The 144179-nt window shown below is 41.5% G+C and overlaps 3 protein-coding genes and 1 long non-coding RNA gene across 6 annotated transcripts; 2 read left to right on the top strand and 2 right to left on the bottom strand.

The window, feature by feature from the left end:
* Window positions 1–6084: 6084 nt before the first annotated feature.
* LOC139039697 (uncharacterized) lies at window positions 6085–18465 on the bottom strand. The gene is made up of 4 exons (XR_001398845.3): window positions 18299–18465; window positions 16932–16999; window positions 6646–6800; window positions 6085–6293 (listed from the first exon to the last, which is right to left on the bottom strand). It is a non-coding gene; the product is annotated as an uncharacterized lncRNA (long non-coding RNA).
* A 138-nt stretch (window positions 18466–18603) lies between these two features.
* Window positions 18604–32162, top strand: C4H2orf69 (chromosome 4 C2orf69 homolog). The gene is made up of 2 exons (XM_014845978.3): window positions 18604–19090; window positions 29111–32162. Exons 1-2 carry the CDS (start codon window positions 18758–18760, stop codon window positions 29936–29938), a joined length of 1161 nt encoding a protein of 386 aa, XP_014701464.1. The 5' UTR covers window positions 18604–18757; the 3' UTR covers window positions 29939–32162.
* A 1198-nt stretch (window positions 32163–33360) lies between these two features.
* On the bottom strand, window positions 33361–56541 carry TYW5 (tRNA-yW synthesizing protein 5). Its single transcript, XM_014845979.3, has 8 exons — window positions 56408–56541; window positions 51218–51372; window positions 46913–46982; window positions 44528–44572; window positions 43559–43696; window positions 41704–41791; window positions 41198–41314; window positions 33361–36785 (listed from the first exon to the last, which is right to left on the bottom strand). Exons 1-8 carry the CDS (start codon window positions 56483–56485, stop codon window positions 36529–36531), a joined length of 948 nt encoding a protein of 315 aa, XP_014701465.1. The 5' UTR covers window positions 56486–56541; the 3' UTR covers window positions 33361–36528.
* A 75-nt stretch (window positions 56542–56616) lies between these two features.
* On the top strand, window positions 56617–66586 carry MAIP1 (matrix AAA peptidase interacting protein 1). Of its 3 annotated transcripts, none has more exons than XR_006526689.2 (5): window positions 56617–57247; window positions 62821–62892; window positions 63290–63416; window positions 64132–64233; window positions 66184–66586. XR_006526689.2 is itself a non-coding variant. In XM_014845981.3 (5 exons), exons 1-5 carry the CDS (start codon window positions 56819–56821, stop codon window positions 66260–66262), a joined length of 855 nt encoding a protein of 284 aa, XP_014701467.1. In that variant the 5' UTR covers window positions 56617–56818; the 3' UTR covers window positions 66263–66586. The 3 variants fall into 3 exon arrangements, 1 of the variants encoding a protein (XP_014701467.1); XR_006526690.2 differs by lacking the exon at window positions 64132–64233 and adding an exon at window positions 64271–64413; XM_014845981.3 differs by having other exon boundaries at window positions 64086–64233.
* The last annotated feature ends 77593 nt before the right edge of the window (window positions 66587–144179 follow it).

Below are 144179 nucleotides of genomic sequence, written 5' to 3' on the forward strand. Positions count from 1 at the left end.
AAAGATTCCTATTCCCTAAGCAGGCGGCAGAGGCACTGGATCTAAAGACTGGTCACGTGTGGGGGCAGTGGTTGTTTCAGTAGTAAACACAATGAGCCAATGACTCAGACCCAGGTGCCTGGAGGGGTCTCTGCGGTAATGGCTTTTGTATAATTCTAGGGGGAGAAGGTTAGGGAGCCTCAATAATGACTGAGAATGAATTACTCTCCAGCTTTGTTAACATGTGGCTCAGAGTTAAATTTAAATTGGGAGTGTGGTATTTTCTGAAGACCTGAGTTTGTGGACAAAGATTCACCCTGGTCTCACTTGAAGCTTTATCGCTATTTGCCAATCCTCTTATTATCCTTCGGTGAAAACTCCCTCTCTCAACTCACCTACCATCCCAAGAGCTATTATAAACTCTACCACTCTCCTCAACACCCCTACTCTCATGTTCGCCATGGATGGCCCTGCTTCCTTCCTCACAGAAAACTCTCCCTTTCCAGTCCATCTGTCTCCCAAACTTACCTATGTCCATGTGCATTCTTCCCTCCAGAGTCAGAGGAAGAAGTGTCCATATGCTAGAAGGAGAATTAGCTACTCCTCCTCAAGGCTAAGTACCCTGCTACCGCTTGCCTTCTCTAGCAAATAGCATCTCCTATCTGTACCACCAATTTCTCTCTTTCTTTTTGATACTTTAGCTCCACCTATAAACTGGTGAAATCTTTTCCAATCTTAAAAAAAAAATTATCTTTGGTCCTTGGTTCCCCTCTAGCCACTGTCTCACCTCTCTCTTTTTCACAGCCAAGTTTCCAAAAATATTTATTGTAAACCTTTCTACATCTCTAATTCACTCTTCAATCCACTACTTACGATAAAATTTCTCTTGCGAAAGTAACAAAGGCCTGGGCCTCACCTGTGGATTCCTTTTGAGTTTTCAGCACTGGTCCTTTTCCATTGCTCTGCAGCTTTCTATATTGTGAACTAACCCCTTCTTAGAGCTCTCCCCTTCCTCGCCTGTCTTAAGGTACTCCTATCCCTCTGACCGCTCATTCTCAACTTACATCACAGAATTCTCTTCCTATAAACAAATCTTATAGGTTCTTCAGAGTTCTGATCTTGGCCCCCTACTTATTCAACACTGTTTCCTTGGGCCATCTTATATGCTTCCATATGTTGAAATCCTAATTAGTATATGCCTTCTCTTTTGAGTTCCAGATCAATACATTCAGTTCAAACTAAACTCCACAAAAGGCTGAGATAAGCACAACCTACCTTAAATAGCGAAGTCAGGGAAGACTTCTTTAGAGAGGTGTACATTGAGGCCTGAAAAAATTAAAACCTAGCCAAAACAGGAACAGAAGAACCAGTGAATCAGACAGAGAAAGACAAAGGCCCTGAAGATGTGAAGAGTTGGGTTATTCCAGGAAATCAAAGACCAGTATGACTGGAAGACCCTGGACAAAAGGGAAAACAGAAATGAGTTTCCAGAATTAGCCTGTCCCCCACCACAGTGCAGCACTCGGCCAGGGCAGGCCTCCTCCCGTCTTTGCACAGACAGAGCCTGCCCTTACAGGGGTACAGGGGAACGTGTGCTTTTTGTAGGCGGGCTTGTTACCAAGGCAAAAAAGGGCAGAGTTGAGCTGAGCATGCCCAGTATATCCTTCCCAAATATTCCAATCAGACGAGTTTCTCTACTTCTCCAGGCAGAATGAGCAAAGAGGCAAAGATAGGTACTATCAAAGGAGTCATCATCATAATCACCCGTAGAATTTAAGCCAGAAAAAAAGGCAGGTAGAGGGGAAAAAGGGGTTAAGTGATAATGAAAATGGGTGAGGGCAGGGTACTGGGAGTCTCAGTTAAATCAACAAATCGTGGCTGTGGGAGGTCTACAGAGAAAGAGCTGAAAAGATAAAAGGACAACGGTGAAAAAGCCAGATATTTGCAGCCAAGACTTCAGAGGTAGTGCAAACTCTGGGTCTGATAAATTCAGGAAATGGCCATGGGAGTGTGGATGAAAACGTGTTCTCTGCATGAATGACAAAGTTCTAAGGATGACATAGGAGGAGGAGGTGAGGAGAAAGACTGTGAAAGCTGAAGTCTTCAATGGATGAGATGGGAGGGAGGACATTAAATATTGGGGATGGGGGTCAGGGGGATGAGTCTTGAAGAAAGAGGAGAAGGAGTGAAGTGGTTTGAAGGAAGCTATGGGATGCAAAGCCATCTAGTCCACCTCTTAGCCCTGAGCACTTTAGATGTGAGACAAAAAGTTTCCACATGGAGAGCTGCAAGAGCAGCAAGGACATCAGAGCTGAGGAAGCTCTGTTAACGCAAGGAGTCACTCAGACAGGAGGTTGAGGCTGTAGGGCAGTTTGCTCATCACAGAGTAAGCCATTCTGGGGGCATTTTGGAGACCACAGTGAAGGAGGTGGGCGCTGTCTGTAGGTTGTTATCCTGTGGCAGCTGCACGTTGCTGTGGTGCTGAAAGCTATGCCACTGGCATTTCAAATACCAGCAGGGTCACATATAGTGGACAAGTTTCAGTGGAGCTTCCAGACTGAGACTAGGGAGAAGGACCACCCACTTGAGAAAAACTGGCCATGAAAACCCTGTGAATAGCAGAGAGCACTGTCTGGTAGAGCGCTGGAAGGGGAGAGGATGGCACAGAAAGAGTGGGCAGGCTTCTGCTCTGCTGTCCACAGGGTGGCAGGAGTCAGAATTGACTGGATGGCACTAACAACAAATTTGGGGGAAGCTTGGCCCAAATGAGATAAACAGGTAAACAGAGATGTGAGACATCATAGAACCGTTTCTTATAGTCTCCTAAAGGCGGGTGGGACTTTGATTCTAACTTTAAGGTATCAATATGTCGTTTGTTGACAGTGCAGTTTGGGGGCAAGGGTTCACAACGGCTTTCCCAAGAGGTTCTAAATCCTGAGACTCTTACTTTCTAAGTATTTCTCTCCTTATCCTCTCTTCCCTCTCCCCAGTGTCACTGCCATAGTTGAGGATCTCCCTTTTTTGCCCTGGGCTTTTGCAGAAACCAGCAGCATCACTAGGGAGCCCACGCCCACTGAGTCCTTTGTTCTCCCACCGCATCAGTCTACATGGCACTTTCCATGAGCTATGCTTTCTCACCCCCACAGGCCTTGGTGCTTGCCCTCTCCTCCTGGGTTGTCCTTTCTCTTCTTGTCTGCCAGGTAACAACACACCTTACTCATATTTCAAGACCCATTTCGAGCACCATTCCTTAATGCCTTTCCTCACCACTCCCACTTTGATCTCACAAACATTACTATTCATCGTTTGTGACTCCGCTGCTTTGCAGAACTGATTTATATTTGTCTTCCCAGTTATGCTGTAAATTCCTTGGGCCAAGAGTTATTTCTTATGCATGTTTCTATCCATAGTGCTTCACACATAGTAACTTCTCTCTAAGAGTTTGTTAACGGATGATGTAATGCATCAATTAACCTATCCATCTAAGTGTTTTTCACCAAAGGGTATCTCTCAGTGTTTTTCCTTTTTACTGTCTCATTAACATCAAAGGAAGATGGTCCGCCAATTCCCTCTCATTTTCAGTCACGAAGCCCTTACTCCCAGCTCTTTTATGCACACTTCAGCAGTTCTTTCACTTTCTTATTTATCTTCTCACTCTTCCCTTTTCATCTGGCTTTTTTCCTCTGCCATCAAGTATTTTCAGGTCTTAATTATTCAGCCACAAGATCACCACCTTGACTCTGCTGCTGCTTGCAGATACTTTATTATTTCTGCCAGATCTTCCCACCAATGTGAGCTGCAAAAGCATCTCTTTATCTCTTTATTTTTCTATTTGTCCAGCAGGTAACTGTTAGATTGCACGGACACAGACATGCACAAAAACAAAAAAGAAAATCCTTAAGGAAGAAAGAAAATATTTTCCTAATGTTCCATAATTTTGCAAGACCACTGCACCAAGGCCAAGCCAAATATTAGAAACTACTACTTGGTTTGGCCCATGTAACATTTTAGACAAAGGTCATCTTCCTTCTCAGGCTGTGACTGTTTTTGTTGGTGGTGTCTTTGTTCCTCCAGTCACATTATATAAAGTCCAGGAGGATAGAGGTAGTTCTCAATTTTTGAATGATAGACACTTTGAGAAGCTGATAAAAGGGGTACGGACCCTCACTCTAGAGAAATGCACACTGTCATTTCTTGCTGAGTTTCAGAGGTTCACAGATCCCCTGACCCCAACCATGGACCTGGTTATAAAATCCCAGTTAAAAAATCAGTTAGTAGAGATGGTTTTAAGGTTTCGTTTTGCTTATCTTTATTTTCTAACTTTCCCAAAATGGAATGGATTATTTGTGTTAAAATATACAAATGTTTTCTAAAAAACCACTCCATGCTATATGGTAAAATTAAAAGATCTTGCAAAATATGTTCATTATGTAGTGAACTTGCTGAAGACTGACAGAATTTGAATGAGAAATGGCTGCCGTGTAAGGCACTCAGTTTTCCCATCTGTAAAATGGAGTAATTAATATTAATCAGTCATTATATTGTGTAGACTAATTCTTGCAAAATTCCAATAACTGTGACTTGTCTGTGCTCCCTCTGGTAGTCTCTGTGATTTCGGTTGTAGTTTTCCTCCCTAGTCTTGAAGCAGATATAATGCCCCAGCTGTTTCTTCAGTTATTCTGTTTTCTGGGAAGAAACACCTGCTTAGAATGTACCTAAGGAGTTATTTCTTTGTTTTTTGATAATTAAAGCACTGCTATGGTGATGGGTGACATCTGGATTCACTTTTAAAGACTTCGCTGTGTTTTTCTGGCTCCTGGGAGATTCATGAACTCTAAAGCATTCGATGGAAATGTGGTGAGGTGCTTCATTTTGCAACAGCAATTTTACTCTGGCTTTGTTATTTCCCCACTGCAATGAGTGAGAGCCCCCACTCTGTTACTGCTGCTAAGAGATTAAGGGAACGGAATTGAGCTCCAGAAATTTAATACGCCATATAATGCCTGATTTATTTTGATTCTGGCTTTGACTTGAATTGATAAACTCATTTGGGACGGCTCTGCAGAGTCAATATCCAGGGATTAAATTTTTTTTTCATAAACTGGTTCTGAAATTATTTCTTCTGGGCAACATGAAAGCCCAAGTTCTCTTAACTATTTCCCTTAGTAATAGAGAAGGAGAAATTTGGCAAAAGTATCCTAACATTACATATACTCTCCTCAAAAGCTACATTTCTCAATCTCCACTGAATTATAGCTCACTAAGCTTTTCTAGGATTTGCTTTCCAGAATTATGTATCTTTGTTTAAAGTGATTATAATTATACTGTTACTGCCTCTACCTTGACATTCTTCTTGTCCTGTTACTCCCAGGTAACAATGCTTCAAATGCAGAAATGTGTATCAGTCAGGGCTCCTAGTTGCAAGTAACAGAAGCTCATTCTGGCTGAGTGAGCAGAAAATAAGTTTACTAAAAGGAGATGGGAGAACTCAGAAAATTGTTGGGAAGCTGGAGGAAGAGCTATGGAACTAAGCTTCCAGGAACGATGCTTGCAACTACCCCATAGAACTGGTCCAATGAGAAAGTCAAGGCCACTACTTACCACTGCACCAACAAACCTATAGGCACCTGCTGCCACTCCCACTGCCCACCAAGGCCGCTTCTGCACTAGGAATTCAACCTCACAAGCACTGCCACCCCCAAATGTCAGATGCTTTTATCGGCAACTTGGCTTCCAAGAAGAATCTTTTCTTCCCCAAGCTTCTAACTTCCAAATCTCATGCAGGTGTGCTGAATGGGGATGCCTAGGTCACACGTGTGCCCCCAGCTGTGAGAGCCTGGAGATTTCATTTTCAGAGTCTAGCTTGGGGAAGCAGCACTTATGTTAAGGTTGGAAATTCCCTAAACATAGCAAATATGTTCAAAACATCCTGAGAGGCCAGAAAATAAGACAATGTTAATTACAGGAGAGAATTAATATTTGTTGAGAATATATGCTAAGTGCCAGGTAGTTTAGATACACTACATTACTATATTATTTAATTCAAACAAAATAAATATTTTAACCCTATTTTAATTATGGGAAAATTGAGTCTCAGAAATTGTTACCAGTCCAAGATCATTTTATTGGTAAAATGGAGAACCTAGATTCATGTCCAGGCTTTCTTCCTTCAGAATTCTTCCTTGTCTCACAAGGTAACTCTGATTTCCATTTCCCAAGTTCTAATTGATAAATAAGCAGAGGTGTACCAAGTGGTGGGGTGGAAGGGAGAGTGGAAGCATCGGTTCCAGGTGCAGGCAGCAAGGGAGCATTAGCTGCAAGAAAATTTAAAGACAATGCTACAACAGGCTAAAAATAGGTCTACTTTATCATCATCATCATCATGTGACAGCAATTCTAAACGATGTCAGCAACAAAATATTCCTTCTTGCTGAGGTGAACTGCTCCCCACTCCTCAGTACAGCAGTATAGATAAGAAGCCCTCAACTTAGCTTTCACATTTTTTTAAGAGAAGCTTGTTTAGAACTTGTAATCGGAGTGCCATAAACAGTTTTATGTTCCTGGAATAGACCATAAAGTGGCCATTTAACATATGAGTACCTAAGTACCTATCTTTTAACACTACTTCTAAGAAACGATGAGCTGTAATTTTCATTTTAGTAGTACCTCTCTCCCGGGGCAGCAGTGCGAGCAGCGGCTCCTCTGTCTCTAGCAGCGTCAGAGGCTCTGACAATAAAGCACAGCCTCCCGGAAGAGGCCTTTGGTAGTACAGGCTCTCTTGGTGAGATCGTTGCTGGTGGTCAGGAGGAAGGAGATGGATCCTGGCAACACATACAGTGGAATAGGAAAAAGTATCTCCTTAAGTCAGCATGAGAAAGTTACTGTTCAGATGATCCCCCGTGTAGAGAATATGAGAGCTTAAAGAATTACTTTACCTCCATATCAAGTTTTATAAATTCTATCTCCTAAACCTCTCAAAGCTGTCCTCTCTTCAGATCCTAACATTGTTTAACCTAGACTACTGCAACACCCTGCCAGCTGGTCTCCCTCCCTGTCCTTAGGCCCAGCTAACCCAATCTCTGATCCACGTAACTGTCAGAGTGATCCACCCATGCGGGAGTGAGATCATGATATTTCCTTGCTTAAAACCTTACAATCACTTTCGCGTCCTTCAGGATAACAATGTAAACTCCTTTGCAAGGCTCAGAAATTTCTTTGAGTATCCTACCTTTTTATTCTCTGCCGCTCTTGAACTCAAACACTGTAGTATAGTGAACCCTGCTTCACTCCAAACCCGCGATGCTCTCTTAGGCCTTCCTGCTACTGCCTATGTTGTTAATTCAGCAGCCTGACTCCTATGGCTGTCCTCTAATATGTCTTCTCTCCTTCCCAAACTTACACTGTATTAGGTACTCTGTACTCTGTGCTCTGCCCCGCAGTACTGGAGGTTTACTTTCGTATTAGAACTCAAATTACAGAAAAGTAACTGCACTCCGGTCTGGCCTCTCCTCCTAGACTATAAACTTTTTTAAGTCAGTGGTGATGTCTTTTGTCTTTGCCACCCCACGATTTAGTGCAGTTTTTGGTATAGATATTATGAACTCAATGAAATTTTTTAAACGAATGTCAGGGTCTACACAGTATACAAGATGTCAAGAAGACAACTGTCTAGTAGTAAGGATGAGTCAAACTCATATAACTAAAAAACAAGGCATAAGACGTGCCACAGCTGAGGTTTAAATGAAATGCTTCAGTTATTTCAAGGAGGGAGCACTCAGTTCCAGTTTTAGGGTGAGGTGGGGATGCAAAATTGAGAAGGGTCAATATAGAAGGTGGCATTTGAGATGGCCTCTGACAAAAGGAATCTTAATACTTGGAGATGCAGCAAGCGTAGGGAATAGGTTAGGTCACATACTGATAGAGTAAAGCAGAGAGTGTAATAGAAGATCATAGAATAGCCCCACTGAGCATCGAAGAGAGTACTAGAAAAAAGCAGCAGAGGTAGGTTAGGCTTTAAATGCTTAATCTAGAAGGCAACTGTAGTGTAACTCAAGGCAGTAATTAGCAGAAGGAAGACTATTAGAGCAACTGTAATAGTCTGAGTAAGGACTATCAAAGTCATCTTTGACAGGCAGTACTGTAGAGACAGGCAGACAGACCTGGGTCACTCACTAGTGACATGATCTTGAACATATTACTTAAACTCCCAAACCCCAAGTTTCCTCATTTATTTCAAAAGACTGTTGTGATTAAATTTATGTAAAGAGATTAGCACAGTGCTTGGCATGTACCAAGGGCTTGAATTAATCAGTGATATTTCAGCAGCAATTGATAAAAATTCAATTCAAATCAACATAAGCAAATAGAAATTATTAGACGGCGACTGACAAGATGATTGGAACAGAACAGAGAGCCCAGAAATAGAATCACATAAATATAGCCAAATGATCTTTGACAAAAGAGCAAAGGTAATACAGTGGAGCAAAGACAGTCTTTTCAACAAATGGTGCTGGAACAACTGTACATACATATGCAAAAAAATAAATCTAGACACAGATCTCACACCCTCCACAAAAATTAACTCAAAATGTAAATGTAAAATGCAAAACCATAAAACTCCTGGAAGATAACATATGAGAAAATCTAAATGACTTTGGGTTTGGCAATGGCTTTTAGACACAACACCCAAAGCACAATCCATGAAAGAAAAAGTTGATAAGTTGATTCATTAAAAACTTCTGCTTTGTGGGGCCAGCCCCGTGGCATAGTGGTTAAGTTCAGCACACTCCACTTTGGTGGCCTGGGTTTGCAAGTTCAGATCCTGAGCACAGACCTACACCACTCATCAGCCATGCTGTGGTGGTGACCCACATATAAAGTGGAGGAAGACTGGCACAGATGTTAGCTCAGGGCTAATCTTCCCCAACGAAAAAAACAAAAGAGGAGGATTGGTAACAGATGTTAGCTCAAGGCTAATCTTCCTCAGCAAACAGAAAAAAAAACCTTCTGCTTTGTGAAAGACTGTTAGGAGAATGAAAAGAGAAGTCACAGGTTGGGAGAAAATCTTTGCAAAACACATATCTCGTAAAGGATTGGTATCCAAAATGTATGTAGAATACTTAAAACCCAGCAAAAAGAAAACTAACAACTCAATTTAAAAATGGGCAGAAGATCTGCGCAGACACTTCACCAAAAAAGATATACAGGTGGCAAATAAGCATATGAAAAGATACTCAACATCATATGTCATCAGAGAATTACAAAATAAAACATTGAGATAACACTACACATCTATTAGAATGGCTAAAATCCAAACCACTGACAAAACCAAATACTGATGAGGATGTGAAGCAACAGGAACTCTCGTTGTTGGTGGGGATGAAAATGGCACAGCCACTTTGGAAGACAGTTTGGCAGTTTCTCACAAAACTAAACATACCCTTACCATACGATGCAGCAGTTCCAGTCCTTGGTATTTACCCAAATGACTCGAAAACTTATGTCCACACTACAGCCTGCACACGAGTGTTTATAGTAGCTTTACTCACAATTTCCAAAACTTGGAAGCAACCAAGATGTCTTTCAACAGGTCAATGGATAAACAAAATGTGGTGCATCAGTATGATGAAACATTATTCAGCAATTTTGAAAAATGAGCTATTATGTCACAAAAAGACATGGAGGAAACAAATGCATAGTGCTAAGTGAAAGAAGTTATTCTGAAAAGCCTACACACTATATAATTTCAGCTATATAACATTCTGGAAAGGGCAAAACTATGGAGACAGTAAAAAGATCAGAGATCGCCAGGGGTTCAAGCGGAGGGAGGGAAGGGTAAATAAGTGGAGCACAGGAGATATTTAGGTAGTGCAACTATTCAGTGTGATACTGTAATGGTGGAAACACAGCATTATACATTTCACAAAATCATAAAATGAACGATGGATTTAGTTAATAATAATGTAACAACATTGGCTCATCAAATGTAACAAACCACACTAATGGAAGATGTATATAATAGCAAAACTGGGGTGAGGGGCTAGAGAAATATGGGAATATCTCTGTATTTTCCACTCAATTTTTCTATAAACCGAAAACTGCTCTAAACATAAAGTTATTAATTTAAAAATTCACTAAGCAATATATATACAATTCATGCACATTAATAAAAAACGAAAAAGTTGTGCTTTAACAAAGAAAAGGCTGCTGAGGTAATTCCGAAACAAAAGCAGCCTAGGCCTTCAGGGACTAAAACTAGGGATTTGATCATTCTCTGGTTTTCTTTTGTTTTCATTCTCTGGTAAATGGTCAGGTTTTCTTCACATATCAGGAATAATGACATTCTCCCCTGCCTCCCCCACCCCCACAAAAGGCCTACATTGATATTTGAGACTGGTGGCAGTGTGGGGAATCTGGAGTACTACACAACCACGAAATTATATTGCAACCTTGAAAAATGGTGACCAATGTTATGTGATAACAAAACTGTTGCCTGCAGTAAGAAGATCAAAAATGAGCCTGATCAAATTTTTTAAATTAAACTTATTTTCAAATAACTGTAGATTCATGTGTAGTTGTAGAAATAATACAGAGAATTCCAGTCTATCTTTTGCTCAGGTTCCCTTTATGGTAACATATTGCAGAACTATAGTAATTCTCTTTGCTCTGAAGTCTACTTTATCTGATATTAATATCACCACTACTGCTTTACGTTGTTTAATGTTTGCAAGATATATCTTTTTCCATCCTTTTACTTTTTATCTGCCTTTATCATTATATTTGAAGTGAGTTGCTTGTGGATAGGATATAGTTAGGATGTGTTTTTTAATCACCTCTGCCAATCTCTGTCTTTTAATTAGTGTACTTAGACCATTTATATTTAATATATTATTGATATGTTTAGGGTTTCAGTCTGTCATTTAAAGTTTTGTTTGTTCTCTTCCTCCTGGTCTGCCCACACCTGTCTTCTTTTTCCTACTTTCCTACAGGTTGCTTGAGCATTTTCAGAATCCCATTTTGATTCACCTATGGTGTTTTTAGTGTATCTCTGTATACTTTTAAGTGGCTGCTCCAGGTACTCCATTATATATCCATTACTTGTCACAGTTTACTGGTATCATCATTTTACCAGTTTGAGTGAACTATAGAAACTTTACCTCCCTTTGCCCCTCCCCACTTATAATATAATTGACTTAAATATTTCCTCTATACATTTATACATGTATATAGAAGAAAAATTATAGCATCAGATTGTTATAATTTTGGGTTCAATTGTCAAACATAACTTAGAAAATTCAAGAGGAAAAGGAAGGCCTATTGTATTTACCCATATTTTTGCTTACCATGTTCTTTCTTCCTTCCTGATATGCCAACATTCCTTCTTTTATTGTTTCTTTTCTGTTTAGAGAATTTCCTTCAGCCATTCTTTTAGGATAAGTCTCCTGGTGACAAATACTCTTAGCTTTCTTTCTTCTGAAAATGGCTTCATTTTCCCTTCATTCCTTAGAGATATTTTCACTGGGTATAGGATTCTTGACAGTTCTTTTCTTTCAGCACTTGAAAAGCATTGTGTTACTTCCCTCTGGCTTCCATGGTTTCTGATGAGAAATTTGCTGTCATTTGAATTGTTTTTTCCCTGTGGGTAAAGTCTCAGTTTTCTCTGGATGCTTTCAAGGTTTTTTATTTGTCTTTAGTTTCCACAAGTTTAACTATGATGTGTCATGGCATAGATTTGTTTGGATTTATCCTTTTTGGGACTCATTCAGATTCTTGAATCTGTAGGTTAAGTCTCTTGATAAATTTGGGAACCTCTTTTAGCCACTATTTCTTTAAGTACATTTTCAACCGTACTCTTTTTATCCTCTCTTCCCACTCTAATGGCCCAAATGTCAGATATTTTGTGATACTCTCACAAGCCTCTAAGGCTCTGTTTGTTTATTTTTTTTGCAATTTATTTTCTCTCTGTTGCTCAGATGTGGTAATTTCTATTACTCTATCTTTAGGTTCACTGATTCTTTCCTCTATTCACTGCATTCTGCTTTTGAGCCCAACCACTGTATCTTTTATTTAGGTTCTTCTTTATATCTTCTATCTCATCGTTGAGACTTTTTCTTTGTTGAGGCTTTCCAATTTTTGTTTCAAGTGTGTTTGTAATTGCTTGTTGAAGCGTTTTTATCATTGCTGCTTTAAAATATTTGACAGTTAATTCTAATATCTCTGACGTCACACTACTGTGAAATTGGTTGTCTTTTCATTCAGTTTGAGATTTACCTCATTCTTGGTATGACAAGTGGTTTTCAAAGGAAACCTGGAATTTTTCATATTATGTTATATGACTCTATATCTTACACAAATCTTTGGTTTTAACTTGCTTTCTTTGATACTACTCCAGCAGGGGAGAAGGGTTGCTATCTTGTTACTTCCAGGTAGAGGTAGAAGTCCAGATTCCCCACTTGGCCTATTTCAACAATAAATAAGAGGGAAGGGCTCCTTCTTACTGCTGGATGGAGATAGATATTCTGGCTCCCCATCTGTTCTATGATGACACTGTGGTAGGAGTGGCTCATAAATTGCTGGTCAGTGGTCAAAGTCCTGACTCTGCATATGATATCCACTGACACCGTGTGGGGAGGAGAAGGCATGTTACTGGTGATGGAGATGAAAGTCTAGGCTCTCTACTTGGCCTTCTCTGATACCACCCTGGCATGGATGTTGAGGCACCTCGTTATAACATGAGGGCAGAAGTCTAGGCTCCCCTTTTAGTCTTTGCTTGTTGGTTGGGACCAGTTTTTTCTGTGATATTGGCTGGAGTAGAATGGTTATTCTCTAAAACTTTTCTATCTTGCAAGGCTTCCCCTTTTCCTGGTGTTTTGTTTAGAGAGAGCAGGCCTTTCCTGAGACTTCTATTGTCTTTGCCTATTGGAGTTTCTGAGTTGCTGGGTTCTTTAGCTTCAATTCTGCAATTTATGAGGTGAAAAAGAAAAGCCAAGATAATCCCCTCTTTATTGTTCCTTGATTCCCAAGGTCCCTGGCCTGTCTCCTTTATTTTTTTCCACCTTTCAGAGTCATTTTATGTTTGTTTTGTAAATAATATCTTAGCCAAGTCTACTTCATCTCTTATTTTATTCTTCTTGTGCTTCAGTTCAAAGATCTCTAAATTCTAATGCATCTGGAGTGAAACCTGGGTGTGATTGTTTTAAAATATGTCCATGAGAGTTTTGACACTCTTCCTTAAAAACGTAGAGCCTATTTCTCCTCCCCTCAAGTGTGGGCTGGACTTAGAGCCTAGTTTTTAATTAGTCCTCCTCCCCAGCTCTATGTAACCACTAATCTAATTTCTTTCTCTATAGATGTGCTATTTCCAGACACCTCATATAAATGGACTCATACAATATTTGGTCTTTTGTGACTAGCATTTTCCACTCAGCATAATTTTTTCAAGGTTAATCCATGTTACAGGATATATCAGTACTTCACTCCTTTTTATTACTGAATAATATTTCATTGTATGAACACACCATATTTTATTTATTCATTCATCAGTTAATGGACATTTGAGTTTTTCCACTTTTTTGGCTGTTACAAATAACGCTACTATGAACATTTGTAAACAAGTTGCTGTATGGATATATGTTTTCATTTCTCTTGAGTATATACATACCAGGAGTGGAATTTTTGGTTATATGGCAAAGCTATGTTTAACATTTTGAAAAACTGTTAAACTGTTTTCTAAAGTAGTTGCACGGTTTCTACCAGCAAAGCATGAGGATTCCAACTTGTCCACATCATCACCAACACTAGTTATTATCTGTATTTTTTTGTTATAGCCATCCCAGTGTATATGAAGTTGTATCTCTTGTGGTTTTGATCTGCATTTCCCTAGTGGCTAATGATGTTGAGTATCTGTCATGTCCTTATTGTCCATTTGTATATCTTCTGCAAAATATCTATTCAGATCCTTTGCTTATTTTTTAAATTGGGTCATTTGCCTTTTTATTGTTGAACGGTAAGAATACTTAATATATATTGGATCAGATATGTGATTTCCCAATATTTTCTCCCATTCTGTGGGGTTTTTTTTTTTCACTTTCTATTAGTGTCCTTTGAACCACCAAAAGTTTTTATTTAGATGAAGTCCAATTTGCCTATTTTTTTCTTTTGACTGTTGTGCTTTTGACCATAATAACAACAGATTTGGCTACGGCAAGGTCATGAAGATTTACTCCTATTTTTTTCCTAAGAGTTTTATAGTTTTGGCTGATATGTTTAGGTCTATGATCCATTTTGAGTTAGTTTTTATGTATCGTGTTAGGAAGGGGTCTAACTTCATTCTTTTCATGTAGCTACCCAGTTGCCTGAGCACCACTGTTGAAAAGACTTCTCTCTCCACTGAATTATCTTGGCACCCTGTTGAAAATCAACTGACCATAAACTTAAGGTTTATTTCTGGACTTTCAATTTGATTCTATTGTTCTATATGTCTATCCTTATGCCAGTACAACATTGTCTTGATTACCATAGCTGTGTAGTAAGCTTTGAAGTGAGGGAATTATGAATCCTCCAACTTTGATCATCTATTTTCAAGACTGTTTTGGCTATTTTGGGTCACTTTTAATTTTAGGATAAACTTGTACATTTATGCAAAAAACGCAACTGGGATTTTGAATTGTGTTGAATCTGTAGATCAATTTGGAGAGAACTGCTATCTTAACAACATTCGGTCTTCTGATTTACAAACATGGAGTGTCTTCCCATTTATTTAGGTCTTTTTAAATTTCTTTCAACAAGAGTTTTTAGCTTTCAGTATACAAGTTCTTCACTTCTTTCATTAAACTTATTCCTAAGTATTTTATTCTTTTTGATGTTATTGTAAATGGAATTGTTTTCTTAATTTCATTTTTAGATTGTTCATTGCTAGTATATAGAAATACAATTGACGGTTGTATACTGATCTTATATCTAGCAACCTTGCTGAACTCATTTACTTCTAATAGTTTTCAGTGGATTCCTTAAGATTTTTTATATACAAGATCATGTCATCTGCATGATTTTACTTCTTCATTCCAATCCGAATGTCTTTTGTCTTTTTTTTTTTCTTGCCTAATTGCCCTGGCTAGAATCTCCAGTAAAATGTTGATTGGAAGTGGCAAGAGTAGACATCTTTATCTTGTTCCTGTTCTTAGGGAGCAAACGTTCAGTCTTTCACCATTAAGTATGGTGTTAGCTATGGGTTTTTCATAGATCCCCTTTATTATGTTGAGGAAGTCCCTTCTACTCCTAGTTTGTTGAGTGTTTTGTTTTGTTTTTATCATGAAAGGGCGTTAGATTTTGTCAAATGCCTTGTCTGTGACTATTAAAATGATCATATCATTTTTATTTTTTATTCTATTGATATGGTATATAATGTTAATTGATCTTCTGATGTGAAACAAACCATGCATTACTAGGATAAATAAATACTACTTTGTCATGGTGTATAATACTTTTTTTATGTTGCTGGATTTGGCTTGCTAGTATTTTGTTGAGCACTTATTAGTTTTTAATCAATTTTCCTACCCTTTTAATAGTGGGTAAAGTTCAATGTATGCAAGGATGGTCAGCTAAATCATTGCATTTGAGGATTTGAGTGTTAAAGATAATTCATAAGGTCTTGACATGTAGTGATTGTATTTTGCTGAAGCATGTGCTTAAATCATATGTATAAGAGTAGTGTAAAGGGTGTCACTTAGCTAGTGAGACAAGCCAAAAAACAAGCTTTCAAATCCCCAGATGAATTTGTTCTTTAATCTCATTATATCAGGCATTTTGGAGGCAAAATTATGTTCTAAAGTTGTTGCATACCTCATATGAAGCCCACTCCTCTCAACGTCCAGTTTTGGTACAGAGGAGTATTAAAATACAAAAAAATGCCTGTCCAAAACAAAGAAACATTGAAAATAATAAAAACATTTGTTGGAATCTCTCAAAGAATATCAAATGGGATCTAATTCAAATCTCATGAAAAAGCTTTTTAAAATCTGTTTTTCTCTATTCCTTTCCTACTCAATCTCCCACAGGAGTCCACATTTAAGGTCTTCTGTCTCCCCCTGCCCCCCCCCCACCCCGCATTCTCTGCCTTACAGTATCCATTTATTTTACCTTTTAGTTGAGAAATTGCACATTTATGGTCCATAGGCCAAATCTGGCCTATGCATGCATTTAATTTGATACAATGTTTTTAAAAATTTTAATTAGTTTTCAACTTTTATAAATTGAGAAATGACACATAAAAATTTTTGTACCTGATTCCCTTTGAGAAATTTGAAAGTTTGTCAAAATGTTGCCTTCATTTTACAGCTGGCTGGTAGTGAATAGTGACAGCCTCCTTTGAATATGACATTTCCCTGTAGTTTGCTACAGTCTACCACTCCCTATTGTACTACATATGGCCAATTTTACTATTTATGATATAGCCTAGTCTCTGCAGATATTGGAGTTTGTGACCTTCTACTGCTGTCCTTTCCAATGTAATTAAGCATTTCTCAGATTCCTTCCAATTTTTCAACTCTTTCTGTTTACTATATTTAGTAGTTTAACGAAAGTTCTGAGAGCCCCACAGGATCCCTTGAGAACTGTCAAGAGTCCAGAGATGAGCTGTGGCCTTTTGGGCACTATAAGCATAATAAAATCCCTGTGGAGATCTCTATCTGTTCGAAAGGAGGGGTAAACTCAAACAACTGGTTGCAGTAACTTTGTACACGTAAGACCTCTCACAGGGAAGGAAAGCCCAGCTCTAGGAGGGAATAAAGGGGGAAGGGTGGGGTTGTCTGTGCCTATGCTTGTTAGAAAAGTAGTCATTTACAAAATTGGTCTTCCTAGGGGATGGAGAGAGAAAACAGATATTATGGTAATATTAATGAGACCTGTGAGAAGGAATTACAATGTCAATGACTTACCAGCAACAATATACATACCTCAACTGATGAATTGAGAGCTGTTACTTTGTCCGAAGTGGCCCCTGTAAGGTTGTGTAAATCCTTGACTGTGGGAAAAAAACTTGTGCTTACTTTGCTCTGTTTCTTTACTTTTGCCCTTTAAATATTTATTTGTATTTCTCAAAGACCTCAATTATCTTACATATACTGAGACAACCTGGTAGTATTTAGTGTTTACTATAATTAATTTTCTTTCTAAAACACAAGAACTCCTCATCCCCTTCAATACTGACAGATTCAATCAGAAGGTCCACCTAAAAACAAGGCCACAAAAATCAAAAGCTACCTTTGGAGTACATGTATATATTTGGGCTTTTGGATTACATTTCAGTAATCCTCTACCTAACAAGAGAAAGTAATAACATGTATGTGATTTGTAAAATAGACTAAAGGCTAAGGTTGCCTAAATATGGTTATAGACTCAATATCTATAATTAGCTTCTGCTTCTTTTTAGCTAGTTATTTTTAGAAAGCAGCAGATCTATCTATTAATAATAATGAAAGAATTTTTGATTGGTAACACTATTATGATGTCAGATGGAACCCAACAATTTAGACCAGAGTAGGTTAGCATACCTCTATGAAGTCACTAAGAATATATAAGTATACATAAGAAAATTATATTTCATTATTTGCTCATTTGTGTCTTAATTTAAGGCTCTTTGTTAATATTTGATATGTAAGGAAAGAAAACAGTATGTGCCCTTAAACCCACACATATACGGACTCAGAACAGCTAATACATGAAGTGCTTAGTTGGATTCTTGGCCTAGAGTAAGGCCTCAATAAACGTTGGCCATAATTTTTTAATTCTAATATTCTCTTCCCCACGATTCTTGACAGAGTCTTGCCTCACAAGCAAGCCACTCAAGCAACTTGAGTTTAGAATACCGGCCCTCCCCTCTCCCTTCCCTGTCTTTAGCGTACATTTGGCCTATCTTATTCCTACACAACTGGCCACAGATGGTTGTTGGGGACAGATGACTTTCCTACTGTTTAAGATGATTTTTGAAAACCCTAAAAGAGCAAATCCTGTTGGCTGCAAACACCACCGACAGCAAATGCGTAACAAGTAACCCTTCACTTCCATTTGTCCTGTTCCTGTCCCTGTCCATGTGCCGTGCTCCCCGCTACCAATCACAGATGCAATAGACTTCAGCTCTAACCACAAATTCCCCATGACCCTAGAAATCTTCGTATATCTACGACGAAAACTCGAGGGTATAAAGGGGAGATTCCCTTCAGCCAGGGCAAGTGGAAGACTCCCTACAGATTTCTCTACAGGACACAATTATACCTTTGGGGCTGTGTCCCTTTCAAGGCTCGAAGGACGAGACAAACCTCACCTGAAAGGCGAGCCTACTGACGCGGGTGCACGGTAAACTCAAAACTCTCTACTCTCGATTATTGGACAGCGACCCTCGGGCCGCCCTTGCTGCTGTGCATGCGTCACAACTGCAGCCCTGCGGGCTCGGAGTCGGTGGTTCATTTACTCCCTTTTCTTTTGTTCTCCTCCGGCTCTTCCCCAGACTTCCGTTCGAACTTCCCGCCGCGGCAGAACCCACCAATCACAAACGTCCTCCCTCGGGCCACGCCCCCACCGCCCTCTCCGGGAACTCGGGTCGGGTTTCGCGCACACCCGCCCTCCCTTACGCACGCTGCGCGCGGACGTCGGCCTCTGACGCCGTCGTCGCCCCCGCGCCGAGTCCCGCGCGGGCCCCTGCCGCCTGCCGTTGGGCGCGAGGCCCAAGTCCCTCCCTCGGGACCTCCCCCACCCCCCGCAACCGCTCCGGCGGCGGCGACCCATGTGGGGGTTCAGGCTGCTGCGGTCGCCGCCGCTGCTGCTCCTGCTGCCGCAGCTCGGAATCGGAATCGCCGCGTCCGGCTCTCAGGCCGCAGCCATGAACCCGGGCGGCAGCAGCGGTGCGCGATGCGCGCCCCCGGCCGAGGGGCGCCGGCCGTCCTGCCTGCAGCTGCCCGCGGTGCCGGGAGCCGACCCGCAGCGCAGCAACGAGCTGCTCCTGCTGGCGGCGGCGGCGGAGGGACCGGAGCGGCGGGACCTCCCTGCCGACCGGGCGAAGGAGGAGCCGCAGCCGCCGCCCCAGCACCACGTTCTCTATTTCCCCGGGGATGTGCAGGTAACCTGGGGCCTGCCTGGGCACCTGTTCCCTCCTCTCGGGCATATGCGCATTCCCTAGATCCCGCTCTCGTGGTTGTGCCCAGGTCCTTGCCTCGCCCGGACACACCCACACATGGACTCCCGGGGGTGGCTCTGCTGTTACTCCACGGACCCCTCAACCGCACCTTCCACACCCCGGCCCCTCCTCATGGAGCCCCAGAGGGAGGGTGTCCTTGGAGGTTAGGACCTCGAAAGAGCCAGCTGTCAGTCCAGGCTTCGAGGGAGTGGAATTTGAGACATGGAAGGAACGAGACGCATAATGTATATTCATTCTATAAGTTGGTTTCTCAGAGGAGTGTCTGTGCGCGCGCAGGAGATAGGGAGATGGCTTTTAAATTAACTTAGCACGTAGTGTTCCCGAAAACGCTGGTAGTAATTGAAAAGCAAACAAGTAAACAAAAGACTATTGCAAGGGTATGACACTCCATAACCCTAAGAAAGGGAGGGTGGGTGGAAGAAAAGGGACAGTAATTACTAAGCATGCCAGTATTTTGATGCTCGCCTAAATTCTGCGCTTTTTTGTGTGTGATTTTATCTTTATTATTAATTTTATAGCTGCAGGCAAATATCCGTGGATACTTGTCCTGGAAAGCTGGGTCTTAATCTAGATCTTAATCAAGAACTGTGTCGTCTAATACGGTAGCCATTAGCTATATGTGGCTATTTAAATTAACTTAAATAAATCCAGGTCCCCAGTCGCGCTACCTGCATTTCAAGTGCTCAGTAACACCCAAGGTTTGTGTGTGCATTTCAAGTGCTCGGTAACACCCAAGGTTTGTGTGTGCTGTCATGGACAGCGTGAATACAGAGCGTTCCCACCGAACCTTTGCATCATTACAGGAAGTTCTGTTGGATAGTGCTGGTGTAGACAGGGACAGCTAGAATCTGCCTAGATGTATTTCTTATACCATGAAACATTATTAGTTTATTGTTTTAAAATTGATGCTTCAAAACGATATACTTAGTAATTTTGTGCCAAATGATGGTTAAGATATATGTAGTGTTTTCTCTTACCCTCAAAATAATTGACTGAGCTAGTTGACTGCCGATAAAAACTATGGAAAATCTAATATTTATATTTGAGAGAAGAAACTTAATTTACTCAGTTGATGCCCTTTTGCTCAGTTTGGGAAAAGAGCATGACATTGCTGACAGCGACTTGCAGAGATTTGTGGACCAGCTACTGTGTGTACATCTGTAATAACGGCGATGATGACAGTAATAACAACTAACCTTTGCTGAGCACCTGCCTACTGCATGTATTTAAAGTGTGCCAGCCAGTTCTGCAGATGAGGTGTAAGGGGCTAAATGCAGTTAGAGTAATATCTCCTTTCATTTTGACATCATCCATTTCTTTATGTAGGCTGAGATTCCATTAGCCTTTTGGACAGTGATATACTGTTGATTTATGCACAGTATGATGTGCTCTAAAAACCCAGGTCTTTTTGAGCAGAAATGGAGGATAATGCATCAAAAGGCTTTGAGGCCAGATTTCTTAGGTTTGAACCCTGATTTTACGTTTTTTAGGTCTAACATCTCTGACCAATTGCAGCTACCTCAACTATAAAATAGGAATAATAATGTATAGGATATCAATGAGGATTAAATGTGTGAATACCCAGTGAGTTACAGTCTCTTCTCATCTTTCTGGTGACCTTTTTAATGATTGGACTTACCCTCTGTCTGCCTTCACTCCCTTAGTGATCTCTGTCGGTCTTGTGGCTTTCATACTACTTGTACTCTGACAGCTTTCATCATTTGTCTATCTAGCCTAGACATATTCTGGAACTTTAGACTTACCACTTGCACACACCATGTTTCCTTTTGGATATTAAATAAATATCTGAAACCTAAAATCTCTGCATCTTTGCCCCTAAATCTATTATTCCCGCAGTTTCCCTCATCTCAGCTAAGAGAAGCTCTTCCTTTTTAGTTGCTCAAGTTAGAAATCTTGAAGTTAATCCTTTAGGCCTCTTTCACACCTCATATCTTAATCCATCAACAAATAAAGTGGCTTGACTTTCTAAATGTATCTAGAAGTGATCAGAATAATCATTTTACCATGTAAGTCACATCCTACCACACCTCTGCTCAGAACTCCCCCACAGCTTCCCACGTCACTGGGTAAAAGCAGGAAACCTCTTGATGGCCGGCAAGGCCCTTCACTGTCTTTTTCTTTTTGCACCCTGTTACTTTCCTGACTGTCTCCTTTTTCTGTTTTGCTCTGCTCCAGCTGCACTAGCCTTCATATTGCTTGTGGTAGGCACACTTCACCTCAAAGCTTCACATGCACTGCCTGGAGCAGTCTTCCTGCAGGTGTCTGTAGGATTCCTTACCTCTCCAGTTTCAAGTCTCTGCTCAAAAGTTGTCTTCACAGTGAAGGCATCCTATTTAATAATCATACATATGCACAGGATGCATGTCAACTTTTCTGCTTTACCTTATCCATTTCGTTTACTGTATTAGGCACTCATTTTGGTTTTTGTCTGTTTTCCACCACTGCAACGTAAGCTTCATGTCTGTTTTCTTCACTGGTCTATCTGTGATGCTGAGTGACTGGCACGTAGTTGTTTTTCAGTAGATAACTTGTTGAATAAATGAATATATGTAAGTTGCTTTGAACAGTGCCTCAAGTGCTTGGTAAGTCTTGGCTATTATTATATGAAATACTTTTAGGCTCAGATTTCCTGATCCATATTTTTGCACTTGATTCTTTTGAGCCTATTGTTTATCCTTATGACATTTACCCTGTTAGAATCAGTTCATCTTTTTAGTGCATTGATCCTTTTAGAACCCTTATTTTGGTTTGTATCATATGTAGATTAAATAAGTTTTCTTTCCATATCTTTATTCTTAATTTGGATAAATATTGAACAGAATAAGGCCAAACAGAACTTTGGTAGGGTACTATTAGAAGTTTCACCTTACCTTAACACAGATTCATTATTTGGTATTAATTGGATCTGGTTGTTCATGTAATTTTAAATCCTAATTACCTTTTTTTTTTTTGCTCAGTAAAATTCACTCTGAGCTAACATCAGTTGCCAATCTTCCTCCACGCCCCCCGCCCAGAGCCCCAGTACATAGTTGTATATTCTAGTTGTAAGTCTTCTGGCTCTTGTATAGGAGCCACCACCACAGCATGGCTACTGACAGATGAGTGGAGTGGTTCTGTGCATGGGAACAGAACCCAGGCTGCTAAAGTTGAGTGCGCCAAACTTTAACCGCTAGGCCATCAGGGCTAGTTCTGCCATTACTTTCTTGATGTTCCTTTCGCAGTCATCTTTTGTTGTATGTCCTTTATTCTATACTTGCCCTGTCATCATTTGAATCTCAGGAAAGCTGAGGCTATAGTAATTCATACTTCATTAGGTACCTCTTGATGTTTTTCTTATCAGTAATGATTTTGGAGGGGGATCAGGATTTTTAGAAGTAGGTGCGTTTCAGTTTTCTTGAGTTATCTTGCTTTTTAAAGCCTCAAGATATAGAATTATACTCACCTCTCTCTTTTTCTTAAGTGTGAGCTTACAATTTGATGATAAATTTTGACAAATATTACAATTATGTAACCACCACAGTCACGTTATACAACGTCTCCATCACCCTTGTGCCCCACTTTGGTCAGTCTCTTTTCTCAGCCCAGGGCCACCACTGATCTTTCTTTCAGTATAGTTTTGCCTTTTCTAGATTTTCATTAGGAATCATATAGTATGTAGTCTTGTGTCTGGCTTCTTTCATGCAGCATGATGCTTTTAAAATTCATTCTTACTGTTTCTTGTATCAGTAGTTTATTCCTTTTTACTGCCAAGTAGTTTTCTGTGTATGTGATATACAGTTTGTCTACCAATTCAGTAGTTCATGAATATTTGGGTCATTTCCACTTTTAGCATTTAAAAAATTTTGCTTTCCTAAATGCTAGGATATATAGATGCCCCTGTCCTGAGTGTATGTCCTGGTGAGTAGGAAACGACTCACTTCTCTGTGTCTCTCCTTTACTGCCCCACTGCTGCCACACTCACAACACTTCTGACACTAGATGTTGGGGGGGTTCTCCTCACACCAAGCAATTCTCTGCAACACCAGCTGGGTCTCCTGTAATTCAATTTAATCCTGACACTGGTTACCTGGAGTCACTGTCAGATCCCACAAGTTAAGGGCTCAGTCCCATAGGACTGTCCTTCCCCCACTGCAGATGCCAGTCACAAGTCCCAGGTTGTCACCTGTACAGCTGTAAGTTAGAGTTCCTACAACTCCCTCCTCAGGGTCGGTTAATCTGTTAGGACGGCTCACAGAATTTAGGGAAGCTCTTTACTGTTTACCCATTTATTATGAAAGGATAGGATAAAGGATACAACTGAACATCCAGATGGAAGAGATCCGTAGGGCAAGATATGTGGGAAGGAGCGTCAAGTTTCCGTGCCCTCTCCGAGTGCACCACTCTCCCAGCACCTCTACGTGTTCACCAACCTGGAAGCTGCCCAAACTTGTGCTTTGGAGTTTTTATGGAGGTTTCATTGCAGAGGCATGATCACCCCTTAACTCAGTTTCTAGCCCCTCCCTGAAGAATGGGGAGTGGGGCTGAAAGTTCCAAACTTGTAATCGTCTCTTGGGCTTTCTGGTGACTAGCCCCCATCCAGGAGCCCACCAAGAGTCACCTCATTAGAACAAAGACAGTCCTATCACCCAGGCAAATTCCAAGGCTTTTAGGAGCTCTGTGCCAGGAACTGGAGGCAGAGGCCTATACATGTGTGTGTGTGCATATGTACGTATGTGTATATATATTCTATTATTTTGTACCTGGCCGTGTTCCCTGGGGCTTCCTGTGTTGTTAGGCAGCCTGCTTAGGCTGGTTCCCGTTACGGTCCTTCTAGCTTACTTATGTGGGATATCTACTTTATGCTGAGTAAATATGCTGCCTTGCCCCATTTTTGATGGAAGTTCAGCTTGTACCCAGTATCGCTTTCCTCATTCTGCTGTAAGACTAGTCCACCTAGCTTAAATCTTTATCATGAATGTCTCCAAAGTGTTGGAGACGCATGTCAAGCTTTCCTAACAATCCTTTGTACCTTTACTTCAGTAACAGTATGGGGTGGGCCCATAAGTTTTTGCAGTTCAGCAAGCATCTGCCTATGGAGTAAGCACCCCTTAATCTCTCCAAGAGCTCCTCTTGCCATCTGCCTCCCTGGGGATGAGGGGAAGTGTGCCCCAACCCCTGCCTCCTCAAGGAGAATAAGTGCATTGCATTCCAACTGGTATGAAAACTCTCAAAAGAAAACCCTATCTTCCCGGAGTCTTTGTCCTTTTATGTATTCTGGCCATGGCTAATAGCTTGGGTTGCAGAACTGGTTTTGACTGCCTGTCAGCAAGTCCTATGGGGATGTCTGGTGTCTCTTTTTAGAATATGGGAGTGCTTATCCATTGTTCTCAGATCTGGACTTTGACACAAGAGTAGCAACCCCGCTTTCACTCTTCACTATACACAGTTCTTAGTATGAGCATTTTCCCCTTCTGATCATGTAACCTGAGGCTAACCAAAGAAAATGCCAAGTTTTTAGATTTAGCACCTCCTATGTGGTAGAGACTAAACTGAAAATCATAAAATCTTGAGTTCATTTTGGCTCATTAAATAGCTGTATCATATAAATAACTGTATAGCTTCTAGGACCTCAGTTTCCTTAGCTATAAAAGAGATTTAGATGAGCCCTTTCACATCCAAGCTCCTCTGATAACTTTATCTCTCACAAGTCTGGATGTGCAGAAGGCAGTAGCAGAATCCATAAAAAGTTAAATGATAGCCTTCTGAGAATAAAAATATTTTTTAACATATATGACAAACTATTAATATTAATGAGATACACACTGTTAAGAAGGACTTGAGCATCCTTTTGGGAAAATATCTAAGGAAATGAATAGAGAATTGACAAAAGAAAAAAATGAAAATTGCCAATAAACATACAAAATTATTCAACATGACTAGAATCAAAACAAATGCAAATTAAATCAAAAGTAAGACATCACTTTATCATAGTAGCAAAGATTTTTAAAAAGTTAGTGCTAGTAGCCAGTGTGGGTAGGATGTGGGAAAATAAGCACTCTTGCATACTTCCAGTGGTAGTGTAAATTGGTATTAATCTTTCTGATGGGAAGTATAAAAATTATGATGCAAATCTGCATTTATTTTGTTGACACAAATAATCCATAGTCAATCAATAAATCAAAATTGGGGTGACTTTATTATGAGCCAGATCTGAGGACTAGCCTGGGGCCTTCCTTCTCCAAGGAAGGAAGGGCATTGAAGAAGTGAGGTGTACAGAGTGGTTATATACCATCTTGGAACAAAGAGTACACATCACATATGATAGGAACGTCCCTTTTACAGTTGTCATGAGATGCTGAGTTAGCACAACAGATCAGTGGTCAGCAGTTGAGTGATCACAAGGTGAGCACAGCAGGTCAGTAATTAATCCTTAGTTAGGGAGAGATGCTTACCCTTAAAGAAATGCCAATATGGGGGAAGTTACATCTCTATCTGTAAAGGCATCCTTCTTATCTTTGGGATACACACTAAATATTTAAAGCAGAAGTACAGTGTATGTTCAACAGGCCACGTCACGCCCTTCTGGAGAAACAAGGTCAGGCGGAATTAGTTTTAAACCAAATGGCTTCCTCATATACTCCAGTATATCCTGTTGCTTTTCATTTATTTATCAATTTATATGGAATCATGCCTATACTATATTTGTAAGTGAAAATGGTGTGTGTAAGCTCATTGAGGGAGAAGTAAATATGCCCTCTTATGTACACACTTGTATATATGTATGTATACTAAGAAAACTAGAATGCTAGACAATAACATTTTAATAGTGATTATTTCAAATTGGTGCTTTTATGGATGATTTTTCTCTCTTCCTTATACCTTTGTATATAGACTAAATTTTTATAGTGAGTATTACTTTTATTAGTTTTAACTTTTTAAATAGAAAAAATGTGCATATTGCTAAAAATTCCATTTATTTAAGGTTACTCATTGAAAAATAAGTCTCCTTTTCATCCCATTCTCTCTAATCTCCCATTTTTCTTCTGCAAGGCTACCACTGTTTATATATCCTTCCAGAGACATTATATGCGGATGCAAACTTTTTTCTTTCAACATGAATGATAGCATAGTCTACAGGAGTTTTTGGCTCTTACTTTATAAGCCATGTGAGTACTCATAGAGCTGCCTCGTTCTTTTCAAGCAGAAACAAATATCCTTATACATATTTATTCATGCATGTATGCAAGTATATCACTGAGATAAATTCCTAGAAGTGACATTACTAGTTCAAAAGAGGTACATTTAAAACTGTTCAATGTATATTGTATATGACTGTTAGAAATAAGGGAAAATCACAACTCTACTTCTGTTTCTCTCACCCCTTCTGTCCAATCCATCAGCAAATGCTGTTGACTCTACTGTCAAACTTTCTTCAGAATCTGCCCCCTTCTTACCACCTTTGCTTCTACTGCCACTCTGTGTCAGGCCACTTTCTCTCATCAAGATTATACTTCAGGGGCTGGCCCCGTGGCGGAGTGGTTAAGTTCGCGCGCTCCGCTGCAGGCGGCCCAGTGTTTCGTCGGTTCGAATCCTGGGCGCGGACATGGCACTGCTCGTCAGACCACGCTGAGGCAGCGTCCCACATGCCACAACTAGAGGAACCCACAACGAAGAATACACAACTACGTACCGGGGGCTTTGGGGAGAAAAAGGAAAAAATAAAAAATCTTTAAAAAAAAAAAAAAAAGATTATACTTCAGTGGCCTCCTATTGGTTTCCCTGTGTCCAATCTTGCCCCTTCCCACATAGGAACCAGAGCAGTCCTTTCAAAATATAGATTATATTAGCCCTCTGCTCCACACCTGTCAGAGCAGAAGCCACCGTCGGTCCTAACCGTGTCTTATGAGGCATGATCAGCACCTTGCCTCCTCCCCAACAAAATCCCTCTGACCTCCTTGGCGATCACTTTTGCCCCTTGTTCACTGCACTGGAGCTTGCTGGCCTCCTTGCTGGTTTTAGTTCCGCCAAGCATGCTTCCACTTCAGGGCCTTTTGCCATTGCAGTTCCTTATGCCTGAAATATCATCACTCCGTCCCTCAGGTCCCTCTCAAGTCTCGCCTTATTGGAGGGCACCCTGTGTTTTAAATAATCATCTTCCACCCTCTCCAGAATCTGGCGCTCCTTTTCCCCTGCTTTATTTATTCTACTCCGTTGCCCTTAATACCATCTAATGTTTTGTGTTGTCCAGCCGCTGGCCATTTGTAATGTTGTTGGTCTAATCAAGGAACTAAACCTTCAACTGTATTTAACTTTAAATTTAAATCTGAAAACTGATACTCAATTCAGGCCCTGGAAAACTTTTATTTGAACAACTTAGGTATGTGAATCTTCTTTTTCAACCGTACGTTTTATGAAAACTCAACTCAGATCAAGTATTTCCGATGAAAATTTACATCCAGATTGAGATGTGCTGTATGTGTAAAGTATGCACTGGATTCCAAGACTTAGAAAGAAAAAGAAATGTAATACTCTCAGTAGTTTTTAATATTGGTTACATGCTTAAATGATGGTATTTTGCATATACTGGGCTCAATAAAATATATTAAAAATAATTTCACCTGTTAACTTTTTATGTAGCTACTAGAAAATTTTGTGTGTGACTCCTGTTATATTTCTGTTGGGTAGTGTTGCTCTGTTGACTTCGGAGTTACTCATTGTATATCTCTGTCGGAGAGTGTGAGCTCCATGAGGGCAGAGGTTTAGTCTCTTATGATCCATGCCCAATCAGTAGATACCCAATACATTTTATTAGAATAAATGAGTAAATTTGAATGAATTTCTCTTTTTTTAAAAGAGCCATTATGAATAAAAATTAAAAGGAAAACAAAATTTACATGCATGTCTTAGAACCTAAACAAAAAGCTCTTAATATATATAGAATGCTTATGAGTAAATAAGATTCAAATAAAAAAGGGCAAAAGATACGAACATCCAAGTTTTCAGTAAATTCAGTTTAGAATTAGTTATTCTGTGCTTATGAAGTTTAACAAAGATGAAAGGAAAATGATACCTACTTCTCTGGAACACTGTATTGTAGTCTAATAACCTTAAATCACGAAGCTCCTTCCACCCAGTTTTCCATATTTAAGGATGTAATCACAGATGTATAAGATTTTTCTGTAACATTCACTGCAGCTTTGTTTGCAATACCTAAATTGAAATTAAACATAGCATTCAGGTTAGAGTAATCCAAAGAGGGAGGGGTTCAGGATAGCAGCTTTAATAGAAAAATACTTTAAAATTATGTTTCGGTCAAAAAGTCTGTCTAGAGCCAACCCTGACGGCCTGGTTGGTAAAGCTCGCGCTCTCACTGCTGCGGCGGCCTGGGTTCAGTCCTGGTCGCGGAAGCACACCACCCGTCTGTCAGCAGCCATGCTGTGGTGGCGGCTCACACAGAAGAACTAGAAGGACTCACAACTAGAATACACAGCCATGCACCGGGGCTTTGGGGAGGGAAAGTGGAAGATTGGCAACAGATGTCAGCTCAGGGTGAGTCTTCCCTGCAAGAAAAAAGTCTGTCTAATAAACCAAATTTATATTTTTGGATAATGTGTTAGGAACTGTATGTATACTAAGTAAAATTTATTAAAAATCTCTGTAATCCTTCTAATGTGTTTCATTTTTAAAATTCCTGCTATGCTATTTAGCTATATCTTATAACCTCTGCTTTGATGGATTTGAGGCTTAAACTGAAGAAGTGATTTGTTCAAAATCTTATAACCGGAAAATAATGACAGATTTATAGTTTTCATTTCTATTACATTATCCAGAGGTCATTATAACATCTGAGCTTCCTCCAAAATAAAAATGGGAAACTATTTTGTGGAAATACTTTTAGATAAATGTATATTTAATACTTGTTTCATCTTTCTTACCTTTCAGAATTACCATGAAATTATGACTCGTCATCCTGAGAATTATCAGTGGGAAAACTGGAGTCTAGAAAATGTTGCCACCATCTTAGCCCACCGATTCCCCAGTAGCTATATTTGGGTGATAAAGTGTTCTCGGATGCATTTGCACAAATTCAGCTGCTATGACAATTTTGTGAAAAGCAATATGTTTGGTGCTCCAGAACACAATACTGACTTTGGAGCTTTTAAGCACCTTTATGCATTATTAGTTAATGCTTTTAACTTGAGTCAGAACAGTTTGTTGTCAAAGAAGAATGTGAAAGATTTGAATAAGGACTCCAAAGCATCTAATTGTAGATCCAGTTCTTCTCATACTACTAATGGTTGCCAGGGAGAAAAAGAGAGGACCTGTGAAAAATTTGATGAGTCTGCCGTGAGTTTTTATCCACCATCACTAAATGGTGCATCTTTTACTTTGATTGGATTCAGTAAAGGTTGTGTTGTTTTGAATCAGTTGCTTTTTGAATTGAAAGAAGCCAAGAAAGACAAGAACATAGATGCTTTTATCAAAAGCATAAGAACAATGTACTGGCTGGATGGTGGTCATTCTGGAGGAAGCAATACTTGGGTTACTTATCCAGAAGTCTTGAAAGAATTTGCGCAAACAGGGATTATTGTTCACACCCATGTAACACCTTACCAAGTACGTGATCCAATGAGATCTTGGATTGGAAAGGAGCACAAGAAATTTGTTCAGATACTTGGAGATTTTGGTATGCAGGTAACTAGCAAAATTCATTTTGCAAAGGAAGCTCCTTCCATAGAGAATCACTTCAGGGTTCATGAAGTATTTTGAAACTACAAGAATATTAATGTACTTGTTCAGTGGAAGAGCATAAGCACTTTGAATGCTATAAATTCAGATAATGAGACGTAATTCATAGATGCATTGTCAGTGGTTTTTTTGGGGGGGAACACACATTCCTAAAATATGAGTGTAATGTGCAGTAGTATTTCTTGCTTGTGAATGTGAACAGTTTTTATTTGGAATGAGTTAGAATTAGTTCATTTGAAATCTAAAAGGTGGTTTGTGATAATCCTATGAGGAGATTTAAGACCTTTAAGAATGAAAGTTAGAATACAATCCTTACAAAAGGTAATTAAAATTGTTATTGTTGGAAATAGTTTATTTTCTTGAGTAATGTTTGAAACTAATTTTGGTGACACTATAACAGTAATTAGCTAATTTTGGCACTCTAAACTTTTGAGTGGAAACACTCCATGTCTCTTCAAACAAAGTCACACTGATGTTTTCCATTATTTTGGAATAACTGTACCCTGCTTTTTCTGTTTTGTAAATTCATGGAGTCATTCTTTAATATGCCACCAAGTGTTTTTTCTTGAGAGTCAAAATATATTTGTTTCCAAATATCCAAGAACGTGTAGTAGCATAAAGTTGAGTTTTAAAAACATTACGCTTAAGCACTGTGGCTTACTTTTTAATTGACAACTTTTGGATAAGACATTTTGGAGTTTCTTGAATCTTGTCCAAAAACCAGTTCTTTTGGAAAATTGTTTTAAATTGAACATAATTATGTATATTGGATGAAAATATACATGTATGCTGGATAAAAATATACTGCAGATTTAAAATCTTTTCATCATTTCAGTCTTTTGAAAGAGATCAACTTAGGTGAAATAAATAGATAATACTCTATTTGTTAGTGCTCTATTGAAAGGGAGACAGATTCCATAGATCTAAGTCAGTGTTTCTCCAGAAGCATGATTTTGTCTGCCAAAAGAAAGCAGCTCTCTTTGGCCAAAATGCAAAATTATATTGCTATAAGAAAAGTTACAAGGGAAAGTTTGAAGACACAAATGATTTAATTTTGGCTTCAAAACTGAATTTGCTTAACACTGCTACATAATTTGGATGAGGTCTCCTTCTGCCCGTTTTTCTTGACCTAGATTAAATACATTTTGAGAAACCAAGATCTATTGAATGTCAGCCTACATTGAATCATGGCTGTGTGATTACAGTAATAGATGAGTGGTCATTTTTTATTGTTTATTAATAACTAGTTTTTGCAGGTCGTGAAATAATGAGGGAGGGAAGTAATATGCTGCTTTCAGACTGAAAAAGATTGACACTGAAGCTTAATATCTTAATAACCCAGAGGACCTAAATTTATAAAACAATATAGAATTAAAATGTTAATTTCTTGGATTCTTCCCAGAATTATATCTTAATGACTCTATAAATACATTCCAAATATTCAGAGACCTAGGAGAAAAGATTAATTACCAAATGCTTAAAAATAACCTCCCTTAATTCTGTAAACTACTACTCTCTCTCAATGGTATTTCTTATTTTTTTTTTTAGGACAAAGTAGTTTTATATTGCTTGTTTCTTTAAATACCTGCTGTTTCTTTTGAGACCAAAAATTCCTAACGAGGGAAGAAGTCAGCTTGATCTAGCATTTTATTTATTCCCTTGTCTTAAAGCACTATGATTGATTGGATGGCTTCTTTCAATATGTTTAATAATCCTTGCTAAAACTCATGTGTATCTAATGTAAAATTGCTAAGTTACTGAATGCTCTAATGAGGGGGGAAGGAAAGGTATTCATTTTTACAGGATCGACTAAAATGGAAAATGTAGGACTTTTAGCAGAAGGATTCATTAAAACATCTGAGCTACTTAAAAATCTGGGTTCTTTAGCTATCCAGTCATGTGAATGCTTTATCATAATTATTATATGTTGAATGAATATTAAGAATAACTCACTGGACACCTGGGAGTGCCATTGCATCAAAATGAGACAGTTCTAAAAAGTAGAAATATTTTCTTAGAATGAAAATATATTCAAGTTGACCCATATTCAGATATTCTGTTTAATACTTCAAATTTGTTCTCCATTTTTGTTTAAACTATTGTAAATGTTAATGTATCCTTTTGGATTGTGCCTTTGTGTTTGTGTCATGAAAGAGCCAACTGAGAAAAGTAGTCATACAAATAATGTGAAAGTTGTTACCACCACAGCATGAATGTACAATTGTATTAAATTTAATCCACGGAAGTCTGTTTGGATGTACTTTATGTTATTAGATTTGTTAAAACTTCAGATCATCATTTGGAAGGAAGCTATTTCTATCCACTTTGCCAGTTTGGGTTTGTATATGTTTTCATTAACCTCCATGTTTTTTCAAATGAGCAACTTTGTACCTTTCCTGTAAAAATACATCTCTCCTTTAAATTGCTCCACAAAAATTTGCATTATTTCCATTTCTTCTGTTGGACTTCCTAGAGAACAAACTCTCTCAAAAGTAAGTTCATCCTTTTCTGTGCTAAGCATCTCAGATATCTGTATTCCTTTAGCTGTCCTTAAGAGACTTGGTTAGAATATAGTGTGATCTATTTTTCATTTCATTCATGTATCTAAGCACCCACCATTTCTAAGTACCCACCAAGGGCAAGGAAGTGCTAGGCACTGAGGATACAGTACAGACAAAACAGTTCCAGCATATGAGAATGGAAATGTAAACAGATTAAAGTTTACGAGGTAAAATATGAAACAAAAGGTAGTATTCTTAAAAGAACTGTTCTGTTATACTTCATTTAAGGGCCTTAAGAGAAACCTGCTGTAGAGGATGATATACATCTTGATAGACCTCACGTGTCAGTTCAGGTTGCTCTTTACAAAGGCAGAGAAGCTTAGCACCTCTTAGCGGTAGACACAGGCAGAGTCACTTAGGATGATCATTTTGATAACCCATTTAAAGGAACTTTAAAAAATGCAACTTAGGTGTATTTAAGACACCTAACCACTCATGGCCTGTATGCTTGAAACAAGACTTTAAGGTAACACCAGAGATACGTGGGTGATTGCCAATCTACATTAGTTCCTCCTGACTACATCTGGTTTTAGCACTGGGGAGTCACAGCAGAGTTCCAGCTCCATTCAGACCTGCACTCCAGCTTCTTGCTTTTTTTTTTTTATCAACTTCTTACATTCAGCTTCCGTGTCTATTGGCAACTTTAGATAAGTGAGAGAAAAGCCTCACTACTAAGGTTCTTTCCAAATGTTCACATAGCTGCTGTTCAAAAGGATGGAAAGATACAAAGTAAGTCTTGTTGACTTTGTTTCCCTTGTTTTAAGATTTCATGAAAGTGACAAGTTTGAAATTAATTAGTGAATAAATAGAATCCCAATGTAATTATGTACCAAAATAAATACTATTAATGTTCAAGAAAAGCTAATAATTACAATCTACACATGTATTTTTAAAATTTATTTTGAATAATAGATACACGGGCAAAAAAAAAATCAAATACACAACCACAGATTCCAGTCTACCCACCTACTTGTCTAACCTCTTCTCAGAAGCAATCACTATCACTGGTTTCTGTGTATCCTTGTGGAGATAATTCTGTGCGTGTACAAATAAATGTTTAGTTCCAGCATACCTTTGTTTTACACAAATGGCAGCATACTAATAGTTTCAAACCTTCTTCTCATTTAATTACCTTGGAAAAATTCCTTGCCAGTACGTACATAGATGTCTGCCTCATTTTTTGACTTCCTAGTATTCCATTTTTATATTATGCTCTGCTGTCTACTTGTTCATCATTAGTCTTATTTTGTATCCCTTGTCTATGTAGTATGCAGTACAGTGAGATGTTTTGCTGGCAGAGGAAAAAATTCCTTTCCTTCTCAGGTCAAGCCCCCCAAAAGTTGCCAAAGAATAACTATATAATCTATTCAGAAGTATTTGAGATGAGCTGCCCCTAAGGGAGAAAGAATGGAGAATTAGTAATCTCATCTCCACAGCTCTAAGCCCAGTCTCCATCAGCCAGCTGTGTAAGCCTGAACAATCGTTGAAGCGCTCTGGACTGATGATGATTTTTCTTTTTTTTTAAAGATTGGCACCTAAGCTAACAACCGTTGCCAATCTTTTTTTTTTCCCCCTGCTTTTTTCACCCTGAATCCCCCCACTATATAGTTGTATATTTTAGTTGTGGGTCATTCTAGTTGTGGCATGTGGGATGCCACCTCAATGTGGCCTAGTGATGCCATGTTCACACCCAGGATCCGAACCAGTGAAACCCTGGGCTGCCGAAGCCGAGCATGCGAACTTAACCACTCGGCCATGGGGCCAGCCCTTTGGAATTTCTGAGAAGTTGCAGCTAACAGATACTATGTAATATTTTATACATAAAAAATATCTCATTAGGTCTCAACCAGATAGGCAAAAACGATTGAATACTTTGCATTTGAAATAAACAGACCCTAACATTAAAAATGATGACCAGGGAAATAATTTTAAAACTTCCTAAAGGATTCATCTCCAGCTTTCTAGACAGTAATTTAATAGTGCAACAGGAGCTACCTTAAATCTCTCAGCAAAGGAATACAATTAAATGGAAGCTAGCACCAGCCATCAACTATGTGCTTGCCCTTGAACCATCTCCTTGTACTCTTACAGCGACCCTATAAAGTACAAGTTAGTTCTACTTGAAAGATGAGGAAAATAAGCTTCATACAGATTATTAACTCGCCTAAGGTCATCCAGTTTGCTTCTCAAATAAACTAAAGTGAATATTCACTGGACAAATTGTAATCTCAGTTTTACTTTCAAGTTTTCTACATGACCCTGGATAAGTACTTTGCACTGATTCTCTTACTGGTTAAAAAAACAAACCAAGTCAAACCAAGGAGAGTTTATTAAAAAGCTGACTCTAAATACTCTTCAGACTAACAGGGTTTTGTCTTTTTCTTCCCAAAGGAAAAGGAATCATTAAAGAAGTTCTTTGCTTAATCTAAGAAGGAACCAAAGATCAAAATCTAATAATTAGATCTGGCTAATGTAACAATTCCTTTTCTGACATTCTCTTTTCACACTTTTGTTGACCTGAGTAACTTCAGTATCTCTTCCCAAAGACATCTAGGAAGTTCAGAATAATTTTTTATATACTTTTCCTTTCTTATTTATTGTAATTTTCTTTTTATACCTGAAATCACTCCAACTCCAAACACAGGATGTAAGTGGATGAATTATTTTTAATAGAGAACTGTTTTCTTTGTAATTAAAATGCACCAAATTGATGTACTCAGATTGCTTTAGATGGGCACATTTGTGTTCAGTAAATATATCTGGTCTTTCTTCAATGACATTGCAATATAATTACTAGGTGCAAAACAAAGAATGGCACAGATCCACCTATGTACAATGGCTCACTGTGTTCACTGACAACATTATTGGGATCTCTCATGTATTCATTATTGAAAAACTTTTTTCTCTAAAAAAAGGGATAGTGGAAAAGCATTTAGTTGGGAAAACTTCAGGTTAAAGTTTAGCTGTAGGTATAAATTAAAACTGATTTGAATATTCTGACATTCAAAATCTGAAAAAGGAGGCAGGCCTGACATATTGGGTGCCAAGAAAAACCAGGATCAGATTAAACATTTGTTTTGGATGAATCACAAAACTGATAATCCGAATTACTATCATCTTATCCAGATATTCTGAATCCTGATTATATGTCAAAATAACCTATGAGGTCTATCAACTAGATACCTATACCAAACCCTAAACATACTAAATCAAAACATCTACAAAGTTGGGGCCTAGACATCTGTTTTAAAAAGCTCAAAAGATTAATGTAGTAGACACTGTTGGTTGCCCACCTTTTCTCCTTTCTTATCAAGAATCCTAATTTCAAAAATTATCTATTCTGCCCCCATATATACCTCACGGCACGTGAGAGGAAGATGATTCTACTTGCAGCTCCAGTAGACCCAAGTGGCCTAAGAGTTAGTCCATACTGCCAGTAAGTGGCTTGGGACGGACAGGTCTACGCCACTTTTAGATCAAGGAGAAGGAAGGATTTGGTGGCAAATTCTGGGAAAGCTTTTGCATATTAAGAGAGGGCCCCTGGAATCCAGCCTGACTTCTCCACTGCATGTAAATGAAGATGCACACGGCACCAACTGCTATTGGCAATCATCCCGTGACCACGAGGGTAGCCAGCCACAGGACGATGCCAACACCGTGGTTGAAAACGGGAGAAAAAACCCCAGAGGTTCTTGGTGACACTATTGAATCACTGGATCAGAGATACTGAAGCCCATTCTATCAGTAGATTATGTGTAATGATTCAATCCATTTTCTTATTGTTTAAGTCGTTTTAAGTTGGATTTTTAGTTATTTGCATCTAAAACCTAAAGAGTGGTTCCAGTACAGCATTCTTTTAACCATAACGATCTGTATTATTAGAAACCACACAAACATCTCTTCATATTAATCTATAAATCTGAGACTGATTTATCTTGCCTATTCTAATGAATGAATCTTGAAAAAAATAATTTACATCTCTTTATACTTTTCCAATATTTGAGCTGAATGGTATTTAAAAGTTTATATTCATTGCATTCACTTCATGATTTACTCAAAGTTCTTGCTATAGGCTTTGTCTTGAATATGTAAGACCATTCGCCGTGCATAGAAGTCCCTGTATTCCTCTGGTAATTCAGCCAGTGTTTTTAAGGCTCTATCCAAAATTTGTGCAGCTCTTGATGCTGCTGTAGGATCTTTGTTTCCATAGGTATCTGTTTTATCATAGCATTCAGACGGAAGGTGCCTCCAAAAGACATTCACTCCCACTCCAAACTCTTCAGAAATTACATTATGGAACCATAAAGCTGGAGAAAGTTTAAAAAAACAAGTTAAAAATAAAATCTACAGTTTAAAAAAAACCAAAATGTCAGTGAAATATCACGAATTGCATATAGCCAATGTAAGAAATAATTCTTGTATCTAGATCCCTTCGTTAGCACACTCCCAGCTTTTAACAGAATCATTTTAACTTTTATGAATTGCCAACCAATTTAAAGTGTCAATAGCACAACCCTACGTTTGAAACCTTTGGAAATAGCAATTTTTCCTTTTAACTTGAAAGGCATCATAAAGTTGTAGTTCTGTAATTTGGGGCTGTGTCTGTGTTACTTGTTTACACTTCCTGAGTCACATAACCACATCAAAAGTGTTTATTTTGTGTACACAGAACATTTCAATTATTTGAAGAGTATCTTTGACCTTTTCTGACTCAGTACAGTACTTTTGTTCTCAAAGACTTCCCATTCAGGCTGCATTTAGTTTTCTAACTTGCTTAAATTTGGATTCATTGTAGCCTCAGTTTTATATTTCTAATGCAATTATAATTGTCTCATATTTCTTTCAGCTCCTTTACAATAAGTATATAAAACTAAAGCAAATATTTTGGTGGTGGAGAGGATGAGTAGACTTTATCATATTATAAAGATAATCAATTTTTCCCTTCCAGTAGAAAGTCTGCTTCTTTGTTTTCAATTGAGTCTAAACATTTTCAAAATATAGGTGCTACAGGAATACTAAAGCAACACCACAATGTAACAAAGATGAAACACTAATTACGCCAAAAAAATGTTTACTCCTGTGAAAGGGAGGAAGGAGGATTTACAAGATGCTAAATTTCAGAAACAAACTCATTCTAACAGTGCTCTAGGAAAAACAAAAGCTTACAATATTTTGATTTGCAAAACTAGTTTTCAAACATGGTTTTAATCTTAACTACTCTTTCTTTCAGAATCTTTTTTTTCCTTATTCAATATAACAGGGAAAAAAACTAAGCATTCTATGTTAAATTTAAATCCAAAGATGGGGCTTTTGCTTTTCAAATATGTACAAATGTTCAGCATTTCTGGCTTTTTTTCCCCCTTTAAGTTGTCTACAGAATAAGGGAAAACTGCATAGCCCTTAGCCATGCTCTGAGGATACAAAACCAAAAATTTAAATAATGGCAATGGATTTAAAGACTAGTCTGCTGGTTGTTTTCAATATAAGCGAATATAAAAATATAAGAATAAGAAGTCAATGTATCAAATTTTTGTAGACAGTTATACAAAGGACACTGTATCAGGCCCCTTGGGGAATACAAAGATTAACAAAACATGGTTCTTGTCTTCAAGGAATTTATAATCTAGCCCCAAATGAGGGCTATTATATATTATTAATATTTTTTTACTTAATTCTATCATAGAAAAAGTATTAATGATTATTAAGTACATTAACTTGGATATGGCAAATACAACTATAGGCATACCTCACTTTATTGTACTTCGCAGATATTACGTTTTCTACAAATTGAAGGTCTGTGGCAACCACGTGTTGAGCAAGTCTATCAGCACCATTTTTCCAAGAGCATTTGCTCACTTCATGTCTCTGTGTCACATTTTGGTAATTCTCTCAATATTTCAAACTTTTTCATTATTATTATATTTGTTATGGTAATCTGTAATCTTTCATGTTACTATTATAATTGTTGTGGGGCACCATAAACCACACCCACAAGACAGGGAACGTAATAAATGTGTGTGCTCTGACTGCTCTACCAGCTGGCCGTTCCCCCATCTCGCTCCCTCCCGTCGGGGCTCCCTATTCCTAGATACAACAATATTGACATTAGGCCAGTTAATAATCCTACAATGGCCTCTAAGTGTTCAAGTGAAAAGAGTCATACATCCCTCAATTTGAATCAAAAGCTAGAATTAATTCAGCTGCTTAAGGAAGGCAAGTCGAAAGTCAAGACAGGCTGAACTAGGCCTCTTGCGGCAGTTAGCCAAGCTGTGGATGCAAAAGAAACGTTCTTGAAGGAAATTAAAAGTGCTACTCCAGTGAACAAACAAATGATAAGAAAGTGAAACAGCCTTATTGCTGATACGGAGAAAGTTTTAGTCGTCTGGTTAGAAGATCAAACCAGCCACAACAATCCCTTAAGCCAAAGCCTAATCCAGAGCAAGGCCCTAACTCTCCTCAATTCTCTGAAGGCTGAGAGAGGGGAGGAAGCCGCAGAAGAGTCTGAAGCCAGCAGAGGCTGGTTCATGAGGTTTAAGGAAAGAAGCTGTGTCCATAACATAAAAGTGCAGGGGACGCAGCAGGTGCTGACGTAGACGCTGCAGCACGTTATCCAGAAGATCTAGCTGAGATCAGTAATGAAGGGGCCACACCAAACAGCAGATTTTCAATGTAGACGAAACAGCTTTAGACTGGCAGATGCCATCTAGGACTTTCACAGCTAGAAAGGAGAAGTCGATGGCTAGCTTCAAAGGACAGGCTGACTCTTGTTAGGGGCTAATGCAACTGATGACTTTAAGTTGAAGCCAATGCTCATTCACCATTCTGAAAATCCTGGGGCTCTAAAGAATTATGCTAAATCTACTCTGCCTGTGCTCTATAAATGGAACAACAAAGTCTGGATGACAGCTCATCTGTCTACAACATGGTTTACTGAATATTTTAAGTCCACTGTTGAGACCTACTGCTCAGAAAAAATAGATTCCTTTCAAAATATTACTGCTTACTGACAATGCACTTGGTCACCCAAGAGCTCTGACAGAGATGTACCATGAGGTTAGTGTTGTTTCATGCCTGCTAATACAACATCCATCCTGCAGCCCATGAATCAAGGAGTCATTTTGACTTTCAAATCTTATTACCTAAGAAAGACACTTTGTAAGGCTATAGCTGCCATAGATAGTGCTTCCTCTGATGGATCTGGGAAAAGTAAATTGGAAGGATTCACCATTCTAGGTGCCATTAAGAACATGCATGATTCATGGGAAGAGGTCAAAATATCAACATTAACAGGAGTTTGGAAGTTGATTCCAACCCTCATGGCTGACTTTGAGGGGTTCAAGACTTCAGTGGAGGAAGTAAGTGCAGATGTGGTGGAAAGAACTAGAAGTGGAGGCTGAAGATGTGACTGAATTGCTGAAATCTCATGATAAAACTTTTAACGGATAAGGAGTTGCTTCTTATGGGTGAGCAAAGAAAGTGGTTTCTTGAGATGGAATCTACTCCTGGTGAAGATGCTGTGAAGACTGTTGAATGACAATGAAGGATTTAGAATGTTACATAAACTTAGTTGATAAAACAGCGGCAGGGTCTGAGAGGACTGACCGCAATTTTGAAAGAAGCTCCACTGAGGGTAAAAAGCTGTCAGACAGCATCGCAGGCTACAGAGAAACCCTCCATGAAAGGAAGAGTCAGCTGACGTGACAAACTCCATTGTTGTCTTATTTTAAGAAACTGCCACAGACTCCAAAACTTTCAGCAACCACTACCCTGATCAGTCAGCATCCACCAAGATCGAGGCAAGACCCTCCACCAGCGAAATGATTATGACTTGCTGAAGGCTCAGATGATGGTTAGCATTTTTTAGCAATAAAACATTTTTAAATTAAGGTATGTACATTATTTTTTTTAGACATATTATTTTTTAAACATAATGCTATTGCACACTTAATAGACTATAGTATAATGTAAACATAACTTTTATATGCACTAGGAAACCAAAAAATTTGTGTGACTCGCTTCATTGCAATATTCACTTTATTTGTAGTGGTCTGGAACCAAACACACAATACCTTCAAGGGATGCTTTTATATAAATAGAATTTGTTAATGCAGCCCTTTAATCTTAATTATGAATTTTATAATCTTCAGATATTCCTTCTGAATAATCACTACCAATGTTAATTACATCACTAGTTACTAACTACAACTAATGCCTATTTATTGTACAAAGAAATTAAGTGATACTAATTCAGACTAGAAAAGTAACGCACACAAAAGACATCACAGGTGTTGAGATTATAACACTTTGATATTTAATAAAATCTCTAATCTGTTTTGGCTTTGAAATATATTGACCGTTTCTTAGTAAAGACTTGAGTGACATACTTCTAAACTATGTAAATATTTAAGAAATAAAATGATTAAAGAACAACCAAGTATAACCTTTTCCCAGATATAAAGTGACTTGCTTGATGTCATTTAATAAAATAACTTAGAGTATAATAGTATATTTTTAGGTTGCCTTTGAAACACAAGACTGTTAGTTTTATAAGACTGCCTAAGCATACTTTAAACACACAAACACAGTTGTGTATAAAAATCATCCTGTATAGGACAGGATACATGTAACAAATATACTTTTGTACTAAAAAATCATATAGTGGAGGGTTACAGAGTACAGAATTTATAAACAGCAAATTACTGAGGCCTATAAATCTTACCAGGAATGAATAATACATCTCCAGCTTTAAGGGAACATTCATACCTTCTAGCCTTGGAAAACAGCGGGTATTTATCTAAGTCTGGGTTATCTATATTCAGTACTTCTGATTTAGTACCTGAAAAGTTCCAAAAAAGGATAACACAGTTTAAGCCAAGTTACCATTTTTTAAAAAGTAACCACAATTATAAATTTGAAAATTTATTCTTTTGTGTACAATTACTTACTATACCCACACTGTGAGAACAATTACTATTCTCCTGAAACCTAAGTCAATTTTCAATGACCTACCCTTTATTTATCACCACTGGCATCTATGTAATATAATTGTGAAAATCTCATTCTTCACATACCTATCATTACATGTATACATAAACACAATGGAGAACACAATACATCATAATTAGAAAGAAGCCCCAAAATGTTTTTCTGTGAGCATAAAGAGATTTCTCCAAAAGAGTAACTGAATAAACTAGATTTCAGAAATATAAACTTAAAAAAAAGTACCTGATAAATATAAATACTGGGCATCTCGAGGACTGAAGAGTACAACACGCTTTTTTCCTGTCACTTGTATTAAGACATTATCCATTACCTGAAGACCAATAAGAACTTATGGATAAGCAGTATCTAAAATTCAAATAAACAGAACCAATGGTATTCTGAACAGTTAACAGTAAATCTTATCCTTTAATAAGACTTGACTCTCATTATCTAAAACTCTTATAATATTCTAACAATGAAAACATCTGTATTCCAAACACAACTGTGCCTTTATTGAAGATATTTCTGCAGCGCTGCCTTAAAATTGGTAGGACTGGCAAGCCATCAGGAAATCTGACATCAGGAAACTATCTGCCCTTGCGCCACCATGATGTCAGGGAGGGTGGCTACACCTATCTGAGGCTCTCCTGGTTAGTACTGATCTTTTACTCACCTGTCAAGGAGTGCTATGAGGCAACATTAGACAACAGAGTGAAAGCACTTAGGAAGGCCAGGCGCTGGGAAAGTGCTGGGCACTGCTGCAGCCCCTGCGCAACTCTAAATACAAGGCTAACCACACTTGGGTTCCTGGTATCTTGATTTCCAGATTATTTCTAAAGGTCTATAACTTGGCCAATTTTCCTGATGTACTTATTAATGGAGCAATCTTGACTGTTCCTGTGTAAGGGTATACTTTGTTGGTACAGACTGAAAAACGTTAAAGGCAGAGCTACATAACGCTCAGCTAAGCAGTTAAAATATTTATTGAGCAAGATATATTCATGATTATTTACATATCAATTCTACCTAAACATTTCTCCTTTTGCCACTAACCCTTTCACTTAGGTAAACCTTAACTATATAACTAGCATCCCTTTGACCTATTTTTAAGAAAAACTTTACAATATTCCATTATAACTCAAGATAAAAGGGATACTACTTAAAATTTAAAATAGTCATAGAATACAGTTAAAACAATGTATTTGAGTTATCACATCATTTTCTCACCATATCATTCATGCAAAACCTTTAAAAAATAACATGCTAAGATTTTATGTCTATCTCATTTAATTATAGTTACTATGTTAAAATCCTCCCAAGAGGTCCTCACCTGAATTATAAAACACACTTATAAAATTTCACATAGTTTGATTTAGAACTTTCTAAAAATTCTTTTAGCTTTAGAAACCTATTAGGTATTGCTTTAACTTCCTAAATTTCTCCAGCTAACATCAAATCATACACATAACACCAACTCATACACAATAATAGACTTTTAATGTTTTTAAAATATTTATATGCATATATTTAAGTGAACAAAATTATAACACCATAGAATAAATGATTGAGATCAATATTCTACACAACTTGCTGCTCAACAAATACAGCAGACATTTGACACTCTCAAGGGACATATATCCTAAGACCATCAGATTCTTAAAATTGGAAATGGCTCTCCACAAGCTTCTGCCTTTCTCCTGAATAAGTTCCATCTAATCACATGTATCATTTCGCATCTTCATACCACCACTTTATCACTTTTTCCACTTTCGCAATTTCCCCTCTCATCTGGTGGCCATTTTTCTCACGTAAAAAAAAAAATCACTTCATACAACTTAGTCTATATAGATATATATATATATGATGAGGAGGACCACAGAGAAATGTAACTATGAGAAACTCACTAGGCTTTGGCATTAGCTAACTAATCACTCCCCTGTCTCTGCCTTGCAGAGTACCTGTTTTCAAACCTTATGTTTCAGCACATTACATGTCAAACATCTTTAGGGTAGCCTAAAGAAAGTTGAAATTATGAATGTTAAATCTATAAATGCTAAAGATCTACTATAGCTTTAGATTTCTCATTTATGTAGCATACATCATAGTGGGTCCAAAGCTGTAATCCTGGTGAGCTAATTCGAAAAACACTGGAAAAGAACTGCTCATCTTTGAAGAATTTTGGAAACTTAATATCTCCTTCCAATAAAGGAAACTGCTTTCTGATATCTGCAACATCCTGCATTGAGAGAAACATAGTAAGAATTTTAATAATAAACACAATACTGGCATAATGCTTATTTTAGCTAAGGCTGCCATCGGAGCCCACGATATTAAGAAGGAATGAAGCAAAACTATGTTCACTGCTTTAAAACACTAGGATGTGACCACAGCCAACATATGGTCTTTCAAACGAAGGAATAACAGACTGTAACGAGACTGCAGATTCAACAGCATCACTGCTGTTAAGCTTAATATGCTTCATTAATAGAAAGGTTCTACCTACTTTAAGCAAGAATCATACAACTGTCATCTACTCTAACATTAAGTTTTAAGTTTCGGAGTCAACAACCTGAACATAATCAACAATGTGAAACCTGTGAGTTCTACTGAGGGAGGAAAATAAGAGAAGGTAAAGAACTAAATAGTGCCATGAAGGGAAAAAATATAATCTTGATCATTTTAGGGACCACTCCTTAATACTGTAGCCATATTAATTTGACTCTAAATACATGTCAAAGCTTATATAATGAATTATTCAAAATGTTTATAATTATTTTAGATTCTATTTTATTAGAGGAAAGACAACTGTAAAATATACAGTAGAAAGGATGTCTTAATTGTGCAGAAATTAGAGTAGATGACTAAACACTAAGATTCTATTGTCCTACTTGAAAACTCATCAACTTTGAATAATCTTACTTATTCAAGGGCATAAATCATTGAAAAAAGAACGGAAAGGTATAACACAGGTTATATGTCAGGCAGTAAGTATAAAAATTACAGTGCCAGTGAAAATATAGACATCCATTCAGGTTTTAAGCAACTATTTTATGTTGAGAATTCTTACCTTTCTAGGGTCTTCCCCAAGCGACCGTAAGTAGTACTTCTCATCCTTAAACATCCCAAAGAAAAACAGCATCAGTATTCACTTAAAACTATCAGAAAGCAAAGATGTTAGGAAATAAGTCTTCAAATCTAACCCAGCTAAGCCGTTTTTGAAAAGTTCCATTTTCTTACCCTTCCTGCTAATGCTCTCTGGTGGCCACCTGAAGGAATGTCCTTATATGCTGCTTGTAATAATGACTGGGTCCAGCAAACATTAAGGAAAATAAGTTCTAAAGGCAGCACACACACCACATCTAAATCCACATGCTTAATTTCGGCTTTATACTCAAAATTATTTAGACTCTCAACAGTGTCTTAAGACTTAAAAGAATTCCCATTTGTAATTGCACACATGATGTCAAGGTATTGTTGAGGGCTAACAATAATCTTCTTTAATATAAGATAAACATAGAATAGGAGATAAAATACACTTTTTAATAATAAATTTTTAGAAAATCTAGAACACTGCATTTTATTAAGCAAAGCCTATCCCCAATCATATAAATTCTCAAGCCAAATCCTTAAGAGTCAACTCATGTGTCATTCATAACAGCAAATTTGAGTTCGTATTTTAAAAACTTGTCAATTATACTTTATTCAGTAGCTATAATAGGGAACTGTTTGAATATAAAACATTACTGTTGCCTGCATTTCCTATAAGAATTAGAGAACTGAGATATACCAGGTCAAGTACAAGAGCAATCCAACTCAAGAATTCTGCCTCTTTTATACTTACACTCACCATTGTAACACAAACTTCAAAATACATCTTATTTACCTTAACAACATATTATAAATCTATGATCATAAATTTAACTAAACTCTTAGATTCCCTATTTTTATCTTTTTAGCTAGTACTATATCAGATAAGTTCTACAAATTTATTACTGGCTAAAAAAGTTTCAAAGTATGTTCCTCAAAATTCTAAGAGTTTTCTACCAGTTCTAACGTTTCAGGATTTAAAAAATAAATTCATGTGTCAGACACAGAGATGCCCTGTTCAGATGCCCTTCAAGAAAGGATTCACTGCTTACGGCTGCCAGCTGTTCACTCCTTCAGGTCCACCCCGGCCTTTGAACCAGGGTCATGCTCTTCTTGGAGCAGCCTCAACCAACATCTCAGCAAGATGGTAAAACACCCAGACGCTGCTACCCAACACAGGACTCCTCTAACAGGCAGTCTGAGCCTGCACAGACTCTCAGATGTGCAGGGCCATCTGACAGCTTCCCGTACCCATTCCTTTCACATGTATTACTACCCCAATTGACCTTTGGCACTCCTAACTCCATCTCAGGATCTGCTTCAAGGAGGACCTAACTGACAATCCATATTCATCTTATTCACATACTTTCCATAATTCTTAGACTTGAATCCTTTATCCCGTCTCTATATTTCCTTTACTTCACTTAACATTTCACAGCTGTTTAAATCTGTGCTGCTCACTACCCTTGGACAGGAAAGTACCAAAGGGCAAATGAATATACATGGTAAGGCATGGCTATAAAATTAAAAAACATTTTTCAGGAACAGTTAATGAAAGTAGTTTTGGTAGACATTCCAGTCATACTACAGAATTACAGATGTGCAGAGTTTGCAGGGATCCTGGTGGTAACCTAGTGCACCCATCACCTGAGGAAAGAACTGTGAAAACGCACCCCTTTGACTATCAAACTGACCACCAGGCTGGGTGGGTCAAATGCAGACAACAGCTTTATTCAAAGCTTAACAAGCAGTTTATTTTTAAAATGTGCTTTTGAGATGACACAGTGGATTTTTTAAAAATATGTTTATGTATAAGCCTCAATGCCTTATCTCAAGATACTTAAATTATTTAAATAATGTAAATAAGTAGAATTCTTCTGCATTTAATCCTGAACAAATGTCATAGCAAATGCAACAGAAATCACATTTAATCCTTTAATAAAAATAACAATAAAATATACAAATCATCTATTAGTCAGTAAGATATGAAAATAAAGTTCTCCATTAGTATTCGAACTTGGAGTATCAGATCAATACATTTTCAAAGGAAGTGATATTAATAACTAACATTTGGTGAGTAGTTTCTATTATGTCAGGCACTGTGCTAAGTACTCTATAGATTTTATTTCATTAGGTACTGCTATTATTCCTATTTTATAGATGAGTATACTGAGGCACAGAAAAATAATTTGGCCAAGGTTTGAGATCTAATAAAGAGCAGAGCTAGGATCATATACAACCAAACCTTAAGAATGGCTATTGGAGAAGGCTACGGCTCTTGTATATCCATTGTTCTTTTATAAGAAAATCCATTTGGTATATAGATATTAATGCTTTCTAAAGAAAATATGTTAAAACCAACTACCTCTGAAATGAAGAATTCTTTATGCTTTTCTTCAGCTGCCCTCTGAATCAACTTGTCAAAAGGTAAAGTTCTGAAATAAACACAAAAGAATCCTTAGACTTAATAACAATCAATCAACTCTTAATACTCTAATCACTATATATATAAGCTTGCTGGAGTTGGATACGATCTTCTGTTTTACAATATCCATAGTTTTTCTTATAACTTATTGCGTGGAATTCTACATTTTCAAAATTCATTTAGCAGTGCGCTTATTTGACATAGGTTGTCTGGAATTTTGATTTCAAAAATTAAAGATTTTTAAATCTATGGTACAGATGGATCCTTCTCATCTATCAATATCCTCCTATTCCAAGTTACTATTAGAATAATGTTTCCATGGTATCTGGTTACCTTTGGAAATTCACAAACTTTCAAGATCCTATCGCTACCTATTTTCAAGCATCACGGCAAAACAAGCCTTGCGATGAATGGGGCAAACTACCAGTTTACTTCAGAAGAGACAGCAGGCAAATGGTCCAGTGAGGATCAAGTCCCTCCCCTCTCAGTGATCCGCCTCCTGGCACTACCACAGAACACAGACGCCTTCCAATAAAGGAAACTGCTCTCATCCTCCTGTACCACCCTCTGTGATTTTAAGGCTTCTGAGGACTATCTCAAGAATTTCAGTGAAGTGACCAAGTTTTACTGTTCTTCAATATTTCCACCCAATGTCTGTTTCCTTCCATCCTGGGAACAGAGCTGAACACGGTAGAAGCAGTTTTGTCTCCTTTACCTCACACTCTTGAGCCCAGAGGGCTATCTTTTCCCCGGGTCCCATCCTATCCCTTCAACCTTCTAGAATCAAAAGTACTGCCCCCTACATGAAGATGATACCTTATCAGTAACAACAAGACAACGAAGTCCTCAAAAGCATCTGGGTCAAAAGCCTCCCCTCCCCTCTCCCCTCACACTGCCCTCCAGCCTCCAAACCTCTGATGAGAGTTGTAATCTTTTCACTCTTACTACCAAATATCTTTCCACTTGAAATCTGTATTGGGGAGGTGGGGAGAAAGGGTGAGCAAAACCCTTTCTCCTCCTCTATAAGATGACCTTGGGCTTACCTTCTAGCAGTGTTTTCCTAGAAACATACTGGGTTAAGATAAATGTGGAATGGCAGCTGTGATAGCAGGTAACCCTGTTTATTGTAAAAATGACCACTGATTGGCGAACTATGTCTGGACAAGAAGACTGGTAAGTGGACTATAAACACTTGTCAGGAAGCAGGGATTTGGCTTCCCTATGTGCAGTGTAACTCTTGCAACTGACTATGTCCCTTGGAGGGACCTAGAAGCCAAGTTCATGGGCTGTTTCATGCTACTGGTGTCTGTGGACTATGGGCTTAACTAAGCTAGGGTGTTTCTTTACCCACTTCTGTGGTCTTTGTTCCCTTACCACTAAGCTCTCATTTGGTGAGCCAAAAAGGGGCTCCTGGATTGGTACAAAGACTCCCCCTGATACTATCCTGCTAGAATGCTGTTTCCTGCCTTGTATCCTTTTGCAAAGCTAAGTGAGTCTGATGCCAGATTATGGACAAGTGGGTCCTGAGGGTGTGAAAGTCAATCCAAACTTGAGGCCACTGCTGGTAATTACATAAAGTAAGCACTATAAGAGAGAAGAAAGGAGCCTGCTATCTACTCAGACTAATCTCCTACTATAGTCTCTGGCTAATTATATCAACACATTTACTTGGCATCCTCCTAGTCAATGTTTTCCATCTCTGACCTCACCATGTACCCTTCCTTCCTACCAAAGCATCTTTGAAGAGTTTGCAAACAATGTGGAAGAGCCTCTTGCTCAGAGCCACCTCTGTAAGTGGTGCAGTTGCCCAGGCTCAGCTTTTCTTCCTAGAATCCAGAAGTGTTCCAGACTTTTACAAGAACAGGGAAGATAGAGCTCAATCCAGAGAAGCAGAACTTGGGTGCCCGCAGCAACCTTCTCCCTTAGGCAGTGGTACCTGCCAGAGCTTCTGCAGAAGCCAAGCTGAGATGGGGGAAATGAGGTATAAGAATTGGGAAGTCCCTTGGCCTTGAGGTCTTAGCTACCCTGTGCAAGTTTCAAAAAGAAGGGCATGTGCTATTGAGATGCATTTGTCTGAACTGGCATACAGACCAGTAAGGGAAGTAGTATCAAAGAAGGGTCAGGATCACAGGTTCCGTGGAGTCAGGCAAACCTGGGTATAATTCCTGGTTCCATCATTTCCAGGTTTATGATCCTAGGTGAGTTTTTAAGCCTCTGTTTTCTCCTTTGTATAATTATTATAAAATAATCTACTTCACAGATTGTTCTGACGTTTAAGTGAGTAATACAATCTAGGATGTTTAGCACAGTACCTGATATACAGTAAGTGCTCAGTAAAGGACGGATGGAGGGGTTAACGACAATGATAATGTACCCCTTAGCAGCACACAAGTAGTTACCAACATTTAAAAAAAAAAACTTCACTGTCCTATTTCCCATTCAGAAAAGCTGCTTTGCAAAATCAACATCAGGACCGATGAAAAGTATAATAAACAGTAAGAGCAGGATGACAACAGGAATTAGAAGATGTGATAGGGAGAGGCAGCAAAGCAAAGCTTATAGAAGAGTCAGACTTTTTTTTTTCTTTAAATCTATGACCAGAAGGATACCAACAATATCCTTTCAGCACACAAGGCTCTTCTTGTTCATAGCATCCCGACTCTGGAAGAACAGTGAGAGCTACCAAGAAGAAAGCAATGAAAGCTACGACTTGGAGATGTATTGTTCTCCAAGTGTTTACCAAGCAGAAGTGCAGCCGTGAACTGAAGTGACGGCAGTGACAGGCGTGTGCAGGACTTCTCATTCTCCAGTCTCTCTGTGGCCTACATGCCTCCCTGCTTTCCTACTCCCTGGTAACTGCCAACAATGACTACATCTATTTTTTTCCTTGTACTAAGAAAATAATCTTGCAATTCTTTAGTAGCTCTAGTGAAAGCTTTGGAGGAAGCTGCAACAGAAACTATTACACAATGTATGTGCTTCAAAAACAAGTTTGAAAAGTTTATAGGACATGACAAAACATCAAGGCAATTCAAGACGAAGTTTCAATACCCACTTGTGATGGCATTTGGACTCTCTGGAAAATAAACACCATTAATTGCTGGCTGAAAAACACTCATCATTCCAGCACTTTCTTCCACTTTCTTGATTTAATAAAAAATGAAATGTCCTTATACTTGGAAAAACTTCTGGCAATTAAATTCAATTCATGGCCTATTAAAAACCACAACTATAATGGTGACTATTCAAAGGATCAAAACCTGAGAAATGCTTTGGCAAGCTCCTATACGAGCTTGGAAAACCCTAATGAGAAAGGAAGGACCTGGACATTAGGCACTCTGCTGAACTCATCTCTAAACTCTGCCAGGCAGAGCGGGAGTTACCTTTCTTTAAAAATCACTCTTTTGTGAACACCCTGGTTTTTCAGCAGATTAAACTTGCTGGGAATTGCATGTGCTCAGAATTTGGAAGACGTTTGTTTTTTAATTTAACCTCTTTAATGAAACTCATGGGAATAAATAGCATATTAAAGCTATAAGATCACAGCATTTAAAGCTTTCAAGTTCAGACATTCAGCAGCTTTTAACTATCTCTTATTTCCTTTTAAGAGATTTCAAAGCATAAAATGACAGCCATGAGGGAAATTAAAAGTATTTAAAACTATTTTGTCAAAAGACAAAATCAAGTATGATTTTTTAAAGTTATCCAAGTTGATGAAAGATTATTCCAAACTTAGCAACTACTTGTCCTATATTTCTGGAGAGGGCAGAAAAAGAAAATATGGGTTTATACCTATCTAAAAACAATCTGGAATTAGATAATCTTGCAAAAATAAGGGCATTAAAAATCAAAATAGGTTATAGAGGAAAACTTTAGAATTTTTACTCTAGATAACAATTACGAACTTGCTAGGATGAATTAATTAATGAAGCATTGAATGAATACAGCACATCCAACTTCAGGTGTAATCTAACTCGAGTTTTCTATTCCTTGTGTGAAACTGGAAGGTATTGTTTGTACACCCTATTTAAAAATGGTCTTTGGAAATGTCTCTGTATAATTGTGTAAACTCAGAATTCTTGTCTTTTAAAAGTCATTCTTTAAAAATTAGTAAACTATTCCAGGATTATAAAAAACTAGCCAAAAGATGAAATGCCATATGGTCCTTGTATAATAATGGAAACATATTTTAAAGGCTTAAAAAAAGTTATTTGTATCCCCAGAGTAAACCTCAGAAGAAAATACCTATATACAAAGTTCTTACTAATGAAGTCCATCTGGGCAACTGCAGCAACATGAATCTTCACTTCTTTCCTCCCTCCAACTTGACTTAGGTAATCCACTGTCCATTTGCTTGTACATTCCCCCAAATCAATTCCTTCCAACACTAGAGGTTTTCTCTGTAAGTGGGGAAAAATATAACAAAAAATTAGGGAAAACCAACAATATACCAAGAGCTGTATTTGGCAATAAAAGGACAGAAACAACCAAGAAAAGATTCTTGATCCCAAAATGCTCAAACTCCAATCTTTGGACAATTCATGCTGTAACTAAAACAGGAAGAGGACCCATGTAATACACTTAGAACAAAATTTTAACATTAGGAAAACAAAATCAAACAAAACAGCAGTGCCATCAATAGCCTAGAAACAGGAGAAATCTGAATATTATTTAAAGAATTTTCATGAGTGTTATGACAAAAATATAAATGATTAAAATTTGTACTTTATAGTCAAACAGTTTGTGACTTTATTTTGATACCATTTTGAACTTATGGAAGAGTTTCAAGAACATTACAAAGAACTCCCATCAACCCTTCTGATTTTCCAACTGTTAATTTAACATCTGCCCCACTTACTTACTATTTGTTCTCACTCTCACTATGTGTGTATAAAGAGGGACATATTATTAAAGATAATTTAAATTTTTTTGAACTATTTCAGGGTAAGTTGCTGACATCATACTCTTTTATAACTAAAAACTTGAGTATATGTCCTGAGAACAAAGACATTCTCTTATATAACCACAGGATAATTATCAAAATTATATTTAACACTGATATAAATACTATTATCTAATCCAAAGTCCACATGCAAATTTTGCTAATTGTCCTAATAATATCTTTTATAGTTTTTTTTTTTTTTTTTTTTACCTATTTCTGAGATGCCACAGTGCATTTAGTTGCTATGTCTCTTCTAATCTGGAACAATCTTCAACCTTTTTTTTCTGTGACCTTGACATTTTTGATGAGTACAGGCCAGTTATTTTGTAGAAAGCCCTTGAATCTGGGTTTATCTGATGTTTCTTCATGATCAGATTCAGGTTTGGCATTTTTAGAAGGAAGGTACCACAGAAGCAATGTTGTGTCCTTCTCAGTGCAACACATCAGGTGGCACAGGATATTTTGCCCTATTACTTGTGATATTAATTTTGATCAACTGGTAATTCTTGCTGGAATCAAGTATTACTATGGTAAGTGCAAAAATAATGATTTTTTTAAAAACTCCATTTTCATCTACATTCATTAGATGGCATTCTAAAATCAAAATGAGCTCTAACATCTCCATTTACTTATTTTATTCCCTGGGTTATAATCTATTGATATAACTTTGATGCTCAAATTATCCCAGATTTGGCCAGTAGGAGCCCCTTCAAAGTGGCTTTTGTGATTTTCTACCTGAGCACTTCCTTAGTTTATGGAAAAATAACACAATCCAGCATCCTTTCATACTTTCTCTGCCCCAGCCCTACAGTCCTTTCTTCAAGCAGCTCTGGTTTCTTTTAGTGACAAATGCTATTTAGAAACAATGATCTGGGTGCTAAGTGTGTTCATTGTTATTGGAGTGTCAATACTTCTAGGCCTTCTCAGCGGACAGAGCTAGGAAATATGTGAAGGGGTGTGTACACTCACTCCCCTTCTCCCCAAACCTACACACACACACAGTTAAGGGATGTATGTAGGAACCATGATACCTCCGATATCGACACCTCCAATTCCAATCTTATACCACAAGGTTCATTCTAATCTTTACTGTTATCTATCTGTAACTCCCCTCTCTAACAGTGAGAAACCTGGTTCCTATCATTCTCAATGCTTCATCAATTACACAATCCCAGAATCCACAATAAGTACTTTCACAGTTGCTAAGTCAAACCACTATAAAAAAAACAAGGCTACTAATAACTACAATTCGGTATTTACAGTTCTTTTTGTCTCTAGACTGAGAGACTGAGGACATATAATTAAAGTACTATGTTCAAAAGTGACTTGGGTACTTAGATTCACTTGTTTTTTACATTCTATATTAGAGTTTTGTTTTTTAAAATCATTCCACATCCTGTTAATTTTATTATTACTATTACTTTAGAATGTAAAACATTAATGTGATCTCCAAAGTCAAAACTATACAAAAAGATCACCTCATCCACATTCTTCCACTTCGTATTCACTCACCTTCTAGAGATATTAACCAGTCTCAATTTCTGGCTTATTGTTCCTGTATTTTTTTTTGCAAGCTGATCAAAGACATATATACTTTATTTCCCCTTCTTTTTTACACAAAAAGTGGCATATTATGTATTTTCTTTTCTAATTTGCTTTTATTTTAGTTTAAAAATACATCCTGGAAATCACTGCTATCAGTTCAGGTTATCTCCCTCATTCTTTTTTTACAGCTCAGTACATCAGAGTGTAAATGGACTATTTAATCAATCATTCTCCTATGCACTGGTTTTTAGGCTATTTGCAATAATTTATAAGTATAATAAACACTATGTAGACATTTTTATATGGTTGGAGGTGTATCCCCAGAGTAAATTCCTTAATAAGAGGGACTGCTACATCATGAAGTAAACACGTACAGTTTTGTTAGATATGCCAAATTCCCCTCCCTAAGGGCTGGACCACTTGGCATTAAGCATGAGAGCGCCAGTTTCTTCACAGCCTCACCAGGAGGGGATCATGAAAGCCTTTGATTTCTGCAAGCTGATAGATAAGAAATGGTCTCTTGGTGCAGCTTTAACTTCTCTTACGAATAAAGCTGAACATCTTTTCGTATGTTTAGAAGTCATTTCTATCCTTCTTTTTGTCAACTGCTCACTTTTTATCAGATTTTTGGCCTTCCCTCCCCCTTAATTTTTAAAAGTTCTTTACAAATGTGGGCTAGTGCCCTTTTATGAAATACATGTTGCAAATATTTTTCTCCCAGTTTGTATTTTATGTACTCAAATTTTAATCTTTTCTTACACCTGAATTTTGAGTCATAGTTAGAAAGCCCTTCCAGAGACCTAGATTGTAGGGGAATTTACCCATGTTTTCTTCTAGTACTTGTGTAGTTTCATTTTTCCATATTTAGATCTCTGATCCATTTGGAGATTACTCTTGTGTATGGTGTCAGACATAAATCTCATTTTATCATTTTCTAAATGACTATACAATTGTCCCAGCACCATTTACTTAAAAGTTCATCTTTCCCACAGTGACTTTTAAAATGTCATGTTTATCACATACTAAATTTCCCTATGAACGGTAATTTATTTCTATATATATATACACATATATAGTTTACTTCTATATATATATATATACGTGTGTGTGTGTATATATATATATATATATATATAATCTCCAGACTTTCTCTTCTAATCTTCTGGTCTATTCATGCACCTATACCACAATGTTGATTATTAACACGTTTCAAAATCTGATACCGGGGCCGGCCCAGTGGCCGAGTGGTTAAGTTCGCGTGCTCCGCTTCGGCGGCCAGGGTTTCACTGGTTCAGATCCTGGGCGGGGACATGGCACCGCTCATCAGGCCATGCTGAGGCAACGTCCCACATGCCACAACTAGAAGGACCCACAACTAAAATATACAACTATATACTGGGGGGATTTGGGGAGAAAAAAGCAGGGAAAAAAAAAAAAGATTGGCAACAGTTGTTAGCTCAGCTGCCAAAAAAAAATTCTGCTAAGACTATGCCCTCTCATAGCTTCTCTTTAGTGTTTCCCAGCAAAGGTCTTGTTTTGCAATTTTGTTATTAAGTCCTAGTTTTATTACATTGTGACCAGTGTTGTTGGTAACTTTTCACTTTATGAAAGTTAGTGACAATTTCTTTTTGACATATTATGTCTTGTCTGGGAAGATTAAATTACAAAATATTTCTTGTTATGCCTCTTACAAAGCACTTTCACACCCTTCAGTGGATCTTCACGACACTGCCCTGCAAACATCTTATACTAAGGTGTCCTGAGTCGGGGCTGGAAGGGGCAACAACCCATCCAGCACTAGTCCCCCAAATAAATGAAGGCTCCAATCCTCTGCAGGTTTCTAACTCCTAAAAGAAAAACTTCATCCCCGACTTTTGTAATACTCAGAAAGGTAGCTCCATGACCACTCTTACAGATGTAAATATCAAGTGAAATTGCTGGGGGGCGGTTCTACCATAAGCAGACTAACGTAACCTTGTGGCCTTTTTCTTTTAAAATATCTGCTGGGAGGGCCAGTCAGGTGGCTATCGCTTGAGTTCCCCCACTCCACTTCGGCTGCCCTGGGTTGACGGCTGTGGATCCAGGGTGAGGACCTACACACCGCTCAAGTCACGCTGTGGTGGGGTCTCACACATTAAAATAAAGGAAGATGGGCATACATGTTAGCTCAGGGCTAATCTTCCACACCAAAAAAAAAAAAAGAGAGAGAAAGAAATATCTACTGGGCTCTTTATTCTCAGTTTTTCTGAAGCCTGGACTCCCTTCCAAAGTACTGCAAGCAAAAATACTTCTTTTTCCCCGTAATATTTTTCTCTGAGTTTTCTTCTAAAGAGCTGAAGTTCCAATTACGCATATAAGAGATTCCCACGTGTGAACTAGAACTCAGGTTACTCAGAATCCAAGACTCGTGGAAGATTTCTGGGGTATTCCCACTGTTCCCCTCCTGGCTCAGCGCAGTGAAAAACTGTTCCTCCAAATCCAGTAACTCGAGGAGACTCGCAGGCGCCCTTTGCGCTACCAGGGGGGCCGCGAAACCTCCTCTAAACCTTAGGAAACCCGAGGCAAGACGGGGAGGCCAGGCGGGGGTGCGGGGGACGCCGGTGGAAAAAGCTTCCTTCGTTGCCACGGAAACGGCAGAAGCCTCGAAGGAGGGCTCCCACAAAGCCGCTCTCCGCAGCGAGCCGTGCTTACAGGCACCTCTCTCGCCCTCAGCCCCGCGGCCATCCTGCCCCCGGGAACGTGGAGCTGTTCTCTCGGGAAAGCGTGACGGACGTGCCGATCCTCACGCCCCAGCACCCCGCCCTCGGCCGCAGGGCCACCCGGCCCTCTCGGGCCGCGCGCCCCTCCTCCGCACGCCCTGGGCCGCAGGAAACCACCTCGGAGCCGCCCACGTGGTAGGGACGGGCACTCCTTGGCTTCCCGCGGTGCCCCCGGCGCGAGGGCCTCACCTGCGGGTAGAACTGCTGCATGAACTGCTCCTGCGAAACGCCGGCGAGCCGAGGCACCGGGAGGCGCGGCCCGGCCATGGCGGCTCCCGCCCGTCCTCTTTAAAGTCCCGCGAAACTCGGCCCTAATGTGTCCCTTAGCGCGCGATCCGCCTGGAAACACGGCCCAGAGAGAAAAGGTCCGCGAAGCCGGCAGACTCGCGAGAGCGGCGGGTTCCGAGCGCTGGGCCGGGGGCCCCAGGGCCTCTGCGCGGGCTGTGTGCTGGAAAACGGGAATGGGGATGACTCATCGGAGGTGGCAGCAAGGGGCCAGCTTTAATCTCCAGGCTCTCTCTCCGAACCCCGCTGAGGCGGTTTCCCACCGACTATCTTTCGGGGCAGCACAGGCCGGCACAGGGGTAAAAGGTCATAAAGATGGCGCTCGCCGTTCGGCTGCTGCCCCGGTTGCTGCTCTCTCGGCCTGTGCCCGGCGGGGCGGCCCGACCCCGGCCTCCGGGTGCGGCTGGACTTTGCTGCTGCTGCCGTCGCCTCCTGGGCTCTGGCGCGGCCCCGTCTCCTCGCGGCCCTGGGGCCCCGGCGGCCTGGGCGCTGTCTGCCCGGCGACCCCGGCCTCCCCCGCTCTGGGCTCAGGGACGCGCCGCGGCGCTCTCCGTGATCCCCGCGTGCCCCGGGCGCAGCTACAGCACCGAGGAGCGGCCGCAGCCGCGCCAGAAGACCAAGATGATCGTCCTGGGCTTCTCCAACCCCATCAATTGGGTGCGGACTCGAATTTACGCCTTCCTTATCTGGGCCTATTTCGACCGGGAGTTCAGCATCGCAGAGTTCTCGGAGGGAGCGAAGCAGGTGTGTTCCTTTCCCTGGGGTGCCCTGTCGCCGCTCCTGCGTTCCGCTCTTTCACGCCCAAGTGCTCACTGGGGAGGGCTACCCCGGACCGTGCGGGGTGAGCCGGCCGCCTTTTGACTTACATTACGCTTCGGGGTGTGTCTGCACCGTCGCCGAGGAGGAGGGGTTCGAATACGACCCCGGGAATTCCCCCGTTACCTTTTCCACTCACTACAGGTTTTGAATCAGGAAAAAATGGATTCAAAGCCCGTTTCTGCTACTTAAAAGCTACATGGCTTTATCTTTTCTGGATGTGATTTTCTGTAAAATGAAGAAGACAATGCCTGCCTGGCACGTAGTAGGCACTCCGTAAATGTTCGTTGAATGAATGAGTGAGGGGATAAGATGGTGTTGAAGAGTGAATGAGATAACTCTTCCAAAGTGCTATGATGTCAGTTTGAGTAGAAAGACAGAACTTCTTGTCAGCTATTTCACAGAGCTCTGTTGCCCTTTTCTCCAACACCACACGACCCTGCCCATCATAGTCTTTAAAGAATAACCTAGCATGAACAGTTTTCCCCTTTCTAAGAATTTATTGAGACAACCTGGTCGCTGAGAAGTGCACAGCACTCTGCACACTGAGAAATAGCCTTTGGTGATTCAGAGCCCGGACCCCGACGCTTATGTCCCTCTTTGAGCGGCTAATGATACCCTGCCTTTAAGCTCTTGCCTCATAACAGTCACTTTGGGTCCCCAAATTATTCGCAGAGTTTGTGTGTACATGCATTTTTCTAGGATGAAAGTCCATCTATAACTTTCTTTTGAATCTCTTAGAGTTTGTTATTTCCAAACATTTCGGAACTACTGATAAATAGTAGAGATCCAGTTTATTTCCCAGTTCATACCACCATATACTTTAAAATTGTGACATCAGTGTAATCATTGTACAATATTGATTGTAGGCTAGTATTGGTATTTTTACTCCTAATTTATTTCAGATGATTTCTGTAACCAAAGCCATCTATATTTACTTATATGACCTGTGAGTTATAAATTAGTTTTCAACTTTATATAATCAGTGTCCATGTTAACTCCTGCTTCCTGCTTCCTGCTTCCCTGAGTCAATTCTTCACTGCTTTATAAAAAAGTTAAAAAGCAAAGGGCAACCTGGATTAATAGCATCCTGAGGGGTAAACCTCTGCTCATGTCAGTTGTCAAAATTTTTTGTCCCTGTGTACGTAAATTGGCATTATCCTCCTGTTCTCCACAATGTCCACTGGTGACATGTGAGCTCATTGGTGACAGACATATATGACTGTACCAGCTCATTTATGTGTCAGTAAGGAATGGAAATCCTCTCCCCACCTGGGCAGGAATCAGGCCTTGGTCCCTATATTTCCTCTGAACACATAGAGGAGCTTGGGACACTTTTTAGTCACTCACTGATCCTAGAGGTCCTCCAGCTGTTACTTATTTTAAGCCCCTCTCCTTGCTGTTAAGTAATATCTCCACCCCTTCATCAGCCCGTCTTTATACAGTTTTGCCTCATCTAAGTCCATTTTTGCACATTTAACCATTCTGATTTCCAAAAAGAATGTTGAGTCATCCATGGCAAATATTTAGTAATTCCCTTAAAACATTGGTTGCTTAACATGCCATTCAGATCAAGCAAATCAGTTTTTCAACACCTAAGATTTATAAGGACATGGTCAGAAAACCTCCCTACTAGATCTCATAATGCACCTGTACCTTCCCATGCATGCGTATAATTCTAGGGCTTGGGAGTAATCTGGTGCAGAAACATTAGCTAGTTTGTCTGCTGTCATGGGCTCACTTGCCGTTTCTCCTTAGGCTAACCCCCAGCAAGATATCTTGGGCTGTGACTATCAACTTATCAACTGGATCATGTTCATTAAGATTTGTCTTTCTTTAATCATAGAACATGAAAACAAAAAGGCACCTTGGACCTCATCATTCTAGTCTAATCCTCCTTTACAGATCATAAAACCAAGTTCCAGAAAGGTGAAACGATTGGCTTAAGGATGCATAGCTAGCGAGTGCTGAGGGGCACTGTCCTGTGACCCACTCTGCAAGCAGTCTTAGTCCTCCAGAGTCACCGGAAATCAGGATGGTTAAGTACAATCAAGGCAAGTTTTTATTCATCATGTGAGCCAGGGGAGTAGGTGATTCAGTGCCGTACAAGCCATAACCAGCTGTGTTAGCTCCACAGACCCTGTTTTCCACTGATACACACATAGGACGTGACGTCTTCCCTGTTACTGTCAACAGACCATGTTAATCATATACTGTGTGTTTCCGTATATCATGCTTGCACATTTTGACCTTTTTGAAAAAAGAGGGTTATTTCCTAGAATCCTGTTTAGGTTAGACACTCCTGTGGCATCAAGGCATTATCAGGGCAGCTCACAGCAGCTCTGACTCTGTTAATGCAGACCACACGGGTTAAGGGCTCACTCCCACAAGACTGTCCCAACTTCAGACACCGGTCTCAAGTCCAGGCCACCCATGCTTTTGACCAACCAGCTGTAAATTAGGGGTTCCCACATCCCCTTTCCTCGGGTTCCATGATTTGCTAGAATGGCTTGTAGAACTCAGGAAAGAACTTTACCTGCTGTTTCGGTTTCTGGTAAAGGATACCCCTCAGGAACAGCCAGAGGGAAGAGATGGGTAGGGCAAGATATGCAGGAACGAGTGTGGAGCTTCCATGCCCTCTCCGGGCACACCACTCGCCCACACCTCCATGTGTTCACCAACCAGAAGCTCTCCAAAGCCCTTTGTTTAGGGTTTTTATGGAAGTTCCATTCTGTAGGCATGATTGATTAAATCACTGGTCACTGGTAACTAACCTAATCCCCAGCTCATCTCCCCTCCCTGGGAGTGTGGAGCTAGGGCCCTGAGTTTCAGTGCTCTAATCACATGGTTAGTTCCTCTGACAACCGACCCCCGTCTTTAAAGAGTCACTTCATTAGCCTAAACTCAGAAAGGGTCTTATTTTGAATAACAATAGACATGCCTCTCACCCATTTCACTCGGGAAGTTTTAGAAGTTTTAGGAGCTTTGTGCCAGGAACCAGAATGAAGACTAAATATGTATTTCTTATTATATCACAGTATCACACCACTGATTTGTGCATATATTTCCCTCTTAACTGCCATGAAACCACATCAGTCATATGCTGTTTTTCCTGTATCTTGCTTGCACATTTTAGCCTATGCTATGAAAAAGAGGGCTATTTCTTAGAAGCCTCTTTAGGTTAGTCACTCCTGTGTCATCAAAGCCTTATCCGGGCAGCCTCTTAATGGTTCATTATTACCTTATGGAATCATTTGCTCATGTGTGGTTCTCCTTGGCCACGCAAACTAGAGTCTAATGGTTGGGTTTCAACATGATGGTTATGGTCGTTGTTTCTTTTGCCCAAATAGCACCCATCTTCCACAAATGAAGGCTTACTAAAGAATACAGTGTCCTTGAACCTGAGGGCCTCCTAAGTGTTTGCAGGAGGTTCTTGAATCCATTTGGATGTATGCATTTTCTCAAAATTCCACTCCGTTATTGTCCTAGTTTGCTAGGGCTGCCTTAACAAAATACCACAGTCTGGGTGGCTTAAACCACAGAACTTAATTTTTTCATAGTTCTGGAAGCTAGAAGTCGAGATCAAGCTTTTGGCAGGTTTGGTTTCTTCGGAGGCCTCTCCTTAGCTTGCAGTTGGCTGCCTTCTTGCTGCGTCCTCACTCGTTTTTTTTTTTCTCTCTGTGTGCATGTGCTCCCAGTGTGTCTTTGTGTATCCAGATTGCCTATTATAAAGATGCCAGCCAGCTTGGAGTAGGGCCTACCTTCATGGCCTCATTGTAACTTATTCACCTCTTTAAAGGCCCTGTCTCCAAATATAGTCACTTCTGAAGTACTGGGAGTTAGGGCTTCAACATGGGAATTTAGGGGGGATAAAATCCAGCCCATAACAATTATGTGGTATTGTCCGTCAGGCATGCCTGCGCATCCTTTCTGCTGCCGGTCCTTCAGATTTCATCTTAGAAGTTACTTTCTTTAGGAAGCCCCCTCTGATCTTCCCAGATTGGCTTAAGTGGCTCTTCTGTAAGCTCTCAAATCATCCTCTTCTTACTCTTACCGCATGGAACTGAGGTTGTCTGCCCAATGCACATAAACAAGCCAATTAATTGTGGCATCAGCCTTTAGGGGGGAAATCAGCTTTTATTCTGCAAGATGGATCTGCAGGGAGACAGGGGGCGTGTGCCCTCAGAGCTCTCTCTCCGATTCAGGATTTGGGGTGAAATTTAAGAGGTTAGGGAGAACAGGCTGGCCTGCGGAAATGCTCGTGGGACAGATTTTGGGCTTCAAGCATTTACGGTAAGGTTTACACATTTATGACAGGGTGGGGAAGGAATTTTAACACCGGATCTTCCTGAATGAAGGACCCCTCGCTTCTAATAAGAGTCTGACTTTCAAGTTCCAGTCACATCCTCGTCCTTGGGTTCCATGGGGAGGAGAATCTTTAGTTCCCGGGTCATTTCAGGTCATGAATTCTTCCTTTACACATACTCTAGCTATGTGACTTTGCAGTTTTTCTGAAAGATAATTCTTAATCACTCTGTTGATAAGAGATGGGGTGAGTTGAACTGGGCCTGGAGGGCCTGCGGATACATTACCCCCGTCATAATCCTCGCACTTCCCGGTTTACTTGCCTCCCTCCTCAGGTAGACTGACAGTTCCTTGAAAACAGGTAGAGTCTATGCACAGTTTCATTTCTCACTCCTGGGAATGTGGGGGATTGCAGTTGGTTCCCCCTCACTTAAAGTGGGACCTCATACTTCAAGTTTGGATCCACTGTATTAGACTGTAAACTCACTGTCTCTTCTCCCACCTTCCCAACCTGTCTTACCTATCTTTATTTATTTATTTATTTATTTTGGTGAGGAAAATTAGCCCTGAGCTAACATCCATGCCAGTCTTCCTCTATTTTGTATGTGGGATGCTGCCACAGTGTGGCTTGATGAGTGGTGTGTAGGTTCACGCCCAGGATCTGAACCCAGGAACCCTGGGCCACTGAAGCAGAGCCCATGAACCTAACCACTATGCCACCAGGCTGGCCCCTGCCTTACCTGTCTTAATGAGATTCAGACTGCACCCCAGATCTTCAGACACCCCATGTGGTCTGGACTGTGCTGCTTCCCCCTGCTGTCTGCGTGATCAAGAGGGGGTCACGAACAGTGAGGGTGGTTGATTACTTTACTATTTTAAGAGGAAATATAGAGGAGGATTTTTATCGAGGATCTAGTGTGTATACCGCAACCTCTTTTCCCACGTCCTGAGGGTGGATACATAATTAGCAGTCTGCTCACTTACTACTATATATTGGGGAAGGCCGTATGAGAAAAGAAAAGCCAACCAACTTTGAAGGAGTCGTGCCTAACGTTGATATATTAGTGTTTGCTGTTGTTTATGGCCTTTCTCCTAAAAGAATCTCTGTTAGACTTAGCCGTTGAAGTGTGAGCATTATACATTGTATGGTATTTTGAAACAGTAATCAACATCTACCCCCTCACTATTTTTTTAAGGCTTTTGCTCATGTGTCCAAGTTGCTGTCACAATGTAAATTCGATCTATTGGAAGAATTTGTGGCCAAAGAGGTAAAGTATACTTTTAATTTTCCTTTAAAAATAAATGTATTATTCTCTTGCAATAAAATTATGTACATTGTTCTCATTTATGCTTAAAAATAGTGTGTGCACCATCAGCCAAAGTAGAGTCCCTGTGTCTTTCTGTTTGGGTGCTTTGGGTCATATAAAAGCATAGAATGACTTGGTACTTAAGGCATAAGTAAGGAAATATGTCTTTCAGTTGTTCTTATATTGAATGTTCTGTTAGGAATTATCTAGTTGAATAATTAGATGCCTTTCATCATTGCTTTTGAAGATGAATAAATATGGTAGTAAATTTAAAAATAGGTTCAGAAAAATTCATTCCAATTTTGAAAGCTTTCATAAACTCAATAGGTGAATTATGGTTTGCTTTTTGCAAACTCAGGTGCTACATGTGTTGAAAGAAAAGGTGACGTCCCTACCTGACAACCATAAGAATGCCCTTGCTGCTGACATCGATGAAATCGTGTACACGTCCACAGGAGACATCTCCATCTACTACGATGAGAAAGGTAACTGGAGCAGAGTCAACTGTAAATGAACCAGTATTGTCCAAAGAAGCTAAACTAGGGGATAATCATGGAATGGTGGGGTTTTGTTGGTACAAGTGGATATTTATAGAACTTTAGTGTAAAAAAAGTTCTTAGTGATAAATATTTTCTTCTCCCCTAATATTTCAAATTGCGTCTCAGCACCATGGTCACCCCCTGATTTTTACACAGGACTTTGTCATAATCACCGATCATAGCAAAGTGAATTAGGGGGGAATGGAAGGCTGTCTTCCTTCTGGCAGTTGGGGTAAAGTTAATTATTTAGCAACAAGAAATGTGTTTTTCCCCCTCATATTTGGATTGACCACAGATATCTGTTATTATAATTTTAGAAAATGCCACAAATTGAAAGTAATCCATGTAGTACACTCCGTAAATAGTACATGCTCAGTAAATAGTAGCTATGATTACTGCGATTCAGAGAAGAGGCAAATAGGTCATAAACTCTTAAGAGAATTTTCTGAAAATAGAAAGGTATCAGTACAGGTATCTTAGGTTAGGCTAGAATCAGCACACAATTTGATCTGTAACACTGTGTAACTACTGCCAACTTCTGATTCCATTTTGGATATGTGGATGATAGATTATTGTGATTTGTATTTGTATGTGTGTGTGTGTTTTTTCTCTAAGGAAGGAAGTTTGTTAACATCCTGATGTGCTTTTGGTATCTAACCAGTGCCAGCATCCCCAGTGAAACGATAAGTGGAGCCAGTGTGTTCCAGGTTAAGTTGGGGGATCAGAACGTGGAAACTAAACAACTTCTTAGTGCAAGCTACGAGTAAGTCTAACCACAGTTCATTGTTTCCTTTCTCCAGAAAATGGAAAGTAGTATGAAGGTATGAAAACTAAAGGGAGCTTTAGGAAGAAAAGGATTGAAATTTGACAACTTATTTATGAAGAGAGGAAGTCATAAAGACATACTGGCCATGAAACAGGAGTGTTCAGAAATTAGAAAGAGGTAATATTGCTGAGTTTAATGAAACGATGTTTCAGCTGTCTATTGCTGCGTTACAAACCTCTCCAAAACTCAGTAGTTCCAGACAGCTGTTTATTCTGCCTGCTGTTTTACTGCTGAGGAATTTGGAGAGGCTCAGCCGTGGGGTTTTTGCTGCTTCACCTGGCATCGCCCGGGGCTGCAGAGGCTGGAGGATTCCTTTCCACGAAGGCACCTTGGTGCTCCTTGGCTTCTTCATGTAACGTCTCATTCTCCAAGGCCTCTCTTCGTCGCTTGGGCTTGTGGTAGTCTCAGGCTAGTCACAGGTTTCACATGGTGGTTGGCTTCCAAGAGGCAGAAGACAGAAGATGCTAGACCAGTAAAGGGCTATGCCCAGGACTGGAGCAACACCATTTCTTTTTTTTTTTTTTAAAGATTTTATTTTTTTCCTTTTTCTCCCCAAAGCCCCCCGGTACATAGTTGTATATTCTTCGTTGTGGGTCCTTCTAGTTGTGGCATGTGGGAGGCGCCTCAGCGTGGTCTGATGAGCAGTGCCATGTCCATGCCCAGGATTCGAACCAACGAAACACTGGGCTGCCTGCAGCGGAGCGCACGAACTTAACCACTCGGCCACAGGGCCAGCCCCCAACAACACCATTTCTGCCATGGTTTGCTGGTCAGCACAGTCTCAGGACCTGCAGAGCTGAAAGGGCATGGAGCGACTCCACCTCTTGATGGGGTAGCAGCACGGTCACATTGCAGAAGAGCACATGGGATGGGACATAGGCCTATGGCCATCTCTGGAAAATAAAATCTGCCATAATAGGCACGTGGACCATCCATTCATTAGACATTTATTGACATCTGTTTACCAAGTGCTCTGGTGTGGGTTCAGATACGAAATTGAAGGGCTCCTGCCCTTAGGGAGGTACTGTCTAGTAGGAGGTTAGCAAATTAATTTAAAAAGACACTACAGTGTATTTTTTTGCTAATAAAATTTGGAACAGTGAACATATCAAGCAAGTTAGTGGAGACATAATTTAACATTTATTTAAAAGAGAATGTTATTATGTGACCAAAGTTGTACAAATTTCCTTTAAAATAACAAATCCCAAAAATGACCAGAGAAAGAAAGTATATTGTTTCACTAAGGTAAAAGGGAATTATAGCCTCATTTTTTTTCATTTTTCTTGAAAGAAATGTGCTTTTTGTCTTTTTTGAATCTTGCTTTATTTGTAATTATCAAAAATAGTCTATATATTTAAGTACTCATTTAAATCTACTGAGTTGTCTCTTTTTTAAGACATCATATGTAATTAAAGAGCACTATAATCAACACCAACTTTCAGTTCTTCTGATATTCCCTACTTAGATCATGGGCAGCTCATAAATACTGTTATTTTCAAGATCAATCTAATGTATATAAACCAAATTCCACTGAAGTGCTGTTTGCATCCCCATAGTCCAGTGTATTTCTCTTCATATTAGGCATATTATAGCTAGTATTTAACAACAGAATAATATCTAAGTTTCTATCAAGGACTGGCAGATGTTGGAGTTAGATAGTCCATTAAAAATACTCATTTTAGCTGAGCATGTACTTCTCATTTTATGAGGATATATTTTGTGATTGAATTGGTAGATTAAACTCCTTTTTGGTTTTGATTTTTATTTACCATTAACTATTAGCATGTTGCTAAAAACTGCCTCTAATGTACACTTGCAAATTACATAGTTATTCAAGAGGTATTTGGACTGATGTAAGATTCACATTATTTGTAATTTTTTTCTCAGATTTCAGAGGGAGTTTACACAAGGAGTAAAGCCTGACTGGACCATTGCACGGATTGAACACCCAAAGTTATTAGAATAATCTTTCTCAGAAAAATCAGCTTATTGGACTGTTAGCAATTGCCGTGAAAAGCTAAGGAAGAAAAACTTTTGGATCAGGTGATCTTCATTTAATGCAGTCTGTGGATTACTGTGGTACTGTCTTGAAATACTCCTTGTAGTATATTGGCATGATATAATAAAGCATTTCCAAAGATTGTCATCACCTTCTCCAAAAGAGCTCAAAGTCAAAAAGCTACACCACCACAATTGTTGGTGTCATATTCAGTATAATTTCTAATCTTAGATTTATATGTATATATACAAAAACTAATTTTATAGACATAATAAAGTATTGAAAAAAATATTTACGCATTTCTAAATTAATAATCCTTAAATGTTTTATTTGTGGTTAAGTATGTGTAAGATGTGTTGTTGAATGTCGCTGCCGCTGTTTGAGTACCTCTGGTCACTAGCCGGATGAGGAGGAATGGATGGAATTACAGCAGACTGGTCACTGCGGAACTAAGGCTCAGCGAATGTGAAGCTCACTAAAGCACAAAGCGAAAAAACCACGGCTGTGCCTCAGCCCCTGTGGGGTAATATCCAGTCTTCTGTTTGTTTGGAGACCCAGAAATCAGGGAGGGAGACAAAAACAATGTGAAAAATAGTGTTTGAAAATTTTCCCAATTGATGGAAACTATAAACCCACAGATCCAAGAAATCCAACAAGCAGAGTAGCAAAGAAAACCTCACTAAGGTACATCATAATCAAATTATTGAAAACCAGAGAAAACTAAAGCAGCTGGAGAAAAAGACACGTTCCATACAGAGAATGACTGTGTAGTTCTTTTCTCAAACTGCAAGTTGGAGACCTTGGCTTGACATCTTTAAAGTGCAGATAGAAGAAAGACCTGTTGACCTAGAATTCTATGTTCAGCAAAAATATCCTTCAGAAGAGGTGACAAAAGACTTTTTCAGACAGGGAAAAGATAAGTGAATTTTTCCCAGTAGACCTATTTTATAAGAAATGTTAAGGGCCAATGGACAGAACAGAGTTGAGAAATGGACCCTCCCTTTTGGAGTCCATTTCCAAATGGAATCCATTTGGAAACGATTTCTGAATTCCAGTTTCTGAATTGTCCAATTCAATTGGACAGTTGATTTTTAACAAAGGTGCCAAAGTAGTTCAAGGAAAAGATAGTCTTTTTAACAAATGGAATAGCTGTATATTCATATGGGAAATAAAGAATCTCAACTCTTGCCTCATACTATACATAATTTTAGTGCAAAATTTAGATTGAAAAATGGATCATAGCTAAACAAAAGCTAAAACCTTAGAAATTCTAGAAGGAAATATAGAAATTGCTGTCTTGGGCTAGGCAAAGGTTTCTTAGAACACAGCATGAATCATGAAAAAAAATCAGTAAATTGGAATTTATTAAAATTAAAACTCTTTCAAAGACGACGGGAAGAAAATGAAAAGCCAGGTCACAGATTGGGAGAATACACTTGCAGTACGTATATTTCACAAAGGACCTGTATCCAGAACTTACAAGTAATGCTTATAGCTCAAAAAGTCAAACAGCCCAATGAAATTGAAGAACTTGAATAGGTTATTCATAAAACATGTTAAAATTGTTAATAAACACATGAAAAGATGCTCAGCACCTGTAGTCAATCAGAAAACAAAATCACGTGGAGATAACCACTACAAACCAACTAGAGTGACTTAAATAATGATAGGAACTGCCAGGACCAAGTGTTAGTGAAGACAGGGAGTACCTGGGACCCTCAGACACTGCTAGTAATAATGTAAAATGGTACGGCCATTTGGAAGATATTTTGGCAGTTTCTCATAAATTCAAACATCTGCTTTCCCTAGGACCCAGCCATTCTGTTCGTAGGTATTTATCCAAGAGAAGTAAAAACATGCATCCACACAGGGTTGTATGTCAATGTTCGTGGCAGCTTTTTCTTAATGACTCCAAACTGGAATGAGCCCAAATGTTCGTCAGTAGATAACCGGATAGACGAGTGAAAGAAGCCAGGCACAAAGGACTACTTACTGCATAGTTCCATTTCTGTGCAATTCTAGAAAAGCTTAATCTATAGTGAGAGTAAATCAGTGGTTTCCTGGGGCTGCGGTGGGAGTAGTGGTGGAGGAGGGGGTGTGACTGCAAAGGTGTAAAAAGGTTTTGGGGGTGATGAAAATTGTATATATCTTGATTATGGTGGGGATTACATGGCTTTATACAATTATCATGACATTAAAACAGTGGACTTAAAATACGTTCATTTTATTATATGTAAATTATTGTAGGTATTTTCTGCAAATTTACCTAAATAAAGTTTGCTAAGACGTTTAGCAAGAAAAATAAGCTCAAATGGTTCAATTTTTGTAAAGTATAAAAAAGTTAATCTGTTTTAGCTAATCTTAGATGAAATAGATAGGCTAATAGATCAATAAGGTGCATATTACTAAAAAGAAAAAATGCAACCAATTAAACTATCACTTGTTATCAACTATAAGATGCATCTCCAATTCAATGATTTAAAATAGAAGGAGAATGTGTGATTTAGAATCAGTGAAACAGTATGATTTATCATTTGTGAATATATATGTATATTGCAAAACTTTTTAAAAATGCAAGAGATTAATAAGGCACTAAATTCATTATAGTGGCAACCATCTGGGGAGAGGGAGTGGAATGTAACTAATGTTTTGTTTCTTCGAAAAAAGTATCCAATGCCCAAACTGTGGTCTTTGTATGTGGTTTCCCAGCAAAAGGAGCCAGGCTTTGGGAGCAATTCCAGATCTGTATGGAAAATAAGCAAAATTAGCCTGAGAGATATTCTTGGGCCAGAAAGCAAGGACGCTATCAAAAATGAGTGGAGTAATGTTGAAAGGACACAGGGGCAACTTGAAAGGGCTTCCTCTGGGTAAGCTGGGACAATGTGAGCGTCAGTAAGAGTCATGGCTGCATGCAGTGAAACACCAAATATTTTTAAAAGCCGTTAGTTCCTAATGAAACTCTGAACACACAAAAACATTACTGGATAGCTTTGGCAGTCTTTGGGGCACTAACTCATTTCATTATTCTAAAAATTGGTAAGAATTAAAAGTCAAGCATTTATCGGCTTTTCTTGTACAAAATTGTTCTAGTTCTTTATTGCTGTTTAACCAACCCAAAATGTAGTTGCTTAAAACAATAATCACTTAACATTACTTGTGAATTTGGGCAGGGTTGGCAATTTTTCTACTCCATGATGCATTAACTGGGGTCATTTGGGGTTGTTCACCTGAAGGGCAGGCTGGTATGGAGGATTCAACGTGGTTTTATTCGCATGTCTCCCTCCTTATTGGAGATGGTCAAAAAGCTGCATGCAACTGGGTCACTTTTGGTCTCTGACCTGTCTTTAAATTTTTTTCCCAAAATTATGTAGGTTACAGATAAAATAGAAATTGACGTATCTTCCATTATCCCAGACAAAGTCTCCCATCTGTTGTTTAATGCGGCCAATTTGTTCCTATTGTGATGGGGATGGTTTCATCAAAAGTTTGGGCCCTTTAAGGTTGTGTGGGAGGTGCCCTCAGTGTTTGTCTTGGCCTCGCCAGCTCTTATCCTGATGGATCTTACAGCCCAATTGCTTCCTGTGGTTTTTTTCCTTTTTTCAGCTTTATTGAAGTTTACCTGTCAAATAGAATTATAAATTGAAAGTGTACAACATGGTGATTTAAGTATACATCGTGAGAAGATTCCCACAATCGAGTTAATTAACATCCATCATCTCATATATTTACTTTTCCTTTTTTATCTGTGGAGGTGAGAACACTTAAGATCTACTCTCAGCAAATTTCAATTACACAATACAATATTATCAACTGTAGTCACCAGGCTATACATCAGATCCTCAGACCTTATTCATCTTATGACTGAACGTCAGACCCTTTCACTACCATTCTACCACAACTTGTTTATCCATTCATTTGTCAGTGGACACTTGGTTTGTTTCCACACCTTGGCAATGAGCATGGGAGTACAGATGTCATTTTGAGATAATGATCTCATTTCCTTTGATGTATATATATCAAAAATATATATATATATGTATATATACACACAGATAGGATCGCTGGGTTATATGGTAGTTCTATTTTTAATTTTAATTTTTTTTTTTTAAAGATTGGCACCTGAGCTAACAACTGTTGCCAATCTTTTGTGTGTGTGTGCTTTTTCTCCCCAAATCTCCCAAGTACATAGTTGTGTATTTTTAGTTGTGGGTCCTTCTAGTTGTGGCATGTGGGATGCTGCCTCAACTCAGCCTGATGAGCCGTGCCGTGTCCACGCCCAGGATCCGAACCAGGGAAACCCTGGGCCACCAAAGCGGAGCACGCGAACTTAACCACTCGGCCACAGGGCTGGCCCCCGTATACTGCTTTCTATAGTGGCTGCACCAATTTATTTTTCCACCAACAGTCCACAAGGTTTTGTTTTCTCCACACCTTCTCCAGTGTTGGTTATCTCTTGACTTTTTGGTAATAGATATCCTAACAGATGTGAGATTTTTATTTGCATTTCCCTGATGATTGATCATATACCTGATGGCCATATGTATGTCTTTTTTTGAAAAATGTCCATTCAGGTCCTTTGTCCATTTTTTAATTGGGTTATTTGGGTTTTTTGCTATTGAATTGCATGAGTTCCTTGTTTATATTTGGATATTAACCCCTTATCAAATATGTGGTTTGCAAATATTTTTTCTCATTCCATAGGTTGCCTTTTCATTTTGTTGACGGTCCTTTGCTAAACAGAAACTTTTTAGTTTGATTCAGTCCCACTTATTTATTTCTGCTTTGGTTGCCATTGCTTTGGTGTCAAATCCAAAAAATCACTGCCGAGACCAATGTCAAGGAGTTTACCTCCTATGCTTTCTCTAGGAGTTTTATGGTTTCAGGTCTTACGTTCAAGCCTTTAATCCATTTTGAGTTGATTTTTGTGTACAGTGTAAGATAGAGGCCCATTTTCATTCTTTTGCATGTGGAGATCCAATTTTCCCCATACCATTCATTGAAAAGACCATCCTTTCTCCATTGTGTAGTCTTTGTCAAAAGTTAATTGACCATATATAAGTGGATTTATTTCTGGGCTCTCTGTTGTATTCCATTGACATATGTGTCTGTTTTTATGCCAGTACCATATTATTTTGATTACTCTAGTTTTATAATATAGTTTGAAATCAGGAAGTGTGATGTCTCCTGCTCTGTTCTTTCTTAAGACATCTTTAGCTGTTCAAGAGTCTTTTGTGGTTCCATGAAAATTTTATAATTTTTTTATACTATTTCTGTGAAAAATGCCATTGGAATTTTGATAGGAGTTGCATTGAATCTGTAGACTGCTTTGGGTAGTATAGACATTTAAACAACATTAATTCTTCCAATCCATAATCACAGAGTATCTTTCCATGTTGTATCTTCAGTTTCTTTCATCAATGTGTTTTAGTTTTCATTGTACGATCTTTTACTTCCTTGGTTAAATTTATTCATAAGTATTTTATTCTTTTTGATGCTATTGTAAATGGAACTGTTTTCTTAATTTCTCTTTCCAGTAGTTCATTGTTAGTGTATAGAAACACAGCTGATTCTTTTTATTTCTCTTTTTTTGAGGAAGATTAGCCTTGAGCTAACTACTGCCAATCCTCCTCTTTTTGCAGAGGAAGACTGGACCTGAGCTAACATCCGTGCCCATCTTCCTCTACCTTTTTTTTTTTTTTTTCATGTGGGATGCCTATCACAGCATGGTGTGCCAAGCAGTGCCATGTCTGCACCCAGGATCCAAACCAGCGAACCCCGGGCCGCTGAGAAGCAGAACATGCGAACTTAACCACTGCGCCACCAGGCCAGCCCCTGATTCTTTTTATTTCTTTCACTGGCTCTTCTGCTTGCAACATCTACAAGTGTCCCTAGACAAAGCACTTTATTCTTGAAGAACAGAGGACCTTTGGTCTTATTTAAATTTGGGGCTAGTTATTTTACCCAAAGCGTCATAAGTTTGGTTTGTTTCTAGCTAGTCTACTTTTTAAAGCTCTTCGAAAAAGTTCAGGTTCATGTTGGAACTCTTCAAATTGGCAGTTTTCCATTCCATGGTACTTTTTCTGATTAAGACCCCTTTCAGATCTGAGCCCATTTACAATGAGAGAACAAGACTCCCATCATTCCAGGCATTAGGTCTATTCCCACTGTCTACTCTGGCTGTTTAAACATTTCCTGAAATTTATTTTTAAAGTCTTTTATTAATTTATTATTACTTCCTTTACAATTTTGAATCTTTGTTCAATTATCCATAAAAGAAAAACCTCGTGTCCCTATATAGTGTATTTCTACCTCCCCACCCCCCGCCCTTCAAAGCCGTTTTCTTTACGTGTACACAGCTGGGGTGTTTAAAGCTCCTCCCGATGTTTCCCACCCTGCTGCTTTTAACCATTTCTTGCTTTTTGAGAAGCTGGCGATTAGGCAAGATAACCGTGTAAATTACGCAACACAGGAAAACACGTATCTAACAAAATCTCAAATTCTGCAGCAAGTCTGTGTTGGCCTTACTGATTTTCTAAAAAATTCTTTAGTTATGGCCCTTAAACCAGCTCTAGACTAAGGTTTAAATTCACCTTCTATCAATCTGCTTTCTGGTCTAGCAATTAAGAGGATATTGTATGATAGCCTTTCCTGAGAAAAACCCTAAGGAAAGAAGAGTATCATATTTAGGAGATCAAGAGCAGAAAGATAGAAGGGGGTTAAGTGAAGGAGTTATCCTGAAGATCAAGGAAAGAAATGTATTTCTATATCCATATCTCTCATCTCTCTCTCTAGATACATATAGATGTTCAGAAAATAATGAGTCACAGTAAACTAGAGACTTTGAGAGAGACTGTCTTGAAATCAGTGTTTTAAGGCTTTGATATACCAAAGAAGTTGACTACTGAATTGTGAATATTATTTTTCCCAATTTTTCCAGAGCTCTGCTTTAAGGTACTAATTTTGAATATCAGAAGTTCCTCCAAAGTGGCCATTGGTACTTTAAGTTAAAAAATATTTTTGTCATGCTAAGATGAGTACACAAGCTCATATCATAGTGAGAATTCACGTAAGAAGCAGTTCTGTCAGGAAGGAGGTATGACTTTGATTTAGAAAAATTCATGACAAAAAAGAAGCCATTAGAGTCAGTTAAAGACATATGCTAATGAATGGTGTCTCAAGTCACCTGAGCAGCCAGAGGCCAGGAAGGGGCTGTAGGATGAATGACATGATGATTTTTGTCCTGGTATATGGACTAAACAAAATGACCTTCTTTCATGAGTTGCTAAGAAAGGAAGTGTCTCCATGAAGGTTTTTTAGGAGACAGAAGGCAAAGTTTGACCATGAATTTGCCGACATTTTATGGACTCACAGTCCTGGGGCTCAGCTCGGATTGGGCTGGAGACTTAAGGGACCGATTCCTCCATCCGTTCCCTGTGGCGAGCTCACTTACACATGCAACAGGTACAGAACTAGCAAACACAAGGCAACAGAAAAAACACTTGAGCTGAAGCTTTGTGCAAATAGATGAACTAAAAGCAAGATAAGCATGCAGCTGAAGAATAAAGAAATCAATGGCCAAAATATTTACCGAAGAGTGCATATCTCAACCAAAGTTCTAAGTACCCTACACAAAGAGTTATCTAGATAGGAGTCCTCATTTAACAAAATAAATTTAACAATTAGTGCTCAGCGAAAGAGTCAGATTTTGTCTCAATTTGGAGACAAAAACAACTTGAAACAAATCTAAAAGGTAAATGAAATGTGGGTACCACGAGCCTGGTGAGCACACCTGAATACTGCTAAGTTAGGGTCTTTAAAACAACCAGAATCAGTGGAATCTCAGAATTGTCAAAACATGAGACCACTACTTAAAATCAATACACGACTCCAATACTGAGTTCATTGCTAACTTAAGTAATGACGGTTTTCGTTCAAGCAAAGCAAACTGCTGATCTTACAGAGGATTTTGGGGGAAGAGTTGGTTGTATTGATTAAAGAGGCAGGAGTGGGATTGTGTCAGCTTTATTTCAGATGTAGTTTTCACCTTTGGACATTCCATTTGTTTCTTTTTCCTATCTTCTGTTTTTCTCTTATGTTTATGTTTTCCTTTAACTTCTTGAACATAGTTATGATACAGTTGTTTTAATATTCTCTTCTGCTAGTTGTACTATTTCTATCATTCTTACATATCTTTTTAGTAACTGATTTTTATTTTGGTTATGGATCACATTTTACACTTCTTGGCTAGTCTAGTAATTTTTGGTTGGATGCTGAACTTCCTGAATTCTGGATGGTTGAGTATCTGGTTTTGTCTTCCTTGAAAAGAATGTTGAGCTTTGTTCTGGTAGGGGGGTAGTTCAATCACATGTGGTTTAATTTGATCCCTCCCAGGCTTGTCTTTAAGCTTTGTTAGGGTCTCCCTAGAATTGTCTTTACTTGATGGAGAGTTTAGCCCCATTATTTAAAAAGAGCCTTTATGAGGTCTCCACTGGATGCTCTGAGGGATAAAACAGGACAGGAATCTCCTTGGGAGCTGGTGGGAGTTGAAGTAAATTCCGGCCTTTGAGCTCTCTGGGAGTTAGCCAGCTCCTAGCTCCTGGCCACTCTTTGCTTGCCTTCATAGTTTCACCCCAAGGGCTCATGACTTAGTGTTCCCCGAAGACTCGAGGAGCCCCTGCACAAATTTCTGTAGGTCTTTACTGCATAGCTCTTTGTTCTCTGGAACTTTGCCTTATATCTTCTGTCTCTTCAAGCTCTCTAAACTTCTGTCTCTGTCTCCTCAATCAGCAAGTTTACCATGTTCTGCTTGGGACTCCTGTCCCTGCTTCGTGGTCCAGAAAGTGCCCCAAGCAGAAATATGGGGGCAGAAAATACGTCTTTGACTGGGCTTCAGCACACCCATTGCTCAGTTAGGGTTTCCTTGAGGGTGTCAGCTCCGCTTTCTTGATCAAAGGAAGACAGTGAGCATGGACAACCCCTGCCTGAGAACTGGGCGCTGCCCCTGCCTTTCCCTGGGTTTGGGACACACCCAGCTTGTTAGGCCTCAAGTGCTGGTCCCCTGCACTGCTGTGCTGGCCTTGCAGGGGCTGGTGGCTCCTGAGGTGTCTCTACAATGATCCCCTGGGAAGCCCCCTGGGCCTCACAAGCAGCAGCTTTCTCCACCATCTCTGTCCACATCAGTTCCCACCCAGGATGGGGGCCACAACCTTCTCCATCCCCTGGGCCTCTGCCCAATGAGGGTCTCTACCTTGTCCCCCATAGGTCCTGCCCTCCTTCCCGCAGGCTGTCCCTGGAGGAGGTGGGTGGGTGGGTCTTCATCCCCCTTCTGAACACTCCCTCCCCACTTCTGAGGGTCTGCGGCTCCTGCCACAGTGAGGCCAGAGTCAGACGAGCCCCCTGCTGGTCAGAGAAAGGCCATCACGTCCATCCTCACCCCCTTGTTGGAGTGTCAGCTCCCAGGCCCCCAAGCACACACCCCAGCACTAAGCGCTTCAGTTTTGCACAGGGTGGAGAAAACACACATCAAGCTGACTGTAGTCTGCGGGGTCTGGGAGAAGAGTTTGGGGAGGTGGGCGCTTACTTTATTTTTGCGTTGCCTCTGCCTCCAGCCACAGCTGGACAAGGAGCAAAACAGCTTTGGGCACTGCCTTGTGAAAGGTTGGCCCATCTGCTAGGAAATCCAGCTATGGCCAAACAAGGTTTTTATTTTAAAAAGAATGCAGCTTCCCAGCGTGTCCTCAGCGCCTCCCCAAGCCTGTCCGCTGTGTTTGTGACGTTCTGCACAGGTCTTGCCTGGTGGGGTGTCTACTCTAGTGGGGGCATGGCAGGATGGCTGGCAGGGCCACCTTCACAGACCCAGCTCCCGTACCGAGGCTGGGGGCCTTACCTCCACAGACAAAGCGGGACCTCCTGTCAGCACAGGGTCCTGCTATCTGGCTACAAACTCCAGAATCTGACCATCTGGGCCCGGAGACATGAGGCCCAGTGGTCACTAAGAGACGTGATTGCCCAGCCTGCAGGACATGGCCTCTGTGTGGGCAGGGCTGTGTCCTCTTCGTCCCTGATGTACCCCCCACCCAGTTCCTTGCCATGCTGCTGGCACAGAGTCGGTCTTAGACAAATAAATGTGCTAAATGAACGCAGGTGTGCCTCCCTGGACCTTTTCGTTAATGACTTGCTCTTCGCCAGGCGCTGTCCTAAGTAACTTATCCACGTTGTTGGATGTCCTCTTCACAACCCTCGAAGATGGGTACTGTTACTCTCCAGCTCTCAGGGGGCGAAATTGAGGCACAGAACAGTTAAGTGACTTGCCCATCCTCCACAACTCCCTGAGCCAGAAAATATGACCTCCTTCACCCAGGAAGTGGGGGGACTCTCCCTGAGTCCAGCAAAGTGGGGATCGCAGGCAGTGCCCTGTTTGCATTCTCCATGGGTCACAGAACTGGGCTTCCTGTTAAATGTTTGAGGCCGTGGCTCATGTAATCTGGTCAGTTCTCTAGTGTTTAAGGTGTCTGGGTAAAGATAAGTCCATTTACTATCTCCTGGCCAAAAGCAGAACTCAACATATTTTTTTATAAGCATATTTTCTGTTGGTTACAGAGGAAGAAAAGAGTTTATATCATGTTCACTGGAGTGAATTTGCCACCCGTCGTCTGACTTTTCCTGTGTGAGGCTGTCACTGACTGGCTTTCAGAGCCAGGTTCCCTGAAGTGGCTTTGTCATCCATACCTGCAGCCTGGGTCCGAGAGCCTGTGTCCAAGAGCACTCTCCCGAGACCAAGCGCTGGTCGGATGTCCTGTACTTTGTCCCCATGAACTTGGCCTGCAGGTGTGGTGCTGCGATGCCACAGGAAGAGGTTGGCGAGGACCACTTTCAGTGGCCCACTCCCTCGCCCCGCACCGAGCACAGCCCCCAGCAGAGCAAAGCCTCAAAACTATTTGCAAACTGACAGGTGGTGCATAATTTCAATCTGGCTAGACTCAGACTCCTCTCCATAAGGGCTAATTTTCTCTGCTACAAGTATAGCTATGAGCACCAAAACACTGCACCTAAAACTCCTGAGGGCTCTTATATTTACCAAAATTTAAATTTTTTTCTAACTTTTTATTAGAAATATTGTCAAACGTACTGGGAAGTTGAAAGAAGGATATTTTATTAGGGTTCCCCAGAGAAACAGAACCAATGGGATATCTACATATATATCCTATTAGATATGCGCTATATATATTACATATATATTATATATACACATTACACATACATGTATAATGTGGAGAGAGAGAGATTGAGATACTTCAGGGAATTGGCTCATGAAATTGTAGAGGCTGGTGTGTCCAAAATTTGCACAACAGGCCAGCTGGCTGGAGCCCCAGGGAAGAGTTGATGCTGCAGTTCAAGTCTGAAGCAGGTCAGCTGGGGGAATTCCTTCTTCTTCTGGGGAATCGGTCTTTTTCTATTAAGACCTTCAACTGATTGGATGAGGCCCACCCACATGATGGAGGATAACCTGCTTTACTCAGTCTGCTGATTTAAATGTTAATCTCATCTAAAAAACACCTTCACAGAAACATCTAGAATAATGTTTGACCAACTATCTGCGTACCATGACCTAGCCAAGTTGACAGATAAAATTAAATACTACAAGTATGATGCACAACTATATACTCTCCTCTTAGAGTCAACAAATGTTAATATTTTGCCGTATTGTTTCATCTCTGTCTCTCTTTTTCTCTCTCTCTCTTTTCACAAACACACACACACACACACACACACACACACGCACAAATCTGGTACCGGATTCCAGTGTGTGTCTTGTGTGGGGGTTCCCCACATCACTAAGCAATTGTGGGACACCAGCTGGGTGTCCTACAATTCCACTCAATTCTGACACTATCTGCCTGGATATAGCATCAGATTCCACAGGTTAAGGGGTCAATCCTGCAAGATTCCACCCCCCCACCTCCACACCCCCACACCAATCACAAGTCCAGGTTATCACCTGGGCTTGTGATGACTATAAAGCTTCGCTGTAGATTGGAGGTTGCAATGACCCTCATCTTGGGTTCCATGAATTTGCTAGAGTGGCTCAAAGAACTCAGAGAAACATTTTACTTTCTATCTCACCCATTTGATATAAAAGGGTATAACTCGGGAAAAGCAGGTGGAAGAGATGTTTAGGGCAAGGTACGTGGGAAGGGGCGCGGAGCTTCATCCTCTCTGAGCTGCCGCACTCTCCACATCTGCAGGTGTTCACCAACCCGGCAGCTCTCTGAACCTCCTCCTCTTGGGTTTTCATGGAGGCTTTCATTACATAGGCATGATTGATTAAATCATTAGCCATCAGCAATCAATCTAGCCTCCAACCCCTCTCCCGTCCGTGGAAGTCAGAGGGGTGGGGCTGAAAGTTCCAGACCTCTAATCACAGGTTGATTCTCCTGGAATCCAGCCCCCGTCCTTAGGTTCTCCCAAAGTGAACGCATCAATATAAACTCAGGTGTGGTTGGAAGGGGTTTGTTATGAGGATCAAGACCCCTCTATCACTCTTATCACTTGGGAAATTCCCAGGGTTTTAGGAGCCCTGTGACAAGAAACAAGATGAAGACCAAATACGTATTGCTTAAATGTAATTTTTTTTCTTTTTCCCTGCTTTTTTTTCCTCCCCAAATCCCCCCAATACATAGTTGTATATTTTAGTTGTGGGTTCTTCTAGTTGTGGCATGTGGGATGCCGCCTCAACGTGGCCTGACGAGCGGTGCCATGTCTGTGCCCAGGATCCGAACCCTGGGCCGCCGAAGCAGAGCACGTGAACTTAACCACTCGGCCACGGGGCCGGCCCTCGTATTTCTTATTATAAATTGCAATTATCACACATGCACACACACTGCATTTATCTAAACCATTTGAAAGTAAGTTTCATACATCATAAACTTTACTTCTAAATATTTCAAGATGCATTTCCAAAAAATAAGGATATTATCCGATATAAACATAAGAACATTAGCAATATTCCATATCATCAAGCCAAATTTAAAATTCCACCAATTGTCTTTAAAATGTTTTTTTGAACCAAGATCCAATCAAGTGTCACATATTGCATTTGGTTATGTCTTTTGTCTTTTTAAAAATTTTAGAATATCCCCAACCTTTTTTATGACATTGCAATTTTGAGGCATCTAGGGTAGTGGACATACAGCAAGTCCTACGTCCCAAATGTCTGATTATTTAACTATGGCGTCATTTCTGTAAGATGGAAGTTAGGGCTAAAGGCTTGATTAGATTCAAGTTAAACCTTTTTGGCAAGAATATCTTACAAGTGGTTTGTGTACTTCACATTATATAACACATGGGGCTTTGCAGATATGATTAAGGATCTTATGATGGGGAGAGTATCCTGGATTATCCAGGTGAGCCCAGTGTTGTCACAAGGGTCCATATAAAAAGGACGCAACAGGGTCAGAGTGAGACAGAAGGAGATGCAATCATGGAAGCAGAGGTTGGAGTGATGTGGGGCCATGAGACCCAAGGAGTATAGAGAGCATCAGAAACTAGAAAAAGGAAGAATCAAATTCTCCCCAGAGTCTGCAGAAGGAAAGCGGCTGTGCTGGCCCATTTTAGACTTCTGATCTCCAGAAGTATAAAATAATAAATCTGTCTTGTTTTAAGACACTAAGTTTGTAGTAATTTGTTACATCAGCAACAGGAAATTAACATTCAAGATGATCCTTGCATGAATCGGTATTCCATGATTCTCTGATTCTATAGTATCTTCTATTGGCATTCTATAAAACAGAGCCTCTTTCCCTTTTTTAAAAACATATCACCACAAACTCATGAATTTTAATCATCAGTGTAATATCAGTTACAGTTATTACTCTTCATGATACTTAAGCAGCCCCCCATTTGGCAGTTGGAAGCTCTATAACCTGTTTTCTGTGGCAGGTTAAAGACTAGCACAACCCTGTTATTAGTCTTTGAATGCGTCTGCATTTTCTGGCATAACAGTATGTCCCGGGATCTTCTTGTCCCTTTCCTGACTCAGACCTGAAAAATCAGTGGTTTCTCTAAAGAGTCGTGGTTTGTTTTCAGGCAGCGGCTATAGGCTGAATATTTGTGTCCCTCCCAAATTCATGTTAAAATCCTAACACCCAATGTAATGGCATTAGGAGGCGAGGCCTTTGGGAGGGATTAAGTCACGAGGGTGGAGCCTTCATGAGGAGCATTAGTGGCCTCATGAAAGAGACCCCAGAGAGCACCCTTGCTCTTTCTGCCATGTGAGGACACAGTGAGAAGATGGCCATCTAAGAACCGGAAGGGGCCCTTACCAGACACCGAATCTGCTGGCACTTGATCTTGGACTTCCTAGCCTCCAGAACTGTGAGGAATCAATGTTTGTTGTTTAAACCACCCAGTCTCTGGTTTTTTGGTCATAGCAGCCTGAACGGACTGAGACAGAGCGATGTTTAGAAACCAAGATTTGGGCATCTTGAAGCATTTTAACATTTTAAGTCTGCAAGAGAATGTTCATATTTACATATAGTTGAGATTTGGATCATTTATCTAAAGGGACTTCGGGAGGGCTAAACGTGGACTGTTTGCCTTTACTTTTGTCAACTTTATTTAAAATAATCCCTCCTCCGTTGCCTTCTATGCCCTATCCCAGATTTATTTTGGGTTATGGAACTTCTCACATCTGACACTATAGCATATATGACTTTGTCTTGTTCCGTCGTCTGTCTTTCCAGCTCAGGCAGGAACTTTGTCTGTCCTGTTCACTGTGAAATCCCCAGAGCCTGGAATGGTATCTGGTACGTAGTAGGGCCTGATAATTATTAGTTGAATGAAGAAATAAACAAGCCAGCCTCTCTACTGTTTCCTGGCTCACAGGACAGGAACATTTTCTGTCTTGTTTTTCATTTGATGCCCAAGCGAGCGGGATGTGACTGCTTTTATCAGGCACAGTCCCTCTCTCAAGGGGTGTGCGGTGGTATTGGGTATGTGACCTTGCTTTTATAGTCCTATAGGGAATGTCATTCATTCTAAACACCACACGGTGGAGCTCGTTGTACATGGAATCTAAATGCCGGGATCCGCCGTAAGTTTGATGAGTCTGAAGTCACTGAGGAATGAGGATTGCTTCGCTTACTGACAGATTTTTGTAGATAGATATGTTATGGGAAACCGCTCAACAAAAAAGTTTATGAGCAGAATTTATTGACGTTGAAGGGGTTAAGTGTATGTGTCAAATCAGAGGGAACTGTCACCCACAGCTCTTCCTGGTTACTGGAACCAGAGACTGTCTCATTGAGGCCCTGCGTGATTACCCCATCCTCAGGAGGCTTTTCCGAATGGTGTGTGTCAGTCAAGATGACAGAGATTATGCTGCAGTAACAAGCAGTCTCCAAATCTCAGGGGATTAAAGCAAAATAGGGATATTTCTTGTTCACACTGCATGTCCAGTGAGAGACACCTGGGGACTCTGCTCTGTGGTGGCATCTCCCTCCCTCCCAGACACAGCTGATGGGCAGCCACTGCTATGATACACTACTATGATACGCTACTTGATACACTACTCAATACTATGGCCAATGAAAAAATACAACTCTGCTGGGTCTCACATGAATGTTAGATGCTGAACTTGGAAGTGATACAATCCATTGGCCAGAACAGAGCGCTACTGAACCAAAAAGATCCAGGAAGTACAATTCCATCACGTGTCTGGAAGACGGAGAGTGAGAAGCACTTGGTGAGCAGCAGCAATGAGTGCCACATGCAGCAAGTAGTTTCTCTAGTTTGAACCCTAGGAATGGCTACTGGAGGGCCAGTCAGCGCACACTATCGTATCAGAGGAATCAGAAGCCTAGGGAGAGAGAGGGACTTCCCGGAACTTTTTGCAATGTTCTATTAGCGAGAATTATTGACTATTCTGCTAAAGGAGCCTGAAGATGAGGGTCTCTATTTATGTGCACCAATGATTGCAGATGTCTTAAACCAGTTTTAAATGAAAAAGCACATAGAACACCTGAATTTCATTCTCTTCGTTTGATGAGATCTGCCAATGTGCATTAAAAAACCCCTTCGATGAATGGAGGCACCGTATGAAATCAAAATTGGTCAGCTAAGACCTAATACAGTGTCAATCTTGTTATAAATTGTTTGTTGTTTCAAAATAATTTTAAGAAACTTAGGTCAAATAAGACTTTATGAGAGTACTTACTCTCGGTCATTCAATCTCACAACGTGGGAAGATTATGCAAACATTGGTGTATCATTTAGGATTAGTTCCGACTGCATAAAACAAAAACTTTAAAAATCATGACTTAGATAATATAGAAGTAGTTTATTTCTCTTACACATAACAGAAGTGCAGAGATAGGATACTTTGGCTTGATATGCCGGCTCCACAAAGAACCTGGGGGTCCAGGCTCCTTCTAGTCACCACTACCTTCCTTAGAGTGTGACTCTGGCCCTCATAGTACAAAATGGCTGGTAGAGCTCCAGCCACCCTATCCATATTCTAGGCAGCAGAATGTGGGAAAGGAAAGAGTGAGCAAAGTGTTTACATCAGCTGTCTATTAAGATACTTTCTCAGGGTCACACAAAACACTTCCACTTAATTTCACTGGCTAGGAATTTGTCATATGGCCACACACAATTTTGGTGGGGCTGGGAAATATAAATATAGCCTTTTAGCTGGGTAAATTTTATCATCCCCCTAAAAACCTGGTGGTCCTAAGACTAAGGAAAACGAGAAGGCCACTAGCACTTTGCCCTAATTTGGCTGCTCGAGTCACGAATGAGCACAGACTCTGGTAAACAGCTGGCAGGCTTGCTTTGCCAGCTTCACTATCTCAGAGCGAGATTTTAGAGAGTCCAGTCACTTTCTAACTGGGGTCTGGAAATAGTCCTAAACATTGCCAGCTAACTTTTAAAACTGAAATGTAATGAGCCCCCAGAGAAGACTTTGATTCCAGAGCTGTTTAAGGATGCTCCAAGTCAGATGTCCAGACGCGGAGGGCTCACTTCCTGTTGTTTACAACACGTGCACACATTCCTGCCTGGAGGACTCTGGATACAGTTCATCCTCATCTTCAGAAATAGAAGCCTCCTCTGCCTGCCCCCCTCCTCCCATTTTATAAACCAGTCAATCTATTGGACACTCTAGCAAAATTTCCTGCATTGGTTTGCTTAGTAAATTACAGCTCTGGCTCAGTTTGATGAGAGAAGTAGCAAACCATCCTGTGTTACTTTTTGCCTTCATGTAAAGAAATCACCAGGAACAGCGGAAGAATCAGATGATAGGTTCCTTTTATGATCCTTTGCTTAGCCTCCGGGGTTTTGAGTACAGGTTACCTATGGGCAAAGCTGTACGGGGTCAGCAGGGCACCGGGCCTGCCTTCTCCCCATCCCCAGCCCGGGTTTGAAGATTCTCAGCATGTACTTTGCAACACTGCATCCTACTCAGGGCAGCTGAGAAGCTGCAAGGGAGCAAAATGGACCTGTGTTCTGGTCTCCCTCCTTTCTAGCTTCCTTGGGTTTGTACTGTATTTGAATAAGCCCCCATGCCCCAGAGAACAGGAAGACACGATGTGGTTTATCCCGAACGGAAAGTAACCAAATCCAATAATTGAGCTGTTAACTAAATCATTGCTAGGAAAGAGACTTATTATTGCTTCCTAAAGGAAAAAAAGAAACAACAACTTTAAAGCCAACTTAAAATTTCTACCACCTATGAAATCACATGTTTTAGTTCCCAAGTCCCCTGAGGCAGTGTTTTTTTCCTTGGAGGGCACTAAGAAGCAGCAGCGTCCAGAGGGAGCCCTTCTGTGGGGCGGGCCTCGAGCTTTATTTGACTCCCTGTCTCCATCCTTATCACCACTCTCTACCTGCCCTGCTTTCTGTGCCTCAATCACAGCAAGGTCGTCCCCCTCTGGGCATTTGCAGGAACTGCCCCTTCGTCAACTCTGCTCTTTGCTCAGCTCTTCAATGGCTGGTCACTTCTCATTACTCGGTTCCAGTTTAATGCCATCTCCTCTAAGAAGACTTTCTGCTCATCCAGTCTAAAGCAGCCTGACCCCACCACCCCACCCCTCTCTATCTGCCACCCCGTTTCGTTTTTATCACAGCATAGACTGTCGTCTAATAGTTTCTTGTTTATTTACTTCTTATTGTCTGGCCTGCCTCCATCAGGGTGGCGGCTTCCAGGGTCAGCCTAGCGCCTCATCATATCTGGCAAAAGAGTCTGCCTCACTGGTGTTCAGCGTAGGGCAGAGTCTCTCAACCTCGGCACTCTCGACATGCGGGGCCACGTAACTCCGCGTGTGGGGAGCTGTCCTGTGCACTGAGGATGTTTAACAACATCTCTGGCCTCTACCCATTCGATGCCTTCTACTTGTGGCGACCAAAAATGTCTTCAGACGTTGCCAAACGTCCCTGGGGAAGAAGCTGGCCTGCAGTGGAGGAGCACTGGATTCGGCTGCTGGCTGTCTTGTTGCCGCTTGGACGTTCGCAAGGCAATTCGGACAGTCACAACAGCTGTGAGCTGCTGAACGCCTACGGGTACTGGGCACTTTTCTGCGGGTTTTACATTTAATCGTTACAACAACCCTTACAACAGGCACTAGTTATCCACATTTTACAGATAGGGAAACTGAGGCACAGAGTGATTGATAAACTTGTCTAAGTTCTTACCGTTAGTAAGTGGTGAAGCCGAGAATTCAAACTGGACAACAGGCTCCAGAAGTCTGTGCTAACAGGAGTGGACAAAGCTGTGGCCTCTCACGGTCCTGCCTCTGGTGGCCGAGACTGGACATCAGAAGGTCTCATCCCCCAGCCCATGCAGTCATGCATTCGGAGTGAACATGGGCAAGTGACAGCTTTCCTCTCCAAGCCTCAGTTACCTCTGTGAATAATAACAACAATATTAATAATCATAATAAATTTCCACGGAGGGTTGCTTTAGGAATTGATTGCAATAGCTTATGTGAAAATACTCAGCCTGGTTTCTGGCACATAGTGAGTCCTGAATTCGTCTCTCTTTCATTTCCCTTGGCTCCAAGCTCCAAGCATTGAAAGCAGGTCATAAAGACCCGGGTCAGACAAACCTGTTGGGAAACCTAATCTTTAGGCAATCCGCAGGGTCTGTTGGTGCTGACCAGGAGGGGAAAGCAGTCCCCCAGAAACAGCCTGCCATGCTGGCTTCTCCTCCTCCTCGGCTAATGACCAGCAGCACAAACCATCAGCACTTTCCCATTAAGTCAAATGGAGCTTTTAAATCTGTGCTGATTAGATGCCCGGGGGCCTGGCTGACAAGCAGCCTCCCGCTCCATTTCTCGATGTGAGTCAGTGAATTAATTGTCTGAGCTATTGTTTTCTAACATGGCCAATTAAATGAGTTTTTGGGTGACTAACATGGGCCTCTCGGCCAGCAGGGGGCCTCCTTTGCTAATATAACTGAGTTGTGATGTCAGGCTGGCGGGGAGAGCCCCACCAGAAACTGGGTACCTTTGAAAAGTTCCCTGAGAACAGGGGTTCTAAATTTGGAGGCCACCGATCTCTACAGATAGAATTCTGTGAACTTGGACAGGGAAAAAAACTACGTGTTTCTTTTCACTCACCTCAGCTGAACTTTAGGATTTTCTTTAATTATGAATGTGTACAACCAATCACGGGTATTTGTAGATCCCGCTACAGCGGCTGCAGAGATCTTGAAATACCGTTTATGTCCCTCAGGACATCAAAGTTGCAGCAGCTGGAGGACCTGCTGTAGATCTTGTTATTTGATACATTAATAAGAAGCACATAGAGACCTTATCACAAATTTGTTGTTTTTGTTGTTGGTATTTTAATAACTGTCTTTGGATACCATTAGTTTGCTCTGCAATCTTACGTATTTTGCTTAATTTAAAAACTTATTCTTTTTTTTTAGAAAACAAGATTTTATTTTTCCTTTTTCTCCCAAATTCCTCCCCCCCCCCCCCCCCCCGGTACATAGCTGTGTATTTTTAGTTGTGAGTCCTTCTAGTTGTGGCACGTGGGACACCGCCTCAGCATGGCCTGATGAGCGGTGCCATGTCCGCGTCCAGGATTTGAACTGGTGAAACCCTGGGCCACCGAAGCGGAGCTCGTGAACTTAACCATTCAGCCATGGGGCCGGGCCCGAAAACCCTATTCTGAGAAGAGGCCCATGGGCTTCACCAAAGTGTCCAAAGGGTTCATGGTACAAGAAAAGGGTAAGAACACCTGGCGGAGAGGCTGGTCCTTGAGGGGGGTCTTTATACATAGTCATTTTGAGTCATGACTCACCTCTTGCCCTCCGAACTTTTCCAGTGATATATACAGGTGCCACACATATCAAAACTCTTAGCTACGATGCTCGGCAGTGCACAGTTTACAACACCAGAATGAAATTTTGCTGTATCCAGGACTGTGTTCACTGAATTCTAGAACATCCAGGATGCCTGTCCTCCTGGCCGTGGGCAGGAAGGGGCCTAGCTTTCCCAGCTGCCTTCGACTTCACATTTTTGTTATGCCTGGTTCGCTTCCAGGGCTCAGGAATCTTCTGAAATCAGAGGAGTCTTTCTCCACACTCAGCAGTGAGATTCAGCTGCTTTCAGTGAAAAGGCCTCAGCACCCTGGCAGTGTAGCTTCCGGGATCAGTTCCCTCCCTACTCACATAAGAAACATTCTGAAATAACTATTGAGAAGGGGAGGAGGAAGTAGGCACTTGGAGTGTTTCCTTCCCCAGATTCTTCTGTTTTTTTCTCCACTCCGGGGAGATGGCTGGACTGGGCCAGGCTGAGGAGTCGAGTGCTCATGGCCAATGCTGATGGCTTATCCCAGGCTTGGCCTCCAGGGGCACAGTCGATGACTGTCACCTTAGCGCTTTCTCTCTACTTTCTGAAGCTCCTATCTCTCTCTGCTGCCCATTCCCCTACTACTCCTCAGGGCTACCCTTTCATTCCCAAATCAAACCTTTCTCTTCGCTCCCTAGAAACACAACGATGACCCTCAAAGCAGTAATAATAACCAAAACCAATAACCACCCCCTTTATTTATTAAACAGCTATATGTAATGTGCAAGTATTGTATAAGGCACTTCTCATTTACCACCCCCTAACCAGCGATCATGGGTTGATAGTGCCCCCCCCCCAATTCATGTCCACCTAGAACCTCAGAATTTGACCTTATTTGGAAATAGGGTCTTTGCAGATTTATTAGTTAAGGGTTGAGATGAGATCATCTGAATTAAGATTGGCCCTAAATCTAATGATTGATGTCCTTTTAAAACAGGAGAGGACGCAGAGACGCAGAGATAAGGCCATGTGATGATGAGGCAGAAATTGAAGTGATGCTGCTGTGAGCCAGGGAATGCCCGGGGCCACCAGAAGCTGGAAGAGGCAAGGACGGATTCTTCCCAAGAAAGCTCAGAGGGAAGCCAGCCCTGCTGATACTTTGATTTCAGACTTCCAGCCTCCAGAACTAGGAGAGAAAGAGTTTCTGTCATTTTAAGCCACCTCGTTTGCAGGACTTTGTTTCAACAGCCACAGGAAACTAACCCCAGCCTGCGAGATGGGTATTATTACCCCCATTTGTTACATGAAGAAATTCGGGCTCAAAGAGGCTTAGTACCTTCATAGATTTGCACAGCTGGTGGAGAACCTGGGGTCTGAACCCCTCTCTAAGAAACCCCTAAGGCCTTCCACTGTCCTTTTAGTAACACGGGATTCGATGAGTTATCAACACTGATAATTGATTAAAGCAATTCATTTTCAAGTTTGAGGTGGACACTGGGCAGAAGCTCTGGTAGGTGCATTGTAAAGAGGAGCATAGAAGCCTGTCTTCTCCTAGGCTGTCTCGGGAGGGAAGGGGAGAAACAGGAGCAGCTCTCCACCCTCTTTCTGCTGAGCTATTCTTGGAGTAAATTAGGTGGACCCTGGACCCTCCCCTGGGAAGCTTTGCTCTCCTCCTTTCACTGTTGTTCCTATCCAAACTATTGTAGGGGGCTCTACAGATGTTCAAATGAGGACCAAAGACCTCTCTCTGAGGCAAGCCCCTTGTGAGTACAGCAAACCCTCTATTTCCCTGCAGATTAGGGTCCAAAATGCTAGAAGGAACTTTTTTATGAGCCCACAGTGGCACTATAAAAGTGCAGGCTGAAGTCATCTGTTGGCCAGACTGTTGAACAGAGAGGGCTTGCTGTCGCCCAGCTGTGCAATTTTTTCATGGGGACATTTCTAAGAAAATGGGTATCTGTCCCTATAAAGTCACTCCATTTCTGAGGCTCTTGGAGGTTTTGCTGTATTCCTCGTACCAGGCCCCAGAGTGTGGTGTGAAGTTCCCTGGGACGTTAGACGCCTGTGGACCCCAGAAGGTGGTAGCATGGTGCGTGCTGGCCTGGGACTTGTTATGGTGATGCTACCAGGATTCAATGGTGTCGGGTCACTTGACTGAGGAGCTGGCAGTTTATCAATGTCCCTATCCCTGGCTTGTCTAGAGTTACAAGGTTATACACTGACAGGAGAGTTTTTATTTAAAAAAGAGGATTTCTGAGACAAGATCAGTTTTAGTCTTAGCAGCCCTGATACTGTCACTTTGGGTAAAACTCATCACAAGTTCAAATCCAGCTTAGCTCTTACCAGGCGGGTGTCCTCAGGCTAGTCCTCGAGCTTCCCCGGACTCTGGATCTTTCCGCTGTGAAAATACTAACCCATCTCAAAGGCTTGTGGGAGACTGAAAATTTAAAAATCAAACAGGATATAAAAATGGGGAAGAGCAAAGTAATAAAAAATGTGTGTTATCCCCTTCATAATTTAATATTGAGGGTTATGGTCAGATGTGGATGTGGCCACAGATCTACTTACCAAAGGCAAGAAATAGATTATCTTAAATGAATTTTTTTTTTTAAAGCTGTCGATCCTCTTCCTTGTATTTCACATCTAATTCTAGCAGGCGGGTAGAAAGGGGGAATAATGACTTGGGTTGAGTAGGCCATTTTTGTACTTGTGTGCCAGATTTGCTGTTCTGGACCTCATGAGATGAGGGGTCTGTACACACGGAAGAGGAGTCTTTCTCTAGTCGCGTTTTAGCCAGGACCTGGGGCTCTTTTGCAGTGGGATCCTAGTGTCTTGCAGAAACGGCCTTCAATGTCAGCTGGTCCCACCTCCTCACCTGACAGGAAACGGAGGCCAGAGAGTCATAGCCTCTTTAGGCTTCATTTTCCTCATGTGCAGAGTGGGAGTGACAGTCCTTACCCCAGAGGGTTTTTGTGTTTTAAGGCCGTGAAAAGGTACCTGGCATGTGATGAGCCTCATGTAAATGTCTGAGAAGCAGCATAGCTTGGTAATGAAGAGACAGTCAGATTTCTGGGTTCTTACTCTGGTCTTCCCCTTCCTGTTTTGTGACCTTGGGTGAATTAGCTGAAGTCCCTATTCCTTCACAGAACTGTTGCAAGGATTAAATTAGTTAATATATGTAAAACCCTTAGTGCCTGACACATGAGTGCCATACAGAAATTAATTCTTACTATTGTTATTTTAAAAGAGATTATGTGGTTTATATACTATTGCCTACTTAGTGGCAGAGGCGGAAATAGAGTAAAAAAGTTGGCTCCCAATTGTGCGTGTACCCTCCACCAAACCAACGCTCCTCTCCCAGGGAGCTAGTTACACAGGAGCACAGGGTCCATTTCTAACTTCTTTGAGGCCACTTCTGACTCCTATGATTACGATAGAGCTGCGTTGTTTATTTCATCCACCGGGATGGTAGAATGCAGCACAGCTTAATCAATAAGCTGTAAATAAGGTTCATCGATAAGCTGTTTGCATGCCCCTGGGACTGAGGAAGAAGCTTGGCCACTTGACTCCCTTAGGGAGAGCCAAAGGGAGGCCGAAAGGTGGAAGGAAGTGGATGAACTAGCGGCTTCCTGTTCCTGTCTGGGTTGCCCAGCGATGGCCCTTCACCCTGACTCTTCCCCAGAGGCAGTGAATTCCAGTTTGCAGTTTTCCCAGCCTCCACAGACACACCCTGTCAGAGGTCGGAATCTGTCCCCTGAAAGTCTGAGCACCAGCACCCGCCAAGCTCCCTTCCAAGCTCCTAGAACTTAGTGACCCCAACCTGCTCCCTTCGTGCCCAGCCCGGGTGGACACTGCTGTGCACAGTTCCTGCCTCTCTGACACTTCAGTGCCCTCTTTCTGCCATTTCTTCTTTAATACCTAGTTAAAAATTCTTTGGGTTAAATTCTCACTGTTAAAATAATTGGGGTGGTTTATTTCTCCTAACAGAGACTCTGGCTGATACACACGTGAATATGCATTTACAAAGATAAAAATAATACACAAATGGAAAGTCCTCTATCGCCTCCTGCCCTCCTCAGGCCACACTGGATGTGGGCATGCAAATTAGGTCTCCTGTGAGTGTCCGAGTTACTTCGTTCCTTCATTCCCTTGCTGTCTGTTAGTTACTCCATTCCCTAGAGGAAATCACAGTTATCAGCAGGAGTCTGTCCCTCCAGAACTTTAAAAAATACGTTGATATACATATATGTATGCAGTCTTATATTGTAGAGGATGATCACTTATGGAAAACAAAAGGAAATAATGTGGTATAGATATAATTATACTTAGCATTTTAAAGTCCTTTTTCTCTCTTCTAGGAAAAGAGATTTCTTTCATTTTCAAACCTTAATTAGAATTAGATCCCGGTTCTCTCCTTTTAATTTGTTCCTGCTTCTTTTCACCACTCAAAATGCCACACTCTCCCCTCAACTCTTTCATTTTTTTCTTCGCTGTTGACATAACTGATGCTAGGAACACAGTAAGTGCACAATAAATGGTGGCTATTATTATTACCACGACAGAACCTCACTGCCTGGTTCTCCTTGAAAACCAAGCCCCAGGATAATAAGGGGTGAGAGCTCATTATAAGACGCTTGTGTATACTCATTATAAGATGAGAACCCTAACTCGTTTTTAAACCATTACCAAAAAGTGCAGTGAGAGGTATTAAGGAAAAACACAAAACCTACAAGATGTTATTCTTGCCTTTACATTTCTTATGATCTAGCTGGGTACCTCTGCCTGGTGTTTAAACAATGCCAGACGAGGAAGAGTTCAGAAGGGGAAGAAATCACTTTCAACTGGAGAAGCCAGCAAGGACTTCACAGAGGAAACGGAATTTGGACTGAGTCTGGAAGGATGGCTTGGACTTGAAATAACAGAAGAGAAAAGCCAGAAAGAGTAATAAGAGGTCTGACCGATGTGATCTGGATCCTCCGTCACAGGGAAACAAGCTCTTTTCTGCACCGCAGAGCAGGATTACACAGAGTCCACCATGAGGTGGAGCCGAGAAGGAAACGTCAATTTCTCCAGCCTAGGGTGGCATGATTCCATACTGCCATGTCTGAGATGCTGTAAAATTCATTTTCTTCTTTCTTCCACCTTGCCACAGTTCTGACGGTTACTTCCCTGTCCCTCTTTCCCGTTCAACACTGCTCCAGGACCCTCTCCCCAACCCAAAAAAACCCCAAACTCTCCGCCAACAAACAAACAAAGAGGCAGGAAAAAATTTTTAATTTATATTTTTATTCACCTGAATCTGCAGACCCTGAGCTTACATTGAAAGTCAAGCAGCCCTGTTGCATTATCATTTGTAATCCCTTTAGATTTTTCCTTAACATCTCAATGAAATTCTCTCATAAATCCCCTTCCTTGCTGACCAAGTGCTGTGCAGTTGCTGATTTTGCAAGATACGCGTTAATGTAAAGTATGTCTCCTTTGAGTCTCTTTATCAGCTGGTTGCTCTCTGCTCCACCTTCTCCATATTTATGTCCTTATCAGAGCTACACACAGTATTTCAGATGAGCCTCACCGTTCCCCCTGCCATGCTGGAATATTGACTGTAATCCGATAGCCTATCTCGGACTTGGTTTGAGCGACTCTTTTTCTCATTGTGGTTAAAATGGCTTGCCTTGTAAATGCCAGAATATATTTTTTGCAGATTAGGGTTTTTACAAAGACTGGTGTCAAATGCTTTCCAGAAAGGTGTTTAAATTATTTGGATAGGCTGCATCTTCCATCAACATTTTCCTTTGCAGTTTAACCTCACAGGTTTGCAGGACACTTTCCCCACTGAAAATTTGTGCAGATTTCTTTGTAATTAAACATAACTTTCTTAGCGCTTCTTGTATTCAAGCTGCGGCTTAGAGCTTCACAACACTTTCCCCTGCTGTTGAAATCGTGAAGTCCGTGGTCTCCCAGATCTTTTTTAAAAGCCTCTTCACAGAGAAGAAGCCTTCACAGCTTCTGTCCTATTCAGCTGTTGCCACTGATAATTTCAAAGACATATGCACAGGCTCTGCTCTGCATCAGGCAGCTGTTCGGTGGGTGCTGGCTGTTTGTGTTGGAGTTTGGGGCTCCGTATCTCCTTTCAAGCTCCCGCTTGCATGTTGGATCGCCTGAGAAAGGTTTGGTGCTTTCCCGAGGAACGTTCAATACCGTAATCATTTTTTCATTTCAAGTTCCTTCGAGGCTAATTCACTTAACTGTTCTGACGCCTTCTCTGTGTCTAAATTCACATTTCTGCAATACAGTTTTGGCATTTATTTCATACGAGTAGAGCACATTTCACTTCTGTCTCATCCTTATCATTTCTCTCCACTTAATTTATCTAGGCACATGCCCCCCACTCCCATCCTTCCAGACCAAAGACCTAAAACCTCAGTTTTGCTGTTCTAGTGCTTGGACCAATGTCATGATGATTTATAAAGCACTTATTCCAGCATCGTGGGCCATTGATGCCACCCATTTAGCACCTTCTGCATTGCTCACCTGGACTTGCCTATTGATTAAGGCCACTACCAGCTGCAGCTCGCTCCACATGTTCCATCCAGCAAGCCCTGGTTTATCAGCCAGTCATTTATGATGAGCATCATTTCAGTCATCATTGCACGATGTGCCTCTGGCACTTTTTTGATTCACATTCATAGACTGCAGTCACCCATAATTAAATCCTGTCGCTGTTGCATGAATTATTTTATCTAGTCATATTTAATTCACCTCTTTCTTCTTTTGGAAATCTGTAGATCTTTTGTCTATTCGAGCTACATCGGTTACACATTCTGGCCTTTGAATACTTTGTGCTAGCCATCATGCCAGGAATGAAAAGCAACCTGTTACCAATCTAGTTTCCTCCTTTATTTCTCTTGTGGTACCCAGGGGTTTTCAGATCCCTGCAATTCACCTGAAGACGGTAAGTGTTACTCTAGACCAGCGGTTCTCAACCAGGATTGTTTTGTCTCCCAGGCACATTTGGCAATTTCTGGAGACAGTTTTGGTTCTTTACCACTGGAGGTGGTGTGCTATTGGCGTCTAGTGCATAAAGGCCAGAAATGCTGCCAAACATCCTATAATGCACATGACAGCTCCTTACAGCAAGAGTTATTCAGTCCCAAATTTCAATTGTATTGAGACTGAGAAAGCCTGCACCAGACCATATGATTCTAGATGGACTTAAATATGGTAATGACATATCTCTACATGCACCTTCCTAGATCCTTGGTACCTGTTCTCTGGGTTCAGGCACCATCAGACAATCCTTTGATAATGTATTGGTTTTCAACTTCGGTTTTTAGGCTTACACATAGGTTGAAGTTGTGTGTGAGGAGCCCACATTTGCTCTTAATCCTTGCTAGCTTCTTAATCTGACTGGAAAAGAAATAACACAACCAGCCAGTGTACATTTCACTCACAAATATTTTTTGAGTGCCTGTTCCGACAGGCACGGTGCTAGGTGCTGGGGAATAACCATGAATAACACTGGTGTGCTTCCTGCGTCCTCGGAACTTGCAGTCTAGCGAGGAAGACTGACAAAACTGAGAAAAGCATTATGAAGAAAACAGAGAACGGTGATACAGAATAATGGGAGGGAGGGAGAGGAGAGCACGGGAACCGGTTCTTAGTTTAGATGGGGAGGTCGGAGGAGACCTCTCGGAGGAGGTGACCTTCTGGCCAAGGAGTTTCCAGTCCTGCAGAAGCAGAGGTGGAGGGGAGGACAGGTGCGAAGGACCCTAGGCCAGACAGGCTCACTGTGTGGGAGGGACCAGTGTGGCCACCCCACAGGGAGCAAAGAGCAAATGGGACTATGCAAGGGCAGAGAGAAAGGGGAGGGCCACCCCATGCAGGTCCTTTAGAGCCATGGAAAACAGTGGATTTTATTGAAAGGGACCTGGGTCCTCCCCCACCCACACAACCCCCGCCAGCCCTTCCTCCCCTCATTCTTTAACTGCAGTTTCCTTGATCGTAGGTAAATGAGACACGCCAGTACCTCTTCCAACCTACAGAGAGATTCTGAAGCTGCCTCGCATTGGGGGCCTTGGCAGGCAGCGACACGGTCGGCTTAACAGATCTTCCAGGCTGGCGTGTGGAACACACAGCAGGAGATGGGAGACGGTGGGGAAGCGGCTCGAACCCGCTGGGGCAGCATCTGGGCTCGGGCCAGGCTGGTGATGTGGCGTTGGAGGAAGAAGGTGGCTTTGAGAAATCGATCTGAATGTCTTGCCTATCGATTGAATTTGGAGGAAGTTGAGGAAAATGTGGAATCATCTCAATGCCTGTTCCACAAAACCACTCATGAGGGCATGAAAGGACTCCGGGTCACCTACTGACGGCAAACATCCGTCCAGAGGCCCCCTAAGTCCCCGCTTCTGGATCTCTCCGGCGAGTTATGCCTGAAGGTGGAGGAGAAGAGAAGAGGCAGGAATTCACTTGGTCATTAATTCTGACCAAGTGACCTCCATGGACCTGGGCCAGGGAGGTGGGACTCAAGGAGGAAGAGGCACAGAGGGCTGGGAAAGAGGAGCTGGAGGTCAGAGCAGCGCAAAGACCCTGACTGTAGCTCTCTATATCCGGGGGACTGCGGCCGGCCCCAGGGGACAGTCCCCAGCTTCCTTCAAAGACAAAGACTCTGTCTCTGTTTCTCCTCATTTCTCAGACTTAGCTTACAGAGGAGGTGCGTTGGGAGAGACAGCGAGCTGGGGGAAGCACTGGCCCTGCCTGCCATCTGTCGGGAAGACGAGAGCCACGGGCACAGCAACGACCTCTGGGTTCTCCACCTTGCTCTGGATGGTGGGACATCCTACCTCTCTCCTTTCTAGAATGCTCGGCACGTATCTCACTCAGTAACCCACAGAAAAATTCATGCAGATCATTCCATTTATATTCCCCATAATTTAAGTAAGCCAGCAAGGGGTCAGAGCTCTCTCTAAAGGATAAATTCTTCTGTACTCAGAGACCAAGTGTTTTTGGCCTGAAGGGCCTAAAATATATCTACTTGTACTTAGAACAAAAGAGAACCTACCTCAATCCCAGACTGAAGTCTGGGAGTGCACTTTGCTCTGAGCTCTGGGGAGTCAGCTCTTGCGTACCTCGGGTAATTTAAACATGACCTTTCTAAACGTTTTCATCCCGAGACAATGGTTGCAATCTCTTTCACCAGAGGAACAGAGCTCTTTCATTGTTTTCTTTATTGTTTCGGAGATGTGTGAGGCTTCCTATGTGCTCAGAGTCGTCCTTCGGAAATCAAGTCAGACCATTCCCGACGGTGTTACACACTTCACATCCAGACGAGGATTCTTGTTCTTCCTTGGCTCCAATCTTACCTGGAACCTGTGTAAACATCTTTAAATCCTTTCCTGAGCCCACTCTACCAGGCTCGGTTTCTTGGTCTACCTGAGCCGAAGTGTAACAGGTATCAGCATGAAGGGGTGGGGGGAGGGGTAGCTGCAGGTTCTGTCAAGGGGCCTCTTCTCCCTGGATTCCAAAGTCAGGACTCATTTAGAAGTGAGTCCACTAGACTCTGGCCTATCCACAGGAGTTCTTTGGAAAACAACCAAAACAATTGCCCCCAATCTCTCTATTTCTGTCTCTAACTCTGTCTATCTCTATCTGTATCAACTCTATCTGTCTCTATCTCTATATCTCTCTCTCTATATATATATCACTATTAATGTAGGCACATATGGCAATAAATATACGTCCCTTAATTGGTGCACAGAGTGTGTAGGTAAAATGGAGCAAAAAAAGTGCTTTTTAAACCACAATGACCTGAATCCACTCTGTTCCTAAGGGACTGCACTATTTCTCTGGGAGTAGCTTGCCCTCTGTTTATTGAAAGGTAAGTGTCCCTATTCTCCTCCCATTCAGCCCCCTCCCACTGCTGCCCTGTCTGGTTTGAACGGGCAGGAAGAGAGCATTAAGCTGCTCTCCAAAACAAATGAGAGGAAGAGCAAAGGGAAAGAAGAGGGGCTGACAAATGTCACCAGTGGAAAATCAGCGATGGCAGGGTGGCGGTGGAGGTCACTAACAGACTTTTCAGGACAGGAATGTTTAATATTGAAGTTTCAAGCTGTTTGTTTCCTAGAGCTGTAGTGTAAACACACTGTTCTTCCCTGGCTGCCTCTGCTCCATCCCAACCGATGCGTCAACACGTCAAGAAGTTCTGCTCTGTCCTCAAATGCCTGGTCGGGTGGTGTTTGGGGCCAATGAGAAGGAGAAAGCTGGGTCTCTCATCTGGGTCATGTTGGAGCAGAAAATCAAGAACAGCTGTGTGAGAAGAGATGTGAATGAGACTGAAAATTTGCAGGAGCAGCGTGTTAAAGCCAGAAGCGTGCTCGAGAACACGACACCAGGAGTTCACAAACATCCTGAGGAAGGTGTCGGACTTTTGCAGGAAAGGGAGTTCCTCTCAGCTCGATGTAAATCTGAAAGAATGGATAGCTCGGCTGCTATCTGAGTCCCTTAACATTCAAAGGACTGTGCAGGTAGGACCAGATACCTCAAGAATGCACATGTAACTTGACAGGTGAAGCACATCTGAGTCATTTATTCATTGTTCAATAAATATAGAGCAAATGCTATGTACCAGACCCAGTGGCCACATGATAGTGAACAGGACAGACACGGTCCTTGACTTTACGGAGGTGAAATTAGTGTGGGAGGAGTGGAGGAAAAGGTGGGGAGAATGATAAACATTTAAACAAAATAAATGGTCAAAATAATTATAGATCCTATTCAATGTTAACTGTGGGAGGACTGTAATAGAAAATACCAAGGTGGGCTATTTCAGGTAGGATAGCCAATGAGGTCTCTTGAGAAAGTGACATTTAATCTGAAACCAAAGGCTGAGAAAGAACTTTCCATGTAGAGAGCACCTGAGGAAACCCTAGGGAGAACACCCTAGGCAAAAACAACAGTGAGTACAAAGGCCCTGTGGTAGAAAGAGACTGGACATTTCCAGGAATTCAGAGTAAACCAGTGACTAAAACTTAATGAGAAGACTTGAAAGGGTATGAAATGAGGTTAAAGACTCAGACAATGGCCATTCTAGGTTTTGTAGGCCAAAGAGTGGAGTTCATATTTCCTTTTAAGCCCAGGGGGAGGTCTCTGAAGGAATTTAAGCAAAGCAGAAATACCATCTGGTGCTGTAAAGAGAACAGATTGGCCGGGAGCTAAAGTGGAAGCGGCAAGGAAAAAGAAAGGCTATTTCAGACCTCCAGGGAGAGATGGTCAGAACGGCCCCTGTGCAGTGGAAAAGTGTGGCCGGTGGGGAAGATGGTTTGGAAGCATAGTTAAACAGACTTGCCAATGGATTGGATGTGGGGCATGAGAGGAATTAGGGAAATCATTCCTTCAACAACTAAGTGCTGAGTGCCTGCGGTGCCCCTATTCTACTTGCTTGGGACGCATCCACGGTAGAAACAGGCCAAGATCTCTTCCCTTGTGAGCTTACGCTCCGCGGGGATCACAGGCTTGAGCAACTAGCTGAGTAGAACTGCTATGCCTTTGTCGTGGTTGAGGAAAGCTGAGGGAGAAGGAGGGGATCCAGGGAATCCTCAGCTCCATTTTGGCCATTTGAAAACACCTATGAAGATATCCAAGGGAGAATTCTAGTAGTGAGTTGAGTCTGGAGAAGAGAAGTCTGAGGAATAGTAATGAATTGAGGAGTAACCAGCATACAAATGGTATTTAAAGAGATAAGCCCACAAGAATGGACGAGACATATGAGGTCCCTGAAGATATGGTATAAAAAGGAAGAAAATGAGGTTCTGAACGGCTGAGCAGTGAGCCGCTCCAGTATGCAGGGGTTGGCTGGAAGAGGACGTGCTAGCAAAGGGGATGAAGAGAGTGCGATCAGTGAGCAGAGAAGAAAACCAGCGGACAGTGGTGTTATGGAAGAGAGAGAGGAAAAGCTTAAAAAAGGATGGTGTCCACTTCTCTGGCAGCTGGTGTTAGGTCGGGCAGAATGAAGACAGAAAGCATTCCCCTGGATCTGTCAGCATGGAGATGGTTGGAGGTCTTGATAACAATAGTGTCAGCAGGGAGAAGGGAATGGAAGCCAGATCAGATCGTGTTGTGGAGGGAAAGAGGGCGAGGAAGAGGAGACAGAAATGGGATGGTGGTTGGGGGATGATGTCGGGTGAGGAGAGGGTCTCTGTTTTGTTTTGCTTGTTTATTAGTTGGGAAATGATAAAGTAGGTTTGTGTGGCATTGGGAATGATCCGGTCCAGAGGGAAGCATTGAGAATGAAGAGGAGAGAGGGGATAACTGAAGGAGAGGGGATAACGTGAAGGACTGGGACCTGAGCCCAAGCGCTGGGCTGGCTGTAGGGCTCCCGGCACGGGGCAGGAGGAGGCAGGAGGTCAGGCGGATGCAGGTCTCGCCAAGTTTGTCTTACTGAGGAAGCAAGTCAGGACCAGGAGCAAGCTCTTTCATTTCCACCACTCTAAGCCTCCTGCGTTACCTGCACTCAGTGTGGCCAGGCTCCTCTGGCCACTGTTAATATCGCCCACCAAGAGGCAGAGGAAAAGGGAATAGGGGTTTGAACTGCAAACAGATGCAACAGTCAAGGAGGAAGTTTCTGGGGTTCCAGTCTCTCCATTTAGTCCTGCATTCTGCTCTGATCCAAGAGAAGATTTTGCTCACTGGGGGGGTGCTCGGGAGGGCCCTCGGAATCAGGGGACATTCCACCACAGGATGGCATGTTTCACAGCTGCGGACTGACTCGCACCCTGGACTGGCCAGGCCCAGGTCTTCTGGGCTAAGATATTGCTTAGCTGATGAGCAGTTTTGGGGGAGGAGAAATGAAAGCCTTCCTCCCTCAGTCTCTCTGGGGCCGGGAGAACCTGACGAGGGCCGGGCACTGTTGAGAAAAGACATTCTGTGACTGGTGAGCAAAGAACTGGGTAAGCGTGGGGCTCAACCAGAGAGCTGGGAATAGCAAGAGAGCGGAAGTGTTGCTTGGGGCAGTGCGGATGGGCGAGGATTATTAGATACGGCAGGGGAGCAGGGGAGATGGAAGGAAACTGCAGCTTGTGTACCTGACTGGGCCAGACCTGGTCTAGGATTTTATGCGTATTATCTTATCCAAGTCCCACAGCAATCCTGTGAGCTATTTCTCCCTCCCTTTCACATCACAGGTAGGAAAGCTGAGGCTCAGAGAGTTACTGTGCTTAAGATCATGTAACTAATAAATAACAGCTCTGGAATTTTAATCTGGATCTACCTGGCTCCACGCCCCACGCCATCCTGGGCCTTCTGGGAGTGGGAAGTGGTGGAGAGGACGGATCAGTGAGAGTTGTTCTGGTAGAAGAGTGACCAGCCAGGCGATTCGGGCTCGCATTCAGCCTGGGCGGCAGCTTTGCTCACACTCCTAGGGGTTTGCGATGCGGTCTTTCCTTTCCTAACTGCTGTGTGACCACGTTCAGAAGACTTTCCTCAAGGGGCCCGCAGGACGTCCTTGACTTCTCTGGGCTGATCAGGAGGGAGGAGGTCGGACTCTCATGGAGAGACTCATTTACGGAAAACAGATCCCGTGCTCTTTCTTTGTCCCCCTTTCCCTCTCCTCAACACCCTCCCCCTCCCAACTCTGCCAGGCTGGGCTGATAGGATTTGGACCCCCCTCCCTCGCCCCCCGAGGTCTGCATTAAAGCCCTCCCAGGCCCCGTTCAGCCAAACGGAACCTCGGCGAGTTCCCATGCAGAGCACATCCTCCGTGTTTACATGTTGAATAGTTTATGATTTGCTCTACATCTGATCAGGCAGAGTCAACTACCAAAACTGCTGATCCGTGGAAACTTCACAGCCTTTCTGGGCATAATAACGGCTACCGCCACAGCTCATTCAAAGAGAGAAATAGCCTTTGATGAGCAGTGCAAGGACAAACTAAGACGTGACTCTCACCCCGCGTCTAGGTAGCAGCCCGCTGCTACAGGCTTTACTTGAAAAGAAATGGGGCTGGGGAGCTGGGGAGCCTTCTGCACACCCTCCTAAACAGCGAAGCACAGGATGTGCAGGTGCCGCTTTCCAGTGTATCAGAAGCAAAGAGAAGCTGTTGCTAAGGCAACATGTTCTGTTATCTCTTCTCTTCCAACCTGTGGCAGAGTCGGCTAATTGTTCCTAAGTTTCCATTATCTACTTCTTCTTTAGTAATGGAATCCATAATTTTTAGTTGGTGGGGAGTGGAACCTGATTGACAGAAATAAATTCTACATTTCCCAGCCTCTTGCATTTGGATGTGGCCATGTGTCTAAGTTTTGGACAATGAGATGAAAGTAGAACTACCCTGTATAACTTCTGAGAACTATCCTTAAAGGGAGAAGTATATACTTTCTTCTTCTTCTTTCCTGCTGTCTGGAATGTGGATGTGATGACTGGAGCTTGAGCAACTATCTTGAGCCATGAGGTGGAAACTATTTTTCAGAATGACAGATAGAAGGAGCTTGAGTCCCTAAAGTTTGTGGCAGTAAGATGGCAGCCTGGACTGCCACTATATGAGCCATTGATATTTTCTGGCACTTGTAGTCAGACCTAATCTCTTAGGGTACCTTCAGATGCCCCTATTGCCCCTGGAAAGCCACATATCTCACTAAAACAGCCTTACCAAAGTGGGAGCAGCAACCGCCTTGGCATTGTTAGCAGCAGTGATGTCAGCGGCCCTGCGAAGCTCTGCTACCTTTAATGACTTTCCGCCACCTGTCATCTAGTGTGGGAAATCCCATTTCATTTTATTTCTTTAGCTTAGTGATGTTCAAGTTCCTACTCTTTGTGGCTTTTTGATCAAACTTTGCATCCACATTTTCAAAGGCCTGCAGGATATCTCCACGTGGGTTTCTCACCAGCTCCCCAAACGTGACACATCTAAAACCAAACTGCTTGATTCTCTCTCTCTGAATGACCCTTTGACCTGGGAGAGAGCAGCTCTGGGGGGCCTCGTTCCCCCCTTCCCCAGCTGTGCCAGGCCCCACGGGGCAAGACGTCCATGGGTCAGGGCGACGTCCCCACTGAAAGCCCACATCCCCCTTTTTAGACAACGTCCACCGAGGTATCCAGAACCCCAGAACTCCCTGTCCAGGCAGCCCCGGGCCTGCCTCCAGGGCCTGTGCAGGCATCCTGCCTGAGTTGGTCGTGCCGAGGATGGGGTGGGCAAAGGGAAGCTGGCTGAGGGAGTGTGGACGGAATTTGGGCATGAGAGCTGGGATGTCCACACATGTCCTTGCAAGACCCTTACCCTTCTGGAGCAAAGCCAGGTCAGAGAGAAAAGCAGGTTGTGTGGCGGTTTGGGGCAAGATTTGGGGCTTGCTTCCGTGTTCTGGCATAAAACTCTGAGGAGTCCAATACATTAAATTTTCAACCTGGGCTTCAAGGACACAATAAAGGTGTATTTGTCAAGGTAGGACAATAGAACATGTTTTATTTAACAGTTGGTTGGCTTAATGTATGACTTTAAAACATTTAGACACGGACCTCATTTGTACTTCCACCTGGGGGCCCAGGTGCGCCCTGTGACACTGCCTGGGACACAAGGGCCTGCTGCCCCAGGGAGGGAGTCAGGGATACCAGCTGAGCTGGGGGTGGGGCCTGACCAGTCAGATGCTCCGACCGGTGACCAAGAGCAAGCCCTGCTAGTGCACAGGTCAAACGGGGGCAGGACAGCTTCTGCTGGAAGCAGGGAACCGGAGAGCAGCCGGTTGAGACGCCCAGGGCGGAAGGAACGTGGAGCCAGAGATGCTGCGTCCAGAACTTCTGGGCTGGGCGGTGGGATGGGAAGGAGCTCCTGTCACAAAGGCTGGCCCCAGGGACCGTCAAGGCTGGAGACAGGGAGGGTAGAGGCCAGACGGACAGGACCTGCCTTAACCCGAAGCCTTGCTTCCACGGCTTCTGTTGCTCTGTTGTGTTTGCATCTTGTCTGTCTCACGGTAGCTGGCTCGACAGCTGTCTGGTACCCGGGATGTGAAGGGGAAGAATGACCCCAGATGACCCTGGCTGGTGGGTGGGGAGGGGAATGGGGGATACAGGCCACAGGTTTCACCACAGCCAGACAGAAGTGGCCCTATGCATCCAGGTCACTTTATTCCTGAGGCCTCCAGCCCCGGGGAAAAGGAGCTGGGAAGAACTTGGAAGGGTGGTGGGGCCTTGGTCAAGGACACGGGGGTCAGGGAAGGGTTCCATTGCCAGTAGGTTGACTGAGGCAGAACATCAGTTGCATGGACTTTGCCAGTGTAGCAGGGAGAAGGGAATGCCAAGGAAGAACAGAGAGAGAGCACGGCCACTTCCAGGCAGAGCTGGGGCCGGGGCAGTCGCTCACAGTCTGCGTCTGTTTTCCCAGGAGGATGGTCGGGTGATGGCTTGGTACTCACGCCATGCTCATCTTAAAACACCTTTTAATGTCACCCCTGGTTGCCAGCGCAACCTCTGCTCAGCCATGGCTTGCTGTTGCCATTGGAGGGAGGGAGGTGGTGCAGCTGAGAGGTCAAGGCCTCAGTGATTCCAGGAGTAAGGGCTGAGGAGTCCGCAGACTTGAGAGAATGGCCAACGGAGGCCATGCCTCCCCTTCCAGACCACACTCCTGGTGTCTGGGCCCCTGGAAGTTCCTGCCCTAATGGCCCCAAGCCCATTTCTCTCCCCTGGTCTGCCCTTCTGCGTGGATCACGCTCACCCAGGGGGCTCAGCCATCCCACCAGCAGCCAAAAGGACTGACATTCATGCAAGTGTGGATGGAGCTCAGGCATGGGGACTGAGGTGTCCACGCATGTGATCTGAGGCCCCTGATAGTCCAGGATGGAAGAGAAAGGCTGGACCAGGGGCCACGTATCCTGGGAAGGAACTCTGAGAAGTCTGAGGATTTCTAAAGTGTGAAACTAGCCATCAAGGTCAGTGTGAAGGTGTGTTTGTCAAGTCTGAGGATGTCGTATATTTTACTTAACTACTTTATTAGCTTCCTTGATACTTTAAAAATATTCACACATAGGGCATGTGCATTTCCATTTGTCCTCTTGCCCCAGATCCCACACATGTTGTTCTGGTTGTTAGCGCCCTGAGTGGATTCCAATCCCAGCGCCCCGTGCCCAGCAGAGCGGAACCCTGCCTGGGCTTTCTGCACCATCCTCTCCCCTTCCAGTACCCTATCAGAAGTGCTCCCTGCTAGTCACTGGGTTTTCAGGGCCAATTTTTTCAGAAGTGGGTGGCCAAGTCCTTCTTCCTGGTCTGTCTAGTCTGGAAGCTCTGCTGAAACCTGTCCACCATGGGGGACCCTGCTGGTATCCGAAATCCTGGTGGCAGAGCTTTCAGCATCACAGCAAACATGCAGCCACCACAGTATGACACCCAACAGATGGGTGGTGTGGTTTCCTGACCAGGACACGACCCTGGGCCGAGGCGGTAAGAGCGCCCACCAGGGCTGGCTCACAAATGTTAGGAGGTGCTGACAAAAGGAGTGTGGAAACCCTTTTGGTAGAAGTGCATCCTGCAGGCATATCAATGGTCTAAGGATCTCAGGTAAAGAATAAACGCAACACGGGCTGGAGAAAGCTTCCGCAGCAGCGAGAGGGAAGTTCCGAGCAGACGTGGAGACCAGCCCCTGGGAGGGCCCCGGCCCCGTCTTCCTAGCACCAAGGCATCGGCGGCATTGGAAGCGTTTCAGGTCACTTCCCCTTCTCTCTGGTGAGCGCTATGGTGACTCCTGCACTGACATCTGCTGTGTGCAGGTGAAATATCATCATGAGAGAAAAGAGAAAACACTTAAAAGTGAGGCCTCTGTGGGCCAGACAACCCCTGACAATGCTGACACGTGTGGACTATCTTGTAGTTTTCAAGCCCCTTCAAAAGCGGCACCTGTTCACGCCTCATTCACACCTGCCCGGTGAGGGTGCGCAGGGCCGGTTTCATCGTTCCCATCCACAGGTGGGAAAACCCAGGCTTGGTGAGGTTGAAACAGTCAGGATCTCGCAGGAAATGGAAGGAAGAGTCTGGACGGGGGCCAGGCCTTTTAACCCCCAGTTTAGTACCCTTTCCACTCTGCAGAGTCCCAATTTAATTCAGAAAGAGAAAGGCTGGGTTAATGGGAGAAATGCATGGGGGTCAACCAACAACGTGTAATTTGATAAAATCCCAGAGCTTTCAGGGATCACAGCTGATCTATTGCACAAGGTTTCATAAGCCAAAGGTAAAATTAAAGTTAGAGAAACTGCCTAAAAGTTTCTTTTTCTCAGATGGTTTCAGGATCTGATAACTTAGTAAGACTGAAAACTTTATGTGTGAAAGTTGGTTATATACAACAAGTCAGTAATCAGAGCGGCCAGTGTTCCTTTTGATAATGTGGTATCTGTGATGTCTCTGGTGAGCCAGGTAATGAAGACTTATGCAGTACTGACCAGGGAGCTTCACAGTGGCTGTTCGTGACATTAAGGTTCCCACTACCAGGTGCTGTAGAGTTACTGTACTGGTTGATCTGTGCTGTGTAACAAACCACCCCCAAAACTCAGTGGATTAAAACAGCAATCGTGATAGCTCATGATTCTGTAAGTTGGCCATGTGGGCTGGACTCACGAGGCTGTCCTGCTGGTCTTACCCAGGCTCACTCATGTGGTTGCAGCAGGCTTGTGTATGGGCTGGAAGGCCACAGCCCGTTTCCACATCCTCTCGTCCTTTAGGAAGCTAGTTCAAGCTTGTTTCATTGTTTCCAAACAACGATTCCAAACCCCAGGATGCAAGCACATTTCAAGCTTCTCTTTGCATCACATTTGCTAACGTCCCGTTGGCAAAAGCAGGTCACAAGACCAAGTGTTAGTGGGAGGAAATATGAAGAAATCGTGACCCTATTTTGCAAATCTACTACAGTCTTCACAGGCCCCTAAAAGTCTCATGTCATTATAGCATCAGACTTGAAGTGCAGGATTTTGTTCTCGAAATCAGGTCTAACCACAGATGAGGTGCTTCAGATTTTACTCCTCCAGCATAGCTCCTCTTGATCTGGAAGCTTGTGAACTAAAAACACGAGTTATCTCCATCCCCTCCCTCCTGCACACAGATCCTACGTCAAGAGTGACACAGGGAAAGGATACGTCAAACACTCATTTATAAAGGGGAAGAATGGGAGGCAGAGGGCAGTCGCTGGCCCATAGCAATTCTGAAATCCAGCCGGGCATGTGCTGCCAGGTCCCCCTTCTCTGGAGGCAGCAAATGTTTTTGCTTAGGGCCCAGTTTTGTTCCCTGGGAGCAGTCCTTTCTGTCCCTTGTCCTCCTTTGCTCTCTGGAAGTATTCACCAATCCATAATCTTGTACCAGTTCCTGCGCAGAAACTCAAGACACAGTGGAAAAGATCCTGCCCTCAAAGGGCTTAACACTTAGATTATACAAAAGTCACAGATGGTTCATACAAAACGTTTAACCTGCAGACACAGAGCTTTCCAGAAGATTGGAAGCACAAGACAGATTAGGATCCGATGCCATGTTAGTGATTTCTCAGGTGGATGAGGCACCTAAAATGGGTGAACGCTTTTGATTAAAACCTGGCAGGTTTGGCCTGTATGGGCTGGTACCTGATTTTGGTTTTCAATAATATAGTTATTAGTTCTCTAGACCAAGTTCTAATTTTCATGACATTCTTATTTGCTCTCAACTTAAACTATTCGAGGGACTTGCAAGTTGTCTCTTCTCTCCCTGCCCCCAGATTCCAGTCTTGTTTACTTGAAACTTGTACTCGCTAAAAGTATGAGATACCGCAAAAGGACTCATTAATTGATCCTTTATATTTAAACGCTATTTCGTACTAAGATGCCCTAACATCATGTCTCTCAGGATGCCTTCCCTTACAGCCATTTGGAAATATGGAGAATTTTCAATTGTCACAATGTTTGAGGGGTATAATTCGCTCATTAGGTAGGTGTCAAGGATCCTGTACATTCTGCAATATCTAAGACAGTCTCGTATCACGAGGAACGGAGGCATGATCTACAGGACTTTTAAATGTTCCAGAAGACATCAGTGTAGGTGAAAAATCTGTTTGTAATTATCTAAGCCTAGAGCCTAACTCTGTTTTTATATAAACACGGACTATTTCGAGTACAGTTTAAATATATACTGAATTTTCCATGAGTGTAACTACCATGCAAATGGAGGGGAGATTATTCTTTGCTTTGTTGGGAACTTAACAAGAGTCGACAGTCACTTCAGAAAACGGTGCTGCTGCCAGCAGTCCCGCTGGGGCACTTGAGTTGCCAAGATGGCATCCATATCAGTTGGCATCTTTGGCCATCACAGTTATAGTAATTCTGCATATAGGTGCAGACATCTGACTTTCTCATTCCGTCTTCTAATGCAGTCATGTCTGAGCTTCTATATATGGAAATACATATTATTTTAATATAAATTGCTTTCCTTTTATTTCTTCGTAAAATTACAGCTATGGCATATTGATTTTTAAAAAATTATGTGTGAAGGTGAGATACATTATCTGTGATTTTAATCTCACATAGGCAAGAAGGTGTTGGAAAATACTTGCTCTAAAAGGAGACCTTGGGTCTGCTGGGGTTTCGAAGAACCACCTACCACAAACTCATCAGGATAGACTTTCTCTCAGAGGCCTACGGGGCACAGTTCCACGATGAGAGCGGCTGCTCATTCTGTCAACTCATACCCGGGGTCATGGGTAAAGAGAAATGCTTCAAGGTTTAACACTGGAAATGCTTAGGAGCTAAGAGAGACTCTGACAGGTTTTCTTAGCAGGCTGGTCAAGAATGTGATTTTCTTTTTTATCGATTTAGAAATATATTTCCGTATTAATTTTTATTTCAGCGTGTCCCAGGATTTAGCCATGTCTTTCTGACGTCCTTGGGTTATTTCAGTCAGTGGCCTTGGGCTCCAGATGTCTGGAAGCAGCTGTCCTGCACTCAGTTCCTCATCCTCCTCCTCTGACTCAGGCTCGGCTGTGAGGGCTGGTGCAGCTCTTGCCTCCAGAGGGGCCAGGAAGAACTGAGACTCCAGCCAGGCACTTGCTTCGACAGTGTTCAGAGACAGGGTGAGCCAACCTGATGGCTGCACAAGGTAACTCTGGCTCTGACACTGGCTGCCTCCAGTCCTGGCTGATGTCCTGGTTCCTGGGTTTGATCCACATTTTGGCCACATCAACTGTACTGATGCTAAGGTTAGCATGTCACAGCCTCTGTCTGGGCTTTTTGGTGTGCCCTACTCCAAAAAGGGGAACTTGAATAAATCCTCAGGGGAGACTGATGGTCTGTGATATCCCTAATTCAGACAAGAAGTGGAAATTTGGTTATTTTTTAGTCTCAGAATCATTTATTTGTTTCGGTTTGTGTAAACGAAATTTAAACAATGTGGATTCCCAAACACTTCCCTAGACTGACCAGATTTGATTGTGATGGATGGCAATTTTTTCCCCACAAAAGAAAGAAGTTGATCAATCTGCTCGCCCAACCCCTTTTCATCAGTGTGAGCCCAACAGGAACACTTCACTCTGCTCTGCTTCTAGACTTGCCGAGGCCTGGCAAAGCCGTTAATCTTTTGTAGATAGTAAATCAGTAAATTTTACTTTTTTTGACACCTTCCTTTTCCATCCCGGCAGCACTGATAGAGTCCATAAACTAACTGGCTGGCATTTTAAAAGAGCCCTTCTTTCTTCTATCCTAAATTATGTCTTTTGGGAGGTGGATGTTTCTTACTTGGCTATAAAAGTTTTCTTTTTCAACCCTTGGTCTGTCACACTTGGTAGGTGTCTTATAATCTGTTGCCAGCTTTGCACTCTCTACACCATGTCAGATGAGCCAAGGGATGCCTTTAAAGCCATGGAAATATTTGGGCTGAAGAATGTGCCATTCTTTTTGGAGGAAGAGACAATCCTCCCAGCCATTGTTGGAAGTATCATGGCAAAGTGTTGAAGACTTGCTTAGCAGGCACAGTTCTATTCAAAGCAATGGACAAGGAGGGGTACCCGTGCTTCAACTACCTCTTAGCAACACCTTCCAGTTCATGGCCATTTTCCCTTTCCTGTAGGGAAACTAGCCCAGACAGAGAAGGAGGGACCCAGAGCAGCCATGTCTCATCAAGTGGCCTTCCCTTATGGCCATGGCCGACTGATACAGCAGTGGACGCTTGACCTAAGCTAAGCAAATCGGATTCTCTTGAGAATCTCCATTTCAGGATTTTGAACTGAGACTTACAGAGATGAAGTCACTTGGAGCTGACTCATGTCAATGGCAGTGCTCTGGAAAGAAGGTCCACAGGTTCCTGCTGCCACGGTTTCAGCCATCAGGCTTGGCTGTTTTCTTCAATCTCAGATTTCAGGAGCTGCCTCAGCATCCTTTCAATAAATTACCTTTTTTACTGAGCCAGGAACTGTTTCTCTCACTTGCAACCAAAAGAATGTTAACTAACATATAGACTCTGGCAGAGAATACCAATGTGGCAAAATGTCTGCCACGTGTAACGACAGAGGACGGAAGACAGTCTGTGCAACTCTGGGCAGTGTTTTCATCACGAGCGTACTGGTGACCTTGGTTTCCGAATTATAAAGTGGGAAACATGGTCTGCCTGGTATGAGTATGTTCACAGGGAAAATAGCATAACATATTTGAAGGCAGAAGTGTCTAGAAATACATAATATGTTTGGTTACTTGATGTCTAAATGTACATACAGGACAAAGAACAACAATGGGGCATAGAGAGGAGGGGAATACCAGAGCCGCTCTAAATTCGACAAGCCACTCTAAAATTAAAATTTAAAAACCCGCTTTACCTCACCCTGCGATGGCCCTGCTTTCTCCTGGTAACCCCAAATTCAACTTTGTCTCGGGAGGGAAAAGGAACAGCATATTAATGAGAGTTCAACTTCACATTCTTACGAACAGTGAGAACAGCCGAATAGTCTCTCGATCGCATTGGGTCACCTTCCTGCGCTGTTGTTTGTTTTAAATGCCGCAGAAAAGCTGCTTTGTCTATAGCTCTGAGGTCACTGGCTCCAGGGGAGAAAGGATGCGGAGACTGAAGGAGACTCTTTGTCATGTGTTGCTTAGAAGCGTGCCTTTTCAGATTCGAGGGGCGCTTTGACTGCTTAAACCTGATTCTATGGAGTCATCTCTAGGAGAACACGGGCCGCCCTGCTGCTGGTCCCTGAAAGAGTTAACGTTTCTCCCAAGGCCTCACAACAGAGCAGCGCTGCGGAGATGCCGTGGCAGTATTTATGATTTGCCAGGTGATCCATTTGGCTTTGTAAGTTTAATGTTTTCGGTTCGATAGGTGATAACTCTGATTGGATTTATGCATCCAATAATCAACTGGGAAATATTTCTGATTCAATAAGATACATTATATGGCTGCATCCATTTCTGTAAGTAATGGCGCTGGATTCCTGTACTCTACCAGGGAATTCATCACATTTTTTTCAAGAGGGCTTTATCAGATTTTTAGGATAGTATATTCATCTCAGAACAAAGACAGACTATTGCCAGTAATACAAGCTGGAGAAGTTAATCTAGTTTGTAGTAATGTAGTCATTTTGAGGTCTAATTCATGAATACTGTTGTGAAATCTGAAGCTCAATGAAGCTGTTCACAGCCTTTGATCAAATGAAGGATGAACCAATAAGAGCAAATGCACGGTTCAATATTGCACTAGTGTTCTGGCTAGTTATGGTTTACGTAATTTGGAGAGAGGAAGCAGACACAGCAACAGACTCAGTTAACGGGATGTTCCCTGTACAACCATTGGCGTGGCAAGAATAGCTCCTTTACCACCCAACTTGGGTACCAACACCGTGCACCCTTTCCTGGAGTTCACAGTACCGAGTTCAGAACTGCCTCTGCTCTGAATAGAAACCATCGCTGCTAGATCCCCACAAAAGTGTCAATGGCACTTTCAGAGAAATACAGGCAGATTCAATTTTTCAAAGGTCTGTACATCTTTTTCTACTTGAAAGTTAAAACTTTCACAAGAGGGAGTCCATGCATGAGGATCCACTTGCGAGCTCTTTTTGCTTTTCTGAGAAAGAACCATAAGATTCCATCATTTATCAAGCACTTCCCATATACAGAGCCCTTTTCAAGAGCTTTGTGTGTGAGTCCTTCCATCTTCATAGAGGTCCCACTGAGTGAGTGCTCCTCTCACCATCGCCACTCACAGCTGGGAGGTGAACTAACTCATCTGGGGTCTCATCAACAGTGGCCGAGCTGGAGACGGAACCTGCATTTCGGGAACTATACTCCCAAGTGTAGCACAACGCTTTACTGCCTGTTTTGCCCTCAAAACTGTTACTGTCAATACACATGACAATGTTCTGAATTTTCACATGTGCTTGAGTTTCACGGTAAGTATCTATTATCAGGACCTTGGAGGGAAGCGTGCCTGTCAGGAACCTTGGAGCTCAACAAGCACCTTTCCTCCCAATGTCCCCCACCTCTGTTCCCCACTCTATCTTACTAACAGGTTTTACCCTCTTATATTTTTTTTTGTCAAATGATATCTTTCCTTTCCCCTCACGGCAAAGTGTGCAGATCCCAAGTGTACAGTTTGATGAATTTCGACAAATGTATCCACCTGTTAATCAATGTCCCAATCAAGTTACAGAACATTACCATCTCCTTAGAAAATTCTACCCTAGAACCTTCACTTCAAAGTCTACTCCCCCTGCCCTCAGATAACCACCGCTCTCATTCATGGCTCCATACATTCATTTTGCCTGTTACTGAACACACAGTCTGTAGTTTAGGCATCTCGCTTCTTGCTCTTGACCAAGTCTGTTAGAGATTCATTCATGTTGTTGCATGTGTCAGTAGTTTCTTCCTTTTTATTGTGAAGTAGCATTCCATTGTGTGAATCTGCTGTAACTGGCTTATCCCTCTTTTTGTTGATGGACAATTTGGTTGTTTCTAATTTTATGCTATAATAAATGATACTGTAATGAATATTCTTGTTTAATCTTTTTGCAGACATAGGTTTTCATTTCTTTGGGGTAAATATCTAGGCGTGGAATTCCTGGATCAGGAGTTAGGTGTATTGTGAACTTTATAGAAAACTGTCAAATAGTTTTCCAAAGTGATTGTATCATTTAACAATTCCATCACCTGTGCATGAAAGATCCGGCTGCTCCACGTTATCCCCACACTTGGTATTACCACCACTTAAGGAAAATAATGCAAAAACTCTTGACCACTTCTGTCTCCTTAGTGTTGTGGTCATACTTTTAAGTAGGGTAAGGTGGCTATGGGTCATGTGAAAATAATGCTCACCCACTGCTGCCCTAAACTGACCGGAGATCCAAACCCAAAGTGAGGCCCCCACATTTCTGATGTCAGCTTTACCTGCTTGTCTCTGAAATTCTGGCAGGAAAACATTATAGCCATCTTTAGAAATCTTGGAAATTAACATCGTGGTTGAACAGTTTCTTATGCACGATTGCAAGGGGAAAGCCACTTAAGTTGAGCTAATTAAAGATTAAATATTGTAAGGATACAGAAGCATCTCAAGGTGCCCAAAATTAGCAAGTATAGCCAAATTTTACAGAACCAGAAAGTGATCAGTAAAATTCTTTCTTTCTCTCCCTGTCCCTCTGGGCCCATGCCCCTGTCTCTGCTGCACCTGCTTCATGCTTTTGTCTTTGGAAAATATCCCATTATGAGTGTCCCGAAAACAGCAGCTCCCATCTCTGATTACAAACAGCGTTCTAGTCTGCACATCCAAAACCAGGAGAGAGGATGTGATGGTTTCAGCTTTGGTGAGATTTCAGCCTTGGTCCAATCAGCTCACACTGTCCGATAGGCAAGGACACATTGTTTTAGGGCCTCTTCCAGTCCTGGCCAGACGTGCTCTCTAAGAAGGGGGAGTGGGTAGCAAGAAAATGCGAAGTGGGTAGAGTGATGATCGTCTCCAATATGAGCTTCTGACGAGCTGGTATTTATTTAATTTCTCACTTACTATTACCAAATATCAGTAACTATTTTATCTTTAGCCTTGTAACTTGGAACAGAGTCGCCAAAGAATAGACTACCCGCGTATTTCCACTTGTCAAGAAAATGTTGTTGTATATACACCTTGATTATAATTCCTCCTAAATTATTATATTTTATAGATGTTTTGGAAAAATATATAACTACTAGCTCATATTCTTCAATAGTAATTATATCTATCTTAATGAGTGCCCTCAGTACTTCACATGGTGCTTGAAGCCAGAAAGATAATTAATTTTGTTTATTTTCATTGCCAGTGCTAATGTGTGAGGCTTTGATAAAAACTCTGAAAGTGATAATTCTTGATGAAACCAGTTGAGAAATGATGCCTTATATTTAACATATATGTTCTTTTTGGGGTATGTGACATGGAAATAATTTACTTAAAGATTATCACTGAACTTTTTCCTTTAAAAATAAAAAGCTTCACATTTTCAAAGTTAGAAAGTGGCTAAAGAGAGTTACTTTAATTCCTAAAAGCAAGCTGTTAGTAATTCCCTTTTAATGCTAAAGGATTACCACAAAATTATCATAAAATTCTTCTTAATGTCTTGCTCTCTCGCTGCCTTACAACACACACACACACGCACGCATACAGTGAATCACAGATATCATGGAAATTTTACAGTTGTTTCCTAACAAAAAATGTTTAAGAATTTTCAGTTATCTGGCTGTGACTTAGCCATTTGTAATTATCTGTGGCAAATGGCTGATCCCAGGCTGCTGTCCCACTGCCAACCAGCGTAGCTGGGCCATTCCTCCTTTACAAATTAGCGTGTGGTCAGGGATAGCAAATGACTTTGAACGTTAACCTAGGGAATATGTAATTAGGAAGACCTAGCTCCAAGAAAAGAAAGTAATTGATTGTGTTCCCAAACTAAAGGGTGGTGTGTTTTTGAATGGTCTACTGTTGGGCTTAGCTCCGTCTGGGCTCCTCTCCTCTGATGCAACGGGTTGCGGGGACTGCACCTCTGACAAGAGTTCCTGAAACCAGCAAAACCCTTCCCTGCCTGCTTCTGTGCACATCCTACTTTGGAGTCAAGAACTATATTTCCTTAAAAATACAGGTATCAAAAATTTTCTTAAATTTATAAAGCTGATTTAATATCCTAAAAAGAAATCTGCTCCCACAGGAGAAAATGTCCTCCCAGTTAGTAGGCCCTTTCCAAAGTTGCCTTATCTTAGCTCTCTGCCTCCTGTACAGTAGGGTATCATGCAAAGAAAGGCAGGAGAGGAGAGCAGGTATAGTTGGACAGGCTCTGTAATTGCTCATCCTCTGGCTTTTTCTTGGATTCTTGGTGAAATAATTCACTTTGATCAAGTTCTTCAAAGCTTCCAATTACCTACAGGAGAAGAATTATGGATATAAATTTACATTGATCATAATTTAGAGATTCTAAGTATTTAAATATAATACTATAGAATAAATGAGAATAATTAATATTAATATTATATATTTATAGCACCTCAATTTTCAGAGTGCTTTCATGTACATTATTGAGTTCAATTTCCAAGCACTTCTTTGTGACAGTCTAAGAACATGAGGCTAATGTGAAAAAGTATGGCGATTTCCTAATAGCAAGCATGCCCTTTGGCCTCTCTTGCCAATGCTGCCTTTCTCCTCCAGCCAGTCCTGCACACTGCTGCCTGGGTAACCTTCCTGAAGACCACGTCTCCTCACTGCTCTCTTCTGCTCCTCATCGCCTTTCCTGGCAGGTAAAATTTAGACTTCTTTACCTGGTGTTCAACCTGCTACATCTTCCTAATCTTATTTCTTCCTTAGCCTCCTTCTCCACAGACTCCTGGGTTTAGTCAAGGAGGCCTCGCTATTGGCCAGTTGTGCCCACTGTTTGGGTAATTCCTTTTTATCCCAAATTCCTCCCCCGCCCTTTTCACATCAATTCACATGCTGATATTCCTAATCGTTTTGGATTATTATGTTTCGACATCATTATGAGGCTCATAAGTTAGTACTCTTAAAGCTTTTTGTAGTTTATAGCTCTTATCATTCTTTCTTTCCATTTAATACTTTTCAACTTGGATTTGAGTTTGTTCAACAATAATATTGCTATCACTGCTTTTTGTGTTTGTTTGTTTTGTTTTGTTTCAGTTCAATTTTCCTAGATCTTTGTTTTCAACAATTTAAATGATTTTGTTTTAAGGTGTTCTTTCTCCTCTTGTTTTCACTTTGTCTCTCTCTCTCCCCTTACTTTAACACAACTTAAGACATAAGAATCTCTTCTAAAGGAGGAATTTAACCCATTCACAGTTATTGAGATAACGGCGTGTGTATTAAACCACTTAACACTTGGAAAGCGCTGAGCACAGTCCCCAGGGTGAGGCAAGCACTGCCTGCGTTTGCTCCATCAATCAATCAATCAATCAATCAATCAATCAATCAATCCTACTCCCGCCTTCTCGTGTTGTATTTTTTATTTGTGAGACTTTGTTTGTTTTTGCTTGTTTTTTGTTTGTGTTGTTTTGGGTCCTATTTTTCAATTTTGCTGATAAGATTTTCTTCGGTTCCCTATAGTATTTGAACGTTCTAAATCTTATTGTTTGTTGTCTCAGTATTCTTAGGTTTTTAATAACCATATTTAAACTTGTATTTTCTCTCAAAATTGATATTTAATCTGTATCTAAACTCTCACTCTCCTCAAAACAAGGCAAATTTTTCACTTAACCTCTCTATTCCTCTCTCTTTCCCAGGTTTTGTTGAAATTACTGTGAATTTTAAATTCTAATTATTATGGATTATTTTATATTATGCTTATCTTTTCCTAAACATTATAGTTTGTTTTGTAGCCATACTATCAAAGATTATTTAACTTTAATTAAAACTTTTCTTAGTATTTATTTGTTCCTTGAATTTCATTTTTTCAGTCAGTTTTTCAGTTGGCCCTACGAAGTCTTCCAATAATTGTTCTGGGAAGGATTCATAACTGGTAAACCGAGAGCCTGCATGTCCAAACGTGGCCTCCCTCCACACGCGTGGGAATGACAGTTTAGCTGAAGAAAGAATTCCAGGCTCAAAATAATTCCCTTCAGAACTTTGAAGGCGTCATTCCATCGTTTTCTAGCATCTTGTACTGTAGATAAGATGTTAATAGGATTCCTACTCTCTGGTAGGAATCTGCTTTTTTCTCTCTTGTGGTTTTTGGGATTCTCTCTTTAAACTTTGAGTTCAGAAATTCATCATGATGTGTCTAGGTTTCTTTCTTTAAAAATTGTTCCTGCTCCACACTCAGTGAGTTTTTTCAATCTGAAGATGCTTCAGCTCAGTGAAATTTTGCGCAATTTTTTCTTTTTAAAAAAGTCTAATTTATTTTTTCAAATACAAAAGCAATACACAGTGTTGTCTTTTGTTTTAAAATTTTTTTACTGTGGTAAAATATTCATAACATAAAATTTATAATTTTAACCATTTTTACTTGTACAATCCAGTGGCGTTAAGTACATTCACATTGTGGTGTGAGCATCACTACCATCCATCTCCAGAACATTTTCATTATCCCAAAATGAAATCCTGTAACCATTAAACAGTAACTCCTCATTCCACCCGACCCCCAGTCCCTGGTAACCGCTAGTCTACTTCTTGTCTCTATAAATTTGACTACTCTAAGTACGTCATATAAGTAGAATCATATAATATTTGTCCTTGTGTGTCTGGCTTATTTCACTTAAGCATAATGTTGTCAAGGTTTATCCAAGTTGTAGCATATATCAGAATTTTATTCCTTTTTAAGGCTGAGTCACATTCCATTGTATGGATATATCACATTTTGCTTATCCATTCATCAGTCAAAGTACATTTGGGTTGTTTCCACCTTTTGGCTATTGTGAATAATGCTATGAATATCAGTGTACAAATGTCTGTTTGAGTCCCTGCATTTAATTCCTTTGCGTATATGCCTAGAAGTGGAATTCCTGGATCGTATGATAATTTTATGTTTAATTTTTTGAGGAACTGCCGCACTGTTTTTCGCAGCAGCTGCACCATTTTACATTCACATTAGCAATGCACAAGGGTTCCAATTTCTTCACATCCTTGCCAACACTCGTTATTTTCTTTCTTTCTTTTTCTTTTTTTGATAATGGCCATCCTAATGGATATGAAGTGGTATCTCGTGGTTTTGATTTACATTTTTTTAATCATTAGTGATGTTGAGCATTTTTTCATATGCTTTCATAATTATTTATTTGACTTTTTTTCTTGGTTTTCAAAGCCTTCTAGAACTGCAATTAGAAGAATGTTGGATCTCCTATATCTGTCTTTCCTGTCTCTTAATTTTACGTGTCTTCATCTCATTATTTTTACTGTATCCTGGGAGATTTCCTTGGCCAGATATTTTAATGTACTAAGTTTATCTTCTGCTATGTAAATTCTGTTTGGGCCATTTTTATTTATTTTGGAGATCATAGTTTTAATTTCTAAGGATTCTGACAGGTTCTTCTTTCTTTTGGATGTGACGTGTTCCTGACTTTCTTTTGTTTCTTCTATTAACTCTGTTTCTTCAGGAATTAGTTCTTTCGCCTTTTGAGTTTGCTCCCTCTCTTTCATGCTATTCATTTTCTTCAAATGATTGGTGATTTTTGGTTGTATATTCCTATTTATTAATGGTCTATGTTAACCTGGATTGGTAGCTGGAGTGCATTTCCTCAATTCAAGTGAAAATCTCTACTTCTCTGGCAGTGACAGGTTCTGAGGATAACAACCTTTCATTTGGCAATTGATAAGAGAAAGAAAGGGAAAGATGCACAAATATCTTGTTATTTTTCATTGGGGATCTCACAGTGATCATATATTACCAAAGGAGCTCCCTGCTTTTCTGCTCCCAACAACCAACTGCAATACTCTGTATCAGATTTTCCATTTATTTGGCCAACGGAAGACTGTTTCCTGTGAGCAAACAACAGAGTCAGCCAAACTGAGAACAGGGGATTGGTGCAGCTGTTCTGCAGGCCTTTAATTTTTCACCCAGGCTACTACCCCACAGCCAGCTCCTTCTTTTAATTTCTACTGTCCTTGATCTTAGGATTCCAAGATTCTTCTAGACAGCTTTCTTCTTTCCTTTTGAAAATTCCTTTTTCCCTTTTTCCTTTTTTTCTGAGGGATAGAGCTCCTCTTTTTAGCTATGTGGAGTTGCAGATTCTTCAGCCTTGGGGAGATTTTCCGTTTGCTTTATACCTTCCAGAAATTCTTTACTTGCATAAAGGCACCCTCTTGGTTTTTCAGTACTGCAATGGGTTTGTTCTTCTTTTCATATTACTTACAGCATTTTGATGAGATTTGGAAAAGAAAGAAAGATAAATATATGCATTCAGTTAGAAAAGTTCAATCTGAAGTTTTCAGTTTAAACTTCATCCCTACATTTTTTTTTATTTTTTATTTTTGGGAGGAAGATTAGCCCTCAGCTAACTACTGCCAGTCCTCCTCTTTTTGCTGAGGAAGCCTGGCTCTGAGCTAACATCCGTGCCCATCTTCCTCTATTTTTTTTTTTAAGATTTTATTTTTTCCCTTTTTCTCCCCAAAGCCCCCCGGTACATAGTTGTATATTCTTCGTTGTGGGTCCTTCTAGTTGTGGCATGTGGGACGCTGCCTCAGCGTGGTTTGATGAGCAGTGCCATGTCCGCGCCCAGGATTCGAACCAACGAAACACTGGGCCACCTGCAGCGGAGCGCACGAACTTAACCACTCGGCCACGGGGCCAGCCCCTCATCCCTACATTTTTAAGTCATAGTCACCATAGTCCTTCCCAAAATACTCTTCCTTACCACTCAGGGCCAACAGTCTTCCCTCCATCGTAGGCCTGCACAGAGCAGTTGTAGCAGAGAGGAAAATGTTATTTAAAGTTCAAGTTAACTATAGCCATTTCCTCCCCTACTCTCAACTCTCGAGGTTGAGTGGCAAGATTAAGATCCCTGGGAGAAAATATTTATAGTGATCTGGTTCCCTTGTAGAGACCAGTGAGGAAGTAGAAGACCCATGGTCTAACAGCTAGACAGTCTTCGGATGTGCCAAGGGAGGTCTGGGGCTGAATTAAGGAGAGCTGAATTGCTTTGCATAATAACATGGGACAAATTACTGGCAAGGAAGGAGAGAAGGAGAGAGCTAAAACACAGCAGGATGCCGGGGCCAGAATGGTTGGAAGTAGCCAAAGGACTTTTAGAAATGTACAAATCGAATACTTTTTTAACTGTTAGCTCTTCCATGCCGTGAGCCCCCTTCTTTTCTCCAAAGGTTAAGATTGCTATACTCAAATATGCCTTTTGTTTGTTTGTTTGTTAAGTGGGAGTATTGCTTGTTTGGCACAGAGCAAAGGCAGCAATTGTGGTACAGAAATAAAAGTGAAAATAACATTCCAGGGGTAGCAGATACTAAGATTCAAAAGTGACATTTAGTGTGGAAGCCTCTGAGATTCTTCAGGAAAGTTTGGGAGGGAAAGGAATGTGGAGTTTCCGCTGACACCTGGCTTACATATTTGTCATTTGAACTTTCACTTAACAGCGTGTGCACATGTTCATTATGAACTCTTCAGGTGTAGGCACTAATAGCTTGTGTTGGGTGCATCTATCTCTTTACTGCCTACACTGCAGCGTGCACATAATATGCTTTCATTAAATAGCTTTTGAATCACTCAACATATTGAGTTTCCACTGATCCACTCATACCCCTACTTCTTTGTGAAGAAAGGAAAAGACACCCATTCTGTGGTGGGGAAAGAGGTAAGGATTAAAGGCAGATTGTCCTGTTTGAGGATTAAATCCATAACAAAACTACCCTACGACCACATATTGAGGATTTGAAAATGATTCATTTTAGTGAAGTAAGAAAATACATACACAAATAGATAAAGACATAGTAGAAAGCACAACCAAATGAGTGGGTTAAAATAGGATTTACCTGTGTAGGGGAGGAAGACAATTCCTCTGCCCTCTAGATCCTTCTGGCTGGTCTCAGAATTAAATTGACGTGAGGCAGAATAACAGGAGAAAATCAAACAAAGTTTAATAACATGTATACGTTGGAGAAACCCAGGAAAACTGAGTAACTTGCCAAAATGGCCAAAGCCACCACCTTAAATACTATCTTCAGCCAAAGACAAGGGAGGATATTGGAGGCAGTGTTTTGGGATTTCAAAGAGGAGGGAGGAAATTTACATGGATGAAAAAGTAAATGTTTGATAAATAAGTGTTTGCTGGGCCATCTGTGGGGACCATGAAGTGGGACCTGAAAGAGATCTTTTGATAAAGTGGCCCTTGCTAGATGCCTTCATCTACCACACCTAGAAGTATCTATGGTGAGAGCTCCTTCCTGGCACAGGCCTTTTATCTCAAATTCTTTTAGGCAGTTAGCGGGAAGTTCAATTTTTTTCAGAGTCTTTTTTTCTTAAAAATAAGCTAGAGAGATACATTTTTAAAAAATTTTATTGAGGTCATAATAGTTTATAACATTGTGAAATCTAAGTTGTACATTATTATTTGTCAGTCACCATATGAATGTGCCCCTTCACCCCTGGTGCCCATCCCTCAACCCCCTTCCCCTCTGGTAACTGCTAAACTGTTCTCTTTGTCCGTGTGTTAGTTTATCTTCCACATATGAGTGAAATCATACAATGTTTGCCTTTCTCTGTCTGGCTTATTTCACTTAACATCATACCCTTAAGGTCCATCCATGTTGTTGTGAATGGGATGAGTTTGTCCTTTTTTACAGCTGAGTAGTATTCCATTGTATATATATACCTCATCTTCTTTATCCAATCACCAGTTGATGGGCACTTGGGTTGCTTCCACTTCTTGGCTACAGTGAATAATGCTGCAATGAACATAGGGGTGCATAACTCTAAAGAGACACATTTTGGGGTGGCCAATTCTGATCCTCCATACCTATTTTGTTTAATAATCATTGATTTTCTAATTCATGCAAGGTAATGAAATATCTCTAGAAATGAATACCTGTTTTTGTTTTGTTTTTGTTTTTACCTGCCCAGAATCCCTTTCCCTTTCTTTGGGTAAACAGTCATTTGATTTTCTTTTGAGAAAACATTCCTCCTCTGTTGCAAATTTGGTGGGATTTTCAATCAATGGGCCTCCCTTCCCCTGGCCAAGACTCAGGTTGAACCAGTCAGACTCATCCTGGGATTTGAAGGTTAAGCCAGTGAGTGAAGGATTAGAGCTAATTCCTTCCCACTGTGCTTCCCTTAATAGAGCATTCATTCGTTTCTGCTACCACGATCCCCAGAGCTGCCCTGATTATTGTCCTGTCTGAGTCTGGGTTCTTTAAGTTCTTTTTTTTAGTTTCCTAAGCTACTCAAATCCAGCCCAATAAATCCCTTTTTGGCTGAAGTCAACCAGAGTCAGTGTCTGTTGCCTGCAACCAAAGAACTCTAGCTCTGCTTGACACAGTTGCTATACAAATGGTCCGTAGTTAGAGTTTCTATAAATATTTGATAAATTAATAAAAAATTTGGAGGGCAACATCTACTCAAATAAAAATTGTCTTCCTTAGTCAATAACACTAAGTGTCCAGTTATTTGGTGGTCTGTCAAAAAGGACAGACTGTTTTCCCAGGCTTCAGGAAGGGGAATGAAAGGGAAGGGGGCATGTTTCTCTATTTCTGGAGCATGCAGACTGAAGGACATACACAAATACAAACTGTGTTGTTCCTTCTCTATTTTTGTTTGTTCCATTAATGACATCCTACTGTGGTATAAGGACTAAAAGTAAGGCCCAATATGATGTGTGCCTTGAAATCTAAGGAAAGTTGAGAGGGCCTTGAATGGCCTAACCACAGGTTCTCCTCCCTACTCTGCTCCCATGGATAAGGTCTTTTAGCCTACTAATCACTGTTATCCTGGGGACCAGGCACAGTGCCTGCTTATTCCTGAGGGACAGGTTCAGTTTCCTGTCAGTCCATGGAATTGTTCAAATAAGCTAGTCATATCCTCCCATGAAAATAAAGGGCTGCCTCACCCTTTTGATGCTACAATGCCTGTCTCCCACAGCCCCCCTGATTGTTCACTCTGTGTCCGAGTGCAACCCCCATGTGGCCATGTGTGGTGGGTGGTGGCCTCCTCTCCCAGGCTATGAGAATATATGACTAATAAGCTGCTGTCAGTCTCATCTGTGCAGTGTTGGGTGTCATGGGTTTGGCCATCTCCATAACCCTAGGGCAGGAATCCTTTCTTCACCAATGGGGTGAATGGGGGGTGATTAAACACCTACCTGTGGAGGAATTCAAAGCTTTCTCCCTCAGACCAAGAGAAACGCACGTGAGAATGAGACAAGGACACACTATGGCCAAAGGCACTTCCTTATGAAGCCTTTCCTTTGTTTAGGAAATAGTGTTAAGGATTGGAGCAATGGGAGATACAAAAGCTAAAAGCTCTCACTCTTAGTAGAGAGCTGGGAATGCCTGGTTGGTAACAGGGCAACGAGAAGGCCAAGGACTGTCTCCTGCCTGGCTGCTCTTAGAAGGCCGAATGGGAACCAGGGCTCACCATGGCCCATCCCACCTACCAGGAGAGCACATTGGGCTTTCAGACCTGAAACCAGCCTTGTAGTAAGAAATGTACCTTTATTTAGAATGTTAACTGTGCATGTCCACCTCTCAGGTAAAGATTTGAGGATTCAAAATCCAGGTCATCTTTCTGTTGATCACACTTGGCATGTGCTGTTTACAACCACACCAAATGAGTGACTATCAAGGCATTTGGTTGACGGATTGTTCTTTCCCATCACTTTTACTACTTTCCCTCCTTCAAGGCCAATCCCGTCTTCTTTTATGTCCTGACCACCAAGATGCATACAAGGTATCATCTCCCTTTCTGCTCCCCTTTTAATATTATTTTGATTTTAATCAGGGGTTCATTTCTACTTACTTTAGTTCATTTACTTTATCTTGTAGTGGCTCAAAAATGGAGTTTGGAGTCTGGAAGATTTGAGCTTCCATCCTAGTTTGGTCTCTTATTAAGCTGCGAGACCACGGATAGGCTTTGGATGTTGGTTTTCTCTTGTGTAAAACAGAGATAACATCCCATCCTGGGTGGGTTGCTGTGACTATTTAATGAGGTCATGTACGTCAACCCCTGGCACAGTGCCTAGTGCATAAAGGATCCTCCGCTCACATTAATTTCCACTCCTATCCATCCCTTTAGTTTGTAAATGGGTTTCTTACTCATCAAAGTTTACCGGATGTAAACAGAGCCAAGAAGACTGCATCTATATGGAGCGTAAGACACAAAGAAGTCGATGAAAGCTTTGTAGGGGGTTTTAGGGGATGCGCACTGCTGTCTCCTAGAAGTATCAATGAAGTTAATTACAGCGTAAAAGAATGGGCAGTGAGTAGGGCCAGTCCTGTGTGGGTGTGAGCCTTTTACAGCTAGAAAGATAAACGCGAGTTTGCTCTACGTCTGTGTCTTCGGGCAGGCCTGTCAGAAGTCAGAGGGACACCGCTTATGGCCTTCTTATAAAGTCCCAGAGTCTCTCCAACCTCCTTGACCTCCTTTAGACTTCCCACACCCATTCCTGTTTGTCTTCTTGAAACACTTCTGCCCTGTCTATCCAGTTATAAAGGATTTGAAGAATTCATTGACACTGGAGTCGGTGATTGATAACCCCATAACACCTTAACATGTAATTCCCTTCAAAGGAGATTGGCATTTAATAAGGGACTGTGTCTTATGCCAAAGAAATGGCTTTCTAGTGGTAAAATTTATGAGTAAAGAGCTGGGTATATGGTTCAGAACTTGCACTCTGCAGTGAGAAATGTCCAGATTCGAATCCTGGGTCTATCACTTAATAGCTATGGGGTCTTAGGCAAGTTACTTATCTTCTCTAAGCCTCAATTTCCTTACGTACAAAATAAGGATAATAATACCTACCTCACAGAATTATCATGAACATTCAGGGAAACAATTCCTGTGAAGCATTTAGTCTCATGCTGGCACTTAATATATGTTAGTTGTTATCATCCTTATTGTTTTTATAGCTTATGTGAAGCCCCATCTCATTGGCAATAATCAATTCCATTCGTGTGTAAGGCCAATCCAGTATCCAGAAAAGGTGGAGGATCCATTTAATCTGAATTAGTTATGCAAAGTGGCATACGCAGGTCATTTGGGTCCCTGACCACCTAGGCTGAATTCATGGCTCTCACAATGGAGCCAGAGCATTTCTTGTGTTTTCTAGCAGAGTGAAGAAGCTGCATGTTTCACTGCTGATGAGCTTAATTCTAAGATAAAATATTTCACCTGTTTAGCATATTGTTAAATTAAGCTGCCTCCCAATCTTCTGAAATGCACATTTTGGCATTGATGGATTTAGAATAATTTTTGTTTTTTAGGTTTTGCTGACCATAGGTTTAAGTCATTAAGTCTTTTCATCTCCTCTTACACGGGTAAACATTGACAAAAATATATTCAGTGAGTGGCCCATTTGAATAAAGCGAAACAGTCGAAGGAAGATATAATGAAGCTTAGGGTTTGGTGGTTCTTGATTTCCAGGTTTGCTTTTTCAAGCCATAGCCAGCCAGCGGGAGGTCAGGGATGCTAAACTCGCCCTTTGTGAGTGAACCGACAAATGACTTGGCCTTTCATTTGGCCAGCCCTTGATCTCCTGAGTTAAACAAAAAAGTGTAAGCAATTCCTCCTTTGGAGCAACACTGTTCAGGGACAGCTGTTTTCCAGCTTATTGGGAGGAAGCATTTCTGCCTGCTGCCTGGCTTTGGCTGAGCCCTTTGCAGACTTCCTGAGCCTCCCAGTTGGCGCTAATGCATTCCTGCTTGTCTGCGGTCGCTGGACTGCTCTCTTCGTTAAGAGAATAGGGATAAAGGATCAATTTCAAAATCACAGACATCTAAATGTGTGCAGAATTCGGCTATTTTAGACATAAGCGCTTACACGAAGATGAAAAATCTCAGAGGTAGCAGATGATATCATGTTTCAAGGAATGGAGAAAACTTCCCTACTGAAAGGGCTGCCTTAAAGAATAAACAAGGCCTTGACTGAGAAAGGATTCCTGCTTCAGGGTTACATTCAGAGTGACTCTGGGGAATCATTTTGATAATTCCGGGTTCTCCATCTCTAACACAAGTACAATCGTTCAAGCCAGACTCACACATTAGTTGTGAGAACTGTATGAGAGACATAATTTCATTCCATTATGTTTTGTATGTGGAGATGGAAAAAAATTCCAGGCATTTATCCCAGAGAAATGAAAATTTAACATTCACACACAGATATGTACACAAATATTTATAGTAGCTTTATTTGTAATAGCCACACCCTAAAAACAACCCAAATATCCTTTAATGGATGAATGGATGAATAGACTGTGGTACATCCATGCCGTGTAACACCACTCAGCAATGAAAAGGAATTGATATGTGTTACGACTTGGATGGATCTCAAGTGAATTATGCAGAGTTTAAAAAGCCAATCCGAGAAGGTCACATACTGCATGATTCTTGACATGATATGACAGTCTTGAAATGATAAAATTTGAGAGATGAAGAACAGATTAGTAGTTACCAGGGAATAGAGATGGGGAAAGAGGATGGGGGCTGTGGTCATAATACGGCAGGACAAGGGATCCTTGTGGTGATGGATCTCTTCTGTATCTGCACAGTGGAGGTGATTACATGAAGCTATACGTGCAATATAAAATTGCATAGACTTAAATACACATGCAAATAAGTGGGTGTGGAACCTGTGAAATATGAATAAGACTGGTGGATTGTATCAATGTCAATTACCTGGTTGTGATATTGCACTATAGTTAGACAAGGTGTTGTCATTGGGGGAAACTGGGTAAAGCGTACATAGGATCTCTCTATATTATTTCCTACAACTTCGTGGGAATCTACAACTGTCTCAAAATAGAAAACATTAATTTTTTTAAAATATAGACAGTAAAAAAAAAAATCTTTCTTCCATGACTGGCCCAGTAAGATATTAATCCCACCTTTTAGGTCAATTGAATTTCTTCGCACTCTTTCTGTATTTCTGTATTTTATCCATCATTGCTATATGTTTGGAACAGAGTGAGTTTTCAAAAGTGAGTTCACACTGCCACATTAACCCAGCAGACCTCACCTTAATGACCTACAGAACCATCAAAAACAGGCCGTATTCAGATGCAGTGCTGGGCAGCAATTCCATCTGGACAGTCCTCCCATGGGGCTAACATCTTCACGCTAATCTGAAGTGTTTACCATATTACTAAATTCTTTACAACAGTTTTATTAAGTTATACAAGTAATTCATTTTCTCTCGAGAAAAGTTAAAAATTCAAATAAGCAAAAGTGAAAGATAAAAATTGAAGAACTCAACTAATTTCTAATCTGATTTTGGAAAGTTAACTTGTCACCTGAAAATAAACCTCAAAACCATTTTGCTGTTAATTGAGACTTAGCAGGAGGTTTATCAAGCCAGAATATGGATCTTATTAAATGGGACTCAATTTATAATCAGCAGTTGGTTCTTCCCTTTTCCTTCTACTCCCACTTATCAAAAGAAGTGACTGATAGTCAGAATTTCACACATCCGGATGAAAATTCGTGCAGACTTGTATGAGATAAGTGGAGGAAACGTAGAATGCAATATAAGGAATAGGGTAACACTTCATAACTTGGGCATAATCTTTTGGGGAGATATAAAATAAATCAGATCATTCAAGTGAGATATTCAGAAAGGTTGTACTTGAATGTTCTGGGCCTCGATGGTACAGGACAGCTGCCGGCCTTAATGAACATAATCATATGATGGCAATTCTATGAGGGAGTTGCATGTTGGTATCTATAAAAAGAGGTGGAAGAGTATTAAAGATTCAAATGAGGTAATCACTCTTTAATAAGTTCTTTCTAAGGCTGTAACTTTAGGCCATTAGAAAAGAATTTGATGAGCAACTGTCAGGCTTCCAAAATAGTGACTAGTATTTGTATTAGAAGCAGTCAAGCATATGTCCAGACCTCAGTGCTGTTTCGTGAGTGTGCAGGGATGGAAATGGCACACGGTCTTGGCTAAAGAACAAATCAGCATCCCATGATAATGAGCTTGGGGTTAACGCTAATGCGGGATATATTTGGAAACACTCGCAGGTCCTCTGGAAAAGGCTTAGGTGGTAAAATGCTGGTCTCCAAGGAATGTAAAGAGATGACAGGGCTCCCAGCTATCTGAATGGCAGTGAGGGTGCTCCACTCAGCTCTGAAGGCACAAATGCCTAAGAGTTATTACTGGCAGATGCTGACTTCCTAATATCCCCGTAGGTCTTTAGGTCCAAACCTCTCTGACTCCTAATGCTGGCGGAGTAGGCAGACATGTGGACTATTTATGGACTCTGTTTGCCCCATTCACTTAAGGATTAGATAAACAGGCCCGACAGCTAGCTCTGGGCCCCATTTCTCCCGGGCCCCACCTCGTCGTCCACTCAGCCTTGACATGGGAGAAGCATTTCCCAAGCAGGAGCCCCCCACCTCATCTTACTTCTCAGTTGCCCAGGAGGAAAGAAAGCTGGAGAGACCCAAAACAGAGAGAGTTTAACTCTCTTTTGCTCCTCCTTTGGAAGTTTCTATCCCCTTATCACAGAAGACCCCTTATGTCTTCTTGAAAAGTGAGTTTGGGGGAAAGCGAAGCCATGAATGTGTCCTGGAGGTCGAAGTATTTGACCAGGAGCACATAGGGAGGTGGCTGTCTCCTTCTATCCCCTTGTCTGCATCGCTACACTCTGAAGCAGGACAATGGGGAGAGTCTCGTGTCCGCTGGGCCTCTCCTGGATGGCTCTAACGTGCCAACGACTCGTGGTAATACTTGGCTGGCTTTTCTTCCTCTCTTGGGTTTGCCTGACTTCAGACAGAGCTGATCCTCTGTCGCTGCCTTAGACCTTCAGCTCCTGGGACGGTCTGCATTTCTCCAGCTTTTTAGTCTCACTGGTGGGTAAGTTGAAATCGGAGCAAGAGGTCAAGAGTCGCAGATCAACTTTGCCACTACTGTACTGTGTTCCTCATTTGACTTCTTGAGTCTATTTATAAATTGGTTGGAACTCACAAATGAGGAGGAGTGAGCGACTGGTCCCTCCCCACTTCTAACAGCAAAGTAAAACAGGGGTGTCACTGACCCCAAATGTGATAAACAACTCCTGAGAGAGAAAGAAGGAGCCAGCCCAATTATTGAGATGAAATAAATCTGACAGGAAAAAAAAAAAGAAAAGAAAAGAAAAGGAAAGAATACACACATGCTAGTGTGGTGGCGAAATTTCCAGAGCTACATGGAACGCGGGGTGGAACGCCTAGCTTGGGTGTATTTGGGGAAACGTTGGATGGGCCACCCGGAGTCTATTTAAATGAGTCTGAGAAAATTTATGAGACAAAATGGACTTATTCTAGAAAAAGGAATCAGGCTTAATGCTTTGAATTAGAAGGTTACTAATTCTTAAATCTGGATGAGAAGGGCAATTCCGAGTATAGCAGAGTGTTTATCTCTTCGTCTTGTCTCCCGACCCAGAGCTCCCCTAGAAATGTGTCTGAGTCTGCAGTATGGCCTGTGTGGGATTTTATTCCGAAACAGTTCAGTATAAACAATGTGATGTAGTGTGTAAATTAATTTTAACCTACATCCAAGTGTTGGTTAGCATTTGAAATTCCCTAATCTTCAATCCACACTACAAAAACAGCTAAGAAACTATTTCAAATATCTTTATCAAAATATAGCTGAGCATTTATCTTGAATACCACTAATCTCACCACTGAAATATTGTGTCTAATATCTTTTGTGCTGATTAATCAAGTCACATTGCTGACATTCCTCGAAGAGAGTCTCACACTGGAAGGAGAAAGAGATATTTTTCCCCTCCTTAGCGACAGCAGCCTGGGGTCAAGGCTGCTTGCATCGACACTGGAAGCCTGCGATTTGCTGGGGGAGGAGGAGAGCCTGTTGGATGGGTGATCCGGCCAAAGGGGTGGTCGCGTCCAGCCGCGGCAGTGGCATCCAGAAGAGAGGAGGAAACAGCAGAGTCGTGAGGAAGCCTTGGCAGATCCTACAGGTTCAGGAGAGTCTGATGAACATGGCAGCTCCCTGGGGAGGCAGGATGGAGCCAGAAGAGAGAATGAAATTAGCAGAAGTCGCTAGTGGGTCGTCTCCAAGAACTCCTAGAAATACTTGGTGGAGGTTTGGTTGGGATTTGAGAGTCAGAACATGCAATCGTGCATTGCATGTGTCTAATTGCCTTAGAGTAGGAAAATACTTCATGAAAATACTTAATTGGCATAGAAATCAGAAAAGAATCTCCCAAAGGCTTCCAATTTCCATACTTGGCCCAGCCAAAAACAGTTGTCTTGACTCCTTAGAAAAAAAGAATAAAAGGTGCCTGATAGAGACAGGTTGTCATAGATGCATCTAGTTCCCAGGAAGGCACATGGCTAACACAGCTGAAACAGTGTGCAGCTGTGACTCTAGGTGTCTGTGAATGACTCCAGGCCTGACTTGGGTCCCCCACCTAAGTTCAAAGCAGTGATTTCCATTGGGAGGCACGTTAGGGGGGAAGGGGTAAATATGCAAATCACCTGGAGAATCTTTTCAAAATACAAATTCCTCAGGCCCTATTCTGGATCTACTGAATTAGGATTTCTGGTAACGGGATTGCGAATGAGTATGGGAGCCCAGATAATTCTAATATGCCCAGCCTACACGCCCTTCCCTACTCTGGCAGAGGACCCATTTTCTTTGTAATGTGCCATTATTCAAGGAGAGGGAGTTGCAAGAGAAAGAGAAGGGAGAGAAGAGATTCACCAGGAAAAAGTCAAATCATGTCAACAAAGGGTGAAGATTTATATGTATTTTATAAACATAATCTCCAAAAAGTATCTTCCTATACAAATATATATGCCAGAAGTAGTTTTCTTTTTTCTTTTTTTTCTGATTCAATATATTGAGTGAGTTATATCTATTCCTTTGCCTATGTTTTCTCATTAGTACTAAAATCAAAATAAGTACAATTATCTCAAATTTACAGACAAGGAAACTAACAGATGAATGATACGTAAAGTGTTAACATTCACACAGCCAGTAAGCAGGGGAATTGGGCTTTGAACACATCCCTGCCTCATTTTTAAGACTCTATACTACGAATATGAGAATAAAATGAGAAACCCAGGGAACATATTTAAAAGAATAGATTATTGAAATTAAAACGATATCCAAAGAAGGGGAAAGGGGAAGCCAATGGCCCCCAAACCTCTCCAGAATTAGGAGGTAAGTGGAAGGTCAAGGAGTCTTAGGGGAGAGGCAGGTACTATTTGCTCATGTTAATAGGGGCTAGGTAGAGAGGATCCGCCAGGAGACACAGAGCCTGGGGTTCCAGAGGAGATGGGGGGAAGAAGGGCAGGGACCCAGGTGGCCTTAGAGGGAGCAGGAGGAGGGCACTCCTCTCTGGAAGAAAGAAGGTGAGAAAAGGGGTAGGTGTAGGTTAGCCCGAGCTGAAGGGAGACACAAATAGTGTGAGGTCGCGATTGAGGGTCGCCATCTCCTCTATGGAAAAGATTGTAAGGCGTGGCTGATGGCGGAGAGAGAGGCGGAGGGAGGTTCTGAGGGGTGAAGTAGTTCTCTGAGCTTCTACGAGGGTGAATGGCTGATCTGGGCTGCAAACTGAGGTCCGTCTAGGTCCACAGTCGCCGCTCTTCCTCCACCTCCAGCAACAGCATTCTCTGTCTCGACTTCATGCAACATTGTCTCACCAAACCCGGATACTATGCCTTTCTAGTTAAGTGCCCTCCTTGAAAAGTAATTTTCGTCACAATTAATTTGATGGATGCTGGAGACAAGACAGCTTTTTACATTAAACTAAATTGTTTCCACTTCTCTACAGTCATTTCTTCGCCTCCAAACTGCGCTCCTGAGTCCTTGGTTAGCTAGGATCTGTGATCTTTCTCACTTAATGTGACTTTCAATTTGGGAGGAATCCTTCACTTTCTTGGTAACGATGTACAATTGCCATACGTTTTTGATCTGCCCCTCTCCTCCTCAATTATCCTTCTAAAGAGAAGTCTCTCTCTCTTTTTTTCTTCTGGGATTTTTGGCTGCCATTTGATTCTGAAAGAGCACAATAGGAAAAACAGATTTTCCGTTCCTACCAACTTAAACCTTCTCTAAACAAGGTACAGAGCACAGCGTCCCTCCCTCTGGCCCACGTGTATTCATATTCCCAGAGAAGCCACTGGGCTTCTGAGTGCCGAGTCCCTGATGCCCATCTGGAGTCTCTGTCCACATGCCATCTGTATGACAGGAACGCTGCTTTCCCTGCTATGACCTCGTCATAGAAACTGCATCCAAACACCCTGAAGAAAGAGCCCACAGATGTTCAGGCAAACACACAATAATCCTCGGCTGATTAATTTAATATCCTTTGGAGACATTCTATAGATCACTAGGCTGCTGTTTTATTCGGGAAGCCGTGGCCTCCACCATTCTCGCTCCTGTAATGTTTCATTTTGATTCATCTCAGGGCAAGGCAGATGATACCCAAACTATGAACAAAGGGGCTGGAACATATATCATCACCTCCCTGATAAGGCTATCAGTGCCCAGGAGAGAAGCCTTCAGCATCAAGTTGAAATGACACTTGAAAGGACAAACGATGTGGGGAATTTGTCAACTATTTCACGTCTTGCCAAATGACGTTGCATATTTGGGATTTTTTAAGATTACAACTTACTTGTTTCTATGTTATGTGTTTTTTATGCTATTTGCCTAGACAATAAACCTTACTTTAGCTTTCCATATAATAAAGAAAACAAACAGAGGTATCTGACACAAATATACTGATTGTGCAGAGTTGTTTTATTACCCCATCTGGTAAGTCTGTCTAAAGTGGGAGTTGGCAAGCTTTTTCAGTAAAGGGCCAAAGAATAAATATTTCAGGCTTTTGAGGCTATACAGTTTCTGTTGCAACTAGTCAAGTCGGTTATTGTAACACAAAAGCAGCTATAGACAATATGTAAATAAAAGTGCATGTCTGTGTTCCAATAAAACTTTATTTGCACAAACAGGTCGTGGGCCGGATTTAACCTATCAACTGTAGTTTGCTGACCCCTAGAATGTAAGCTACATAAGGACAAATGAGTCCTCTAACATACGAAGGTTGCTGATGATGGATGGGGAAAAATAGCTACTGTTATTGAGAACTAAGTATGTGCTAGGCATCATACTAAGGATATATAAATGTTGTCTAGTGAGGTGGGTATTACTACTCTATTTTATAGATTGAGAAACTAAGGGCAGGAACCTTAAGTCACTTACCCAAGATGACATGGCTAAGTAGTGGCGTCCACGGCCTGCCTTTCTATTGCTGAGGGTGTGGCATGACGGTGTAGTGAGTACTCTCCAGCACTACGCTAGGATCTGTGTCACACCACTTATGAGGTCCTTGGGCTCAGGACCCTGGGGACTGCACCCTCGGTTTCATATAAAAGCTAAGCAGTCTTGGGCTGGCCCAGTGGCGCAGCGGTTAAGTTCGCACATTCCCCTTCTTGGCGGCCCGGGGTTCGCCGGTTCAGATCTCGGGTGTGGACATGGCATCGCTTGGCATGCCATGCTGTGGCAGGCGTCCCACATATAAAGTAGAGGAAGATGGGCATGGATGTTAGCTCAGGGCCAGGCTTCCTCAGCAAAAAGAGGAGGACTGGCAGAAGTTAGCTCAGAGCTAATCTTCCTCAAAAAAAAAAAAAAAGATAAGCAGTCTTGCGGTAAGAATTGTAACTGCTGCCCTTAAAGTGTCTAGCAAAGTGGCTACGTGTGTGTGTGCTCTGAGCCCAAGCGCCCGGGTTCAGATCTCAGCCCTGAGATTCACTGGTGTGACTGGGCAGATGGGTTGATGTCTCTGCACGTCAGAGTCCTCGTCTGCGAAATAGGGATAGTGGTATTACGACCCAGCAGGGCTGCTGTGTAGATTAAAAGAATCAATACGTGTGAAATGCTTAAAACAGTGCATGATGAGCATTGCTATTTCAACACCAAATCTAGGTCATGGCAAAAAGAGGCTGCCTGTACCTGTGGCTGGCCAACAAGGCTTGTGATCAGTGGGCAGGCAAAGGAGAGAAGGAGGAAAAAGAAAAACGATGGGAAAGATGAAGAAGGAAGATAAAGAGTAGTAGGAATATGCACTAATGATACGAGTGTGATAAGGGGACGGGTCTTGAAGATGACATTTCATGCAGGTAACAATAATATAGGCAGGTTGAAGAAAAAAATGAATAAACCCATAAACCCACTTACCCTAGGCATATTTGGTATATCTCTTTCCAGAATTGTATATCTCTCACTTATGTGTTCTAGAGAAGCTTCATATATTTTCCAGCCTTTCTTTTAACATTAAAAGAATAATCACTTGAGCTCCACTCAACGTGAATAAAGGAGAGCCAGCACTTCTCCAATATTCCTGCACGGGAAAGATGGCATGTTCCACCAACCCTCCTGGCTGCTCTTCTCGCCTCTGGCTCTGGACTGGCAGCCACTCTGTGCTTCTCTCTCAGCATCTCTTGTTTGTGCTTCCCTAGGCTTCTGCTGCTCACTTATGCTGCTTTGCTGCAAAGTATGGGGACCAGCGCTCTTCTTATTCCCCCAACCCAGCTCCCACAAGGCAGTCATTTCACAGATTTTAAATGTCCTGAGGACCACAGAAGGGAATTCAAGTGCAGGAAAGGAAACTTACAACTGAGCATCTGCCATGCTGTGTCAAGTGTCCATTGGCCTACATATCCCACTGGATGTCTCATTCTCAAAACCCTGACTTATTGCTGCTACCAAGAAAAAGATATCAGTAGACAGCATAATGATGATGACCAATCAGACTGCAAGCTCCATGAAGGCAGAAACTGTGTCTCTGTTGCTTAAGGCATCTCCCCTTCACCTAGCACCGTGCTTTGGCACACAGTGGGGGCTCCATAAATGCTTGTTATTTGAAGGCATGGAGGAGCTCTGTAGAGGATCCCACTGCCCACAATGAGGTGGTCTTTGGTAATGAGGAACTGAATTTTTCTGCAATTGGATTTGGATTGTTCCACTGGTTCAGAGATTCCCTGAGGACAATGGCCTAGGCACTTCCCTCTGCCACCTAAAACCAAACTAACACACATTTCAGCTTCTATCCTGAAATTCAGAAACTGCTGAAGTTTTAAAAATAACATCTTTTCATCTCCAATATGTGTTGGATGTATTATTTTACATAGTAGAATCGTGGTGTAGCCATCGTTCTGCAGCCTCTTTTCACTCCCCTTTGCCCTTGAACATCATTTTGTCAACATGATTTTTAACGACTGCATAACATCTGATAGAATGTGGTAGATATACATAATTTGTTTCATAATTCTTTCATTGTTCATTTGGCTATTATAAATAGTGTTGCAATGAACGTTCTTATATTTAAGTCTTTGTCCATGGTTTATACTATTTCCTTAAGACAGATGTCTGGGAATGAAATGATGGGAAAAAAATGCATGAATATTTTTATGGCCCTTGTACCTCTTGCCAAATTGCTGTCCAATTTATACTCTCACCATAAGGTATGAAAGTGCTTATTTCATCAAATCCTCCTCATTACTATCATCATTTGAAAATCTCTATTAATCTAACATATGAAAACTAGATTGTTGGTGTTATTTTATATTATGCTTCTTTGATTACCGGTGAGTTGAAAGAAATTTTTAGAAGCCAGGTTAGCATTTAGAGTTTCCAGCAATAATAGATACTACGACTATTAATGTGTATGATTTCCTTTAAGACCAGTACCCCTGCTGCTGAGCAGAAGGCTATGATGGGTTATGCAGACCAATCTCTGCCATATGTTTGGTGCTTATGATTAAGCCCAACTACTGAGCAAAGAAAGACATAATTAGCCTTTTTGGGAATTATTTTAAGCCTTCAGCAGTAAAAGGCCTAAAGTTGATTTATTTCCCAGAATCTATTTGTATTTGATGCCTTTTTAAGTGAAGTCAGACTAAATGACCAGGCATGGTTTCAACCTTCTGTGAAGGCATTTCTTGAGTTCCAGGAAACAGTCAAAAATAATCGCCTTAGTGCCTTTGCACGTCTCTAAGATACCATTTGAAGACAAAAGATTGAGTGATTTGAAAAGAGACAGGACCAGTGGGGTGCTGACAGAGACAGCACAAGTTGAATTTATGTCAAATTACCAGTGGTTGATGTGGGGACACTGAGCCCTGGGTGAGAGAACCATGAGCTCAGCTGAGGGGACCTTGGCCTCTGCTTCTAAGGTGGGAATTAGAAGGCGTTCTCTCTAACAGAGACACGTGTTCTTTCATGGGACTGACTCAATCAAGAAAGCTGCTTCTGCCAGTGATTATCCTCAGCCAGACTTGAATCTGTGCATCCAAAACAAAAGCGAGTTGTCTGATTCTAAAGCCATCCTACACATTATTGTGCTTCTGAAGACGTCATTGTTTTGCAATGGTAGGAACCGATTTTTACCCCCAGAGCACTTGGAAACACATTGTAATTCCCATCCTCACTCTCCACCCAGATTGTTGTCTAGATGATTGCTGCTCTTCGGGCCGTTACTCATCGATGGCACATTTGGAAACAGAATCCTGAGGTTGTCACGGGTCTGCACATATTTACATAGTTCTCCAATGCCAGAATGATAAACACTGTGCAGATGTTCTGCAGGACAGTAACCCAGCCTGCCTCTGGCTGTTTCACACGCAAATGACTAAACCATCAGCTCTGGAAATAGATGCTGCAGTGTGAGTTCACTGACTGTTCTTTCCATGAAAAAGTTAGGGGCCAAGATTAATTAAAATCAGGAGCCTGTTACTTTCAAAGATTTCATCATGATAACCATTCCAAAATGTTCCTCAGTCTGCAATTGCAGCATGCTGGGGAAAGCTAGAAAGTGAGGATATAAAAACTACTGGATGGAAGTCTGTGGCCAGAGGCCAAGCCTATTTGCATGCCCATGCAAATATTTCTTGGGCAGACGTAGTATTTTTTGAATGAATAATTGAATGAATGTACAAACGAATGAATAATTGGAATAACTTCTCCCCGCTGTGTTGCCCCAGTTTATGACGCAGCATGTAATGAAGAGCAATGCTGGCCCCATGCACTGGGGATTTACTGGGTGCTTAGCCCAATACATTTTGAATAAATAAGTGTTGAGTGCTCCCCACACTTCTTCTCATACATCCTTCACAATAATGCTACAAAGCAGGCGTTTCTATTTATGTCTCACGAATGCAAAGATTGACATTTAGGGGGGAAGATGTGAAGTGTCAGGACCAGGATTCAAACCCAGGTCTGCTGGATTCCCAAGCTTGTGTTCTTCACCCACATCCGAGATTGCTGCTTACCTAACAACAGGTCATGGCCAACAAAACGTCACCATCCTTTCCTGGTCTCCATTATCATTTCCCCGGCCACCGAATCTGGTGTTACTAGATTCGGGAGGCTCCTGAGAGATCACTCGGCCCCAGCGCCCTCATTTCATAGATGGAGAATTGGAGGTTCTGTGCGTGTCCGTGATTGTCCAGCTGACCTGCGGAAGTGAGAGGTAAGTCTGGAACAGGTCAGCTCATGCTTGATCTGACACTTCCCCCACCTCACCACGTTGGAGCTAAGGTCAAAATGGGAATCATGTAAACTAAGATAATGAATTTAGATCATGCATATTTTCCAAAAATCAGTTGAACCGACACCATGGTAGCATCATCCTTGTGCACATAATTCCTACAGTAAAAATCAATGTTAAGAGCATAGATGTACGAGAAGTACTTTCACTTAAAATTTCACTTAAAAACATTATTTTATTTATTTATGTTTTTGAGGAAGTTTAGCCCTGAGCTAACTGCTGCCAATCCTCCTCTTTTTGCTGAGGAAGACTGGCCCTGAGCTAACATCCATGCCCATCTTCCTCTACTTTATATGTGGGATGCCTGCCACAGCATGGCTTGACAAGCGGTGCCATGTCCGAAACCAGGATCCGAACCAGCGAACCCTGGGCCACCAAAGCGGAACATGCGCACTTAACTGCTGCACTACCGGGCTGGCCCCTAAAAACATTGTTAAAATGGTAAGCACACGATGAACTTACTAATTGTGCAATATCTTCAGAAAATATTTGAATATGGCCTTTAAAAAAATCCATGTGTGTGCGGTTACAGGTTCTTGACGGTGGGAGAATTGGTGATACGTCACTGGTTAAAGTGAAAAGCAGGAGTGAAGTTAAACGTGGAAAATGTCAGCCACCAATTCCTGCCGCTTTGTCACTCTGGACCGTGTAAGTGGGTCTCCTTTACCCTCCGTTCCTTCTGGCTCTGCCTCCACTGCCAACCAAACCCCTCAGCATCCTTCAGACGGACCAATACAGCTGCTTCCCATCAGGCCACTGCCCCCGGGCCTGCCCCTCACCGTTTCTAAACCGTGTTTGTCTACAACGCAGCCTGCCCGTGTCACTTATCTACAGAAGGCCTTGCCTGGCCCTCACTGGTCAAGCTCCTTTGTGCTTCCCATCCTCACCTCCTTTCTCCCCTGCCTCTCTCCTTATGCTCCAGAAACACTTATAGTTGGGAAAGAGTCCTCATCCAGAAACGGCCATGCAGGAACTTCGTAGGCAGGTCACCCCCCTACTCCAAAGCTACAAATCACATGACAGGATCGGCCAGAACCTCCAGGCCTCCCTCCAGCTCTGTGATTCTGTGACTTGGATGCAACACACAGCTCACAACCACCAAGATGCTTATGAAGAGGCAGAGCTTTAAGAAAAGCTAGGAAAGAATTTCTCAAGGAGAATTAAAAAATACAGCGAATGCCTTCTACCCTTCATGCTGAGCCAAATTCCTGTGACGACAGCTGTTGTCTGTCTGCTCGTGAGTCTGCCTACTGGCGTGAGCAAAATTGCAAAAGACGTGCAGGCAGGTTCTGGAGGAGACAGCAGAGTGAACTGCTGTGGTGATTAACTCTGCCTGTTGGGGAAGCTCTCCCACCGGGGATGCTGAGATGGACGCGGGGCGCTCTTTTATGTCCTACGCCCCGTCCACCACACTTTTCAGTTGACAGACGCCATCTCCCTGGCCACAGGAGTAAACGTGTGCCCACCTCTCATTCCAACACAGGGTGACCCAAGTCATGCACACAGAACCCAACTAGAGCCAGAGTCATTCTTAGGGGGGAAATATGCTCTTTGGCAATGGTTGCTAACCTGGGGTTTCTGGCAGCCATGCCTCCTGTTTCAAAATAATAAGATCAAAAAAAAAAAAAAAAAAAGAGGGAGAAGTGGAGAGAAGTAGTCAACAGAAGGAACACAGAACACTGGCAGCTTTGAGGCCCCAGTTACAGGCTCTGAGACCCTGCTTCCTGTACTTTTCCTCCGGTGCTGTGAGCTCCACATTCCAGTTAGAGGAACTGGGAAATCCCTGTTTACCTCATTAACCTAATTTGAATTTGATTTCTATTACTTGTTCCTGAAAGAGCTCTTGACTCATCTAGAGAGGATTGTGGTTCCAGGCTTTATCTTTTCCTTAAATACCACGTGCAAAATAGAGAAGGGTGTACAGGAGAGCAGTGTACGATGCCGCGAGAGAGTTCACCTCTTTTTAAGCACGTGTATACTTAGGAATCATCTGTGGCCAAAATAGAATCCCGGAGTCCTTTCTCTCTGCTTTTGGATTATCTTCTTACCACTTCTCTACATCATAAAATCAAAGGCTTCATGTTACAGATGAAAAATCCTAAACTAGGTGAAAAACAACTTGTCTTAGATCAAATGGCAAAAACCACTTATTGTGTATTGAGGTTATGGAAATTAATTTTAATATGAGCCTAAGATAAAAAATGAGAAGGACAGATTGGATGTCTAAAAATCTAATGTAGTCAGTAGGGAAATGTAAATGCTTGTATTGCTTTTATGGCTTTTGATGGTAGCAGATCACAAATTGGAGGGCCTGGTTGTCTGTTAGTGATGCTCCTGGCAGTTATGTCTATGATGACCCTCTTTCTTCTGCTGTCAGGTCCTGCCGCTTTGGCAGCTGGGCTGGGAACATGACCCAGGCCTGCTCAGTCATAGAACTCATTCCTCCTGGCCACAGGGCCGGGCCTGGGAAAGGGTCATTAGCCGAGAAAGAAATAACCAGTGGCTAAAGGATAGTACGATTAGACTCCTATACTGAAATTTGTTTTTTATTAGATCTGATGGGGAACACGTTTCCCTCTCTAGTTGTTGAACTGGGAGAATGTGTGTCTGGAATGCTCTGCACCCATTTTTCCTACCACACGGGAAAAATCTATCTGTAGTTGGAGGAAAAAAACAACACAAAGAGCGAAGCAGAAACAAGTGGCAGACGTGGTCTTTACGACTTTCAAATCCCCAGATGCACCCCTTCCTGAGGACGTCTCTCTTTAGAAGGGCCAAAAGATGTCTTGTTTTACCAAAGTCATTTTGATGGAAATTTCTGACGCTTGAAACTAAAAGAGTGGTTTTATTTCATTTGTGACACTCCTTTTCTTTGTGATTGGCATGGATTATTGAAAGTTGCCTGCTTTTAATTTTGTTAAGTTGATAACAATCTGGTGAGAGCTAACAGAAAACCCAAGGGTAGGTTTAAATTCAATAAGCATTTGGGGAGAAAAAGTCATAGCAACCTCATGCAATACACAAAAATAAATTTTAGCTTTAGAGTGTAATATTAAAAACCCCTTAATGGGGGGCCAGCCCCGTGGCCGAGTGGCTAAGCTCACGTGCTCTGCTTGGGCAGCCTGGGGTTTCATCGGTTCGAATCCTGGGCGCGGATGTGGCACCACTCATCAGGCCATACTGAGGCAGCGTCCCACGTAGCACAACCAGAGGGACCCACAAGTAGGATATACAACTATGTACTGAGGGCCTTTGGGGAGAAGGAGAAGAAGAAATAAAAAGAAGATTGGCAGCAGATGTCAGCTCAGGTGCCAATCTTTAAAAAAAAAACCTTAATAAGAAAATATACGAGAAATGCTAAAATATATTTTAGGGTAGGGAAGGCCTTCACAAGCAAATCTAAGACCCAGAAACCATAAAGAAAAATACTGACACATTTGACTGGGGAAATATTTAAAACTGTTGGAATATAAAAAATTGCTATTAACAAAATTAAAAGACAAGTGACAGAATGGAAGAATATGTTTGCAAAATAAATAATTTATAATGGGTTCATGCCCATAATACATAAACAGTTTCTACAAGTCAATAAGTGAACATAACACAAGAAGAGAATAAACAAAAGTTGAAAATAGGCAATTCTCAGAAGAAAATAGAAAAGTGGCTGATTTCAACCTATCAGTGCAAGGAACACAGAAATGATGTATAAAATAAAATTGAAAAAAATCAGAAAGTACAGCCTTTCTTTTGAGGAACCCACCTTTGCCTGCAATGTCCTTTCCTCCCTTGCTGGCCTGGAGACTCACTTGTATTTCTCATCTCAGGTCCAAGCAGAACCCATCAAAGTCTCCTCTGTGCCCCCAGAACGGCTGTGCATGCCTCTCTTGGGACCCCAGTGCCTGCACTCAGAGTTCTCACAGGTTCTTTTCCCTCCATGACCAAAGGCTGCAGCCATCCCTTGTCTTAGTGACTAAGACTTAGTATCTTTGAATTCCTGATACCTCACCCAATGTGTGTCCGTGGAATAGACTCTCCATAAATGTTCGGTAAGTGAGTAAATCACAAATATTGGGTCTTCATGGATACCATCAGAATCAATACTTACATTTTGTAGGAAAGTGCCTAACTTTCACTTTCATTTTGACTGTAGATATTGACACGTTTTACTCATATGAGTGAAGGGAAAATGTCACAGGGAAAGTTCTGTATTTAACCAATTCTAATTGACCAATATTTGGTATCATTGCTCTGCACCCGTCAACTAGATTATTACTCCTGATGGTATGACAACACAAAGTCAATTTCTTGCTGTTTCAGTCAACAAATGATTCAACTGTCATTTGAGAAAGGACTATCCATCCTGGCTGATGGTTGAAAGAAAACCTCTCATCTCGTCACTTGTAAGATCCAGGAAGCGCCAGCATGAAAACTTGTGGAAAGAGAGTCAGTGGCTTAAAAGATGATTCAGCATCTCCAGCACTTTGATGCCCGGAGGATGCTGTTGGAAAAAACACAGCCATCTGCAATTATGAGTCAAAAAGCAACTCAGAGAGTCAGACTCAGAACGTGAGGAAGTTTAGAAATATCTTAACCAATTTTTTTTGCTCGTATCTTCCTTTTTACACATGCATAAGGGTGCTGTGTAATAAAACATTTATCTCCATCTGAAAAGACTGTCTTGATAAATGTAAAATAAAACTTCTAGCTAATGAAAAAGCAAAAGCATTACATCATAGTTGTATAGTTGAACTGGCAGTGGTTGGTTTTTTCTTTCATAGTGGTATACCCCATCATGCTGCATCTCGCAAGCACTGACATATTAGATTTGATGAAATATGGTAATAATAACACCTAACATATGCTGAGCCCTTCTTTTTCCAAGGCATCATCCAAGGCAGTTTCTGTGCACTATCTTATTTAATTGTTATAACAACTCGATAGGCAGACTATGATTATCCCTGTTTTACAGCTAATGAATCTGAGATTTAGAAGGGTTAATTAGCAGCAGAATTAAAACGTCTGAGTGAATCAGAGCCTGTGCCATTAATCACTGCGTGAAGGAAGCAGAAACTGTGATTTCTTAGGACACAGACATTTTTGCAGGGCTTTGGATTTGGGGAAAGTTTTCTTGAGTACGCAGTAATGTATGTAAGTGCTCATCCTATTAAAACTATAGTAAAAGCAAATTAAAGAAATGTGAACATGCATTCGTGTTTATAAATAATAAACATGGATGTCTATTGTAAACATGACATGCCAAATATAAAGATTTGTTGTACAATGGGAGATGTGTTTGTAGAGCTGAAAATACGCCAAACAGAACAACTGTGACAAAGCATCCTCTGATGTGGCAGAGTCAGTCGTCTTGTCCCCGTAAGCATGGCAGAGCATAGCTTGCCCCTCTCTCTATCATAGAGCACGCAGTCACCAGCTGCCATGTCACACTTCAATGGCAGTTCTACTGTATTTTAAAATCTAACATAGTGCGACCTCACAGAATCAATTTCATAGGAAATAAATCAACTTCGGGCCTCCTGATAATAAGTATAAAGTCAAGTTAAAAAAATGCTGCAAATGAGAATTAGCTACGGAAGCTGTATGAATACAAACCTTCTGGAATGAACAGGAATCTCAGCTAAGAGTGAATTAACTCCTAGGACTTCTCTCCAACCTTCTAGCAAACGGTCTGTTTTAAGCCCTGACTTGACCTTATCAGAAAATCATTTGGAAAACTGCTTTATTAGTTACAGAATATCTTTCCAGATGGTAAAAGTCAATACAGAAATAAGTTTTAAGATTTTTCCTAGATGTCAGGAAAAGCTGTTTGCTTAAACTCTTACATAGTTTTCTATTTATGAACATCGCTGTCTCTTGAACTGATATTACAGTGACAGCTTCGTCTGAATGTTAATTAGCTTGGGGGTGAACACAAGTCTATGTAAAGGTATTATCCATCAGGTTTTAAGAGTATTGCTTACTTCTTATTTTATCCAGTCTGCATCTCCTCCAGTACCATCCATACGAGTTTGTAGTTTCCTGCTGGTGGGTTGCCAGTGTCAGTAGCAGGCGTCCTCAAACTCTGAAGGTGCAGTAAGATTAGTGGTTGCAACCCAGAGTCAGGGTTTTTAGTACTTTTATTTCAAATTCTGTCAGTGCTTAACCATTTGTGTTGTCCTGCAGTTGGGGGAGCAGTGTTAGCTCTTGGCCACAGGCCGTTTGAAACCACGGCCAGGGAGGTGGCATCAGAGGGCGTGGAGGGACTGCTTCCCTGAGCTTTCCTGTTGCATTTGAACCTGGCCAACAGGACATTGGAGGTGGTTTCTGTTTCCTGGCACTTGCTCCCCCTTTTTTAAGGCAATGGGTGAGGTAGGATATTCTGTTCTTTTGTTTCTATTAGGAAGGAATTTTTCTCATCTCTGTTTTTTATAAATACAAATCTGGGCTAGTCACTAGGATGTCAAAGAGCCAGAGAATTAAAGCTGGAACAGCTTTAGGTATAATCCAATTAAATGGTCTTCTGTGTCCTTTGAAATTTTGATCCGTTAGGGAACCACCCAAGCTGAAAGCCGTAAGGTCTTGCCTGGAAGGAATCGGTGCTCCTGGCTACAGTTGGCCAGTAGGATCATGTTTTTGGCTTTTAGGCTGTTTTTTTGAGCACTGCCCAGGATCATTTCTCTTCACCCACTTTTCTTCCCTATTTGGGAGTTTTAAACACTCTGTGAGAAGTGAAAAGACTTTGTGAGCGAATATGAGAGTAAATCAATTTGTTCTGTGTCACACTGAAAAGGCGATCTTCCCATGGGTTTTCTGTGTAGCAAATACTTCATAGTCAGGGACTTTGTCGTGTTGGTGACTAAATCCCTACTTCCTAGAACAGCAGCTGGCACATGGCAGGCATTTAATAAATATTTGCTGAAAGAATGAATGACCGAATGACAGTTATTTGGCTAAACTTGAGACATTAACTGTAATGTGCTAAGGACGATTGCTCATTTTCTTTATTATGATCAAGGATGAACAGGACAGGCCAACATAAATGTCTGTCAAACCGTCGGATTGTTAGAACGACACTTCACCATCATAAGCAAACAGGTCCACCTCTGTGGGAACCTCATCCCCAGATCTGGTAAAGCAGAGCTACCTGGTAAAGGCAATCATCCCCATACGAATCTCTCTTAGCGGTTCTTCTGAGTTGACCAAAGGATTGTTGGGTTGTCCCACTGCTCTGCCGCTTTATTAATTCAAGCGAGCGGCACGGAGAATCCTCTGTTTCCTACAGTTGAGTCAGGGATCATTACCATGTCTGCTGCTCCGGGTGAGCCTCTGAATGTCCATGGCGTGCCCTCTTCTCACTATGACTTCAAGATCAAATGACGAAGAATTGAACAGCATTTGATTCTGTGCTGGCAAACAGTCTCCCCAACAACAGAGGCTTCAGACAAGGACAGCAGGCTAAGAACTCATGTCCTCAAAGGCAACTGGGAAGGAAGGGCGACAAGCTGGATCCTTTCCACTTTTTATTGTGACCTTCCCTCATTTTTATTCTCCTCTTCATCTTTTACTTCTTTTCATCTTTATCTCCTTCTCAGCTTTTATTTCTTTGATGTTCTTTTTTCTTCTCAGTTTCTTTCTTTCTTTTTTTTATCTTGAGGAAGATTGGCCCTGAGATAAAAATCTGTTGCCAATCTTCTTCTTTTTGCTTGAGGAAGATTGTCACTGAGCTAATATCTGTGCCAGTCCTCCTCTATTTTCTTAGTTGGGACGCCACCACAGTGTGGCTTGATGAGTAGTAGTAAGTCTGCACCTGGGATCTGAACCTGCGAACCCTGGGCTGCTGAAGTAAAGTGGGTGAATTTAACCACTATGCCACCAGGCTAGCCCTCTCTTTCTTCTTTTTTTATTTTTATTTTTATTTTTTTAAAGATTTTTCCTTTTTGTCCCAAAGTCCCCCAGTACATAGTTGTGTAT

Source organism: Equus asinus, chromosome 4 (assembly GCF_041296235.1).
Source record: "Equus asinus isolate D_3611 breed Donkey chromosome 4, EquAss-T2T_v2, whole genome shotgun sequence".
Lineage (NCBI taxonomy): Eukaryota > Metazoa > Chordata > Mammalia > Perissodactyla > Equidae > Equus > Equus asinus.

Bases quoted from the DNA above. Each gene is read 5' to 3' on its own strand.
- C4H2orf69 (XM_014845978.3), top strand. From the start codon at position 18,758: ATGTGGGGGTTCAGGCTGCTGCGGTCGCCGCCGCTGCTGCTCCTGCTG. The intron at 19,091-29,110 runs GTAACCTGGGGC...CTTACCTTTCAG, and splicing joins ATTTCCCCGGGGATGTGCAG to AATTACCATGAAATTATGAC.
- TYW5 (XM_014845979.3), bottom strand. From the start codon at position 56,485: ATGGCCGGGCCGCGCCTCCCGGTGCCTCGGCTCGCCGGCGTTTCGCAG. The intron at 41,792-43,558 runs GTATGCTACATA...ATTGGTCTTCAG, and splicing joins AGCTTTGGACCCACTATGAT to GTAATGGATAATGTCTTAAT. The intron at 41,315-41,703 runs GTACTTTTTTTT...GGAACTTTTCAG, and splicing joins CCAGTATTTATATTTATCAG to GTACTAAATCAGAAGTACTG.
- MAIP1 (XM_014845981.3), top strand. From the start codon at position 56,819: ATGGCGCTCGCCGTTCGGCTGCTGCCCCGGTTGCTGCTCTCTCGGCCT. The intron at 57,248-62,820 runs GTGTGTTCCTTT...TATTTTTTTAAG, and splicing joins TCTCGGAGGGAGCGAAGCAG to GCTTTTGCTCATGTGTCCAA. The intron at 63,417-64,085 runs GTAACTGGAGCA...TTTTTCTCTAAG, and splicing joins CATCTACTACGATGAGAAAG to GAAGGAAGTTTGTTAACATC.